The sequence below is a fragment of the Xiphophorus maculatus genome, chromosome 19 (assembly GCF_002775205.1).
Source record: "Xiphophorus maculatus strain JP 163 A chromosome 19, X_maculatus-5.0-male, whole genome shotgun sequence".
Classification (NCBI taxonomy): domain Eukaryota; kingdom Metazoa; phylum Chordata; class Actinopteri; order Cyprinodontiformes; family Poeciliidae; genus Xiphophorus; species Xiphophorus maculatus.
Window position 1 is genome coordinate 1,803,263 of NC_036461.1, and position 105,366 is coordinate 1,908,628.

Genomic DNA, 105,366 nt, shown 5'->3' on the forward strand with positions numbered 1-105,366 from the left:
ATATATTATTGGTCAACGTTCCAGTTAGTATTAATCATAAACAACTTTAGACATGTGGGTTGATTTAAAGGAAGTCAGTGTTTCAGCTGTTTGGCAGTTTTCTGGAAGTTTGTTCCAGATTAGCTCTGAGCCAAACGTCAGTTTGACGAACCGGTCAGCCGACCTTAAACCCGACCTTAAACCCGACCTTAAACCCGACCTTAAACCCGACCGGGCGCCACTGCCGCTGCGCCTCCATCACGGCTCCACTGTGTACGAACCTGCTCAACTTTCTCTTCTCTGAAACTGAACATCCAGGTTGAAAAGCGAGAAAAATACATTTTCAGCTGCAGATTTTTTCTCCACTCTGGATTTTTTAAAACTTGTTCTGTTATGTGACGTTTTTACAGCATTTGTAATATTTCAAATTTTTGTTGTATGAGAAAGAAAAGTGATGTAAAAAGGGGGATAGAAAAGAAAAATAACAAATTTTCCAGGGATTCAGCTGGTAAGTAAGCGAGGAAACAATTGCCCCACCAGGGGCAGAAAATGAAACAAAGAGCAGAGGAAGCTTGTGTTTGTTCTGCTGATGTCAGATGGATACAGGCTGGACTTCCTGGTTTAGATGCCCTGATTCATCCATTCTGTGGAATATTACAAAATTGGTTTGTTTCATAAGAATAATCAGAACCACAAACATCAACCTCTGATTTTAGCTTCTTATTGTTCCTTAAGTTACTTTAATATTGTAACAAATGTCATAACCAGAACAGGGTGAACTCAAAGGATCCTTAGCAAAACAGATCCTTTGAGTAGCAAAAGAGAAAATTATACAACAAAAACAGACCTTAACAATAAACTAGAATCTAAATATAAAAGAATGAACTTATATGGCAAAACTTTTAAAACTTTTAATACAGCAATACCTGCTTAGCAATAATAAGGTACACAGTCAAACTTATCAGCCATATTTTTGTTTTTTTTTAGCTTATATTAATAGAGAAAAGAATAAACCTTCACTTTTTAGTCATATTCTCACCATGTTGTTCATTCATGTATAAATGTTCCAGCTTCAAACTAAATTTTTATTTTACAAAGTAAATATTTAGCTCCAAGCCTAACTATTAAATAATTTTGTTTACTAACTATATATTTAGTTACTAGTTAGCTAACTATTTAGCTTGAAGTAAAAATATTGAGCTTGCTAGCTACATAATTAGTATACAAACTAAATATTCAGCTAAAAACTGGCTATTTAGTTTCTTAGCTAAGTATATAGTTTGAAGTAAAATATCTTGCTTGATAACTAGCTATTTAGTTAGCAAGCTAAATGTTTAGCTAGCAAAGCTAACTATTTAGTTTATTATATGGCTTATCATCAACTATACCTTTAGCTAGCAAACTAAACATTTAGCTCCAAACTAGTTAACTATTTAACTTGCTAACTAAATATCTAGCTTGCTAATTAAATATTTAGTTTGAGACTGTGACATTTATAACCGAATGAATGCGTTGTTTAAATGTATGTATTGTTGCGGCTAGCAGGACCATCCCACAGGTTGCCTTGCTCTCTGCTAGCCAGAGTGAATGAGAGCATTAGCTTCACACAGACAGTCCTGGTGGTAAATAAACAGAGCATGTCCATCTCTCTCTGAGGACATGTCCTATTTCAGGAAGGTCAGTCCAGTCTGACCTCAGAGCACAAAGATGCTTCCTTTCCTGTCCATAAACAGAGAGGAAGTTCGTCCCCAAAGGAGCAAAACTGAGAGCAAAACAGAAACTATTAGCTAAATAAGGAGCTTATGCAGCTGCTTTCAGATGCAGCTTAGTTTGGGGGGAACATTTTGAGTCCCGAATGCAAATATAATGGCAGCTTGTCTAACCTGTCCTCATGATAAATGAATTAACGCTCCTCATGCTGTCACGTTACTTTAAATAGACCGTTGGACCCCCTGAAGTTGTGTGTTCTGTGTGAAACGACCCGGCATGACCCGATGGTCCGAGCCTAACCAACTGCGTCTCTTTGTCAAGGTGGGATTAACTGGCAACCTCTGAGGAGGAACAATGACTCGGGCGAACAGAGTGACATGAAGCTCCGCCTGACCCAGAGAGACACCCAGGGTACCACTATACCTCTACCTTCACTATACCTCTACCTTCACTATACCTCTACCTCTCTTTCTGTCTCTTCCTCTCTCTTTCTGTCTCTTCCTCTCTTTTTCTGTCTCTCTCTCTTCCTCTCTTTTTCTACATGTGTAAATATGAGTGATTATTAATTATGAACGAGCTACGGGACAATAAGTGCAACTACTGAGGCGCCGTGATTCAGGAATAGCTTCAACAGATCCTTCACATGAAAAATAATATATTAAACAAAATGGTTATTTTTTATTACTAAATTATTTTAGAAGGTTTTTCTTTAACAACTTGGTAAATCATTCACTCTCTCCTATTTTCACAGGCAGAATAAAATTGCTGAGTCATTGTTGGATGTTTTTAAGTTCTCTAAAATATTAAATAAGCTACAACTCAAGCCTTAAATGTTTGCACAGAAACAACCAGCTGGGTTCATAACAGTACTACGGGAGCCCTGAAAGACCAAATGTACTTTTTATATTGATTTTAAAGGTCATCTGTATAAAAAGAAAAAAAATTGCATCAAAATATTTTGTAGGTTTTTTTTTGTAGAACTTGTTTTGTAGTGGATGATAAAAAGAATCTGCAAAATGTTTTTAAAAATGTTTTGTTATTTTGTTTGGTTGCTGACAAATAACAAAGAAATATTTTGACATTAAAGGTATTTTCTATTATTTATTTAGGTCAAAAATGCATTTTTATTTAAAGAAAATACATACATAATTATTGATTTGTAAAAGCAATACTTTTTAAAATCTCCATTCTCTATAGAAGCACTGTAAATCTAACTGAGAATCTGTCACAGGGCTTACAAATATATGTTGAATGTATGTTAACATTATATAGAAGTCATGATTTTTTAATTTTATATATATATTATATCTTTTGTATATTTTGGGATTGGTTTTAAATTTAAATATTCCATGTTTTGTAAGTTTTTCTTGTACTGGGAATGCAGATGGAAATAAGCTTCTATCCATCTGCTTCTACCCTAAACCTTTTTATTTATTTAAATAAAAAAATATTTGTTTTCAACTTTAAATGCGCAAAACTTTCAAATCTTTATCTGTGGAGGAACGGTAGATATGTGCTGCCCTCTGTTGGACACTGGAGTGAGGTACAGCTACCAGTATTTCAAAGGAAGCCTGACTGAATTATCAGAAATATATGTGAACGAGCCTGTTTCCCTAAACGTAGAATAAAATTATTGAAATAAAGGCAGAAATTAAGAGAAACATGTTGTCCAAATAACACCTGTCGTAACCTACCTCCTTCCACTAGATGGAGCTATTTGACAGCGCAGAGGAAGGCTGAGGAAATTACACAACAATTTACTAAGAATAAGATTTACTTATCAGTGTTTCTATTAATTTACGTATTTTTAGGAATACCAAGAAAAAGCAGTTTGTACTTAATGCGCAGTGAGAGGTATTTCCTGCACTTAAAAAAATCAATTTTTCCAGCTTTTTCTGCTAATAAACCAAAAACAAGTCACAGCTGATATCTGTGACGCAACAACCTGCTTATAATGTATTAATTTATTACAGCGCTGCTGTTTACAAACATACTTCATGTATAAAACAATCAACATCTATTTATAACAAAAGACTTCTGACGCTGATCCTGGTGTTGAAGTTTGTGCATATGACTCATACATGACATCCTTCTGACGTCAGGCTGTTGCTCTTCACATGTGGAAATGTTGCACGTTACGTCGGTTACACGTAAGTTTGGTGTTTATTGACACCAGAAACGCGAAATAAAATCAAGAATCCCGCTGTGGTCATGTTAGTTCTGGACTTTAATCTGTTTTTACAGCATATTTGATCAGAAACAGACGGTTATATGACAGAGGGCTGGGCCGCCATGGCTCCACTCACACCAACACTATTTTCATTGTGGTTAAAGATGAAGCGCAGGTCAAGATAGTTCCCCTCCCAGCGCAACTGAAACCAAAAGTACAGCGTAAACAGTCCAAAAAAACATATCAAAACTCAATTTAAATTTTTAAAAACAAAATAATATAAATTTATAGAACCAGCAGAAAGGAATGTGAATGTTGAATGTTGAAAATGAAGCATCTTTAAGTCGTTGTAACGTCATTGCTAAATAATTGATAAAATATTTTTATCCCAGCGCTAACCGTAAACCGCTTGAGTTAGAAACTGGAGCGCTGGCTAGCATCGCTACCTTCTTCTTTGGGTTAGCATTTCCAAACAGCAGCAGCTAACTCTCTCTTTTTCAACTGACATATTTCAGTGCACTCCAGTTCAAATCGAAACGGATAAACGTTACTCAATGCGTAAAAATTAGAAGATATCAAACTTGTTAACTTGTTTAAAATTAGCGCTTGTCAGTTGAAGTTACATTCAAAGAGTTACAATAATTTGGCACACTTAAAAACACCACTGTATTTCAAAATAAAAAAAATTATGTTTGGCATAACAACTCTGGTGTGACGTAAGCAAACAATGCTAATGATAGTAGGTATGCTATGCGTTGGTGCTGCCATATTAGCATGAGGGGTTACAGGGAGGCTAGTGAAAATCTGCTTCAGGACCCAGAAAGGCTTATGAAACAAATTCCCCAGACAAAAGATGAAAACCTGACAATATTTTATAAATATTTAAGACTTTTTATAAAAACACGCTGTTCCTGTTCTAAATAATAATAAAAAAGGACTTTAAAATATGACGCAAGTTTCAGCAACATGGAGTCAATGTGCTAAACCGGAAGTGAGCGCCCCCGGACTGGGCCTGCAGCCGGAGACGAAGCGCCAGTGGAAAGAGGGAGGTCACACTCTCGCTTCGAGTCGCTCCTCTTTGGCGGACGCCTTGCTGTGGATGACAACCGTCCAGCTCGTCGCAAAATCAGCGGTGCTGCTCGGCTGGCCGGGGCTTTAACGCAGCGGCTGGGGGAGCGAAGCTAACCGAGCCGAGCCGAACCGGGGAGGGGAAGGATTTACTGACACAGCCCGAGCATGGCGACCCAAACCACCGCATCCTGCACTGGATCTACTCTGCTACAGCCAATCAGCGACATCATAAACCTCCCAGTCGACCAGGTATGAGTCCAGATTCAGATCGAGTCTTTATATATAGACCGAGTGCGTGACGTGATTTTCCGAGCGACATGTTATTGTAACAGCTGATGCGCAGCGACCCGGTGCTGCTTCTGCTGCTGATGATCTGCTGTCATCACCTAAATGTCCTTTGTGGACCCTTACTGGGTCACCAGAGAAACTGGTGTTTACTGGTTAAAATTTACCCAAACATTCTGGTTAGTGTGTATCTAGGAGACACAATGGCTCCTATTCATTCCTGAGCAGCAGAGCAGGTCCAAAACAAGTGAAAAGCTCGGTCTGGTTCTTATGAACCCGGTCCTGTGGGCTCCTTCTTAGGAAATATACAACCTAATCCAGGACCAACACAACCCACGGTGTTCCTGGTGCATTTTAAAGTTTTATTTAATCAAATACCAGGTTAAAATAACCAGAGTGAGTTTAAAAAGTAGTTTTAAATGATTATTTCAGTTATTAGGTATTTAAATCCAGTGGAGAGGAAAGTAGCTTCACTTACACATGAATGCTACCAAACCTGTAGAATCAGGAAACAACATTACAACCGTTCTGTCGACATGACACCGTTTCTAAAAGCAAAACAAATTAAAAATCAGAAATATATTGTCTGAAAAGCGCATCAAAGTAATTCCTTAGAAGCGTTATTACTCCTGAAGCATCCAAAGAGAAAAAACAGCACATGTACAGCAGAGCACGGTGGTGGCAGGGTGGTGATCTGGGGCTGCTGTGCAGATGGAACCATGAATCATCAGTTGGAGGCTTTATTCTCGGTCAAAGAGGCGATAAAACCTCTGAATGGCTCCACAGAAACAAAATAAAGGTGTTGGAATGGCCTAGTCAAAGTCTGGACCTCAATCTGATTAAGAAGCTATATAACTAACAGTTATTTTAGTAATTGATTAATCCGTTATTCTGACGATGAATCAATCAACCGCATGAAGAATTGTCACATTCTACTGAACAATATTAGAAATACATTAAAAGATGCAACTAAACAAATAATTTCTTTTTTAAAACAAAAAAAATAAACATTTCATTGCCTAAAATGCAGTGACAGTTTTACTTTAGTGAATTTGAATCAGGTGAATATAGAAACTACCTCTACAGAGGTAAACATCATAATCGCGATTAATCGGATTAATCATGATTAATCATGAAAGCCTCAAACAAAAGTCAGCCCTAGTTTGATTTTCGTTGTAACAAATAAGAAAATAAATCTATTTGGAGGAAAATCTTTTTCCCATCGCCATAGTTTCAGTTTTTCTCAGTCTAAATGAACTGATGAGGCATAACATTATGACCACCAATACTGTGATAAATGTCATTTAATAAAGGATAAACAGCATTATGTATAAAACTGATCTGTTCTGCGCCAGGTAATAGATACAAGTTGAGTTTTAGTGACATTTTTGCAAATTTTACAAATAAAATAGTCTTGATATGAAGAATAAATCTTTTTTTTCTAATTTATTAACAACATTCCTGTGTCCAACTTAATTTTTCAGTAAATTGAAGCACAAACATTGGAGAAACTTTTACTCAGATGCAGATTTGGGTCAAAAAATCAGTTTAATCTGAACCCCGTTCAGTAAAATCTTAAATTTTCGTTTTTTTATTGAAGAGATAAGAATAAAAAAAAGGTCACAAGAAATTTACTTTAGATTTTTAAAGTGACAATTTTGGCCCCAACAGCAAAATGTTTGCTGCAATTAGCAATTATTTTAGTAATTGATTATTCTATCAATTATTTGGACACTTAATCGATTAATCAGATAGAAAATTCACATTCTGCAGATTATTCAGTTAACCACTTAATGATATCAAATATATCAAAAGATGCAAATAAATAATTTAATCTTTTTTAATTTTTTAATTGGCTAAAATGTAATAAAATAGCATTCTGTTAGTGAATGCTGAATCATTTGTAGATTATTTATTAATTTATGCATTATCAGTTAATTATTAGATAAAATTGTGCTTTTTTTGCAGAATTTGAACCGAGTGAAGCTAAAACTTCGCCACTTTATTCCGTATAGAGCAGATTGACAAAGATTTTTTTAATCTTAAATGCAAATATTTAGATTTTTTGTTTAGTTTTGACTTAATTTCTGCTCTGATTGTGTTGTTCTTTCAGCAAACAGACCTTTTTTGGAGTCCGTATACTCCAATTATTGATTAACCAGTGATGAAATTATTTAGCAACAATCGATTAATCACGATTAATCGCCTCATTCCCATATGTTGACTTTCTCTCAGGAAGCACATGGTGACAGTAGAGAGAAGTAACTCCATTTTAGCAGAAAGAAAAGCTTCTCTCCTTCAGAACCTGTTGTTTTTTAGCTTCTTGTTTGTTAAAATCAGGTCATTTTTTGGATTTATCTGAGAATCGGTGCAGCAGCTACACCTGGAGGAGGCGGACATGTTTAAACCCAGATCCAATCCTGCTAAGCAAACCGCATTTTATCAGCAGCGTTATTAGTGTGGGTGTGACTCTGGGATCTAGAGAGAGAGAGTTTTGTCACAGGGTATTTAAATGTGTGTGTCTGTTTGCGGGATTCTATCAGTTCATGTCGGCCGATCAGAGGCTGCCGGCGTTTCAGACCCAAAGCAAACATGTTGAACCAGAACGCTCCGCTCTTCTTCTCCTGTCAGCCTCCCAGGCTGCTTTTTGATCCCTGAACAAACTGGATGATGTAACTCAAAGCTTTGAGAGAAAAAACTTTGCTGTTTTATCAGTCGGTCTCTCCCAGACGTTTCTTTTTGTCCTGGAAGCTTTCGGTTTGAGTTTCTGTTACGTGGGCGAGTCGGGCAGGAAGTTCATACACCGGTTTTAAATCATGTTTTATATATCACTTATATTTACTATCATAAGTAAAGATTGAAATATGCAAAGCCATACTAACTTAAAGTTTGTTTTTTGGCAAAAACAAATCTGAAAAGTGTGGTGTGCATTTTTGTTTATCATCTGTGACAGCAGTGACTCATGGAGGCTGAATATGCAGAAGTTTCCAGTTTTTATGTCTAAAAAGATTCAGAAAACCACAAATAATTTCCCTTACTGGTCACAAAAAGTTAAAATAAAAGCATTAAAATGTTAAATGGCGTCTGTATGGAAGGACATTCCTGCCATGAAAGAAAAAATAATTAAAACCCAACAGGAAATCATAATTACACATTACAAAGTCAGAATAATTTTATTTTTAATGTCTTCATTTCATCTGTCTATGTCATAATTATTAAATTTATTCATAATATTGAGATACAAAATTATAATTTGTTTACTTTTTATGTCATAATTATGAGATTTGACATCATAATCATAACTTTGAATCTCATAACTAATAAAAACCTGACAGAAAGTTATAGTTATGACAACAGAAATCACTGTCAGAGTACAAACACACAGGCTACATGTCTCAGTTAGCAGATAAAAGCTACAATAATCTACTGCAAGGTAATTTTATTGTTTATAAGTTAAATTTGGAACGGGGCTAAAGCTATTTCTAAACTTGTGGCTTGTTCATTGTTGTCATAGCAACTCCATAGCAACTGTCTCTCAGCTAGCGTCTCTCAGCTAGCGTCTCTCAGCTAGCGTCTCTCAGCTAGTGTCTCTCAGCTAGCATCTCTTTTTCAGCTCACAGGTCTGCTGAGAGTCTCTCCTCTTTGTCTTTAATTTGCTGCCCTCTGGAGAGTTTTATGTGCCAATTGATTTCTGTTCTTCAGCTCCGTGTAAAGGAGCTGAACCTTTATTAAGGTTCAGAGTCAACAAGACGAGCATGTGTGATTCCTCCTGGGAGGAAGAGATAAGTTAGCTAAGGGGCTAAAATCACTCAGGAACATGAAGCAGGTCTTCATACACTGGGATGGACTTTTATGAGGAAATGTTTAATTGTCTAAATGTGAAATATGGTTCAGATACCGGGAACAACTGCCTCACTTAGCGGGTCAAGCTGTGTTGGTTTGATGAGGCTCATCACACCGGATTAGTGAACATAACTTTAACAGATTTACAACAATCATTTCACCTCGTGAGAGCTCTTAAATCCTCTGTTTTAGTTGTGCCAGGAATCGCAGGAGGTTTTAATCTTTTTATTGTGCTGATTCTGCTTTAGTGAGGCAGAACGTTGGCAAAACAGCCGTTAGTCCTGGCTGTCCACTAGTGACTGCCTTTGGTTATCAATTCAGTAAAACCAGGCAGCGGTGAACACTGCTAGCTAAAAGGTTAGCTGCGCTAAACATAAAACACTTACTATTAGTTCTGCTAATGCTAAAGTGCTACACCAACAAGTTATTTAGTGGAAGCTAATGCTAACTATGTGCTGAACATTTGTTTTATATTTCTGCGCGTTTCTGCCCGCATCAGCAGAGAAGCAGTTAATGTTTGCTCAAGCAGCAGACACTAACTTATTGAGCTTCTCTTGGCGTTGCATCTGGTGCAGAGCGCTGCAGCAGACACGCATGTTATCATGTTTGTGGTTGCAAACCTGACGCAACCGGCCCAGACGTGGCAGCTTTGAATTTCCTGGTGGTTTTCAACTTCTACAAATAAACGCCAGCCAGCTTCTCTGTGGTTTCAAGACAACCATCTTCACAGCTTGATGCTGCCACTTTGGTTGGGCACAGGCCTTAAAATCCCTTAAGAAAACCAAAGGTTTGTGGCTGTGATGTAAAAAAGTTCAAGTTGTACCAATATTGTTTCATGCATAACTAAGTAATTTCACTCCATTCAGAGTAAATTATTGATGTGCTTCACCTTCGGACGTTCAGACTGACGTTCAGACGTTAATCAGGCTCTTCGCCTTCAGTGCTTCTCTGCTGCAGGAAGCGGTCAGTGGAAAAACTCCCATTGACTGAAGCTCTGAGTGGCTCTGATGCCGAACCTGTGATTGATTCACTTCCGTCCTGGACTCTCCAAGCTTTATATAAAATTAAATCTGGACAGAATGAATTTATTCTTTATAACCATCATAGTTAGTCATTACAGTTGTTTCTGTTCTGCCCTCCAGTCTTTCCACCAGCTGTTGCACATCTGTCTCTGCTAACCGTCATCATGGTGGACGAGTTCAGGTGCCACAGCTTCATCAGCCTCATCCTCCATTTTTCTCCCATTTTCCCTGAAATGTTCCAGCTCAGTTTCTGGAGATTAACGGCCTGCAAACCAAGCAGACACTAACTTCATGCATCACATTAGCTTCACCAAAATTAAAAATACTTACAATTTTTTTTTACTTAACTCTCCAAGATCATCATCAATTTATTCACTAAACAAAGTGCGGACTCTTTTAGTTTTCCTAATTTCTTAAATTAATATCATAATTTTCTCTCTAAAAAGTACATTTTGATAGCTGAACGTCTGAATCAACTATTTTTACCTTTTGTTGCTGACAAACAGATTAAATACTGATAACTTTGTACTTGTTAGATCATAAAAACTTACAGTTTCAGGACATAAATGCCTCTTTATTTTAAATGCAGAATGCATTTTTTGTATGATTTTGACTTAATTGCTGCTCTGAATGTGTCTGTATACTCCAGTTAAAGATTAATCGATTACTAAATTAGTTGACGATTGTCTTAGTAATTGATAAATCACGATTAATTCGGTTAATTGTTTCAGCTTTACAATAAATATCTATAAATTTGAAAACATGACTAAATGCATTGATGTAAATCAGTTTTGTATGTGACTAAAGAATCTTATTACAAAAGTTTTTTAAGAGCGTTGTTTCTGTTTACTTTGTCACTTTTATTGTTATTTCTGTGCTTTTGCAAAGCAACATTTACATCATTTTATAAGGATAAAGACGTTTTTTTATGTCGTTCAGCTGTATTTTCCTCCAGCAGGGTGACCTCTCTGGTGAGACCAGCTGAAATGCTTCACATGCAGTGCTGCAGGCGCACGCAGGGCCCGGCCTGGCCCGGCGCTGCTGGCTGCCTTGTGGGGAAACGTCTGATTGTTCAGCTATTAATAGCCTGGGATCAGCCTGCTGCGCTGCAGGCTTTATGTGTGACATTCTTCTTCTGGTTGTTCCTCATCAGGCTTCTCTCTGGTCTCAGCTGACAGCTAAAGTAAAGCAGGGGTGTTCAAAGTGTGACCCGGGGGCCATTTGTGGCTCTTGGGATGAGTTTGTGTGGCTCCTGACTGCAGTTGAAAATGGTGCAAATTTGGCCCTCGGGGATCTGGAGCCGATGTGGATGAGACGGACATTTAAAATTATTCCCATGGCAATTTTATTTCTTAAATGGAAATAATTTTACAGATCATAGCGTGAGGTCATGCAACAAAAGCTTTAAAAGGAAACCATAAACTATTTATAGGCCAACAGAGCAAAAGAATCGGCTCAAAAAGCTAAATAATGCAAATTTTATGCTAATATTGGTTTCAATAAAACATGTAGTTTGTTCAATTTATTGTTGAAAAGGAGAAAGAATTCACAATAATATTATTTTCATGTTTTTTAATGGAGAAAATTTAACTTTGACCCGACTGGTTTTGCGTTTTTTTGCCCGGTTTGAGGTGGAACCGAACCTGATGTGAGCAGAAAGGTCCAAACAAGCCCAGGCTTCGTTGTGTTGACTGAAGAACAGGAAGCGTTTTGTTCCCGTTGTGTCAGCGTCTCCTCATGCAGCAACATGTCGGCTTGTCTCCAGGAGCTGTGACCGACCGGGTCGGGTCGGGTCGGACCTCAGCAGCCGTGACGCTGCAGCTGCCGCTCGGGCGCAGAGCCACAGCGAAACGTAGAGTCTCATAACCAACAGTCAGTTAATCTTAATTTAGTTCAGTTATTCAGAGAAACTGATTCATTCCCCATTAACCCAGCAGGACCCTGTTTTAGGTCAATAATTCCTTTATATTGATGATAAAGATCCAGTTCCTTTGGCAGATTATTATTTTACTTACAAGAAGATATTTTTACCATGTTATAAGTGAAATAAACTGGCAATGGAAATATAACTTTTCTTCAATAATAAGGACTTAAAACAAGCTCACATATCTTGCTGAAAGCTCATCTACAAGTTAGTTTTGTCTTTTTTTCAAGTGTACTAAAATATTTGCACTAGAAACTAAACCAAAAATACTTCAGAAGATTTTGTCATGCAGTCATTTTCTTGTATGTTTCCATTTTTCTGTTATATTAATCTTTCTGTTTTTTGACAAACACCTTTCCAAAAACCGCTTTTATGGAAACTCGCAAAAGTGGGCACCGCTAGCTGAAAAGTTAGCTAACCTTGAATCACCTATCATAAACATTAGTTCAAAGTAACACGAAAGCGCTACGCTAATGTAGTATTCAGCAGAAGCTAATGCTAAAGCGCTACTCTGACGTTGTATTTAATGTAAGCTAATGCTAAAGCGCTACACCAACGTTGTATTTAATGTAAGCTAATGCTAAAGCGCTACACCGACGTTGTATTTAAGAGATGCTAAGCTAAAATGCCAAATAATCTGAAAGTTTTCAAAATAGCCAAATTAGTGTTTAAGAAATTATCTGGATAAATTAGTTCAGGAGAAGTGTGCTAAAAGTTAGCTAAAATATTAAGTTGGTAAATGAAAAATGATCTCCGCTACTCTCCCACTAGAACCTGGACATGAATGCTGCTTCCTGCTCTGTTCTCATCAGACTGTCAGACGGTTTAGAAAGTTTGCCATGTTTGTTTTTCTTGAGCTACTTTTGACACAGATTGAGTTTAAATTGAGTGTTTTGATGCTTCGCCCTGATCCTGGCAGCAGCTGCATGAATCCCTAAAGCTGTGGCGGCGAACTGGAGGGAGGCTTTGACTTAATAACACTAAGGGGAGAAGAGGATTTTATGCTAATGATGGTCTAAATTCATCTCCTGCTTTGTGTTGATGCACAAAAACAGACAGACAGAAACCCAGCAGTGTGTGTGACGGAGGCTCGGTGCTAAACATGGAGCTGCACAAAGACGGGAGCGGATGGTGACGCTTACTAACTCTTTCTATAGAGGTGTGTGTGTGTGTGTGTGTGTGTGTGCGTGTGTGTGTGATTTGAATAGTCCTTACCACAGCACTCAGCTCACTTCCCCATTGAAAAGGTGCCCGGTTCCAGTCAACAGGCCCGTTTTGTTAGGATGATTATCTCCTCCTGCCCCATGGGAACCTTCCAGACTGCAGCTTCTCGTTAATTAATCTTTGACAAGGCGAATTCATAAACATGTTAATGGAAAGGACACTCAGGCTGGAGGCGAGCCGCTTCATTTTTGCATAATTATCAGCATTTCACACAGTTTTTCTCAGCAGTTTGCTGACCTTGGGTGACTTTTTCTCATTCCAAGTTCTTTTTTTTTTGTAAAATATCGAGGCGAAACGCTCATATTCTTTCTAATAACATGCAAATTTAGACATTTCTTGCTCCCTCTTTTTAAATTTAACAAGTTAAAAATGTCTTCAAAGACATTCAACTGTTAACTGCAGCAGCAAGAACGAAATCTGAAAACTTTTAGTTTGAGTTTGTTGAATCAGTGGAGAAAAACCACAACTTTAGAAAATAGCTTTAAAAATCACTTAATAATAAATCTCCTTTTTAACTACTTTAATAAAATAAATAAATGCATCTGATTCACTTTGCCACACAGATATTTTGGACCAACACAGTATTTATCTGAAGCTAATGCTAAAGTGCTAAATCAAATATATCAAGTTTATCTGTATAACACATTACAGAAGCAAAGTGCTTCAAGGTGCTTTACATAATAAAAACAGAAAATCACAAAGTTCTAAAGAAAATACCATTCAGTCAACAACCATGACTGTCAACCAGAACCCGTTCATCTCTGGAACCCAGAACCCGTTTCTGTCTTTATTTAGTTTTAATAACTGGACTCCTGATAAATAAGCTTAAAAAAACAAAACAAATCTAAGCTTAACATTAAAGTACACTTTGTTGCTATTCTGAATGAAATGGACTGCAATTAAAGGTTGTATGAATCTTTCATAAATAAATCACTGCTTTGATTTTTGAGAAGATGCTAGCTGATGTTAGCATTTAGCCAGACGGGGTTAACGGCGCGGCCTCTTCCTGCTGGGTTATACAAAAACAGATTTGCCCAGAGGAAAAAAGTGACTCATCACCCATCTGTTTGTTTCTGCGCTGCCCGTCCTCTCTTACTCCACATCCTCACTGTCTCCACGCTAACATGAAATCTGATGAGTTAGATTAAGAAACGAGCAGATGGATGCTGCATGTGAAGGGCCTGTTTGGCACGGCGGTAAGCAGAGCTAATGGCAGAATAAGTAAAGCTGCTCCGCTCTTTTACTCCTCCTCACATGCGCTCAGTATTTCACACAGTAACGAGGAAGCTTATCTCTGTCCTCCACCGCGTTTACTACTTCCTCCCTCCTTCTGAATGTCTCCCTCAGATCGACTGTGTTGGTCTCCGGTTCGTCTTGCTACTGAGCTTTTTGCTGCTGCTGCCAGGAGGAAACGGCCGGCTGCGTATTATCGCTTCCTGCACCATAAAAACAGCTGCTTGCTGCAAAGGTTTTCATATCTGTGGACCTTTTCCATATTTTGTTTCCCTGCAAACTAAAACTTCACTGTATTTTTAACATTATTTCAAATTTTGAGTTTGAAGCTTTTTAGCAACACTTGACAAATAAGGAACGGAAATAAGTGATACCAGCCTTAAAATGTAGAAAAAGTAAATTATGTTCATGCATTTTGATTATGTAACTTTGAATCAAAAGAATACTTTAGATTACTATAAATTATATGTTGATATTGATGAGTAGATAATTATTATACTAAAATGTTTTTTGTTGGGCTCTAGTGTCCCTTTTTCAAAGTAGGCTGACAGGAAAGGGGGAAGACGTGCGGTAAACGTCGTCGGGTCCGGGAGTCGAACGTCGAGGCCACGTTGCCTCTGAATGCGGGTCGCACTAACCCCTCCACCACCACGGCACGCCCATACTAAAATGTTTTATTGTTAAACAGGTCATAAAAACTTTTAGGACAGTACAGTAAAGAGATTGTTCATGTTTAGCTGCAGGATGAACACTGACTGTTCAAAAATATGTTTAAATGAAACTTGCAACTGATTTCATGTTGCAAAAAACGAGTTATTATCTCAGTATTGGAGTTATGCTGTATCTAAAGAACTTGTGATGAAACAGGTTCAAAAACATACTTTTTGACTCAGTTTAAAAGTTTTTTTTTGAATAGCAGCAGCTTCAATAAAATAATTAACATGCTAATATTGAACAGTCTGTTTTACTCCTTAACTGCCTGATGTATCTAATAAGCATCATAGCTCAATTTGGTGCAATATGTCAAGTCTTAAATCCTCAGTCATTTTTAATTCCTAATATAAACTGCATCATGCTGCCTGTTTCTGAACTGGACAATAAATCAATTGATTAATTATTTTGTTTTTTGAATTTAAATTTTTTGAAAATTAAATTTTTCCCACTATTGCATTCCTTGTGTTTCCATAGTTCAGATTGATGATCTGCCATCTGGTTCTGTTTATTCTGACGTTGAATTCAGGTGAACTCACACAACAAGTTATTGAACTAGTAAGATATTTTATGTCATTTCTATGTTTTTAAAAGGTGAGGAAAGAAATATATTAAAATCAGAAATCAAATTTGGTACACAACCCTAAGCCCAGCATTAGTCTGAGCATTTTATTAGAAATTCATTTTTCCATTTTCTGACGTGTTTCTCTTTGGTTTGTGTTATGCAAATTAAAAATTATGCAAATTAAAAATGTCCTCTGGATTATTTTTTGCAAAATTTCATTAGGCATCAAATCCAAATTTCATGGAGCTTCTTTATCAGGTTGCTCTGCAGGTGGATCTGTAGCCAGAAAAGATTATTTTAGTTCGATTTAGCTGGAGGAAAGGGCCTTAGGTAACGAAATATCAGCTTTATTCTTGATGTAAAGTTTGACATTTTGCCAGAGCTTTCGCCAAACACGGAAAACTGTGTGAAGAAATCTCTGGCAGCTGCTGCTGGTCTGAACAATCCTCTGTTCCTCCCTCTTCACTCTCCTACATGACATTCCTTCCCCAACAAAGCAACGCTCTGATCTTCAGGGATGGGCCCGCCTTGCCCCGATTGACTCTCAGACACTCAGAACGTTGTCCATGTTTGACTCTGATGGGCAGAAATGTTCCTATGCAGCTTTAGTTTTATAACATCCATGTTCTCTGAGAAATGGGCAAAAATCAGACATTCAGCCGATTTACGTAACTTATTTAACACAAATGTGCTAGATTTTTTTTTTTATTTAGAGCTAGAAAGTGACTAAAATTAGACCCAAAAACATCTCTTACAGTTGTGGTGTTTTCTTTTGGTTGAGGAAGCCAGAGAAACACTATGATGCACCTTAAAGTGGACATATCTTACTTTTAAATCTTTGCTTTTCACATTTGAATCAGTCAGTTGTGGTCTAATTAAAGTGGAACTGCAATGTTTTGCTCTGAATTCCTTCTTAACTCTGTTCTGAGGTTCGTCTGAGAGCAGCTTGTCTTGGTGCTGTCTCTTTAAATGCAAATAGAGGAAATTTCTGCCAAAAATGCAGACACGTTGATTTTTCACACTCAGAAATTTCCAAGTTTTTTCAAAACAATTTCTGAGATTAATCTCAAAATTTTAGCATTTTGACTGATTTTTTTTTTTTCATCTACAAAGACCCTAATATGCCATCGTAGATGCAATTATCTTGCAGTGCAGAAACTTTTTCTTCCAAAATTGAATTGAAACATTTTGTAAACAACACCTCAACATAGCTAGCCAACTAGCTATCAGCTAGCTGGCGCTAAAACGTCACTGACCAGATTTGGTTCATGTTTTACCCTTGACAAAAACATCAGAAACAGTAACAATCTACTTATGTAATAACACAATTCAACACCCGCAGTACGGTTCCGTCCACCACGAGCTAACAGCTAGCACACAGCGCTAGCATTAGCAGAAGACACGTTTTGCAACATGCAATAAATTCATGTCTAAAATAAAGAATTTTTTTCTTATTTTAATGTTTTTTGCAGCTTTTCCTCAGATATAACTTCGTATTTTTATCTTTCTGTAAATCCTTCGTGATGCTAGCGGAGCTAGCTAAAGTACTTCGAAATGCGCTGCGTAAACAAAGAGGACTTTCTCTGCTGATTAAAGTAAAATCTAACCAGGAAATTCAAAATGGTTCTGATCCTTGTGTGGGTTAATAAACGCAGCAACCCAACATTTTGACTTATTCACTTGTTGTTTTGGCATTCCTACAAAATCACTGCGGATTTATGAAGTTGATTAGCCAGAAATGTAACAGTTAAAAAAACTGAATGACTTCAAAAATATGACAGATATCTATGCAGCACAGGGGCAGAAAAACTGAGCTTTTATACACTCCAAGTACACAAGCAAATGTATTTAAGGGTTAAAAAAGGGGATTTTTCTTCCACTGAACTTTCCGTTGTCTGCTGCTCACATTTTCACCCACAGGGAAAAGAGAACAAACTCTTGTTACGGTTCATGTTCTCTGCATGCTTGCCTCAGCGTTTATGTGACAAACAAAATGTTTCACCGCTAATGATTTGTCAGCATGTCACCTGCAGACAGACGTTGGGCTGCATCTCCTCTCCCTCCTCATTAATCTCATCTCATAGCAATTAATGTCTAAATAATGTGCTGTAGTGATGCTCCCATGTTTGCATGAAGGGGTGTTTGTTTCCCTTTACATTGGGAGGTGTGTGAGGTTAATAGGAACAGCTTCACAGGATGTTAAGGATTTTCCCTGAGTCAGTTTATGCTGACATACGGAGGCGTAAACACAAACACGGCGCGACGCCAGCAGGGCTGTCGGATCATCACACACACAGCTTTGTGAAAAAGTTTTTACTCACCTTATAGATTTATTCTGGTTTTGATTGGTTTTGTTGCACTTATGTTTCTACTGGTTTTCTAGATGATTTTTGTATCTGATCGGTATTGGCCGATACTAAACCACAGATATTGGCAAAGTGAAAAAAATGGATCCCGAAAAGCACTAAATCTGATGATTAAAAACCCAGCTGCAACTGACTAAAAAAGGATTAAAATCGAGTAAAAGAAACATTAAATCTGACTTAAAACATTAAAATTGGCACAAAAAATATGGAAACTGATGTTAAAAACATATAAACTGTTAAAAACATGAAAATTAATGGTAAAAACACTTAAACTGACAAAGAAGTCAGAAAGTTAGGGTTAAAAATTGTGCTAATTGATGGTAAATAACACAGAAACTAACAGTAAAAAAACAGTACAAACATGGAGAAAATTATGATGATACTGATGTGTTGCATCCCTCCTTTAATCTCTCACCTAAATGTTTATTTCTTGTTTCACGACTTCATGATGTTTTTATGATGTAAAGCACTTTGTTGCTGAAGCGTTATGTAAGTAAACGTAACGCCTCAATATGAGTGAAGCTGAAACCGGCTGTCGCTCTAATCCCTCTCATGCAAATGAAACCATGGAGTTCAGTGTTTTCACGGGATTTCTTCTTCTTCTGCTCCCTGTGTGCAGGTGAACTTCGTGGCGTGTCAGCTGTTCGCTCTGCTCATGGCTGTGTGGTTCCGGATCTACCTCCATCCCAGTAAAACCAGTCCCTTCATCAGACACGTGGTGGCCACCCTCCTGGGCCTGTACTTGGCTCTGTTCTGCTTCGGCTGGTAAGGCGTCGCCATGTTTATCCTGCATTTTCACCAAAAATCTGCACAAAACCTTTGTTGGTCATCTGCTAATGTTGAAAAAACAAAATTTTTCAATTTCTGTATTTCCATTAAAAAAGAAAAGCAATTAAAATCACATGTGACAAAGTTTGTTCAAAAAACATTCATCTCCACGGTCGTCCTACCATTTCCTGTTGTCTTCTTTGTCGTTTCTGCCAGTAGTAACATCCAGTAGCTCATCATGTGACTCCTGCGGTGAAAAAATTTGCAGTTTTATTCTCTGACATCCCGACTTTATTCTAATATTGTGATTTTATTCTGATAATATTATGACTTTAAAATAATAATAATAGATTTTTATTTGTAATACCCTTTACACTTTTAGACCTCAAAGGGCAAATTTGGCGATTTTATTCTCATATTGTTGCAACTTTATTCTTTTGTTGTTCTGAATTTACACTTGAATTATTGCAATTTTATTCTGCTAATAGTATAAATTCATTCTTGTTTTATTATGACTTTATTCTCATATTACTAGAATTTTGTTATTAGTCGTATTATTATGACTGAGTTTTACAATGTTATGCTCGTAGTGTGTGATTTTATACTTCTATCATGTTCGAAATAAAATAAATGTAAAAATAGTGAATCATTTTATTTCCCAGCCTGGACCTGATATTTGTTTGTAGAACAGGAAGCCATAATATTTCCTGTCTGCATTTTGCTGTCAGCGCTGCAGGAGAAACAGAAACATGTTGGGATGACTTCCATGAAGCCGAGAGTAAAGCAGAACGAAGACAAAGCTGATTGTTTCTGTCTGCAGGACTTGTTGTCATGTTGGTTTAATCCATTCCTCCCAGTTAAATTAGATTTTCTTTCTTCCTCCTCCTTAAAGAGGCAGGATCATGTAAAACTGACCTATTTTAGCTTTATATTGTGTTAGAATGTTATTCCCTCATCAAATACAAACTTGGAGTTTTGCCTTGACGATAATAAGTGATTTTTTTTTCAAATCTAGAAAGGCGCGTATGAAGTTAGAGGATAGAAAAGAATAAAAATCGTTAAATCGGAAAGTAAACTCTCTTTTAAATCATATTTGATATGTATAGCATTTTCATAACAATTCTGCTATAAAATGGGAAACACATACTGTATTTTGCTGTTGTGTTTTCGCCTGTTTTTGTTTTGCCGTCATGTTTCCTCCGCCGCCGCCTCCTCTCCTCGTCGTCTGCGTTGACTCTCGGCTAACTCAGAGCGGCGTCTCTGCTCTGCTGGACGGCTTGACGTGGGTCGGATCACGGCGCTGCTGGACTCGGTGTTCTGCTCTCCTGTGGCGCTCTGATGGTGGACCGATCTGCATGCAGCCTGTTCTGACATCAGAGGGATGAATTTTTAGGAGTTTAGCTGAAATAAATTCAGATTTCTCTCCTGTGCTCTGACTGCCGGGACCCTGCTGCATTACTCAATAATTATTGATATGTTTGCGTAATATTTGTGTGATATTTGTCTTGTCTTTAAAGGTATTCGGTCCATTTCTTGGTGCAGAGCGGCCTCTCCTACGGGGTGATGATCTTTGCCAGCCTGGAGCACATGCACAAGTAAGACATTTTTCAGTGAAGCATTTTATGGTTCTTTCTCCAGGACGCCGCACATCTGCAGGAACTTTTAGACACTAAAACTGGTACTTTATTTGGTCCAGTCCAAAGTTATAAGGAAAAGCCCCTCATAAAGCTTCAGCTGAGTGTTACTAGTAGAGTTAGCATCACTTTTAGCAAAGCAGGCGTCAGAACTCACCAGAACTTAATAATTTGTTCTGATTCTGTGATTTTTAAAAAATTTTCATTCTTGTCATCATTTCCCATCAAAAGAGCCAACATCATGATACTTCCACCGCCTGTTAGTCCACAGTAATGCCATCCTGGTATCCTGGATCCCATTCTTAATTTATAGATTTCAACATGAAGCTGTTCTAACAGCTCCATTTGTGAGGTCAGACACTGATGTTGGGCAACAGGAGACAAGGTCTGGGTTTGGTTTTTTTCTGTCTGCGAGTTCCCACAGAAAACTAGCTGAGCCTGATGGCAGTGGTGCCTGAAGGTTGACAGAAAATTTGATTATATAAATGTTATTAGAAGACTTTATTGATGATATTTAAACACCAGCTATTAAGTGTTAAAAAAGGCAATTAAAATAAATATAATTTTTTACGCTTTAGTTAAAGTAATCAGCACATGGATCTTAAAACAAGCTGTCACATTTAAAAATAAAGTAAATTAAAATAAATGTTACCTAAAAGGACAATCATGGGTAAACATATTTGTATTCTTAATGTACAAAATTCAAGTATTTATTAAGTTTTCTTGTTTTACTAAATCCTATCGGGGTTTTTTAGTTATGTTTTTCTTGTTGATGGTGATTGTTTATCATAAAGAATGCAGTAAACAATACTACAGAAGATGAGACCAAGTAGACCAGAGTGCAGGGCATTCTGGGTAAACACAACCAAAACAAAGACGCTAGCCTAGCGCTAGCAGCAGAAATGGCTCCTGATCTTTAGCCAAACACTAAAGAGAAAGCCACTAAAATCTGACGCCTCCATCTTGTTTCCATCTGGTGAAGAAGGAAGTTGCTCTCAGTGTCTTCAGAGGTTTTTGTGTGGTTTCCTTCAGTGGTTCTTGGTGCAGCGCCCCCACAGGCCAGGAGGGGAACAGGTTTGTTTTGACTCAGAACCAGGCAGCGGCTGGAGGTGGAGCAGCTGATGAAGTTCTGGTTCAGACAAACTGAGTCTATGAGCTGCAGAGTTCAAATATAGGAAATAATTACCGTCTTATAGTCCAGAAATTAAAGTATATTCCATATTACTATTCTGTAAATTAAACCTTCTTTATAGTTTAGCACTTTTAACTTTAATTTGTTCAGCTTAGCTGATTCATTGACCAGGTTTTCAGCTGTGACCTTGACTCATTAGGGTCACCATAGATATTACATTCAGGTTATCCCCAAACTATAGGAAATTTATGTTATTGTTTACCGTTTAAAAAAAAAAAATTCTCATCATATTTTTGATTTATCTTCATGTTAAATTTCAGTCATTCATATTAAATTAAAAAAATTGACAGTATGAAATTTTAGTCATTTTCTCCAGTGTTTGTTTCGTAGCAGCATCAATAAATTTTTAAAAATATGATTAAATACTGTATGCATTTTAGAGATATAACTAAAAGTTTTCCGGGTCCAGCGGTAAAGTCCCAGAACTCGCTGACACGTCGCTGTTTGCTGAGGTTACTGAACCTTTCAGGTCTTTGCATAACAAATGAGTTTCTGACCCAGCCAGGAAGCCCACAGCTTTCTGACCGGACACGGCGATCTTTTGTTTGACCTACGACCTTTGCTCTTGGAGCTCGACCTTACATGGTTACACATGAACGGCTAGCAGAGCGATTAGCATAACTGCAGAAAAATATCTATGAGGAAAAAAATCTTTTTATCTATCTGTCTGGCTGGCTGTCTGTCTTCAATTGTATCTGCCAAGTAGAAACACAAAAATTTGTGAAACTCTTAAACATTTTGGGAAAAGAATAAAAAACAGGACATTATAGGAAGCGTTGGGTTGGGACCAACATAAAAAAGCAAATGTAATACAATTATTCTTTATTTGTTGAGGACTTAAAACATTAATTCACTGTGAGCTGCTTCTTCACAGTTCGGTCTGATGGAAATTTCCTTTATTTGACTAATTGCGCAAACAAGTTGCAGCAAAGCAAGGAATGCCGCCGGCACCCAGGCAGTAAATCCAGTCAACACCAGTATCCTTTATGGTCCCACAGTGGGGAAATTCAGCAGCAAAGTGATGACAAAAATCATCCAGATGGACAGAAAAATAAGAATGAAAGACTATAGCAACGGTATGTTAAAAATGTCATATGCAAAGAATGTAAAACTGAGTGCACTCATTTAAAAATAAAATTAGTTAATTAATCCCTTCAGTATTTCATAGAAATTCATACAAAATCATCAAATACTTACCACAGCATGTTAGGACAGGCCAGTCCGAACATGCTGTTAGGACTGGCAGATAGAAAAACAAAAAACAACAACAACAAAGACCAAATTTTTAAGAAATTTTCTGAAAAACAAAGGAAACTCTTAAGTTTCCTTTGCGGCGCAGGTCCTCCCCCTCTCAGCTCCTTCAGACTAGCCAGCAGCAATTGGCAAACATTTGAAGTATCTCATTATAGCAGCTGCGACTCAGTGAGTAAAACGTTGTTAAAGGGTTAATAGAGGAGCCATGTTGTAATGGAGGCGGAGCCTCTGAAAGAACAGGAATGTCTTAAAGTGACAGAGGCCCAATTTCAAGGCGTTAAATTACAAAGTCAAATTTCTTTAACATAGTTGTTTGATTGTGCTGTAAAATGGCCGCCCTGTGCCTGGAAAATGTTTAATTTTGGCCCTTTAAAGGCGAACATATGTGACTGTATTTGTAATATTTATTGTGAAGGATGCAAAAGTATAAACTTGTCTGTGTTGTTTCTCTGTGTCTTTAGGTACTGCTTCATCGTCACCCTCGGTTACCTGATCCTCTGTCAGATCACAAGAGTCTACGTGTTCGACTACGGCATGTACTCTGCAGATTTCACTGGGTGAGCTTCTCTAACGCCGCACGTTTGAAATAAAATCTTTACATGAAACATCCTAAATGATGCTGGAAGCGCCGAGTTGGTTCCCTCTCCGCTAGACGGCCTGCAGGTTGGAGGAGGCTGGTTGCTAAGCAACGTAATGCAAACCCAAACGGGCCGTCCGTCTGTCTGTTTGGCTTCAAAATGTCAAATCAAATATGCTTCTCTGAGCCGAACGCCTCTGTTTGGTCATTCATTATGCGTGGATTTATTCTGCTGATCCCAGCAAGAAGAAGCAGCAGAGAGATGACTAATGCAACACTCTTAGAGTCAAGAGGAAGAACGGCAGGAAGGAAGAGTAACAGGAAGTTAAAAAAGCCCCTAATTATCCAGGAGGGAACTTCCCATTGTAGGGATACTGGTGCAGCTGGTTCTGTTGCTGCTATTACTGGGCTAATTGGTATCTGAGCCCATCAGGTGGATGGCAAAACAAAACAAAATGAAGGTAAAGGAAAGCTTTTATTAGCTGAAATGGCAAACACCTGGAAAAATGAGTCATTTCTAGCAAAAATATTTAGGCTTTAATGTATTTTACTGGGATTTTAAGTGATGAAGCAACACAAAGTTGTGCATAAATCAAAATATGTCTGTCGCTGAAATCGGATTAAAAATGTGTCTAAACTGTTCAATGGTCATAATTTTCCCATTTAATTAGTATTTTATGCTGAATAAAACAGAAATAAATGTTATTTGTTTGTTTTGCTTTTCAGGCCCATGATGGTTATAACCCAGAAGATCACCAGCATGGCGTTTGAAATCCATGACGGTAAGATGCGCGCGGCTTCCTGCTCCTCTGCGTCTCTGGAAACTAAAGCGCCAGATGAGGCAGAAGTGAAAGTGCCACTTTGATTCTCTGAGGAGTTAAAAAAATAAAACTTTATTTTTGAGACGGCTCGATCGGCCGGCCAGTGGAGCAGAAAGAGAGCACAGGCGCCGTTATGTAATGGGTTCATGGCCAACAGTTTCCTCAGGCCACAGATTGAGATCCAACACGCTTTAAACTAGGAGTCGATTAAAATGTCTGTAATTAATTAATTGCATTTTAATTGAGAAAATAAGCAATTCATTAAATTCAAAAACCTCTTTTTGCTGCTAAATTACTGAGTAAACAGACATTTGAGCTCAACAACAGAGATATTTATTGTTTTTACTGGGTAATTCAGGTTATTTCAGACATTAGCATTAGCATTGGGGACGTTAGCGTTAGCGGCTACATGGTTAGCATTGAGATGCTACTTTAGGCTTGAATAGCTTCACTGATAGGCTAACTCCTTTTAGCACAACTTGAACACAATAGTATTTCCCAGCATCTAATCAGATCAGTTTCTGAAGCAGAACTGAACCTCCAGTGAGCCGAGAGGAGCCGTAACGTCGCTGTTGTTAGCATGTGTAGCTTCTGTGTCCGATTTACAGGCGTACCAGAAACTAATTCAAAGGTTCCAGTTGGGAGTTTTCTATGTAAAAAGGAAAAGTTCATTTAATTGTGTTCAAATCTAAGTAATCAATTAATCAAAATTAACTCAATAGAGATCCAGCCCTTAATTTTTATCAATCTTTTTTCAATTTTTTACAGTTCATTCCTTTAGTTTCCCTTTAAGTCATGTATAAAGTGAAACTCCTCTTCAGGTTTGGTGAATGTTAGTCTTAATGAAGCGTAGTTTTGTTTAAACAGTTTTGGTTTTTGCGCCCAATGGGCTGAAAAGCTGTCGGTTTCCAACAACAGAGCGATCTCCGGAGGTCGTGACCTTTTGCTGATGTTTACATTGCTCCGCCATCGTGGCTGCCCTCTGAATGCTGAACACCTTATGTTAAACCATGTTAAACCTGAATGTGTTTCACAGCGTGTGTGTGTATATGTGTGTGTGCAGGTTTGTCGAAGCACAGGGAAGGACAGCTGACTCCCAGTCAGAAATACCTAGCTATCAGGTATGTGACTAAGGTATGTTTTAAAGCTCAGACGGTTGAATTTAACATCTTGTTTTCTGTTCTCTAGAGTGTAAGCCTGCTCTCTGGTGGTGTTTTAATCAAGGCGTTACCGCCGGCTGCTATCGGTGAATCGTTTCACGAGAATGCCTGTAATCCCTCGTCCGTCCTTCCTGCTTTGCGGATTGTTTTCCCTCTCAAATCTTCTCTGATGGAGATGAAATGTTGCAACAAAGCCGCTCACGCTATGAGGCGGGACTTCCTTTATTAACATGAATACACAGCTAGAGCTGCAGTGAAACAGCTCAGATCAAAGCATGGCCTAGTCAAAGTAGAGACCTAAATTCCATTAAAGAGGCGGTATTATGTGTTTTCCAGGCATGTAGTGACATTTTACAGAATAATCAAGTAACTATATTTCCTTCAGTTGCTTTAAAAATGTTGTGTACATCAAATATGACTAAAATAAATTAGACTTTGTAATTTAACACCCTGAAATTGGGCATCTGTCTCTTTAAGAACTTCCTGCTGTTTCTTAAACTCTGCCTTCAGGAAGTCATCCCAACATGGCTCCTCTAGTAACCCTTTAACAACGTTTTTACCAGAGAAGTGGCTCCTATAATGAGCTCGGCAGCTGTGCAGTTCCACCAGGTGTTTGCTAATTGCTGCTGGCTAGTCTGAAGGAGCTGCTGTGTCGAGATGCAGCTCTGGGTAGGAACTGCATCTCGAAGGCGGGGCTAGGTCCTACCAAGTGTTTTTCACAGCTGAATGGTTGCCATGGAGATTAAAGGATTTCTCAAACATGCATGAAAGAATCAAAGCAAAACTTCATGTTTGTTTCTGATAAGAGAAAAACTTGATGTAAAGCTGAAAACAGTTGATTTAGCATAATACCGGCCCTTTAAGAATTTGTGGTGACATTTAAAAATTGATGTTCAGAAACGCTCTGCGCTGCAGAAAACCTGCAGCAAACAGGAAGTTTTATGTGGGATTAGTTCAGATTTTGTGTCTTTCTGTCGCTTCACATCCTGATAACGAGCGTCTCCTGTTCTGCTCAGCCGGATGCCCAGCTTGCTGGAGTACCTGAGCTACAACTGCAACTTCATGGGCATCCTGGCGGGACCCACCTGCTCCTACAACGACTATATGGCCTTCATGGAGGGGACGTCGTACCAGCGCCGGCACCAGGAGAAGGCCAACGGCAAAGAGAACGGGAAGGCCAAGCAGGCTGAGCCTTCACCAAAGGTACCGGTCGGATCCAGATCCGCACACCTTAAATCAGCTCAAATGTCTCAAACAGAAAAGGCTGTCAAACTAAACCGTCATTAAATATGAAACTCTGAGGCATTTTTTAGAGCAAAGGTTTAAATAAAACATAAGAATTAAAGCAGATCTTCAATTATCAGCATTTCTGTCCTTTCTTCTACTTTGATTTGCCAGTTTTGCCCAATAATGTAAGAAAATACAAGAAAAAAACACTTTTCAGGAACTTCTTAAAGAGACAGAGGCCCAATTTCAAGGCGTTAAATTGTGGCATATTTGATATGTAGGTAATATAATTGCTTGATTTTAATGTGAAATGGCGCTATGTGCCTGGAAAAAAATACGTCGCCTTTTAATATGCTGCATTCACTGACTGCTAACAGGTCAGTCTTTTCAGTTTCCATCCTGATTTCATGGAGCATCTCTACAGGAACAACTGTTTGATGAATGCATGTTTGCATTTTTTTATTTTTAGAAGAATACTTTATTAATAACTGGTTTGGTTCTTTAGAAGTGGCCTATTGTTTTTCATTGAACTGGTTAGCATAGATCTATGGCCTATACAAAACACGTTTATAAAAATGTTTTCCCCATAAAATGATTCTCAGATAGTGACATTTCAGTCTGGTCTTTTCAGAATGAGCTGTTTTTAGGGCGGTAAAACCAGCTGAGCAAACTGTGCTAGCGTTCTGCTTTGGTTGCTAGGTAACGAGTGGAACTTTGCTGGGTTGCTAGGTAACGGGCTGGTCTTGCCTGGGGTCACTGGAGGAGAGTCGGTGGCTGCTGATTTGTGACGTTACATTCAGAAGAATACCAAAAAAATTTTAATTATTGCCATAAAATGGCTGGGTGTTTATTTTAAGCACTTGGGTTGTTTTTAGAAGCAGTAAAAACCCAAAATGGACGTACGACGTCCATTTTTTGTGCAACATTTTTGGACAGAAAAGTGCAAAATGTGAATTTTACACAAAAGGTTCCCTTTAAGACTAACATTCTTAATGTTGAGATTTTCCTTAAAATGAAAGAAACGCTCCAGGTATGTTTTTAATGAGGGAATAATAAGAGATAAAACTTAAACATTTTACATGTTTAAAATGTTTAAGTTTCAAATTTAAAGTCCTGTTTGTAGGTGAATAAGTTTGTTTCTAATAACTGAACGTTTTTGTTTCATAAATCCAAGAATCGTTTGAAACGACGGTGTCCCCATCTGACATAACCAGTCTGTGAATGAGAAGCCTCAGACTTCCTCCACCTGATCCATAATAAAACGGCTCATAATGAGATAAACGATGTGTTTTTATTTTTCCTTCCATGTCCTCCCAGCGTGCCGTGGTGTCCAAGCTGTGCACCTGCGCCATCTCTTTGACCACCTACCTGTCGCTGTACCGGCTGCTCCCGGTCGACTACGCCATAGACGAGCACTTCGTCAACACCACACCGTTCTACCTGCAGGTTGTCTACCTTTACCTGGCCATGCTGGCTCTCAGGCCGAAATACTACTTTGTGTGGACTCTAGGTGAGAAAACTTGAAACTTTCACAGTGATAATACCTGTTATGTGTAATTAGTCCTGACGCAATAAGCAGTAACTCAATTAATCGCATGGTAATATAAAACAAGGTAAATAATTTCCATTTGCATGATTTATCTTTTGTTTTCTTTTCTCCCTTTCTACCAAAACTGACTGATAAAAGTCTTCAGTCTGGTGCTTTGCTCTTTCTTTTGAAGGACACATTTGTTTACAGAGGCTTATGATTCATTTTATTTGTTGTTTTGGTTGTTTTACTTATTTACTGTGGATATTTAAAATGTCTTTCAGTTCTTGTGTTAAATGCTCATTAGAATTTAAAGTTTATTGATCTTTGAGAATGTATTCTTGCATTATTATGCCATCAAGTCAAAAATATAATTATCACAATAAACTCCAGAATTAAAAAGTATTTTTATGTAAAATCATTTCCCAGTGCAACATTGCCATCTAGTGTTCATGTGAGAACTGCACCCTGTTGGATTTCATGAGGAATCTCCTGGATCTGTTTATTTGTCTGCAGCCGATGCCATCAACAACGCAGCCGGGTTTGGCTTCAACGGCTACGACGCAGACGGCTCGCCGCGCTGGGATCTGATTTCCAACCTCAGGATTCTGGATATTGAGGTTCGGTGTCGTCGTTCGTTTACCTTTTGGATTTATTTTCCATCTGATTCCTGAAGTTTTATTGTTTCCTTTCAGTTTGCCACAAGTTTCAAGCTCTTTCTAGACAACTGGAACATGCAGACAGCTCAGTGGCTCAAAAGGTAACAGAGGATTGTGTTTATTTCCTTGTTTTAATGATGCATTTTAGGCGTTTTCTGGATGGGAGATTTGATTTTACAACACACAGCTTAAATTAATTTCTTGAACAGGTTTTGATTGTTTTGTGGAGTTTCCTGTATTCTGCACAGAGTTCAAGCAATGAAGAGCAACATAAAGTTTTAAATTAAGATATAATAACAATAACAGGTATATTTAATTTCCACATCACAATCACAATAAAACTATCTGTAATATGTTTTTCCTGTAATTTTCTGCAAATATTAAAACAGAAGAAAATCAGTCCATCCCCTCTTTCCAAAAGATTTATTTTTCTTTATTTTAAAACCTAAAAGTAGAAATAAGATCCTGGTTCATTTCAAAGGACACAAAAATATCCTATAATAAATATTTTTATAAAATTAGACACCATCTTTTTCCAAAATATCATGTAACAATTGTTGTTCTAATTTAGTTTTTTTTTTGTTGGCTTTTTAAATTACAAGGGTTGCTGACATCTGAAATAGACTAAAATATATACACACTCCTACTAATATTCAATTCTTTTCTAAATGTATGTTTTTATTTGAGTCTGTATGTATAATTTTGTATAATTTCCCTTTATTAAAATCTCTAAATTAAAATGGATTTATCCCTGTAAACCTTTGAGTAAAACTGTAACTTTGCTAATTAGCATAGCTATTTCTGCTGATATTTCCTGAGTTTTTTGTGAGCCCTGAATGCACCGTGTCGTCTTCCTCAGAGTTTGCTACGAGCGTTGCCCCGTCAACCCGACGGCCGCCACCTTCCTGCTGTCGGCCATGTGGCACGGCGTCTACCCCGGCTACTACCTGACCTTCGTCACCGGCATCGGGATGACCATGGCCGCCCGCGCCGTGAGTTCACTTTCCTCCTTTAGCACCAAATGTTTTCCAGAAGCTACTTGAAATTTTCACAAATCCACATCCAGGTCGCTAGAAGAAAAAGATGCAGTTTCCCCCCAAAAAATGAAAAAAAATAAATAAATCTGAAAAGTGTGGTGTGCATTTATATTTAGCCCTTCAAACGCCTGGCTCACATGACAAGACTTTTATTCCGATTTTTGGGACGGCTCTAAAGATTATCTTAACTTTTTAAAATATTGTATGTTTTGTTTATTGTTTGGGAAGTAAAAGCTTCTTTTTTTAAACACAGGAAAAATGCAAAATTTATTTTGAAGTTTCGGATCTAAAATAAATAACAACCTTTTTCTACAAAAAATAATTTTAAAAAATGTCACACTGTTGTATTTGCTTAATTTTAGGTGTTTTTTCTCTTTTCTTGGCCCATGAACACTTTTGACTCGACAATTTTGTCGGAATAAAAGTCAGGGTTAGTCGGATCATTTTTCACGTAAAATTATTTGTCCAAATCTCTGCAGTGACTTTTTTTCAGCCAAGTCTGCTTTAAAATAATTTACTAAACTAGTGTTTTCAAACTATTTATTTTTTTCCAGTGGCTGAAACCTTTTAACATTTTTTAAATAAGTTTTGGATCTAAAATATTTTACATGCCAAGAACAAATGTGGCCTTGTTTTTAGTTGTTTTTTTTAACTTTGCTTGTGTAGTTCCTAGTAAAATAAATTATTTTCTTTTAATAAGGCAAACATGCAAAATCCATTTTTAAGTTTGGATCCTCTATGAGTAACGCTCCTGTCCTACAAAAGAAATCTGATCAATTTAATTTCTTGGTTTTTATTTCTGTTTTCTTTTTTTAGTTTCCCTTTTGTACAAATAAAAACATCAGATTACTTTATTTGCTGGATTTTTATTTATTGTTTTGGTACAAAAAGTTTGGACACCGCTGACCTAGAAAAGGTTGACCCAGTTACTGCATAAAGTTAATGATCCTACTGTCTTCTGCCTGAGAGATCTCAGATGGAGAAACAGGAGACGCTCCTTTAATGAGCAGACATGTTTGGATTTGTCAAACTGGGTCGTTTAGCTCGTTTGCTGTAGTTTACTAGGAACTGAATGAATGCAATTTAAAGTTTTAAATATGCTCCTCTCCTTTAGGTACGGCACAACATCAGACCGTACTTCTTGGTCTCTGACTCGCACAAGCGCGTCTATGATGTCATCACGTGGGCTAGTACGCAGGTTGCCATTTGTTACACGGTGGTGCCGTTCGTCTTGCTCGCTGTTGGACCCTCGCTAAAGTTCTACAGGTACGTGTTGTTTATATTTTAACTGCTAACCTCTGCTGGGAATGAGGGGAATTAATCATCTGGATCTCTGCTGGGAGGCTGCAAGACAGATTAATGGGAGGAAATAAAACGGGCCGAGTCGGTGCTGGGACATAGAGACCTGGTCGTTGGCGATTAGCTGTCAGACAGGTGGCGTAAAGAAAGCAGGCTAACCCTTGAGCCAACTCCTCAGGTTAACCTTTGCCCTCCTCCTTGGCACATAATTCATGAAATGGTTGAAATGTTTCACAGAGAATTGAGAAAACATCATCAGCTCCCACTGATAGACTGAGTTAATGGAATCATTATTATAACCTTTTCAGGAAGAATAAAATGTATTCAATATATGAAACACTTAGGTTTTTGAGTGTGCTTTAAAGAAATGCTAACAAAATACATGATATGGTGCAGCGGTGAGCACACCTCTGCTAAACCACTAATAATTTAATTTAGCTCACTTAGCTTCCCCTAAATATTTTTTTCCAGATAAATTTTGAAATTCTGATTTATTTGCCTATTTTGTAAACTTTCAGTTGGATAAAGTTTGACATCTGTTTCAAAGTTTTGTTTATTGACTGTTAAGAATTCCTCAAGTATTCAGATGTTTGTATTCATGCTTTTATTTTGAAGTCTATTTACACAGCAGCTCCATTTCCTCTCCTCACCTCCTCTCTTTTTTCCCTTCAACAACTTTATTTAAACCAAGAAACATACAGGAACAAAATAAAAAAACACAGTAGAAAGAAATATATAAACATAAATACAAGATCTAAGGGCAATATAGAACATAGAAAGCTACTTTGTCAAAATTAAAATGGTGTTTGAGGGTTGTAGTCTTTCAATGTCAAATATAATTTGATTTGAAGTTAGCACTTTAGCATTAGCTTTCACTTAATACTGTTGGCATAGTGCTTTAGCATTAGCTCCTGCTAAATACTGTGTGGTTGTAGCCGTTTAGCATTAGCGGAACCAAATTTATAATTTGCGCTTTAGTGTTAACATAACTAACTTTATAGTTAGCTGTCTCCACCACTGCTCTGGTGTTACTTCAGTCATTTACTTCCATTTAACTAAATTAGCTTGATTTTTGTTACATGCTACTTCAATCACAGACTATAACTTGACATCAAATAAGATAGAGGCAGCAGAGTAAGAAATACTGCCACCTGCAGGTGGAATTTAGCATCACTTAAACCTAATGTTTGTTTTTGACCATTTTTGCACAATTGTGGAATCAAAAACTGTCGGCAAACTGTGATTATCTAGAGATTTTGTTAAAATGCCATTTATGATGCAGTTTTTTGTCCTTGCAGCTCGTGGTACTTTTGCTTGCACCTCCTGTGTCTCCTCGTGGTTCTGGTTCTGCCCGTCAAATCGAGACGCCGGCAGGCCAGAGCGAAGGAAGACGCTGCACAGGACGAGCAGCGCGACCACAGCAGCACAGACAACAACTGCAACCGGAAAGACAAATCCACATGAGACCGCCGGCATGTCACAAGCTACACCTGGACCGGGTCGGGTCCCATTACCTAACCAAGAACCCAAAAAAACACTCTGAGGAAAAAAAACACAAAACTACTAGTAGCAACATGGAGGACAGCCGTCACTCTGCTGACGTGGATTAAAGACCAACAGGAAGTAATCTGGTGACTTTAGTGCTGCCTTAAACCCTCTATGTACTCTACAGGTAAGGACGTCAGGATGGGGTGGAGTTCCTCAGGGCAGACAGGAAGTATGTGGAGGGTTTTTGTCATTGGAACAGGAAGTTCGTCATTTGGAAAGAAAAACTTTATTATCAGCTGCCAATTTTGAACAGGCCTTATGATCTTTGAATGGTTTCATTTCTTCATTTTTTTTATTTTTGAGAAGAGTTCACGTCGTGTGTTTCATATTTAGCCGTTTGTGACGACGCTATTTGAAATACATTCTTAATGTTTTTTTTCTTTTTGGGAAGATTTGTCTCTAAAACGACAGAGAGAATAGAGTCTTCTGTTCCGGTTTGTTCTGTGCGTTTTGGATCCATGAGTTTATTTGAGAAACAGTTAAAGGGAGTTTTGATTTGCTCACAACAGGCTTCCGTTTTTTTCCAAACACATTTTCTCACATATTTGAAATGTTACAACCTCAAACTAAAGTGGGTTTAATTGGATTTTTTATATGATAAATAAACACAAAGTAGTGCATAGTTGTGAAGTGGAAAAATTTAATCAGTTTTTTATTTATTATGTGTTGGGTCATTGCAGATCACAAACTTCTCGATTATTTTTCTGTATTTACTAGAAAAAACTTTTTGTTATGAAGTTGTACATTTCCAGGGGGGAAATGATCATTTTTCATGATTAAAGGGATAAAGTTGCACATTTAAAAGCGAACTGGACCAGCAGGCAGTTTTTAACAGGTTCCAAGCCCGACAAGCTAAGGGTTTGATCTGGGTTCGCTGCATCGGAACATCTTCTGGGTCCAGATTCAATGCAGTCATGTTGCAGCTTCTTCCTGTCTGGTTTCCTGGATCCTGATCGAGGCGTTCATGGTGACTCTGGACCTGGAAAATGTGGAGCTGCACAGGCAAAGAGCCCAGATGTACCACTTAGCTTTCTGGGTCGGGCTTGGAACCCATTAAAAACGGCCTGCTCCTCTAGTTTAGTTCTAAAATCAGACATTTTATGGCTTTAATCACAGAAAATAATCCTTTTTTCTCACAAAGTTGCAACATTCTAACATCAAAGAAAAACAAGTGTTTTAATTTTGATTAAGTTAAATTAATAACATGACCTCCCGTTTTTTTTTTTGTTTTATTCCTAATCCTCCGTTGTATTATTCTGCCTACCTGAGTCAGTAATTCATTTTTTGTTGTGTCTTTACCAGCCTTGAGCATCTATAAACTCAAACTGTTCTTCAAGTCATGCCCCAGATTCTCAATTGCAGTTAGTTTCGGACTTTGACTAGGCCATTCCAACACATGATCTTCATTGGATGCTCTCCTTGTCTGGTTTAACACTTTTAGAAACGACGTCTTGGCAGTTTTGCAGTTTATTCCACTTCACGGTTATACACTGCTTTATGTTGCTCCATCAAAGGAAATCCCATTAAAAAGTTTCTAAATGTAACATGATAAAATGTAAAAAAAAAAGTAAATTATAGATTAACTGTGTTATTTCCATCACTTTTTTGATTAAGTGTTTAGCTTTTTATCTTAAAAATCTAACTGCAGTCTAATTGGATTAATGCGTTGGCGTGCTAAATGCATAAATCTCTGAGGAAATGTGACATGTTTTATTAAAACGTGATGTAACCTCTGGAGTCCAGAGCCAGCCGGTGCCATGAATGGTTTTATTTTTATATTGTGAACATCTAATGTTCGGGTCAGGGTGCATTTTGCTGCAGGGTCAATGAGACACTGTTTCCTTTTGCTGTTTTTGCTGCATCGTTCATCTGAAACCTTCCAGATTTCTGATCTGATGTTGGTTCTGTTTCTGGAGGTATTTCTGTTAAAATAGTATAAAAGAGATTGAAACTGATGGTTCCTGTTATTCTTCTTTAAAGTTACAGATTATTTAAAAAGCAACAAAGCAGCAGAAGTGAAGTCTTTCAGTGTGGATCTGTTTGTGGGTTTTTTTTCTCTAACATTTCCATATTCCTGCCATAACTCTGTGTGTTTACCATTCTTGTGTTCTGTCAATGTTGATTGTGATTTCAAAGGAACCCATGTTCTGTAGCGCGGCCCACCGGCGGGAGGAGAGAGACGCCGTCGCTACAAACGCAGCGGCTGCAGCGGCTGCAGCACTGCATAGCCACATATACCAGCAGATCAATGCAAACGGCTCCATACGTCCAAAGTGCCAAATCAGAAACGGCGCATCTTGTTTTAGAGAGTGTGTGTGTAGAGGTGTGTGTGTGCGCCAGACTAATATAATGGGTATTTTTGTGTCAGAAGGAAATTTATCAAACTATTTGTATAACAGTGGAGTACATTCTGATGTGGCGAAATAAAGAGAAATTATTTTTAAACACTAATCCTGTTGGATGTGGAAATGTTTTCCTTTTTTTGTCTAGTGAGAAAAAATATCAGTTTTTAACTAGACATGCATCCATCTTTTGTTCAAAATGTACATTAAAAACAGGCTATTTACAATACATGAAAATTAAAACATGTAAATATTAGCAGAAATGTCTTCTCTTAGTCGCATGGACATCGGGGGCAGTTCCCCTGGACTGGCAGACTGGGGTGGTGGTCCCCCTGTTCAAAAAGGGAGACCGGAGGGTGTGCTCCAATTATAGAGGGGTCACACTCTTAAGCCTCCCTGGCAAGGTCTATTCAGGGGTCCTGGAGAGGAGGGTCCGTCGGATAGTCGAACCTCGGATCCAGGAAGAGCAGTGTGGTTTTCGTCCTGGTCGTGGAACACTGGACCAGCTCTACACCCTCGGCAGGGTCCTGGAGGGTGCATGGGAGTTCGCCCAACCAGTCTACATGTGTTTTGTGGACTTGGAGAAGGCGTTCGACCGTGTCCCTCGGGGAGCCCTGTGGGGGGTTCTCCGGGAGTATGGGGTACCGGGCCCTTTGATACGGGCTGTCAGGTCCCTGTATGACCGGTGTCAGAGTCTGGTCCGCATTGCCGGCAGTAAGTCGGGCTCGTTAGGGTAGGGTTAGGGGACTCCGTGAGAGTTGGACTCCGCCAGGGCTGCCCTTTGTCACCGATTCTGTTCATTACTTTCATGGACAGAATTTCTAGGCGCAGCCAAGGTGTTGAGGGGATCCGATTTGGTGGCCTTAGGATCTCGTCTCTGCTTTTTGCAGACGATGTGGTCCTTTTGGCTTCATCAGATCGTGATCTGCAGCTCTCGCTGGAGCGGTTCGCAGCCGAGTGTGAAGTGGCCGGGATGGGGATCAGTGCCTCCAAATCCAAGGCCATGGTCTTGAGCCGGAAAAGGGTAGAGTGCCTTCTCCGGGTCAAGGGGGGTGTCCTGCCCCAGGTGGAGGAGTTTAAGTATCTCGGGATCTTGTTCAGGAATGAGGGAAGAAGGGAGCGGGAGATCGACAGGCGGATTGGTGCAGCGTCTGCCGTTAAGCGGGCGCTGTACCGGTCCGTCGTGGTGAAGAGAGAGCTGAGCCAAAAAGCGAAGCTCTCGATTTACCGGTCGATCTACGTTCCCACCCTCATCTATGGTCATGAGCTTTGGGTCATGACCGAAAGAACGAGATCGCGGATACAAGCGGCCGAAATGGGTTTTCTCCGTAGGGTGGCTGGGCTCTCTCTTAGAGATAGGGTGAGAAGCTCAGTCATCCAGGAGGGACTCAGAGTAGAGCCGCTGCTCCTTCACATCGAGAGGAGCCAGTTGAGGTGGCTCGGGCATCTGGTCAGGATGCCTCCTGGACGCCTCCCTGGTGAGGTGTTCCGGGCACGTCCCACCGGGGGGAGGCCCCGGGGAAGACCCAGGACACGCTGGAGGGACTATGTCTCTCGGCTGGCCTGGGAACGCCTCGGGATTCCCCCGGAAGAGCTGGAAGAAGTGGCCTGGGGAGAAGGAAGTCTGGGCCTCCCTTCTGAAGCTGCTACCCCCGCGACCCGACCTTGGATAAGCGGAAGAAGATGGATGGATGGATGGATGGTCTTCTCTTAGATGTAAACTGCAAATAACGGCGTTTTATTTGTAGAACTCAGAGAAAATCAGCTGAACTTCCCACTTGACATTTTAAAATTTTGAAAGTTTGTGTTTGAGAAGTTTTCTCAAACTTCGAGATCCAATACAGCCGCTCATAGCCTGTGGTTATAATGCTACATTTAGTGTCTGCAGCTCTAAGCTGAAAAAATTAAAAAATAATGTGTTGGAGCACTAGAGCAAAGCTAAAAAATAAAGTTATTGCAAGAAAAAGGTTATACAAGAATAAATTTGAAAATATATGAGGAAAAAAGTAATAATTCCAGAATTTAGTTGTATTTCCAAAATAAGGTCATATATTTGGAAAAGGAGGTAATAAGAAATTTCCAGGAAGAATAATTAAATCAAATTCAGTTTATTTACCGGAATATAGCACTAATGCCCAGCAAATATCTCCAGGCACTTTACAAAAAAAAAGAAAATCCAGTCATGATGAGGCAGTCTTGTCAGAAACAGAAAATGCTTTGCTTTTTTAAAGCTTTTTCTTATAATGGCACAACTTTCTTCTGGTAAAATTGCATCTCTATTGTCGTAACATAAGTATTTATCCTTGTATAAATTAATTCTCATAATATTATGTCTTTATTCTTGAAATAATTTTTTTCTCAGCCTGGACCAGAAGTCTTAAAATTCACTTCGAACAATGGCTACTGGGGCGTGGCCATTTTGGAATTCCTTCTACTTTCTAAATTGTTTTCTCCTACTGACCGCCGTTAACTCGGGTGTGACGTCATCCCCAGGTCCGAGTTCCGAGGTAAACCGAAGGCAGCCATAACCCGTGAGGTGGGGGCTCCGGTGTAAAGCCGAAGGTTCCGCCTCTGTAAACAAAGCAAGAGGAACCAGGCGGAGCCTCCGTCACTTTTGTGGTTCAGTAGCAGGTTACAGTTAACTCTAGTCTCCCCAAACATGTCTTGATTAAGAAAAAATAACATTTAGCTGGATTCAACCGGCAGGAATAACTTAAAAGGCGGGAACTGAGCATCCGTGTGTAGGTAAGAAAACCATTGTTTGGTGAGTTTAGTTGTTTTTAAAGCTCATTAAATATTGAAACAGTTGTAACCTGTTGGATAGCTAGCTTCTACTCCACTTTATTGTCACTTTTAGTTTAAGTTGTTACTTCCTGCTACAGAAACAACGGGGTAACCACTGTGTTTGTAACACCCCCGTAAAACGCTTCGCCGTTGGGTCGTTTGTAGCCGCTGTAAAGGGGCAGCCGTATGTTGGCTGCCTGGTAGATGTTTGACGAGCTCCAGAGCCGCTGTCAGAGAGGGAACCCTGGCTAATGTTGTCTGGAAACACGGCATAAAGTTTAATAATAATCTCTAAGCCTCCTGTTACGATGGTAACTCGTTGCACCGACTTTTAGTTTGTCAGTTTAGCAGCGCCGGTTTATGTGTTAATATCCTGTTGAAGTAACCAGTTTCATCACAGCTAAACTAAATTAAATAAATGTAATAAGGTAATGTTTGTGGTTGTAGTTGACCCGCAGATTGGTATGTACCAAGGAACTGAATCCTCAGCGGTTTCATGCCCGCATGACTTGCCATAAAGAGCTGACTGGTTAAATTTAGAGATCCTATCCAGTGTTGCCTGGCCATACTTAAGCTGAACTGGACACAATTTCAGTTTTTTATGTTCATATATACTGATTTGTTATATTGTTTATATTGTTATATCCAGATAAAACCTGCAACATATTTTCACACCCATTGACCTTGTTCACATTTTGTCTTGTTCCAACCACCTTACAGCGCATCATATCTAGGTTGTTACTTTGACTGGGCCATTCCTATTCTTCCACATTAATATGCCTTAGTTTAAACCATCCCATAAAATCTCTGTTTGTATGTTTAGGATGATTGTCCTGGTGGAAGATTGAATACTTAAAGCAGCTGAAATTTGTCCAGGTTTTCATTTGGAAAAATAATTCAACGGCATAATTTTGTATCCAGTTCATTCTGCTTTGTAATAATCTATCAGATTAAATGTGAATGTAGATCATACATGTCTATGCAGTTCTCTTTGAAACACAGATGGGAAAAAATGCCCTAAGTCGATGTTTTAAAATCTTATTTGACCCTTAAGACCAAATCCAGATACGAGTTTAAAGTTCAAGTCATGTGTAATACTTTAACAAGAACGTTTTCCATTTTTTAAAATCTGTTTATAGCTGAGTTAGTGAGCTTCAGGTTGTCTTATTTCCAGTTGACTGTGATGTAATCAAATCAAAGTTTTAGCTCATTTTTCTGCGTTCACACAGAATGGGACTTAAGTCTGACTTTTTACAATCGTCTGATCTGCTGTTCTGATCGTTTCACCCAGAAAAGTACAACCAGTGCCATTTCCATATGTGGACCAAAATCCGACAGTTCTCACCGTGTCTGCTGTCTGAACGGTCATACTGCATTTTATCCGACTTTTACGTCGTTGACCTGAGACATGCATCATAATTGTGCACCAGAAGAAGCCAGGTGGTAAATCTGGATGTAAATAACGGCTGAAAATTATAGTTCTGAAATTATGAAAGCAGTCTGTGACGTCACGTTCTTCTTCTGCCGTTCACACAGAAGTTTGATTATGAATGAAAGACCAAAAACCGAAATTTCTGATATTCTAAATAGGAATTTGGAATCATTTAAAAGTCGTGTTTCATCTGAATCATCTGGGGTTTAAAGTATGGTGGAAACGATTAATCATGATTAATCGATTATTGAAATAATGGTCAACTACTTTAGGAATCGGTTCATTGTTAACTGAAGTATAGAAACTCAAAAAATGCTAATTTTCTAAAAGAATAACACAGTCAGAGCAGTAATAAACCCACAACTGTAAAAAATATAGTTCATTTAAGGTGTACAACTTTCTTTGTCTGTAAATATTTTCCACCCTGAACTCCATTTTTAGCTTCACATGGTTCAAATCCTGTAAATAAGATTTCCTATTAGGCACATTTTCTGATCCAGTTATCAGTTGGTAAATCTAAAATCACCCGATCAGCTCTGTGCTGTACTGATGTGAAATCAGACAGAAATGTTGAGCTTTTCACATTGTTGTAGCTGCAGATGCATCTTTTGCTACAAATGATCAAGCGTTCACTAAACGAATGCCGTTGTTTCATTTTAGGCAATAAAATGTTTCATTCTTACACGTTTTATTTAATTTTCCATCAGTACTTTGTAGATGCTTTTTTGTTTATTTTTTCTGTATGATTCCTAAATGTATGATCAGTCGGTTTTATTCTTGGATTATATTTTTTTCTGTCCTGTTTGAGTGGAGGCTTTATGGGAAGACAGCTGAGCTTTTGCCTTCTCTGCACTATTATTACTTTTTTGTGTTCTATTAAATGACATAAACTAAACTGTCTTACTATTTGAAAAGGAATTTAATTATTTGTGTATTTGCATCCTTTGACGTATTTTTAATATTGCATATAAAAGGCTTAATGAAAACCTGCAGAATGTGCTAATTTTACTGTCCGATTAATGGGATAAAACAATTGGCAGATTAGCTGAAATGGTCAGTAGCTGCAGTTTGAGGCTTTTCTTGGACAGGACGGGAGTCTCTATTGTGTCGGGAAGAGCTGGGCGTGCCTCCAGCCCCTCATCTAATATTCAGCCGGTACTTAAAGCGGGGGATGCTGAGCGTGAGCCGCCACTGCTGGCTGAACTGGGCAGGAAGTCAGATTTGATCTTGAACTGGTAACTTTACTCCTCCACACAGGTAAGAGCTGTAATTATCTGAGATTTCATCTTGTTCAATAGTTTGAGAAGCTTGTTTGTAGTTGGCATTGTGACCCACCCATTGTGCTGGGAGAGATGAGGAAGAGGAGGGCGTGTCAACAGGCTGCCGTCACTGTAAACAAAGCCTTTTCTCTGTTTCCTGATTTTATTCTCATCGTTGTGATCTGGAAAGCAGCTGGCAGGTGATCGCTGAGTGGAGAAGGAGAGAAAACAGTTTGTTCTGCAGATAAGGATTGATCTGTTTCTGAATTTGGCTGAACTGCTGGGGCCTTTGTACCAGCGGCCATGTGACTCTGAGTGTGAGGGAGCGTTAACCTGAGCAGGATTACAGCAGGAAATCCTGCTGGTTGTTTGGTGAAACCCTCAGAATGAGGCTCATTAATTCAGATGCTCTCTGTGCAGGAAGTGAGTCTGATTATGGAGGATGGGCAGAACTTTATGAATCATTAATGAGCCGTTTATCGATCCAACTACAGCACAGAACAGCAGATTCATTAATGTATTTGGGACACAACGTCTGAAATCTTAAAATTAAAATTAAAAAGCAATTAAAAACAATTTAAAAGCATAAAAATGAATTTTGATTGAGTTTTTTGTTTCTCTTTTTTTCTTTTTCTGAGTTTGTAACATATAGAATGTGTTAAAAAAATACATAAAAGTGTTTGATGAAGGCACTTTATCAGCTGGTTGAGATTTTCAGCTGTTTCTGATGGGCCACAAAGTTTTTATTCATGTTTACTATTAAAATTGCAAAAAAACATTCAATTTTTTCTTATTTCCTGTGCAAAAAAATTAGAATAGTATGATTTTTGTAGAAAAAAGATCTATAAACCTTTTCAGGTAAAAATATTTTTCTAGCTTTTTTTGGTGTGTTTTTTCAGTAACAAGAACAGAATATGAATCATTTTTGCTTTACTTACCCAAGTTTACTAAATCGCTGTGGCAATTTTTTAAATATTTTTTTTAGAAAAAAATATTGGATGTTTGTGGTCCTGTTTGTTGTTAAAATAAATGAAAAGCAAAAGACATGCTTGATAAAAGATGTTAACATTGAGGAAACACTGAAAATTGTACCATAAATTTTTTTTTTACTTGTATCTGCTCCAGCTGTTTAGTCGCTGATTTCCATCAAATTATCATGCAAATTTTGAGAAAACTTTTAAAATTTCACCAAAAAGAAATAAAACGAATTAGCTGTGTTTCCATCTGGTTTGGAGCGAACCGACCAGATGGATTACGTCAGAAGTTGACGCTACGCATAGCTGTAATAACGTAAAACTTCACTACGTTAGAAATTATTCTGTATCTTACGACAGAACATTAGAGTTCAGCGAAGAAAAAATTTAACAAAATTCAGGCAAAAATTGAATGAGAAAAAGTTGTAATGATAAAATACTTTTTGGGAAAACTCAAAAATCACCTCAAACAATCAGAAAAACATTTTTACAAAATTGATTCAATTATTTTACATTTTGACATTTCCTTTATTTTTTCTACGGAGCCCCATAAGGGACATGCAGGAACTTTTTCTTTAGCGTTTCTTCGCTGTCATGTACTAGTCAGTTCCTGCGGCATCTTGAACACTGAAAGTCTTTCTGCTTTTCCATGTATGTTCATATCTTCTTAGTGAGATATCTAAAGTTTTATATCTTTTTCTATAAATGCAAAAGCAAAACGGGTCAAACGTGGGCCTCCATATATTCTAAGATGTAAACAGAAACTTTCCGTAAGAAGGGAAAAAATGCATTCAAACTTTTTAAAACTACTTTGGAGTTATTTTCAAAAGGTAATAAACTCATCTGATAGTTCTGATTGTATCTTTTTTGTGTTGTTAGTCTGAACGGTTCATAAATGACTGTTTAATGCACAGACCCATCTCAGCCTTACACAAACAAACATAAACTAAACTAAACATAAGTTAATCAATCAATTTTTAGTCAGTTTTTTGAACCAGTTAGGAGTGTATAAACATGTTTTTACTTTATTAACTTGACATTTTCTGTCACTGTAAATGTTTACAAAATAGAACTGGCTGCTTTTCTTTTCAGGAAGGAGAAAAAGTTTCTACTAAAGCCTCCATAGATGATTAGATGATTGTTTTTCTTCTCCTGGTTCAGCTGCTGCAGATGAAATCCCTGAAGCGAGCTTTGTGTTGTTATTTTTCAGTAATAATCCTGCTGCTACTTTTCTCTGTCTGCTCAGTAAATTGTTGCTCAGCTTTGTAGCACTTGTAGTTTTGTTTCTTTCCTGAATACAAAGTTCAGAGCGACCCACTTCTGGCTGCACACGGTCTGCTGCGCCGGCTGCATCTAAATACCAAAGTTTGGAGTCTGTTGTTTGACTTCTGGCTTGTTTGGCTTTCTTTAATGGGGCTTTGTTAAACGAGCAGACCGCCTCAACCAAACAGAAGAGCTAACGAGCTCCTGTTAGCGCACTTCTAGCGCTAATGAGGGATTTATGGGTATTTATGCTTTGTTTTTACAGAAGTTTACGTGTCATGATGTTTGTTTCAAGTATTTTAATTGTTTTTACTATGGATTCTTGAAAAAGTATTCATATCCTCATGAGTTTATCCACATTTTGTCACGCTTTTGTCTGTATTTTTGGGGGATTTTTTGTGTAGCAATCACCTGTATACTGACTCTACTTAATAAATAAATTCGGTGCAACCAGCTGCAGAGATCCTCAGGCTAAAGGCCTGTTTGGATTTTGCACTGGTTTGTGTTGGTTTATCAAAGAAAATCCCAATAAAATCAATCAAAGTCTTCATGTGAGATGCCGTGAGAGAAAGTTTAAGAGGTATGAATATTTCTGCACTGTAGTTCTGACTTTGCCAAAACTATAAAGAAAGATTCAGCAACAGTTTTTTTGCCGGGGGTGAATCGATTAATCAGATTAATCAATTACTAAAATAATCGTCAACTAATTTGGTAATCCATTAATCTTTTATTGGAGTATATTGACTCAAAAAGCCAATTTGCTTTAAGAACAACATATTAGCATAAAAAAATTTAAACATTTTGCGTTTAAGTAAAAAAAACCTTCTTTGTTTGTAAAAATGTTCTGTAACAGAATTCCTCCTGTGGCGCTTTTAGCTTCACCTGGATCAAATTCTGTGTTTCAGGAGTTTAGCCGGTCGCCATGGAAACCACCACCTCCCTGAAGATGACCTCTCTGGTGGTCCAGAGTCTGTTCAGCTACGTGGAGGAAGACAACCTGGCCGCCCTCCAGACTCACCTGGACAAGTTCAGAGACGTGGACTGCAGGAGCGACGTGAGTCAGAACCGCTGGTCGGACCTCTCTGCGTTTGGGTTCCAATGCAACAGCGTTTACTCCAGCGCTACGTTACCAGGAGCAAATTAGATCCCAAAGAGTTCCTTAGAATTTAGATTCACTTTTAAATTCTAAATGTGTCAAGAATTTAAAGGATTCTAAAACAATTCTTAGAATTTTTGAGAATTTAAATTATTCAAATTTGAATAATTCCAAAAATGTCTTTAAATTTAAATTAAATTTGCATTTGCTTTTAAATTTAGAGAAATTTCAATTAAATAAATTTCAGTTTCTTCAAATGACAAATTTCAAGTTAAATTCAGCTCAGAAAGTTCATTTAAATTTCTGAGTTAAATTACTGAGAATAAGTAGTTGATAAAATTGTCATTTAAAAAATTAAATAAAAATTTAATTTTAAAATAAAACATAGAGAAAATATGAACTGATCTCTTCCATGCGATGCTGCATTGTTGCAGTAATTCATGCAAAAGGAGCCCAGACCAGGAACAGAGTGTAGTATCCTCCGAACTCATTAGCTGAATGCCACTTCAGAACCTTTATCCCTCCACCAAACTTTCCATGAATATGCTTGGATTCAGGACTTGATTTCAGTGTTTATTTAAATTATTTTTTTCATGTATCGGCGTTAAAACCCAGCATTTCTGTTTGCAGAACGGACAGACGCCACTGATGGTGGCAGCAGAGCTGGGCAGCCTGGAGATCGTCCAGGAGCTGATCAGGAGGGGCGCCACCGTCGACATGGACGACGTGGTGAGCATCACACACACACCTGAAGACACACACACACCTGAAGACACACACACACCCCGACACACACCTGGTGAACATCACACACACACCTGGTGAACATCACACACACACACCTTTCGATGGCGTAGCGGCGAGTGGAAAGCAACCTGCTCTGATGTTTGATGATGTCACCAGTCAGTTATTATGAGCCATCATGACCTCTCATTACAGCTGAAGTCATCGGTTCACCAGCCGACACCCTTCACACTCCAGCTCATTCATTTACTCTCTCCCTCACACACACACACACACACACACACACACCCCACCGTCTCCTGACCTGCCATTACACCAGATCACTCCAGCTTACTGCAGGAGAACAGGAAGGTTCTGGTCGTTTCTCTGTTTGCATTTCTGTCTGACTCTGAGTCGCGATGCGGCACCGGGTTTCCATGAGCACCTGGTACGACCAGCTGGTAGGTATCGGCACCTGGCTGGGTCCTGAGCCGGGTCCGGGTCTGTTTCCGTCAAAGTAACGGCTCGGCGCTGTGTGCAGGACTGCTGGACGGCGCTGATCTCCGCCGCTAAGGAGGGACACCTGGAGGTGGTGAGGGAGCTGCTGGAGAGCGGCGCCAACCTGGAGCACCGAGACATGGTGAGGAGAAACTAAAACTCCAACGTACTTTTAATCAAAAGTAAAAAGTATCTGTCCAAGAAATTACTCAAGTAAAAGTAAGAAAGTATTTAACTGATGAAAACATTCATCTAACATGGAAAAATCAGATGGAGCAAAATATAAATATAAAGATATAAATATAAAAAAATATAAAGTTAAGTGGAAATTTTTGTATTGAATGAAAATGATTCAACATATTTTTACTCAAGTAAAGTAAAAATGTATTTGGTAAAAAGGCGACTCAAGTACTGAGTAACTGATGAAAACAATTATTTAATATAAAAACTGCTTCATCAGATGGACCAAAATATAAAGTTAAGGGGAAAGTTTTGTATTTTAAGGACCAAAATAAAAATACCTTTATTCTTGTATTATAACAACTATTTTTGTAACACTACATCTTTAATGTCGTACAACTTTATTCTTGGAATATTATGACTTTATTCTCCTATTATCGCAACTTCTCATCTTATTGTTATTTATTGTTGTAATATTCTAATTTTATTCTTATGACTTTGTTCTCGTATTAGGCACTAAAATCAGCTTTATATTTTACCAGTGGTGAGCACAGCTAGCCAAAACGTTAGCTTCACTAACTGCTAATTTGCTAAACAAGAATCTTAGCCACGCTAATGCTAAACCGCTAAACACATTAAAAAGTTAGCAGAGGCTAATGCTAACCATTAAGACGATTGTCTCTCAGTTTGTCACATCTGAGCTGGTGTGAGACTCCATTTTTTTTGACGATTTTGAAACATTTTATTATTTAAAGTTGTATCAATATAATGGAAAAAGTTAAAAACGTGATGAAACAAAGTTCATCTAGGTCATGAAAATGGGTGACATTTAATGTCAATAATTGGTTTTTATTTATTTATTTATTTTTTGCCAGTTTGTTGATTCTTGCGTTGTGTGTGAATTGTGAGACAGTTATTTTTTGTTTTTGGGCATGTGCACCGACTGATGGCACCTTTGAATTTCGTTGTCCTTGTGACAATGACAATAAAGATTTATCTTATCTTATCTTAAAAGACTCACAGATGGCGTCCATCTTGAAAAATAAACTGGAGTACTTATGATAAAATCTCTATACCAGTATGTTTTTTAGAAATCTAAAGCTAAATATTGATTAAAAAATTTACCTAAATTCTGACATGCTCACGTTTTGGGAGCTTAATATTTTCTCTTCTGTTGGATGTGGCGCCTCAGTTATGCCTGAACAATCTAATTCACTTTCTCCAAAATGGACATGAAATTAGATTAGTTTCTGTTCTCCTTTCTAATAGAAAATCCATCCACTTAAATCCGGTTGCCATGGCGCTCATGTTTGTTTCTGAGATAAGGAAAGCCAGACAGTCGCTGCTTCCTGAACTGTTTTTTAATTTTTCATCAAACCACTCCTTCACACGCTGTTTCTGCGTTTTGGTAGGTTTTAGTACATTCAGGACGACTTTATCACAGAAATAATGGTAGACAAATAACAAACAGGAAGGGAATTGACTCATGTGCAGTTGAAGATGTGTCAGGAGAGCCGACTGGATTAAAATAAACCACATTGTGTTTCACTGGAAAGTGTGTCACTCCGTCCAGAAATAGCTGCAAATCTGCCTGGATTTGGTCTAATCTGCAAAACAGAGATGTGATGTGGTTTAACTCTTCTGTTGTTTCAATGCTGTAATTCTTGTTCTTTTGTTTGCCGTTGCATCCTCTGCTGATGTGTCTGGATTTTCCTGCTCAGGGAGGCTGGACGGCGCTCATGTGGGCCGCCTATAAGGGCCGGACCGAGGTGGCCCGGCTGCTGCTGGAGAGAGAAGCCAATCCGAACATCACTGGGCAGGTACCAGCACCAAAACGGAAAATTATTTATCACATTGAAGACATAAACTCTGTTTTTACAGGGATTCTTTTGATGCACCAACACAAATGAGTTCATAAGATGTGTACATTTTTACAAAGGTGGAATTCAGAAACACTGAACACTAACGATGATTTTAGTTAGTGATTAATCGATTAATGGGATAAGAAAATCACATTGTGCAGATGTTTGATAAAACCAATTATTCCTTATTGTATACAGTAAACTAAGTATAACTTTTCTCTCTTCTATAAGTAGTTTATAGAGCATAATTAGTGAAGGGCTGCAACTAATAATTATTTTAATAATTGATTATTCTGACAATTAATCTGATAAAAAAATTGGGATGTTCTCCATATTTTTCATTAACCACTTAAGTAGAAATACTGTAAGAGATTAAAATAAACAATTTGATTTCTTTTTAAAATAAAAATATTTTGTTCCCTAAAATGCAAAATTTGTTCCTTTAGTGAACGCTTCCACAGATAAAAAACCTTTAAATGATGTTAAAGGTTCACATCAATACAGTCTAGGGTTGATCAGTTGGTTTTTTAATATTTTTTTTAATAAACCGATTAATTGTGTAACAAAATTAAAGCATTCGGCGTAGAACATATTAGCAGACCAAGGTGTTTTTATTTAAAATGCAAAATATTAATATTTCTTGAACTGTTTTCTGAGTCTGTGTGCTCCAGTTAACGATTAATCGATTACTAAATCAGTTTCAACAATCGATTAATCGGTTTACCTGTACTGTAAACACAACTACAGACGTTTTTTCTCTGCTATTTAAAGCAGCTTAAACCATTTGTGTAGTGCTGGTCATTAGTTTCTGTGACATCAGCTCTGCTCTGGCCCAACAGTACAGCGTTTACCCGATCATCTGGGCGGCGGGCCGCGGCCACGCAGAGATCGTCGATCTCCTGCTGCAGTATGGAGCCAAGGTCAACTGCTCAGACAAGGTAGCCAACGCCTCACAGATGTTGATCTCTGTTTCAGACCCACACAGGGTAGAGACAGGCACTTTATCTCAGAGATCTCTTCCTTTATTTATTGTAATTAATTTATTCCAACTGGTTTTCTCTGCAGTACGGCACCACCCCGTTGATCTGGGCCTCCAGGAAGGGCCACTACGACAGCGTGATGCACCTGCTGGCCAACGGAGCTGATGTGGATCAGGAAGGAGCAGTGAGTAGTTTCCACTCAACGCCGTCATGTTTTACTCACATTGCTCACAATAAACAACTAAAAAGCAAATCCAAGCTTTCATGTAAAGTTTTAAAGAAGTTTTAACAAATCAGTGTTGTCAAAATTAAATTTCACAAAAGCACAAGTGTTACTCAGTTATTTATTTTTATTCATTCTTTACTTTAAGTTGATTAGAGTCAAAAACGTTTCACTAGTAATCAGTGACTTCCTGTTGCACTGGGCTATGAATACGGCACGACAAAGAAATAAAACAATTAAACAGGAAAGTAGCCTCTGGCCCTAAACTTGCCCTTATGTACAGTTTTATTTAAAATCTACTTTTTTGAGCTTTCTATGTTGCTATGATGTTTCTCCTTTATAAAAAACACACCTGGAGTGTTCCCTCATTGTTTCATGCATGTTAAGAAGTTCTTTAATCTCCATGTCAACCATTCAGCTGGATCTATCTCCGCCTTCGAGGCACAGTTCCTCCCCAGCTCCTTCAGACTAGCCGGTAGTCATTAGCAAACATCTGCTGAGCTCTTTATAGGAACTACTGGTCAGTGAAACGCTAGTGTCAGGTTTATGCACCTAGAACATTGAAAAAGATAAGAGAGAGTTAGTTTCTTTTTACTCACAAGGAGAACGGACAGAGATGTGTTTCAGTTACAATCTCTGCCTATTCTGAAAAAACACATATTTTTATTGATTGGTTGTTTCTCATTTGCACTGGGAGGAAGCAGAGATCAATTTCTGATAATATTCTGTCACCACATGACAGTTTCAGCGAATATGTAAAAAATTTAAATAGTTTTCATAAAGTTCCATCAATAATCACATGGATTAATACAACTGACTGTTGCAGAGAGACTTTTATATTGTAAACTTTTAAAAGAGGAGGCAGGAAGAATCTGGTAAAAGGTTTGAGTTCAGAAATCTCTGTTTTTCTGTTTCCCCAGAACTCCAGGACGGCTCTGATCGTGGCGGTGAAAGGCGGCCACACGGACGTCGTCAAAGAGCTGCTGAAGAGGAATCCCAACGTCAACATGACCGATAAGGACGGCAACACGGCGCTCGCCATCGCCGCCAAGGAGGGCCACACGGAGATCGTTCAGGACCTGCTGGACGCCGGAACCTACGTCAACAACCCCGACCGGGTGAGACGCGGCGGGACGCTCTGACCCGGCGGCTCCACATGATGCGTAACGGCGTCTGCCATGTTTCTGTTCCAGAGTGGAGAGACAGTGCTGATTGGAGCAGTAAGAGGAGGACATGTGGAGATCGTCCGAGCTCTGCTCAACAAATACGCCGATGTCGACGTCACGGGCCAGGTAGGGGCCCTTCCTCCCTCCATGGGTTCTCTGTGGGAAATGCAACTCTATCCGTTTATATTGTCTTTCTTTGTTGTTTTAAACTTTCTTCCCTGGATTAGAATTGCACAAAGATAAATATTCACCCATTATAATACACCCCTCTCCATGATAAGTGTATTTTTTATTTAAAAGCAGGAGCATTTGCTTTTGCCACTCTAGGATGGGAAGACTGCCCTCTACTGGGCAGTGGAGAAAGGAAACGCTGCCATGGTGAGGGACATCCTGCAGTGCAATCCTGACACGGAGAGCTGCACCAAGGTACGTGCATTATAAATAAAGTCCTACAGTTTAAAAATCACAATTTAGAAACTCAACTGAGCAACATTCTGGAGTAAAATTATGAGTTTACATTTTTTTATTGCACTATTATCTGCCTTGATGTTTACTGGAGTCTGAATGTCTCCTGCTTTAATAAAGTCATAATGACTGATGTATGACTTACTCCGCTGTAGTTGACCTTTAATTTGGAATAAAATGTGAGACGTGATGTCAGGGCAAAAGTAACTCCAGAAAGAGCAAAGACGTATAGTTACTCTATACTCATAGTTACACTAGACGTAGCTATACGTCTTTCCTCTTTCTGGAGTTTAAACAATCCAATTCCCCCAACAAACTGTATACTGTAGATGAATAAATTCCCTTTCCTCCAGAAGCTGAAACCCATTAAGTATAAACTGCATGTTCTGTTTGTCTTCCAGGACGGAGAGACGCCGCTTGTTAAAGCCACTAAAATGAGGAGCATAGATGTCGTGGAGCTGCTCCTGGATAAAGGAGCCAAAGTGTCTGCAGTGGACCGGGTACGGCTCTGCAAACCCTGAACCATCGCCGCTCTTTCTGCTCAGCTGTAAGCATGTTTTCTTTTAGAAAGGGGACACTGCCCTGCACATTGCGATCCGCGGGCGCAGCCGAAAGCTGGCCGAGCTGCTGCTCAGGAACCCAAAAGATGGCCGCCTCCTGTACCGGCCCAACAAAGCTGGAGAGACGCCGTACAACATCGACTGCACCCACCAGAAAAGCATCCTGACGCAGATATTTGGAGCCAGTATGAGCCGCATCTCCAGATTCAGTGCTGCTGTTTGGAAACTTCATCGTTTGTTTGCTCAGAGGCTCTTTGTCTTTTCACAGAGCACCTTTCCCCAACGGAGACAGACGGCGACATGCTGGGTTACGACCTGTACAGCAGCGCTCTGGCGGACATCCTCAGTGAGCCCACCATGCAGCCGCCCATCTGTGTTGGTCTGTACGCTCAGTGGGGCAGCGGCAAGTCCTTCCTCCTCAAAAAGCTGGAGGGTGAGTAAAGGAAGTGACTTTTTCTACCATTTCTCTCAACAGACATGCAGGGCTGCAACTAGCGATTATTTAGTTACAGATTAATCGATTATTCTGATGATTAATCGATTAATCTGATTAAAAAATGGGCTCATTCTGCAGATTTCTCATATAACCTCTTTAAACTTTTTTGTTGATGATTAGTTCAGTATCAATTAAGCGATTGATAACGATTAATCATTTCAACCCTAGAGATTTTAACTCGTTTTGTGTTTTTTTTCTCTCCTTGTGTTCAACAGATGAGATGAAGACCTTTGCAGGGCAGCAGATCGAACCGCTGTTCCAGTTCTCCTGGCTGGTGGTTTTCCTCACGCTGCTCCTCTGCGGCTCAGTCGCCATCATTCTGGGTTTTACCGTCGACCCCAAGCTGGCCATCGCCGTCTCCCTCAGCCTCCTCGCTCTGCTCTACACCTTCTTTGGTGAGGAAACAACTGAGAGGAAAAATACCAATGCAGTTTCTTGAACTTGCTTCACAGCCACAAACTTTACTGTTTTTCATTTACTTTTATATAAAAGGTCAACATAAAGTAGTTCAGAATTGGGAAAAACGACACAAATAAAGGTGGGACAACCATAAGCAGTTCGCCCCACAAATCTGTCCTTTTAACGTTTACTGAAAAATAAAATTAGATTTTGTGAAAAAGAAAAACCAACTAAAACTGCAACGAGTGTTCACAAAACTAACTGAATTAATAGAGAAAATGTGGCTAGTCTTTGTTTGTGTGTATGAAATCTAGTTTCTTTTGCTGTGTTTTGGATTATTTTGAATATAACTGAATTTTAGAAAAGAGTGAGTGTCTTTAAGTTTAATGCGATAAAATATGTATAAAAAAATGAGATATCGGTTCTTTTTGCTTTTTTCTTTGTTGTGTTTGGGATTATGTCTTGTATTCAGAGGGTTGAATACAAGACCCAGCCCTTAGTTTGCTAAGTTGGGCTTGGAACCCGCTAAAACGGCTTGCTGTTCTAGTTTAGTTTTAAATTCGGAAATTTAATGATGAATAATTAAAATTTTTCCCCTGAAAATTTACAACTTTATGACAGAAAACGTTTTCTCTATTAAATTAATCTACATTAACACAAATATGAACCACATTTGTAAGAATGGAAAAATAAAATAATGTTGCTAACTAACATTTTGTGTTATTTGATCTTAATAAAGTCTTATTACCAATGGTCACTAGAGGGGGCTGTAAGCCTGGTGATAGCAGCTTCTAGTTTTTCCTAACTTTTACAACATAAAGCATATTTTCAACATGTTTGTGTATTTATTCATGCTGGCCTTATTTGTGTCTTTTGTTCAGTGTTGGTGTACTTTGGGAGCCGGCGTGAGAAGGAGAGCTGGCACTGGGCCTGGGTCATCAGCGCCCGTCTGGCCCGTCAGATCGGCTACATGGAGCTGCTGCTCAAGCTGATGTTTGTGAACCCGCTGGATCTTCCAGAGCAAACCGCCAGAGCCCTGCCTGTCAGGTGATCGCCATGGAAACGCAGAGTCTCCGGAACATTCCGGATAGTTACGGAAAGATCTCTACATATTTAATTCCTCTGTCAAAGACAGTAAAAGGTTCAACTCTTGGGTTGGGAATAGGGAAGAGAATATTACTTTAGATATTTTAAATAAACAAAACGGTAGCAACAAATAAAATGATTTACGAAGGCTCTCTAAACCCAACTATCCTTCAAAAAATGAAGAAAATAACTTTTTATACTCAAGTTAACTACTAATTGATAACTAAATTAGTTTTACAATAATTTAGGTAATCAATTAATCTGATTAATCGTATCAACTTCTCAAACGCAGAGAATGTAATCTGTCCTTAAAAAATAATCTGGATTTTTGAGATGATAAATGTCTATGAATGCAATTAATTTCTGTCACACACAGAAAAAGATTCATCCTGTTTTTGCTAAATATTTGTTTATCTTCATTTTAAATCCTAAAAATAGAAAAAAAAAGGTGAATCTTTAAAACTAAAGATGCCTTGCTTCCTTTATGCTTTATTCTTGTCTTTGACAGGTTCTTGTTCACGGACTATAACCGCCTGTCCAGCGTCGGAGGGGAGACGTCTTTGGCTGAAATGATCGCCACGCTGTCGGACGCCTGCGAGGCGGAGTTCGGCTTCTTGGCCACCAGGTTGTTCCGGGTTTTCATGAACGATGAGATCAAAGGTAACATGGCTGCTTTAGCCGCCGCCGCTGAAAAGCTTCTACAGAGCAGTGGATGAATATTCTTAGAGCAAATATCAGATGGTTTTGAAATCTTATATTTAAATTTCTCCACAACATATCAAAAAGGTCAGTGTAGAAGGTGATGCTGTGATACTGAGACTCCAGTAGCAGTCAGTCTCACATCATATCTGAAGATGCCTCTGACTGAAGGCTGTTGCTGTAATTACTGTGATGAAGTGCTAACATTTAGGGCTGCTGTAAACAATTATTTTAGTAATCGATCAGTTATTCTGATAATTAATCAAGTAATGGAATAAAATTTCTCCCATTGTGTGGTAGTTATTTTAGCTAGTAAAATAAACATATGAAAGAAAAAATCCTAATGTCCTTTTTTAAGCAAGAAAACATTTTATTGCTTAAAATGCAGTACGATTCAAAAATCGTTTTCAAAAACCTCTTTTTTTCAGATGAGAAATAAAACCTTTCACAATTCACAAACTTACATTTTTTCACTTCATTTTCACTTTCAAGTTTGACTGATAAAAAAAGAAACTTATAAAATAAATATTTCTAATCTTTGCTTTATTATCAGCAAAGTCAATTGACTGCTGAATTAAGGGTGACGTATTTATAGGTAACAGAGTAAATGGGGCTGAGCGCAGTCTTCAGACTTTTATTTGTATAGAATAATAAAAGAAAACATTTTAAATACTTCAAATTCAGATCATAAGCATCTAAAACTTGCTGAAATCCTTCCCTCTTCTTCCCAGTTATGCACCATTTTGTGTTTGGTCTGTGACATAAAACTAAACAAACGCAGAATAGTTGTTGTAAAGTGGTAAATTTCCATCTGTCTCTAAAATCAGTGTTTGTGTTCCAAAACTTCAGGTCAGAAATGGAAGAAAACCTGCTGCCTTCCGTCCTTCGTGTTTGTTTCGCTGACGTGTGGATGCCTGATCACCGGTGTGGTGCTGCTATCCATCTTTAAGGTACATTAAGCAATAAAAAATAATTTAAAATACTGGAGTTTGGGGCTTTTTTAATGTGGTTATTGTTGTTTTTTTCATTAGGTGGACTCTGAAAACCTGACGGTAAACACAGTGCTGATAGCGATGGCCAGCGTGGTCGGACTGGCGTTGCTGCTCAACTTCCGGACCTGGTGGCAGGTGGCCGACTCCGTCCTCAACTCCCAGAGGAAGCGGCTGCATGGCGCCGCCAACAACTTACATAAGCTGAAAAGCGAAGGGTTTATGAAGGTGAAGAGATCAACTGAAGCAATTCAACCAGATATTTTTCAAGATAAAAATTAATTTTTGCGCTAAATTTTCCAGATGAATATTCTTAGTGTCAAATCATACATATTTGGACTCATAGAAATTATGTTTACTGATAACTTTTTAATTCTTAATGATGGCCACCACGGCTTTCTTGGCCAATTGGATTAATGTTTGGTTTCATATTTTGAACCATAAAAAGTCATATATATCTTCTTGATCTTGTGTTTTCTTTTCCTCATGGACAATTTTCAAAATGGCCGCCATGGCTGTATAGGAAATACAGTATATGGTTGCAGTTCAATCAACACTACTTATTGTCAGCTAACCAAAAAGTTAGCTTCACTAACCACTAATTTGCTAAACAAGAACCTTAGCTGCACTAACACACATAAGGAAGCTAATGCTAAACTGCTAAGCACAAAGAATTAGCAGAAGCTAACACTAAACCACTAATTAAATAAAAAACAGTGGAAGCTAGCGCTAAACAGCTAAACATATCTAAAAATTTGCGGAAGCTAACACTAAATATACCAAAAAATGTGTGTAAGGTAATGCTAAACAGCTAACCATATTAAAACATTACAGAAGCTAACCCTGCATGACTGCTGTCTTGAAAAACAGCAGTCATGCAGTAAGCCTTCAAGTTGTGATGTAGTGATGTGTCGGTCACGAACGATCCGGCTCTAACTCTTTGAAGTGAACGATTGGAACCGGCTCCACAATGGGAGCCGTTTTAGGATTATATTTGGGAGCCGGGTTTTTTCTACAGTATATCGCTGTCTCTCCGCCTCCCTGTCGTTGTGCTTGTGCTCTGCAAGTGCCAGAGCCGATAGTTTTTCCCCACATCGTTTTTTTTTGTCCTGTGGTGCCTCGCTGTCTCTCCCCTCCTTCTCCCTCTCCTTGCGCGTTTTGCTCTTCTGCCAGTGCTAGAGCGGAGAGTTTTTTCCCTCGGTCGGTCCACTGCCCTCATGTCAAGCGTGTGCTCCACATCTGACCAATCACACATAGTTTCAATTAATAATGTGGCGGGAAAACACTGAAAAAAAAGTTTATCTCCACTTTTTTTGTGGAAACAGCAGGCAATTGGCCAAGCTGTATAGCGTTCGTCGGCAGGTGTTTATGTACAGACACTCACTCAGCGGTCAAGAAGCACAGAAAGAAGGGGAGTCAGTGTGAGAACTGAATAGGTGAAAATAAATGAGTGACAGAAAACGGAGCAAGATTTGGACTCATTTTAATGCTACATCAAGCTCCAGGGCAGAGTGCAGACTGTGCAAAGTCAGCATTTCCTATCTGCAGGCTTGACAAACAACCTGCACAGCCACATGCGGACATCACACGCATCGGTATTGCTATAGCATTGTTATGCGGCATTTTTACTCATCATAAGTGCTTAACAATGTCAATAATGAAACAAAATATTATAAAATTAGGTTTAAGCTATTAATTAATTAATAATGTCAAAAATATATATGGGGAGCCGTTTGGGAGCCGAAAGAGCCGGCTCTCCACAGTAAGAAGAGCCATTAGAGCCGCATCTCGAAAAGGAGCCGAAAATCCCATCACTATTGTGATGGTTGTGTTCACACTTTAAAGATTTCACCAGTCAGAAGACCTGAACTGGAGCTGAATTGCTCTGAATTTGTTTTTCTCGTGTTTCTCACCAGGTCCTGAAGCACGAAGTGGAGATGATGTCCAAAATGGCCAAAACCATCGACGGCTTCACTCAGAACCAAACGCGCATGACGGTCATCATCGACGGGCTGGACTCTTGTGAACAGGACAAAGTTCTGCAGATGCTGGACACGGTGAGCAGCGTCCTCCTCTCTGCTGTCCAGGTCGTTTACTAACATGAGACCAAGTAGCTTAACCTCATTTTAAAGATCCATCACAAACAGAGGTTTATTTAAATGGTTTTTTATTGTTCTGGTGGTTTACAGCTAATAAATACTTCAATATTACATAAAAACAATAACACAGGATGAAGTTAGGTAATTCACTCATTAATATCCTGAAAAGAAGAGTGCTGTTGGAAAGTTGAGTCCAAGGAAAAACTTACCTCATCTGCCAAAAGTGCCAATTTGGGACAAGATTTTCACTCATAAATTATAATATTGTTAAATTTGGACATTTTTGTTACAACACAGTGGTGGTGAACAGGACCGCTAACATCTGATGACTTTTACTCTGAAACCTGTGTGCATTCATTCCATAAACTAGGCTAAATACAGATTGATAGCCAAACACTCTGGAGATTTTTAGCTTTTATTTTAATAACTCAAACATATGAGACCCTTTTTACAAAATGTTTTTGATCTACAATGATTTAACAATCCCATTTTTACAGAAAGTATAATACTGTTGTTAAAATTCTTTTTTTTTTTTGCTTAACTCCCAGAGCTCAATTGAAAAATGTAGTAAATTTTACATCTAGTTGCATGAAATGCTGAGATCAACATTTCTGGGTTTAAAAGTTGAAAATTTTAATGTTTTTTCTGAGCTTTTTGGAGATCGTACTGTACTCTAAAATAAAAAAAACAAGGAACAGGTTATTGGTGGAATTTCACTCCTTTCTTCCCTCAGCGGCCGTCGTAGAAACCATGTCGGTGCGTTTCAGCTGCAGACGTCATGCGGCGTGTTTACGGTGAAAATCGCAGCTTTAGCAGCTTTAGGTGCAGAGATTCTCCGCCCTCGGGTTGAGCCTGAGGTTGCTGGTCAGAGTTTAACAAATCATGAATGCATGGAGCTGAAATTGAAGTCCTGTGACTCCCAGACAATGTTCTTTAGTGAGCAGGAAGGAAATCCCCGGCCTCACGCGCTGCAGACAGGCGGCTCTCACAGGAGTCATTAGCTTTACGGGCCACAGCTGACTGCTGCCTCCAGCTGTTTGCTGCTGCCTGATTACATGCATCCTTCTTTTTAATGTTAAAGTTTTAGGTGCATAAGCTGCTTGAAGTCCTTGAAAATGTTTGATTAAGGCTTAGTTATTCTGTCAGTTAATCAGTTTAATCGGCTAAAATATTTGAGACGTTCTTTTTATTTATAAATAAGACACAGGCGTTGAAACTAAGTGAACAAACAGAAACAAAATGAAATGTGAGAAAAAAAAGTGTAGTTCTTTAGGTATTTGTAGTACGGAGTGTGTCAGAAAAATATTTTATTGATCTTTTTATTTTTTACTTTAGGTGCGAGTTCTCTTCTCAAAGGGTCCGTTCATCTCCATCTTCGCCAGCGACCCTCACATCATCATCAAAGCCATCAACCAGAACCTGAACAGCGTCCTGAGAGACTCCAACATCAACGGCCACGACTACATGAGGAACATCGTCCACCTGCCGGTCTTCCTCAACAGCAGAGGCCTCAGCCGCGCCAAGAAGCTCTGCATGGCCACGCCCACCAACGGGGAGGCCGACGGTACGCCGCAGCAGCTAACAGCTGGTAGCTGCTGGTAGCAGCTACCAGCAACTAGCAAGTTATTTCTGCAGATTAATGCAGGTTTCTTTTCCTTTAGGGTGTCATGACGACATGGACAGAAGGATGTCTCTGATCAGCCTGGCCCAAGATCAAGTCAAGGTTGGCAGCAAGACTACTCTAAACCGAAGGGTAACACACGCACACAGTCGTGTTTTCATATCTTGTGGGGATTTTACATTGACCTCCATTCATTTTCTTCATCCTAACCCTTACTCTAACCGTCACATACCTTACCCTAGCCAAAAGTCAGTTCACACATTGGCCCTAAACCTGACCCCTGACCCAAAAGTAGAATTTCCCCTCATGGAGACCAAGAAAATGTCCCAACAAGTAGCTGTGGTCCCCACAACCCCACATTGTAGACAGAAATGGGTCCCCACAAGGATATAAAAACCTGGCTCACACACGGCTACAAGGCCTATTTGTTAAATTATACTAAATAATAAAAAAAGAACACAAAGCTATTTGAAGTGAACTCTTGATTGTGTCCAGGCTCAGGAGGAGTTGAAGTGACATTTGCTTCCTTTTAATTGTTAAAGTTGACCTATTATGCTTCCTGAACATTTTAAGAAGGGTCAATGTCTATACAAAACATGCTCATTTATTTTTTCTGCACAAAATCATTCTTAGATAAAGAGATTTTAGTCAGAATTAAATGTTTTAGGGTGTCTTGAAGACTAAATAAGCTGCTGCTGGCTCCACCCCGATCCCATCTAGTCTGACGGAGCTTAACTAGATAAGCAAAGCTGATAACATTCCCTCAAAGATCCACAGCTGTAACTGGCGATGGTGGGAGGCATAATTACACACCACACTTTTAAGATTTGTGTTGCTAAAAAAGTTATGAAAACCACGACTTTGTGTGAAGTTAACCCCTTAAGTACTATTAAAATACCTTAATGCTTTTTCAAACTGCTCTTGGTTTTATCGAACGTATTGATATAAAAATGACTGTAATTGTTTTTGCCTCTTTCCTCTTATTTTGATCTGAAATCACTGGATACGGTCAGGAAATGCAGCTTTATCTGCTCCGTTTTCTGCCTGAGGCGGCGAGTAGTGAATGCGTGGCTGGCCGTAGGACAGAGGGGACAACATGGACGAGGCACTCGGTGTGCGGCCAGGGCTCCTGGTGTAATTGATGTAATGGCTGTTTATCCTTCCTGCTGTGTTGCCACAGCCTAATGACATGGCCTAGCAGCGGTGGGTCCCTGTGACAAAACACTGGCACCAGGTCTGCTGGCAGGAGGTTAAGTGACTCTGCTGCTTTAGCTGATGCTGTCCTCCCTCCTGTGAGCCTTCCTCCCCCATCCTCACTGCTTCCCCTGTTTGTTTGGTAGTTACCTAGAACATCGTCACTATTGGCTCCTTGTCTCAGTGTAGAAATCAGCATCTTAGCAGGAGGAAGCCTTTACTTCAAGTGGAGATTAGCAAGTAAAAAATGAAACTTATTCACTTATTGCAGGTATTCCACTTGTAGATAACATTACTTTGTATTATATTTATTACAAAATGCACTGGTAGCAACTGTTAGCTAAAACAGTTAGTTTTAGCTACTAACTGTAGTTAAAACGTTAGTTGTGCTAACTCTAAAGTGCTATACCAACATGGCATTTAGTGGAAGCTAATGCCAAGCCACTATGAAAACACAGTATTTAGTGGAGAGAACTTGAACTAGATGGAGAACTATTATACCAACATGGTATTAGCAGAAGCTAATGCTAACGCACTCACTTCAACAATGTTGATGTCCACCATGTGTCAGTTATGTAACATTTGTTATATCCCCCATAAAGGGCCGAATTTCATCCATCAGCACATTTTGCACTTAAACTCAAACTGTTTACGGCACAGTGATGCATTCTGGGTACAGAATAAACATAAATTGCTGCACAGCATCAAGTGTGCATCAAACTTATCGAACTTTATTCCACTGAAAGTTCACAAAACAGCAAAGTAGATTAGCGCTTTAGGATTTATCCAGGAAAAGTTAATTTAGGGGAAGCTAAAATGCTAAAGTGGAAAGCTAAAAATTAGCTCTTCCATTAGCAGAATAGTGGAAATGTGCACTGCACATTTTCTGTGTGCAAACCTGCTGTTTCTTCTTTTCAAATCACAAAAATAAGTAAACCTGTTCCGCGTACCGAGGCACACGCTGCCGCCTGTACGTGTAGCCATTCCCAGCTCTGACCTAGCGGTGGCCATATGCTGCGCTGCTCTGAGAAAGAGGTCATGGGACTGGTGTTAGAACTTCAAAGTGAACCAAAAGGCTGGCATTGGCTCCGGACCACGACAGCTGTCTGGTTTCAACACAGATGTCTTCTGTGGATCTGTGTCAAGAGCAAGCCTGTGTGTCGTGACTCTTCTCCAGTGGTCAGTGGTTCGTAAATTAATGGATAAATCTTTATTGTACCAACTGGGAGACTCTGTTCAAACCTATTTTTGCTGGGTTAGCATCGCAGGTTTTGTTAGAAGCTGCCATCTTCACAGTTTCTCTACAGCATTTTGTGTTTGACTAAAATTTTAACTGGTTTGATGATTTGAAACACTAGCGTCTGTTTCTAGACACACTTTATCTTAGAGAACATGTATGGAATGTTTCCAGTCCCTCAGCATCATAATGCCACCACCTTGCTTGGTAGTTGACCCCCTCCTAACATTCTTCTTTGTACCCAGATAGTTTAATCTTTGCCCTGCCTGATCATATAATGTCTCAGTAGGAGGCAGATGTTGTCAGTTTTGAAAAGTCTAATCCAATTTGCTTCCATGTGAGGGGATCATGTTTGGGTCAGATGGTTGAAATCTGGACGCCACTTGGTTTTCCAGCTGGAAAATGATCCCAAACAAACTGGTTTTGGAGGAGATCAACTGGACTGACTTCAGGTTTTGTGTTTGAACCATTTCATGTTTGGTAATTATTCCCTTTGGTTTGGATGCAGGGCAGCTAGAAGGATTTACACTCTTACTTTTTTACTTACAACGGTTATAGTGCGTAACCGTGGCAACAAGGTGTCGTTTTTACAGCTGCCTGGCGTTTGGAGAGCTCAATAATAGCTGAACCTTGACCTAGAGGAGCTGAAAAGGAGGTTGGAGAGCAGCACCAAAGAGCAGACTGGTCATAATGGGGTTGTATCCCCTACTCCAACATCTCCCGGGCTTTCTAACCATAGACAGGTTTTCATAGAGTAACTAATCTAAAAGTGTTGGTAACAGTTTTGTTCTGACCACACCCTCTCCGCTCATTGCCGCATGTGACCATCTGACCATCAGTCTCTTGACTCCGTCCATTTTGGTTGAACTTTTTAAAATGTAGTTATTCTTTCACAGGATTTTAGTTACACTTTAAAAAGGAGCGGCTAAAGCAAATGTTAGCAGCGCTTGCTAGCAACTTATGTTGTTATCCAGGACATGTTTCTGTGGAATATTGTCTCTTTACGTTGATGTTTAGCTGTTAGCATGTCATGCTGTCACACAGCAGCATTCTTCAGTCAGAGGCCTCTTCGGAAGTGTTGCGGGACTGACTGCTAGTGGTGATTCTTCCTCCCCACAGCATCACTGTCCACAATTGTTTTAAGATAATTGGACAATATTTAATAGATTAAAATAAATAACGCATTTTTAATTGAATTTTATCTGAGAAACGATTAGTCTGGGTTTGTTCTGGAAATACTTTTTGAATCGGAAACGCATCATTCTGTTGCGGTTTGGTCCAGGACACGTACCGGCGGCGGCAGATGCAGAGGACCATCACCAGGCAGATTTCGTTCGACCTGACCAAGCTGCTGTTGACGGAGGACTGGTTCTGTGACATCAGCCCCCAGACCATGAGGCGGCTGCTCAACATCGTCTCCATCACAGGTCAGGCAGCAGAAACGAGCAACTCTCTGTCATCTTAGTTTATTTATTGACACTCACAACTCAGATTCCATAAAATATATATTTTATAACTATTTGATATGACAGAGTATTAGGAGCCATGGTAAGAAAATTTAAGAAAGAAAATTACAAGAATGAAGTCAAAAATAATATCAGAATAAAGTTGTTAGTAAAATAAAGTCATAATATTATGATTACAATAATGTTTTTATTTATTTTATTATTACTATCATTATTACTACTACTACTACTATTATTATTAGTAATCCAGTAATATTACTGTTATTTTAGTAATATTACAACTTTATCCTGATATTACTTAAACTTTATTTTTGTAATATTTTGACCTTATACTCATAATAATTTCGACTTTATAATCTCTGATCTCTGGCTGCGATATTTTTAACTTCACAAGCTGAAAAGTTTGGGAAACCCTAAGCTAACGGAAAGGATGCAAAACAAAAAAGTCTTCACAGCGATGGCGTGGAAATCAAACTCATCCTTCAAAAAGCAGCTAACTGATGCTAGCGCTACTGGAACATATAAATATTAGTGATCTAAAGACAGGAAGTTGTAATATTCAGCTCAAAAGGCATCGATCTGAAGTTTATCTGCTTTGCAAAAACCAAAACCGCAAAAAGTAAATGTTAAAGATTAGATTAAATTCATAGCAGAGTGAACGGTGACCTTTTGACCCGATGTGGACAGGTCGCCTGCTGCGCGCCCATCAGATCATCTTTAACTGGGACCGGCTGGCATCGTGGATCCACCTGACGGAGGAATGGCCGTACAGAACATCGTGGATCATCCTGTTCCTGGAGGAGGCCGAGGGCGTGTCGGATCAGGTCACACTCAAGACCATCTATGAGAGGTAATTCAAACGGCTCGGTTTTACAGTACAGCTGAAAAATACTACATCTTATCAGGCGGTGGGAAATTTTATTGAAGTTAATTACAAGATTTGTATTTAAAAATGATTCGGTTCGGGGCGTGCTGTGGTGGCGCAGGGGGTTAGCACGCCCCACATTTGGAGGCCTTGGTCCTCGAAGCAGACGTCGCGGGTTCGACTCCCGGTCCTGACGACCTTTACCGCATGTCTTCCCCCCTCTCCTCACCCTCCTTCCTGTCTGCCTACTGTACAAAAAAATACAAGCCACTAGCGCCGCAAAAAAAAAAAAATGATTCGGTTCAATTCAGAACCATTTTTTGCTGCAAAATGATGAAATAAATAACCATATAAACTCAACAAAAACAATTTTTATTGTTTTTAATCTGTTTAAATCGTAATATAAAGATTTCTCTTAATTTTATGACTTTATTCTTGTGATATTACAACTTCATTGTTGTATTGTTGCAACTTTATTAAAATTTTTAATCAAGTTCATTTCAGTGTCTGTTATTAATTAATTATGTTTTAATCAAAAATAGTATATCGACAAAATAAGCAACATTTTCAATTCAAATAACCTTTTTGATACTCGATCATTAAATAAATATGAGCTCAAGAGCAAATATGTTTATTGTCTTTAATTTTTTAATTGATGTCATTAAACCATCAGATTGATACAAAGTTAATCTTTCCAGAGTTTCAGGAACTCCTGATCATGAACTGTAGATCCTAGCATTAGCTGCTACATGGTTAGCACTGAGATGCTATTTTAGGCTAGCACAGCTTCACAGATAGGCTAACTCCTTTTAGCACAACTTGAACACAACAATAGTTTTTTCCAGCATCTAGTCAAATCGATTAGAAGCAGAAATTAAACCCCAGTGGGAAGAAAGAAGCGGCTTTATTGCTGTTGTTTAAAGATTTGCGTAAAATTTACAGGCGTACCAGAAACGCAACACAAAAGTTCCAGCTTGAGACTGCATGTAAAACAATTAGAACAAAAAAAAGGAATTAATTGCCACAAATTCAAGTGTTTATGAGATAGATCAGAGCAGGAGTATATGTTAACAGTATAACATGATTTAAAGCTAAAAAAGTACATTTTAAACAATACTGCCCCATTAAGGTCATGAGTGCTTGAAGTGGGAGGAGATTAATGGATGGTGTTTATTTTCTTTTGTGTCTTAAAAATATAAAATCTAAAAAAGTGAGGCGATTTTTTTTATTTTCAGTAAGAAAATGAGCAGATTAGATTTTTTTTAATTGATTTTTTTTTTATATTTAAACTCCAATGAAAAACATTTGAGTTTGTGGCTGAAATGTAAAACTTTCCGAGTTTTTTCTGCTTCTTTTTTTATTTTTCCTCTATTGCTGAATTCCACCAGTAATCCAGTAAATTTAGTGTGAATTTATATTTTCAGTTTTGATCCAGTTTGATTTCTTGTTGGTGAATGCAACCAGCAGGTGGCAGTAGTGGACTTTGTTTTCACTCCTGCATCATCGCTGTGCCTTTAGTCAGAAGGTCTCTGCTAATTGGCAGCTTCTGTAATTGATCACATCGTTTAATATTTAAGGAATGTGGAGGAATAACTCTGCGCACATGCTCAGTTCGACTTCCTGTTCCTGTGAGGTCAGTCGGGCTTTTTTAGGCCGGCCGGCTGCGGACGGGTTGAGCCTGAGTCTCTGGGTTTAGGAGCTGCTGTGCATCAATCTCTGGCCTTTAAAGGTCGCACTCTGTCACAATACACTAGCGCCCACGACTCCTGCGGCGGGGATGTGTCACAGACCGTTACTGTCAGCGCCGCTCCAACCCCCGCCTCCAACCAGCGCCACAGCCTCATTAGAAATGAGTTTCATCCACAGAAACACAGATTTCACATTCAACTCTGGAAAATCTGAATCTGAGCGAGATTTGTAGCTGCAGCGGCGCTCTTTCCGTGCAACAACAATCCGGTTTGTGTTTTTCTCCCTCTGTTCGGCTGTGGAAGGAGCTGACTTAATGATGATGACAGGAAATCTCAAACAGGCTAAACACAACGCCTTGTCTGCTGGCTTTATCTCCAGCAGCGATCTTCCGCTGATGAGACTCAGGCTTCTGTCCGAGGAGCTTTTTATGTTTCTTCCTCTTTGTGCTCACACTCTGGATCACTTTCAGTCACTTTTCTCCTCTTCCTGTCGCCAAATTACATCTAGACAAATTCATTGCTGTAATTTTGTTTTAAAATGCTTGTTTTGTGTCTTGAGTGTAATGTTTTCACTGTTTCTAGCAGCAGCAGCCCCCTGAGCACTACTAAGTGACTATATTAGTGGTGAAGTGAACGCGGGGGTGAGTCAGCCCCCTTATAGGTCAACTGTCGCCCTGCATCTCAGTCACAAGGCAACACGCTCCTCTCTCCTTCTTCCAGATCTTACTGCTCAACTGCACCCACATTACAAGAAACATTTTTCACTTCTCATCATCTTAAAACGGATAAATGACTACTTTATGACCAAAAAAACAACCGGTTTGATCATTTTGTGAGTTTCTTCAGCTGTTTTTTAATGTCATCCATCCAGAAACATTTTTCCACCAGGATTTCTGACCACACAAGGCAATAAGAGCACAGAGCAAAATCCCATCCTGGGAGCAGGTCCGCACAGCCTCCCTAATCTGATGGAGAATGTGTAATCTGTTATTAACCTGAGCGATTTCTCTCAGTAATGGTATGACTGTTGGAAACTGTCCAGAGAAACGGGAGGCAGCGAAGGGAAACGGCTTCTGCCCGTCTGGAAAAACGCTTAAATTATTTTAAACAGGCAATATTATGTGTTTTCCTGGCACAAAATAACATTTTATAGAATAAAATTTTTTATAAAAATGCTACATTTATCAAATACGGCTTAGAAGTTTGACTTCCTGATTTAATGCCTTAAAATGGGCCTCTGTGTCTTTAAGAAGCTCTTGCTCTTTCTGGAGCTCCGCCTCCAGGAAGTCATGACAACATGGCTCCTCTATTAACCCTTTGACAGCGTTTTATCAGAGATGCTGAGAATTGTCTCCTGCAATGATCTAAGTGCTGCTGGCTAGTCTGAAGGAGCTCAGTGGGGGAGGAGCTACGGATTGAAGGCCGAGCTAGGTCCAACCAGGCTATTTGAATGGTTGCCATGGACATTAAAGGATTTCTCAAACATGAAAGAATGAAAACAACACTCCAGGTTTGTTTTTGATGAACAAATAACAGTATAACAAAATTTAAAGCTAAAAAAGTACATTTTAAACAATACTGCCCCATTAAGGTCATAAACTTTCTTTGAAAATGTAACGTAGCACACAATTCAAGCAAAAAGATTTGACTCCACAGAGTCTGACAAGATTTAATATTAAGTTTTAGAATATTTAATATTTTCAACGGGTTGGCTTAATTAAAGCCTGATTAGGACTCGACCCAGTTTGTGTTTCTGGGAGAGGAGTCGTCATGGGGGCCTGGTCGACCAATCAGAAGCAGATTTATGGATAACGGGATTTGCATATTTTGATTTTAAGAAAAAGGAAAAAAGAACATCGACAATACTTTACTGTAGCCAAAATACTGCATCATTATCTGAGCTTTAAATACATAATTATTCCTCTGAATACCTCAGATAATCAATATTTGTTATAACTAATCACTGATTATGTAAAAGCTTTCTTAAATTCTGAAAGAAAAATCCTAAAGAGCTGTGTCATATATTTAGAAAATGTTTGTTTTGAGCATAAATGGGTGAAATCTGTTCATTTACCAGAGAAATAAACCATTTTTTCCCATTTTGTAGCTGGTAATTAAAGTGAAGCACTCCAAGCATCACCATCCTGGATTTTTTATTGCTTTTCTCTCACGCTCGTCTCTTTTGAAGAGACGGTTTTGCTTTATTTCAGCAGCCATTGGACGACTAATGACCATAGCTAACAGCTCTTTGCTCTTTATGGGTATTGATTTGGCCATTCCCAAAGACTGTTAACTGCGATCGTCTCTTATCCTTGTTTAGCTGATGTTGTTTAGAGTCATTACATCAGTTTATTAGCGACTCTTCTGTAGAGGAACGTGAGGAGAACACATTAAAGATGCTGCCTTTTAAATCAATCTGTCTCTTTACGTGGATCTAAAGCAAAAAGTAAACGGTGCCTTTCAAAAATATCCATACCTTTTAATATTCAGCATTTTGTTATATTAAAACTAAAAACTTCCACTTGTTGAATGTTCTTCAAAAATAGAAATAATAAATGTGGATTTGATGGAGGACTTCCGGTAATGTGCTAATAGCTAAGCAAATTTTTTTTTGTTCGCACTTTAGCATTAATGCTAACTTTAAAAACATTTAGATCTTCCAGATGGATTATAAAATGCTAATTTATGTGGCTCTTTTGTAAACTTTCAGATGAATAAAGTTCGATATTTGGGTTGAAGTTTTGATTATTGACTATGGACGTTTAAATCCGTGCTCTTATTTTGAAATCTATTTACGTAACAGTTGCATTTCCTTTCCTCGCTTTCTCTCATTGAAACGAAATAAGACGCTGACAGTAGAGACCAAGACATAAACATAAACCTTCATAATTTCAGGTTATTATGGAATATGTAAATTAACCCCTAACCAAAAACAACCAATCAGAGCCAGGAGGCGGGTTTTATCATTGGCACATTTACTCGCTGCTAAATGTGCGAACAGTGGAAAAACAAGTTACTGTTTTTTGTTGGCCATGCTAACTAGCCTTAGCATTCAGGAAAGGCTGTGCTAGCTTCAGCATAGCAGAGAACAAAGGGGGAGTGATTAACAGCACTAAGACCCGCCTCCTGGCCCTGATTGGTTGTTTCTAGTTGGAACTGGGAGAAGGCAGAGGAGCAGATTAATTGTCTCAAATATGTAAAAAAAAAAAGAAAAAGTTTTTTATAAAAGTTACATACTGCAGCTTTAAGGATATTGAAGTAGAAACTGTTTAAATTAATTTGCCATTTTGAGTTTGTCACATGGAGTTCTGATAAAACGTGTAAATTAAAATCAGTCAGCAGATAAAACATATAATTAAGTAGATTAAATAGCACTTTGAAAAGTTAATCTGTGTTTTCCCAGCTACTCTGTTCGGTTCTGAATGGAGCCTCTACAGTTTGTTTGGACCTGGCGATATGTGAGGGCAGGTTTAGTCAGACCATCAGTGGGAGTTTATTCCTGGAAGCTCAGATCCAAATTCAGCTCTAGAAAAAGTGTCACTGGTCCGCTGAGCAGGTTCCTGCGCCGCTCTGACATCTGGTGCCCAGTCCGTGCCAGGATGCCCCCGCTGCACTGTGGACGGCGGTTCTGGTGCCGCAGCCGAGCCTCCATGTCAGCACACACCCACGCCTTCACACACACACCAGCAGACGCCACACACTCCTACCTGAAGCTGCGCCTTCCTCTTGAATCCGAAACTCAACGCTAACTGTGATACTCTGTCACGTTTTACACACATGCGAATGAGCTCTTGCAGCATATGTCGCCTCCAACTCCTCGGAGTCGGAGTAATTAATCAGACCCGAGACTCGGGCCACGTTCAGCAAACACACCGATTCTCACGGAGCGGTTAGCAGAACAAACCTGGAGTTATTTCCATCTAAATATCGGCTCTGCTGGCCCAAAACGACAATCAGACCAAAAAACACTGAAAACTGACTGAATATGAACTCCTGCAATTCACTGTTAATTATCCTAAATCCCATTGCTAATGCTGAGGAATTAAGACGACACTCTTTAACCAGAATTACTTTAATTGGCACAATTAGTGTAATTTCATTACGTCCTGCAGTAAAAAGGCTATTCCAAGCAAACGCTGCTTATTTCCTTTATGTGGAGGCCTTTAATAAGCTTTCCAATACCTGCTGCTAATGGTAATGAGAACTTCTAAACTTTTTTTCCTTGCATCAGAAGTTTTTCATCGCCTGTGCCCCTGCAATAGTGGGCACCCTAACGCTAATGTGCTAATAGCAGCTAATTTTTGTTTAGAAGAATACAACAGTTATATGAACAATAACTAGGTTATTAAACAAATTCAGCAAAAATTCACATATGAATTGTTTTGTGAGCCTCCTCAAATACTCTTCTTAAATTTAGCGCTTTAGCGTTAGCTTCCGCTAAGTACCATGTTAGTGTACCGCTTTAGTGTTAGCAGAACAAATGTTTTTGATTAGCGCTTTGGGGTTAGTTCAGCTAATCTTTCAGTTAGCGGTACTAACCACTGGTCCACTCCAGACCTCATTGTGTTTGAATGGGACTCTCTGTCTACACAGAGTTCTGTTAAAACTTTGCCATAAGGCCTATGTAAACATATGGAACAAAACTGACCTGCACACCAAACGCTGTCTAGATGCACCTGTTGGGTGAGGCATGGCAGTGGCAGCATCATGCTGTGGGGATGCCTCCCTTCAGCTGAGGCAGTGAAGCTTAATACAGAATAATCCTGGAAGAAAATCTGTTTGGGGTCTTCCATGACTATCGGTAGGTAAATATTGATTTATTAGAATGTCCTAGTCAAAGTCCAGACCTAAATGGAATTGAGGATCTGTGGAAAGACTTGATAATCTGACAGAGCTTGAGCTGTTTTCCCAGGAAAGAATTGGCTTTAGTGGTGCAAAGTGTCTGATTTATGGAGGTAAAAACAAATGCAGGCCGCACTTTTAAGAGTTTAGTAATTGAAACGTTAAAAACGTGCGAAGTTTTTCTCTAACTTACATATAGAAACCATCTGAGGGCTTTTGTATGGCAGATACACAATGCAAAGTATCCAGAGAAAGTATTTTAGGAAAGAGAATACTACAGCTGAAACAGTTTTCCTAAAAATATGCAAAATTATAATAAATAAATAAGTTGGCTGAGTCTGAGAGGAGTTCGGTCGGTATCGTTAGGTCTGCTGAGCGATCACAGACCAAGATGGAAGGAGAAAGTGTCGCTCTGTGTGAGATAAAGATGGAAAGTCGAGCGGAAAAGATAAGAAACGGCATCCTGGATTAAATCAAAGGCTGTGAATTTTATATAGGAATAAATTAGAAATTTTCCTTCTACACTACAATGATGATTTTGAATCTGCGCTGTAATATTCCTGCTTCTGGTGGGAAATCCCTGCAGGTTTGATCCCTGAGTTTTTTTTTGTTGTTTGTTTGTTCTTTTCCTTTTTGTCGCTCCGGTGAATCAGCCTCAGCGGTTTTGACACCAATTATTCCCCACTGAGCTGCTTATAATGCAAACAATAACAAAAAAAACAGGCAGAGGCAGTTTGTACAGGTGACACGGGAGGAGGTGTGTTTTCTCATTGTGTGTGTGTGCGTGTGTGAGGATGGAAAGAACGTCATTCTTTGGTAGAAAATCCGTTTTATTTCTGCCTGTAAGCCAAGGAGGAGGGCTTAGCTTAACTGGTCTGAAACGAGTCCAGGCATAAAGAATCTCTGCTAGCTGAACTGTCACTAAATGATAAATAATAATAATGAGAAGAAGAAAAAGGAGCTTCTGTGTGTCCAGATCCAGGATCTGCTCAGATTATCAGCAGAGACGCTTCCTCCCTTCCTCTCATTTATCTTCAAACTGAATTAAAGAAGCTCCTCATCTTCGCCGTCGTCTTCCTCTCTTGTCCAGGGTTGAGAAATTAACTTGCTCAAAAGGTCACAGGACCAACCATCTGGGTCAGGTGTGATCCGATTGGCTGAGACTCCTCTTCACATACCACAAATATTGCCTTCCAGATAGTTTGTTGCAATTTATTCATAGTATTGAGCTGCACTTATTTAAAGAGGCAGTATTGGATAAAACCAACGTATTTAGCTCTACATCTTGTTATAAAAGGGCTGGATAATCACGTGATTGATATCAATAGATAATAGGGCTGATAGAATATTCAACTTCGATCCAGAACCGCACAGCATTCTGGGAGATGTAGGCGGAGGAAAGGCTTTAGCCAATAAACCACTCACCTCTAGCTAAGCTGGGCTGGTGGAATCAACCAACTCATTCATTCTTTGGTTACCTAGCAACTCATTCATTCTTTGGTTACCTAGCAACAACTTGCTGAGTAATTTGTGCAGCAGCAGTTCCAGGTTTTGCTTCTAACGGCTTAAAAATAAAAACCAACGGTGTGGTTGGTTTTTAAAGCAGAAAACATGATGTCATTAATTGGCAGAATTTCAGATATTTAAAACAAAAAACTAATCAATAATTATCAATATCGACTGATATGAAACGCTTATACAGTGATAAGTTTGTCATCCGTATCGTCCAGCCATAATGTTATAATGTTATTCCCTCGTCACAGATAAATCTGGAGCGTTGCTTTGATTCTTTCATGCATGTTTGAGAAATTTTTTAATCTCCATGGCAACCATTCAGCTGTGCTAAACGCCTGGGTGGACCTAGCTCTGCCTCTGATGATGAAGCCCCGCCTTCCCGGTTTAAGCTCCGCCTCTGAGGACGAAGCTCCTCCTTGGAGATTAAATGCTAAAACCTATGAGAGGAGTTGCTGCTGTGGTGCTCCTCGTTATCTGTTGAAGGGTCGGCATCTGAATCAACTTGAACTTGAGTCTTCAGTAAACATTTTCCTTTTAATTAAGTAGAAAGTGACTGCATCATGTTCAGAGGTGCAGCTAGCGATTATTTTAGCGAGTATCAGAATCAAACACAAAGGAATTGGCATATTTTTCATCTAAGTGCTTTAAACTTTTTTATTGATATTAAAAATACATAAAACATGGAAACAAACAAATAATTCAACTCCTTTTAAAGAAGAAAATTTTAATGTTATTGTTCAAAATGCAACAAAGGATGTATAATCAATCCAGTTAACTAAATTAGTTGATAATTATTTCAATAATCGATTAATACCAGTAAATCTGATTAATCTTTCCAGCCCTGATCATGTTATTATTTTAGGTTTTTCTGTCTAGATTTCTTTCTGGTGGCCTGTCCTTGGCTATAAACTCATTGTGCTTTGTGTTTGTTTTACAACACCGGTTCAGCCTGAATATTTGAATCTGCAGCGGTCGCATCCGTCGCGGACTGGTTGAAGAATTTATTCCACTCGTATGACCCACCGCTGCATCACATGACCAATCAGCTGGCCGTAGCGGCTATCAAACAGCCACATGTGTAGATCTGAACTTCATGAACCGGTTAATGTCACAATGAACAAACACTGCTAAGGCCTGCAGACGCCTTAAACTCCTCCGTTGTACATAAATCAGACTTTTTGGAGGTTTTATTGCTTTGCTATTTGTCCAGAATGAGGCCTTGCCTCTTTAAGGGCCCCATTTCACTGCTACACATGAGTTTAATCAGGATTTCAGGGAGCCAGCGAGTCTTTATCCTCTCTCCCTGAATGGCTGGGTTTTATCAGCATGGTGTGTTTCCTATTAGGTTGCTTGTCTTTGCGGTTTGAGTTGGGATGCAAAGGTCCAGTTCAGTATGAGAGTTTTACTTACTGGACCAGAGTTTGGCCCAAATTTCCATGGAAAGCAGACGTTGCTATGAAAACTCAACAAAAAGTGAGAGAAGTGTGTCCACAAAACTTCAGAGCATTTGATTTAAATCTAAATAATATGCCTGGCTTTTACAGGAGACCTATTGTACAAAATGAACATTTTGCATGTTTTGGGTTTTTACTGTTTCTAAAAATTCACCAAGCGCTAAAAAAACCCCAAAAAAACACCCAGCCATTTTTTTGGCAAATTGTTAGTTTGCGTTTGGTCAGCTGGTTTTACCACTGTATGCCATGTACAACGGCTTCTGTTTTGTTGCTGACTTACCATCCAGAAACCACTTGCTGCATTCTGGATGGTTGTGCAGGAGGCACCACATCTGCTTTTCAAAGATGTACAGTTGAATAATTTTGCAGCCATTTAACTGTAAAAAGATCATTCTCCTCCTCCTGCCCCCTGAGCTACGATTTCTGTCAGAAGAAATGCACCAAAAACAACCAAAGAGAGCCAAGAGGTGGGTCTTAACGCTGTCAGTAATCCTCATGAATGAGCTGCTAAATGTGCTAGAGGCAGAGGAACAACTTACCATGACATTGCTGGCCATGCTAACTAGCCTAGCATTCAAGACAGGATCTGCTGTAGAAAGCAAAAGAGGGAGTAAGGATGAGCAGCGCTGCAGGAGATTGTGATTGGCAAGGCTAAGCCCCGCCTCCTGGCTCTGATTGGTTGTTTTTAGTTCTCACTAGAAGAAGGCAGAGGAGCTTAATTTTTTTAAATTATTTTTACAGATTATCTGTCTCATACCTCTCAAATATGTAAAAAAATATTTTTTTCTTAATATTCACAGTGCAGCTTTAAAGTCCGCAGTGTGAACGCAGAATGACTTTGAGCTGAAAATGCAGTGAAGAGGTTTTTGTAGAGCTCAGTTCAAAGAAGCATAGTCGGTCAACTGAAAGACGACTCTGACCTTGGCGTCATCTAAAGTGAAACCAACTTCCCTCTGCCTCGGTTGGCGGCGTCCGCTGTAACAGTAACCTCCCACAGCATCGACGCGTAACGTCCACGCGCCGTTTTCACCCCGCCGGACCCCGACGCGGCTTTGACCAGGCGAGGAATGCGGCGGACTCGGGCCTGGTTAGTTTCTGCTCCCACACACTCTCCTACCGGCCTGACATTGAAACTCTGGAGCTGCTCAAACACAATGTGCACAGGCGGGCGTCTGTTCTCCTGGCATCTCTCTGTCTTTGTATCCCTTTATGGAAATGTTTGGCAGGGAGGCCGCCGCTTTGTGGTGTCCGTAAGCACAGAGGGTAGCTGTAAAGCACCATCAAGTGGCACATTCATACTCCGAGCCCGAAGAGCATACATACGGGATGGATGGATGACTTCTGCTCCTTCCCACTTCTTGCAGTGTGGAGGAGGTTCAGGGAGGAAGAAAGGCTGTTCTTCAGTCAGCTTTGGGACTTATTAGCACTTGGATATGCTCAGAAAGCTCTCAGCGCCGCGCCACACACCATGTGCTCGACTGGAGTGCCTATAAGCCGTCAATGGGTCTATTGTACCAAAACCTCCTCAGCTTTCCTACAGCTCACCTTTCAAAATTAAGACGATTGCTTCCTGGGTCCTCCGACCTGAACAACAAGCTTCTTCTTTACCAGCGAAGTGTGAAGTTCAGAAGTTTACATACCCTGGCAGAAAGACAAACCCAATGACTACAATCAGGTTTAAATGTTGTAATTACTAAGTTGTAGTCTGTGACATGAAAAAACTAATATTTACCTCAGAAATTGTATGTCTTTGTTATATTTTTCACCTTGCTGGCCCGATGAAGCAGGTAGATTATAGTGGATTATAATCTATAAACAAAACATAATAAGTCATGGCTAATGTTGCAGGAGTTTCTCAAAACACAAAATGTTTGGTTTCAGCTAAACTCCTCAAACTTTTCATGAACCGTTAGACACAAGATATCTATTGAAACATGCTAACGTGATTAGCTGGTGATCTGCTTGTTCACTAAGCTAACTAGAGCTAATGCCATAAACTGTAGCTAACGCCATTTTCAGGAGGTAACACAGGTAACAAATAACAAACACTGAAACATTTCTGCTGATAAAAGTAAAAACGGGAATTAATGGAGAAAAACTATTTGTAATAAGAACTACATGGTGCCTTTAAAAGCTAACGAAAACAAACTGAAAGTACAGATTACAACTTTCTTTGTTTTAACTGACAGCCATCTTGGTAGGCAGTTGCTATGACAACAATAAACAAGCCACAACAATACTAGTACATTACAACTATTACTCATTTACAATTTTTGAGTCTTAAGCCTGATATTAAAAACGAGGTTTAATCAATCCGACCCAACTTTCAACAAGATTTAGAAATCAATAGTTATAGTTTTTATCTTTTACTTTGTCATGTTGTTTACATCTATTTATTATACATTTTCTTTCCGACTCCCTTTTTCCTCTGTACAAAAGAAAATAAATGTTTGACTAAACAAGCAAAATTAACTTCCCAAAGTATAGATATTGAAAAAAGTTCTCCAGATTATCATATATGGCACATGTGGCAAACTCAAGGCCCGAGGGCCAAATCTGGCCCGCCATAGCTTTCTATGTGGCCCTCTAGACTCCAAATTACAGCAATAGGCCCCTCCAGGTTTTCACAAATAACCACAAAATTCACACAGAAACCAACAAATCCCCACAATTTTCTGAGTTTATCAACATTTTTTCTCAAAATTGTCCAAAAACATTTTGGTTCAAGTGGCCGCTGTCTCAGCCTGACCTGATGTCAAGTTATAGTCCATGACCGATAGAGCGATTAATAAAAGGTCACATTTAACATCATATATTAGCGCAATTATTGTAAAAATTCCTTACAAATATTTCTAAATTAGCGCCACAAAATCTGTGATGTTGATGGCAGAAAACCACAAAAACAATCCTGGATGAACTGATTAGTGTGAAAAGATGTTCAATATTATGTTATTTTAAGGAACACTTTTAACAATTGAATTGGTTTTTATCAATACGATCCGGCGCAACAGGAACTTTATGAACATTCAGATTTTGGCCCAAATGGAAATGAGTTTGATGCCCTGATATTTGGGATAAAAACCACTGAATCCTGGACTATTTTGAATGTAAACAAGAATAAAGAGGAAGATATTTGGTGGTGGGATGATGTCACTCCACCAGCAAAGGAAGATTCTGTGATGTCACTGGCGATTCAGTCTGTGATGTCATCAACTCTAGGATTGTATGTAACACAATTCTGCATATTTTTCATTGCTTGCAATATCACTGACCAGTTCAGACGCAAAGCTCTTTCAGGTAGTTTACCAATCGAGGATTTTAGTGATTGTATTTAGGAGAAAATGTCTCATTATACGCCGAGATACCACAGTGGGATGATGGGACCCCACGCGAGAAGGGGAGGCCAGCAAAACCCCCAAGGCAGGTTCCCTCCTGCACACCCGAATGCCTTACACGGGGAAATCCACAGGCTGAGTTACCTTCTGGAAATGGAGAGAGCCGGGAGGTTTGAAGACAACCAGAAACTGTCCCACCTGGAGGCCGAGCTGGAAGAGACCAAACTCCAGTTAAAAAAGCAAAAAGCTCTCAAAGAAACGTTTATCAACCAGGCCAAAGACGCAAAGAGGGAACTTGAGAGACTAGAGAAGTTCAGTGATCCAGCAGTCCGTAACGCTGCGGTCATTGCTTCCAAGGTTCACAACAATGTGAAATACATGAAGAAGAAGAACTTGCAACAAGACTTGGAGGAGTTAAAGGTGGCCCACCTCCTCAGCCAGGAAGCATTTGTGGCTGAAATAGAGGCTGAGAGGAAGAAAAGTCAGGGACTCCAAGAAGATCTGGACCAACTCCAGACTTCCTACGAGGAACTGAGCTCTAAGTATGAAGCAGCCGATGCTCTGCTGAGGCAGGAGGCCGAGACACAGAAGCTTTATGAAGCGAGGCTGAGTGAAGAACAACGACTGCTGGAGAACTTGAGAACTGAGAAGGACGACATGTTTAAAGAAATGTCCCAAAAGATTTCATTCCTGCAAGACAGCGAGAAACTTTTGCAGGAAGAATTAAATCTGATCAAACGTTCATATAATGAACTGACCTGCAAATATGAAAGCGAAGTTTCTTCACTAAAGCAAGACGTAGAAAGATGTCGGCAGGAGGCGACAGATGAGAAAGACGCCAACATGGAAAGAACGAAGGAAAATCTGCAGCTTATCAACAAGCTGAGAGCTGAGAAGATGGAGCTCTTCCATAAAATGTCCAAAGAAATCACAGTTCTGCAAAAGAGAGAGAAGCAGATGATAAAACTGGACCAGTTTAACTTCTTCTACGAGGAGCTAAAATGTAAATATGAAAGAGGCATTATGGATATACAGCAGCACCGTGAAAAATACCAGCAGAAGATAAACCAGGAGGAAACTGCTCTTTCAAACAGAGAAAAGAAAGAGAAGGTTATGCATGAAAGAAACAATTGTGAGCTGCAACAACAAGTCGAAAACCTTCAGCTGCAGATAAATCAGGAGCGAAAAGATCATCTGGAGAAATCAGAGGAGGACAAGGAGCATCTAGAGAACCTGAGAGCTGAGAAGGAGGAGCTCTATCAAAACATGTCCAGAGAAATCACAGTTCTGCAAAAGAGAGAGAAGCAGCTGATAAATGAACTGGATCAGGTTCATGTTTCATACGAGGAGCAAAAATGTAAATATGAAAGAGACATTATGGATTTACAGCAGCAGGCTGAAACGTACCAGCAGGAGATAAACCAGGAGAGGAAAATTAATCTGGAGAAATCAGAGGAGGACATGGCGCGTCTAGACAATATGAGAGCTGAGTTTGCCATCCTCCAAGATAAAACAACAACTGAGATTAAATTCATTCAAGACAAGGAAAGGAGTGTCCAGGCTGAGTTAGAGAAGGTTAACAGTTTGTACCTGGAGTTAAACCGTCTGTATGAAACTGATATCACTGCGTTGAAACAGGAAGCAGCAAAATACCAGCAGGAGAAAAGTTGTGTGATAAATGATTTGGACGGAGCAAGAGAGGATGTACTGCTGCCCGACACCCTGAAAGCTGAGGAAGACGATTTCCATCAAAAACACGTCCCAGTTTCCCAAGAGGAGAAAGACTCACAGAACCAAGTCGACCTGGTTAAAGTCTTCAGTCCAGAGGTTTCTTCGGAGGAGGAACTCTCAGAAAAAACGTCATCAAGTTGTTCCACTGATCCAGAATCAACAGGAGAGACTGAGATCGCTGGACAAACCATCCTGGAGGATTTAAACAATCCAGATATTAAAACCCTGCAGGATGGTCAAAAGAAAAAATCAAAATTTTCAATTTGGAAAAAAGTCCAAAACATTCTGCGATTGAAAAAGCCAAAAAAAACCCAAAAGATTGAAGACGATCAAGAACATGTTTAATGTTCTTGATTTGGATATTTAGAGGAGAAAGACGTGAGAGGTCTGTGAACGGGGCGCCATGCCACGCTCCGTCAAGAGGAAATTTAAAAACCATGAAGTTTTTCCCCATCCACTAACTAGAAAATAGATCCCTTCCCGACCCGATTGGAAAAAACGTGGGCAGCACGGTGGTGCAGCGGTTAGCGCTGCATCTTCACAGAGACCATCTGTGTGGAGTTTGCATGGTCTCCCCGTGTTTGCGTGGGTTTTCTCCGGGTGCTCCGGTTTCCCCCCACATCTCCTAAAACATGTAGGTCAGGTCAGTTGGTCACTGTAAATTGCCCCCAAAACACTTTAAGAAACTCCAACCATGTCCAGTATTATTGTTAAACCTGTAAAATGAATTGAATTAGCCGAACGTTAGCCCTTTTCCCTTCGCTGGTTTAGTGGCAGGCGGCTCAGTGCCGCAACTAGGCTCAGTATTTATAGCAACGTATTGATTTAAGAATTAAAATTTCTTCTTTTAATAGTAATAATTTCTGTTTATTTTCACTGTACTTGTGCTTTTATGGTTTGTCCCTTAGTTTACCTTTTCTACTCACTTTTTATATTGAATTGCACTGAATTGTAGCTCGTTATTCTGTTTAAATCTGTATTTTAAAGAAGATTAGCAAAAGGATCATGCAGTGGCTTTTTTAGGGCGGCTGTGGCTCGGTGGTAGAGTGGTCGTCTTATGACCAGAAGGTTGTAGGTTCGATTCCAGCTTCCTGAGCCACATGTTGAGGTGCCCCGGGGCGGGGCACTTAGCGGCAAGTTGCCCCCCGACCTGCATGTGGGTGTAAATGTGTGTGTGGGTGAATGTGACTGTAGTGTGAAGCGCTTTGAGTGGTCAACATGACTAGCAAGGCACGACACAAGTTCAGTCCATTCACCTTTTTTCTTTGATAAATCCTGTTTTTCTTTTTATACCAAACATAAAAAAGCTGATTTAACAGGTTTGGATTCTTCAGGTTCCAGGATGTTAAATTAAGATTAGAGTTAATCTGTAAATAATATTAGATTATAATTGTAATCATAATTTAATACTCCGGACCATGAAGAAGCTCAAACTTGTTATATCTGGTTTGTTTGTTATAAGGAAAAAACAGGTTTTATCATAAATAAAAGTTACTGTGATCTTTCTGTTAGTCTTTATTTAGAAATACAGATTCAAGATAGTTTAACAAGCTTAACAAAAAAGTGCAATTTAACATGAAAAACTGTAGAAAAGGTAAAAAGAACAATCTATGAAAGTATGAAAACAGAGAACTTAATCAGAAATTATTTCCATCACAGGAAGAAATAAATTCTTAGATGAACATTTTGTAATAAATATAAAGCTTTTGTGTTGTTGAGCTTATGTGTTGTCTGCTTGTATAAAAGAGAAGAAAAGGGGCAGGAAATGCCTAATCCAGTTATTTTTTAACCAGCTTTATAGTAAAACTGCAAATTCTGTTTTATTTCTGATGTTACTTCTAGGTTTGGTTTGTCAACCTGGGTTCAATTCCCAGTCCTGCAGAATCTGCTGCATGTCTTTCCCTTCTCTCTCCTCCTAATTTCCTGTTCAACCTGTTAAATTAATTACGGCCTAAAAAACTTTATTCGAGCCTAAAAGACTAAAAAAACTAAAACATACATTTCACCTCACAACTGGACCAACAGTCAGAATATGCTTCCCACCACATTGTGCTCGTTTCCTCGTGTTAAATAACAACTTTCTTCCTCTCTCTCATTTTCTCTCTTTCTTACATAATTAATAGGTTACTTAATATTTACACACATACATGCACACATTTACACGTCCCCTCCATGGGCTGCCACCTTATCGTGGTGGGGGGGTTTGAGTGTCCCAGTGATCCTAGGAGTTATGCTGTCGGGGCTTCATGCCTCTGGTTGGGCCACCCAATGCAGACAGGTCCAAGGTGAGGAACCAGACCAAGTGCAGCCCAAAGATCCCTTATGATGAAAACGACCGTTGGAAACAGTGGTTCTGCTCGCCCCTACATGAGGTCCCACCCTGGAGCCAGGCCTGGGGGCGGGGCACGTTGGGGAGCCCCTGGTGGCCGGGCTTTAACCCACAGAGCCCGGCCGGGCTCAGCCCGAAAAGAGCCCATGGGTTCCGGCTAGAAATAGTCGGACTCACTGCAGTGCATGGCTCTGGTTCTGGAGCCGGTCTCCTTGAAAGGGGTTGGATGTTCTCCCACCCTGGAGTTGCCCCTTGTGAGAGGCGCTGGGCAGGAGTGGGCTTTCTTGTTGCCTCCATCTTGGTGCCTGTACGTTGGGGTGAACAAGAGGATAGCCTCTCCCTCTACCTACGGGTTTGGGTCGGGTTCTGACTGTTTACCCACCTTTTTAAGTCCTTGGAGGGGGTACTGGAGAGTGCCCCTCCTGGGAGCTGCCTTGTTATACTGGAGGGGTTTTCTCCGTAGGGTCTCTGGGCTCCCTTAGAGACGGGGTGAGAAGCCCAGGAATCCAGGAGTCACTGATGTGTTTACATATATCCAGGGTTTCCCCCAGGGTATTATAAGCCCCCTGACCTCCTGCATCAAGGTAGGAGTCAAGATGAAACCCCACTGCGTTGCTCTGCTGTGCAGCTCGATGTGAACTGCAGGTATAACATGTAGTTGTGCTTGAAGAGGAGCGTTGAGTGAGCAGTGAGAATGATTTATCTTTGTGAACAAAGAATCATGTTGCCCAGCGTGGCTCTGTGTCTGCGCTGTAAACTTTATGTCTGTGTTCTTAACATCTGTTAATACAAAAACACGATGGCGAGGGAAGAAACGCAGTTTAACCTAATTTGGTTCTAATTACAAAGACAGGAAATCCACCTGCCACACATACGGCTGAGAGAGAGCGAGACGGGGAGGCCGAACAAAACGAAACGATTCTTTATGTGTGAGGATGACAAATAACAGAGTCCTGACTGTCCCATCGTGTAATACTTTTAAAAATTGTATTTTATAGGAAAGTATATCAATGTGGCAATAAATGGAACAATAATACCAAAGATGTATCTTGATTTTGACCTTGAATTTTGATCCAAACATAATAAATGTCACATTGACTGTTTGGCCTATGAGAGATTATTTTAAATACTTGACCATTTTCCAATGCATATTCTGCAGCATATGACTGTAAAAATCTTTAACATTTGGATGTAAACATAGAAATGTGCTTATTGAATACAACTTTATTCCTATTTGCATGCATAGACGCATCTAAATACAAGCTGCTCTTTAATATTTTATCAATCAATCAAGTTTATCTGTTTTGCACATTTCAGCAACAAAATGTCAGGTTAAAGGCTTTAAATAATAAAAACACAAAAATATGTTTAATGTACAATTCAATTCAAATCTTTACATTTGAATTGAATTGAAAACAAAACTTAAGTCATAAAAACAACATAGTCACCAATTGAGAAACCAGAAACAAATATTACATTTTGTCATCATTAAAATCGTCAATACATCCGATAAGTTGGTTTATGGACCTTATAACATGGGCCGCTTTTCATTGGCTGATGCCCATTCTACGTGGTCACGTGGCGGCCGTCTCACAAACACACTTAGCTTCCCGTTAGCTAAGTACAGCATAAAGGCAGAACTGATACAACTTGTACACCTTGAAGCCTGTCTGCTACACAGTCTGACGTTAGCTAAACAGATCAATATGCAATGTGTCTGTATCTGACATACACTAAAGATTTTATTTTAGCAGAAAAGGCTTTGGACTAAACTGTTACTCTGTTAGCCACGTTAGCACCAAGTACAGCTAGTCAATCAACCATCGCTGTGTTCAGGGAAGCGCTGATTAATAATCGATAAATAAATATCAAGCCTGGAGACTTGATATCATAACGGACTGAATGTTTTGTTTTTAACGTAATCTTTGCTCGTCTTGCGGGGCGCAGGTGGTTGCCACGGTAACAGGTGTGCTTAAACTACAAAGAGAGAGAGAGAGTAAAAAGGTAGGAGTGGTTTTGAGTTGATCACCTGTTCAGGTTATTTTACCTTTGTTTCCCTTTGCTGTGGCTCATTACAGCCGCTGTAGTTTCTAAACGTTGGACTAATTACCTCGTTAGTTTGTGAGTTTACGTCATTCACAACAAACATCAAATAGAACAAATATATTTCATAAAATTTTAACAAACAAATGGCTTCTACCGCGATAATTATGTGAAATTAAATTAATTATATTCCAACTTCAGAAGATTTGCCTTTACCTTTACAGAGCTCTTTGGTTCCTCCTATCAGTCTGTAGCTTCTCATATTGAGGTCAAAGTTCAGATCTACCATAACTGACTGACACCTGCTGGCCTCAGGTTTGCAACCAGCTTGTGACTGAGAAACCAGTAACCTCCTCCCAGATGATGACATGAACTTGTTAGTTCCTCTGTCCATTTAGTAGCTGATATATTGAAATGATGCACTAATGGAGTCATGTTTACATAGAAACAACGTGCTGCCAGGCTTTGTTTGTGAGACTTGCGGTCATGTGGGCCAGTTGTGGGCAGAGCTTGGTAAGGTCCATTAGCTAGAGCTAACCCATTGGAGCAGACAGAAATTACCTGCAGGTACCACAAGGTTCAATTCTTGGACCCAACTATTTAATATCTACATGCTCCTGCTAGCTCAAGCTACACACAAGTAATACGATTAGCTATCATAGCTATGCAGATGATGCACAGCTGTTTAGAGTTGCATTTGATTAATAACTGGGACATCTTTAATTTCAGTCTGGATAAACAAATTGGCATTACCTCTCCTTATTTTGCCACTGTGGTGTAATATCATATGAAGCACTTTGAACTGCCTTGTTACTGAAACTTGCTACATGAAAAACTTGTCTTTACACTAGATATACTTATAAAACCATGAAATCACTTTATTTTTTAAATCAAGAAACTTTTTTTTGTATACCAAAAATAAGTGTCTTTGTGAGTCACTGGCTCCTATTGGTCTGCATCTGCAGACCCACAAATAAACAGCAGTGAGACAGTTAGTGTGTAAGGGTTAATGCAGTTCACGAGAAAAGGAACACACACACACACACACACACACACCTGGCTTCAGACACACTCCATGGTGAAAGTTCCTCATCCTTCCTGCAGGTATTTTTATTCCATCTGAGGTTTGAGGAAATATTACACACATGAACTTTCTGGAGGCTTTTGTCTGAATGCAGCGTTGATCCAACCTGCAGCTCCAACTCTCCTGGGAAGTTTATCTGCAGAGTTAGGGCTGTGTTCATGGGAATTTTTGTGAGGTCAGACACTGGTGTTGGTTGAGAAATTTTTTGGTTAATGCCTGGTAGATTTGGGCATGAAATGTTCAGAGTTCTTCAGTTAGTTAGACGTTTATATTCATGGTCTTAATTTGAAGTGGCTGAAAACTGTTAAACATACAGAAACAAAATAAAACACACTAAATTCACCGCTCTAGCATTAGCTCCCACCAAATACCATGTTGGTATTGTGCTTTACAGTTGGCTTACACTAAAGACTGTGTTGGTATAGCATTTTAGCATTAGCTACACAACATGAATGGCATGCTGGTATTGTGCTTTAGCAGTAGCTTTCCATGCAATACCGCTCTGGTGTAGAACTTTAGCGTTAGCTTTCATTATATACTATGTCGGTGTAGCGGTTTAGCAATAGCTTTGAACATATACTGTGGTGGTATTGTGCTTTAGCATCAGCTTCCTCTACATAGCACGTTAGTTTACACAATGTTTGTGAATTGCGCTTTAGTGTTAGCGTAGTTAGCTGGATGTGTTCTGATCCTGACCTGCTCAGTTTATTGGACTCATAGGGAATATTCAGAGCCATCCGACTAAATTCACTTAGCTGATAGTTTTTCCCTACAGTTTGCTGTTTTCTCACCGGATGCTGACCTCATCCTGACTTAAAAGTGGCTCTAATCATCCAATCAAGTGAAAGAAAGACCAGCCTCTGTTCATTCTGGAAGCAGATCAGTTGTGGGGGGGGAAATCCAGCGGAGACTCGTCGATGTTTGGGATGTTTGTGGTGATAATATCTCCAGAGACAAAGCATTCAGATGAAAAACTGAGAGTAACATTTCCAGCTTCACCTGATTGAATTGTTTTGCAATCTTCTAAAACAGGTTTCCATTTTTAAACTCCAGACTGTTATTATTGACATGAGGTAGTGTTTCGGTCCTGGAAGCCGTTTCCAAACATGGTGTTTACTTATGATAAACATGTTGTTAACCCCAGCAGCCCATCATGACGTGTTTCCGTCTGCTGCTTGCTAAATTACCCTGATTGTCATCTTCTCAGGTTTCCTCCTCTGCTCTGAGAAGATAACATCCCTCTCTCTATCTGTCCCCGAACATCCCCTCTCTTCTGCTATCTCGCCTTCTCTAAATCCGGTTATCTCTCTGCTCTCATGATGATGATGACCGTTGTCATATCTCTTTGATCTCAACATCGCGGCTTCTTATTTCCCCTTTTTCCCCTCTATCAGTTCGTAACACTTTTTGTCATCTGCTACAAACGTAAAAGACACAAATATATGGCGTCTCTTTTAGCCTCAAATTAATGCAGATAAAAATAAACGTGTTTTTATTAGCAGGTAATGTTTTAACTGCTTTATTTTACATGCAGGATCTCCAAAAACATCCCCACCACCAAGGATGTGGAGCCGCTGCTGGAGATCGATGGAGACATCCGCAGCTTTGAGGTCTTCCTGTCCTCCAGGACACCAGTCATCATCGCCAGAGACGTGGAGACGTTCCTGCCCTGCACCGTCAACCTGGACCCCAAACTCAGGGAGATCATCGCAGGTCTGGACACACTTCTGGGCCTCGGACCAGCATGCCAGAGCTACTGGGTCTGGGTCACCAGCAATGCTCCCACTGAGAAACCAGCAAAACCTTCTGGTTGTGCTTTTGGATGGTGGGAGGAAACTGGAGTACCCAGAGAGAACCAATACGGACAACATGGAAACCCAAAACCTTCTGGCAACGTTTATTGTTAAAAACGTAAAAAATAAAACATTTCGGTGATTTTAATTTTTATAAATTCTACTTTTTAGAGTTTTTAAGCAACATTGATTATTCTGACAATTAATCTGCAAATTTAACCATTTTAAAAAATCTAATAAATAATTTTATTCTTTTTTAAAAATAAGATAAAAAAAATTGCCAAAGATGCAATAATTGCTTTCCTTTACTGAATATGTAGAAAAGTTACCTCTGCAGCAAAAATAAAATACTAAGCTCAGCTCTTCTCCTTGATTTATCAATATGGTGAAGGGCTGATCTGATCAATAGTTTTCCAATTAACCAGTTAATAATCGGATAGCAAACGGTGATTTTAAAAAAAATAATCTGGACCAGGTGAAACTAAAATCTCCTGGGTAGAACAAATTTACAAAGTTTCACCTTAAATGCAAAATTTATATACATTTTTTTGCTTAATTGCTGTTCTAAATATGATTTTCTTTAGCATGTTAAAGATTAATTGATTACTGAATTAGTTTATGATCATTTAAATAATCGATTAATTACAATTAATTGTTTCAGCCATGAAATATAATAGTAATTTTTCTTCACAATGATAGATTTTCTTATTGGTATGTAGAACATTTTGACAAATTTGTTCTTTGCCAAACTGTAAACAACTTTGCATTTACAATTTTGCTTTATAAATTAATAGTATTTGGGTGAAAATAATCAATTGATCATGAATAATCATGATTGACTACAATTAATCATTTCAGCCCTACAATATCATACTGATTTTTGTTCACAGCCATATTTTTATTAGTATGAGCAGCATTTCGGCAAACTTGACCTTTGCTCAAATTCAAACAAGTTAGCATTTTTAGATACATTGGATTTAATCCAATAATCAATTAATCACGATTAATCGTTTCAGCCCTCCAGTATAATGCTGATTTTTCTTCACATCCATTTGCTTCTTTGTATTCTGTCACTCTCTCCGTGTACTCCGGCTTCCTCCCACAGTCCAAAAACATGACTGACAGGTTAATTGGTCTTTCTAAATTCTCCCTAGGTGTGTGTGTGTGTGAGTTTGTGTGTTTGGTTGTGTGTCCTGTCTTTCTCTGTGTTGCCCTGTGACAGACTGGCGACCTGTCCAGGTGACCCCGGCTCTCGCCCGGAACGTAGCTGGAGAGGCAGCAGCACCTCCTGACCCCATTAGGGACAAGGGTGTAAGAAAATGGATGGATAGAATAGAATAGAATAGAATAGAATAGAATTACTTTATTCATCCCAGCAGGGAAATTATTTCGCAGTTACAGCAGCATAGAGACAAGACTACATGACTACATTTATGCTACATGGATGGATGGATGGATGGATGGATGGATGGATGGATGGATGGATGGATGGATGGATGGATGGATGGTTGGTAGGTAGGTAGGTAGGTAGGTAGGTAGGTAGGTAGGTAGGTAGGTAGGTAGGTAGGTAGGTAGGTAGGTAGGTATTCTGTCACATAGAATCCCAATAAAACAAACTAAATGTAGAAAATCTCCCGTGAATATGGCGACTGATGAAAGTTTTGGTATTAAACTCGCAGCCTGGCCTTTCTGGCTGAAGAGCCTCCACACCTGCGCGCTCCGTGAGTCACGCCGCGCTGAGCGCTCTCTGTGTGAGTGTGCCTGTTTGTTTTCAGTGGTCTCACCACACCATGATGCAGCGGCTTCGCGCTGACGCTGCCGTAAAGCCGCTGACGCATCGCAGCAGCAGCGGGGCCTCCGACTCTCGTACGGATTCGCTTTTACGTCACAGCGACTACAAACTGTGAAATCTGGTGGGGCTGCATGCAGAGCGGCGGCACTGAATGGCATTATTGTCCCGCTTTCACAGTTTCTGCAGTAAAAAAACCTGCGTGGCACTCAACTGTTTGAAAATGAGAAACAAGATGTGGGAAACACAGAGTTCCTGCAGCTGACACTTTTACAGCGATTACGTAACGATATCAGAACGGCAGGAACACGAGGCAGGCGACTAGTTTCAGTTCAAAATCGCAGAGGAATAAAGAAAATTTTACTGGAAAATCAGAAATACCAAACGTCTAAGGAGAGTAAACTCATAACTCATTTAATTTATTCGTGAACTGTGGCTGGGGTGCATATGAAAATCAGTCCAGGGGCCGCAAACGGCCCACGGGCCCATCTTTGAACACCCTGAAAGCAGATGCAGGTGTTAGAATGGCCTAATCAAAGTCCAAATTCCAACTTGAAAATTGATGTTGAAGCTGATCTTAAGATGTTTTGTAAATAAACATGTGATGCTGTAGAGCAGTGTTTTTCAAAGTGTGGGTCGCGGCACTCTGGAGGGACGGCGTGAGGGCCGCCGTGAGGGCCGCCGTGAGGGACGCCAGGGGCCACCATGGGGGCCCATGAAAGACTCCATCTCTGAAGGGACAAAAAACTGAATCCCATAAATTTGTTAATCTTGTATCCTTCAGTGATGCTTTTTATACAAAATTTAAGTTAAATAATTGATTAAAATGTTATTTCTGATGCTAATTTTCTGATTGGCTACCAAGCTAGCACGACTAGCAAGAAATGGGAAAAAAACACATAAAAATCAGAAAAACTGTAGAAATAAAATTTTATTAATATAAAACATTATATATTTTTTCATAATCCAAACAAGGAATTATGATAAAAAATTATCTGGTAATAAAGTTATAATAATAAAAATTTCTGCCACCTAAAATCAAAATTTGGCAGCTTTTATGCTACATGAATGCAGTAATTATTGAATAGTGAGTAAAAACATTCTAGAACTAAAACTTGTTTTTTTACATATTCTGTAGTTGTGTGTGTGTGGGGGGGGGGGGGGGGTGTGCATGTGTGTGTGTTTGAAAACAGGTTAAGGTTGTTTGGGGGGTCATCGTACCGAAACGTTTGCAGACGTTTAAAGTAGGATGTGCAACCAGCCAATTTATCAGTGCTGATTTTCTTCATTTCAGGAGATCAGTGATCAGCCAATACTTACATGTTGCTGGTTTACAATAGGTTTACATGATAATAGTTGGCATTGTTGCCAAATCAGCAATTTTCTTGCTAAATTTACCAACATTTTAAAAAAACAAAACTTTATCAGCCACGATCAGAATCGGCAGGTCCGGCTTTTCGAAGATTGGCGATCGGCCAGAAAACTGCAATCGGTGCGTCTCCAGTTCAAAGTTGGTAGAAACAGAAACCAGAAGACCTGCCCAAGTCATTTGTTGGAAACTTTCTCACTACCATTGGTTTGGTCTAAAATCATCTTGTGTTTTGTTTTGATGTTTGGTTCTGAAGCATAAAGGTGTGTGTTTCGACCCGGCCCGGTCGGTGGCTGCTACCCGGCGTCCTGCAGCCGGCCGGTGGGCGGCGCCGTCAGTGACTCCCGCCCCGCAGTCCGGACTCGCCTCATAAGGGTCCCATTGTGTTGGCGGGCCGGATTGGGTCTCACTCGGCGCGTCATTCAGCTGCCGCTTATGTGAGCAGGAGACATTCTGGTGCCTGCGTCTTGTTTTCTGGGTCTGCGCACACAGAGCCGCTCTGTTCCTCGCTTAATTCAGGAGGTTTCACCCTCAGAGGAGAGCAGATTTATGGGGAAAAGTAATTATAGCAGCAGAGTTGAGAGCTGATGGTACGGACTGACGATCGTAAAGCAACACGGAAAACAACAGCAATAATTAGGATTATTTAACGGGTCATAAGAGGAAAAAAGAGTAATTTTAGTCATATTTTCACCATGTGGTTTATTCATTTATAAATGTCTTAGGTTTTAACTAAATTTTTATTTTTACCATCTAAAAATTGGGCTTCAAATTAAATATTTACTTAGGTTACTAAATATTTAGCTTCAAAGTAAATATCTAGATTCAATTTAAATATTTACTTAGGTTGCTAAATATTTAGCTGCAAGCTAAATATTGAGTTAACATGCTAAATATTGAACTCCAAACTAAATATATATTAGCATTCGAAATATTTAGCTACGTGCTAAATATTGACCTTGAGTCTAAATATTTAGATCCAAACTAAATGTTTAGTTTTAGCAATAGCTTCCTAACTAAAAAGCCTATTTAGTTTAGATAAATATTTTGTTAGTCATATACTTGGTTTTAATTTGACATTTATAAATGAATGAATAACATAATGAAAATATGATTTTTAAACTCGTGACATGATAAAGATCCCAGATTGTTGGTGTTGATTATTGACTGTTCCCCTACATGGTGATCTGTGTGTGTGAATCAGATTTTCTGCTGAGTGGCTGCAGGAGTTTTTCTCTTCACTGGCAGAAAATCTGCAGAAAAATGTCTTGAGGAATCAAATTGGGATTAGAAGTCATTTAAACTCTGAATGTCTCCCATTTTGGACGTGCAGATCATGGGAGAAAAATCGTGCTTGTTATAATTCCCAGCTGTGATTTGGGAATGTTTGAAACACAGTTTTCTTCTTAAAGTCATAACCGTTTCTAACTTCCCTCTGGAGATCATAAAATAAACCAAAAATAGTCGGTTCTTTATAGTCAGGGCCAAGACACAATGCTGATAAACAAAAACAAAATATGAACTAAATATTTAGTTTTGAGCTAAATATCAAGCTAGTATACGAAATACTTAGCTACAAACATTTAGTGTTTCAAGCTCCAAACTAAATATTTAGTTGGTATGCTAAATCTTTCCTCCAAGCTGTAATATTTAGTTTGTATGCCAAATATTTGGCAGCAAGCTAAATATTTACCTGCAAAATCAATAGTTACTCAACATTTAGGTCCAACGTAAATACTGAGTAAGCAGCTAAATATTTTGTCTTGAAACTAAATATTTAGCTGCAAGCTACATATTTAGTTTTCATCATAAATGTTTTGTTTGGAACTAAATATTTATGATGCAAACCCAATATTTTTCTAGCATGCTAAATATTTTGCTCCAAATGAAATATTTAGCATCAAACTAAATATTTAGCTTCAAATTTAATACTATCTTAGCATGCTAAATATTTAGCTTTAGACTAAAGAATCTGAGAATGTTCCTCTTACCAGCATCACGTGTTTGAAAACCGTTTTCCTCCTTACATTCAGGCCCGTTGTTATCTGCGTCCCTCTGGAGATCATAAAATAAACCAGTTTCTGGAGCGTGGGCGGATCTGAAGGCTCTTTATGCTCAACGCCAAGACGCTGACGACCTCTCCTCTGTGTTCTGCCGTTGCTCCTCTCTTAGATGTGCGTGCGGCCAGGGAGCAGATGCATTTAGGAGGGGTGACCTATCCCACGCTGCCCCTGCAGGAGGCAGCGCCGCGACCCGCGCCGGGCTTCGGCCCGCTCTCCGCCGCCGGCTCCCCGACCGGCTCCTTCGGCGGCGCGCTGCCGCCTCAGCCGCACAGCGCCTACTTCAGTGGGATGACGGGCCCTCAGCACCCCTTCTACAACCGGGTGAGACGCATCAGGGTCCGAATGTTAAGATCAATGGTGTCCAAAGTGTGGCGCGGGGGCCATATGCGGCCCTCAGAACCGTTCTGCCCGGCCCTGTCACAAACTGGTTTGCCAGTTCAGGCAGTTTGATGCAGATTCACATTTAAAAACCATCTTTCCCTGATCCCTGAATCTTAAAATGTAAAGTGAATCGCAAAGTATTCATCCAGGTTTTTTCTTTTAATTTATTTATTTGTAACAGAGACCAAAGTCAAGGTTTACTTTATTGTCAATTTATCAAACATACAAAGAATCATAATTATGTTTCTCATCATTCCCCTGTGAAGCTGTCAACTTAAAAACATCACGTAGCAACAAATAAGGACAATTACTAATAAAAATGTTTCCCATGATCCATAGAAAACAGGAATAATATTTTTTTTTAATCCCACAAAGTCAAACTTTATTTATTTGGCACATTTTCAACAACATGAGCTTGCCAAAGTGAATCCCATGAATCAGATAAATGATCAAATCTGGTCAACAAATTAGTAAAAATCCGTTGGCTGAATTTTTACCATTCAGAGGCCGAATAAAATCATTTCAAGGGCCACAAATGGCCCCTCAGCCACACTTTGAGACACCGATGGTTTGGAATAATTCGTTATGTCCCAGATATTTCCCCATGTTGTTTTATGTTTGCATGATTTTCAGCGTTTGGTTGTCCTCTCTCCATCGTAGCCATATTTCCCCCATCATGTCTACCACCTGCCGCGACCTTACGCTCACCTTGCCCCCTCATCCTCACGTCCCTCCGCTAAACTGTCCAGTCCGCCGCAGGACGCCGTCGGACTCGTAAGTAACGAGGGAAAGCACCGGACCGCCTCATCTCCGCTCACATCGCTGATGTTTCTTCCTGACCTGGTGTTTGGGTCCAACCTGCTGCATGAACAAACCAGATGCTTCACTTCCTGTTTAACACTTCCTCCTGTCTCATCTTCCTGTTTCATTTTGTTCATTTCCTCTTCCTCATCTAACTCGCTTTGGCTTTACTTTTCTTCACTTGTTCATTTCAAAATGTCTTCATTTCTGCAGCTTCCACACTGACCAAATGTATTCACACACTTTGAACTTTATTATATTTGTTCCAACTGCAAACATCAGATTTTTATTGGGATTTAATGTGATAAACAAGCAGAGATTATTGTAGGGCTGCACCGAACGATTATTTTATTAATCAATTAACATATTAATTATTCTGTCGATTAATTGCCAGAATAATTGATTGATTGAGTTATAAAATTAGTTTAATCGTTTGACTAGACGACTAATCAATTAAACATTACATTCTGAAGATTAATCGTCAGAATAATCAATTAATTGTTTGAATTGTTTAAGCTGACGGTTAATCTATTAACATAGACAATAGATTATTCTGACAATTAATCTAGTACTCTGGTGATTAATCCATTAGTCAGATAAAAGGCATATTCTGCACACCACAGATGTTTATTTGAAGAATCTTTCTGTCACATGAAATCTCAGTAAATTTCTCTGCAGTTTCTGTTTTTAGCGAATCAGGATCTGAAAGGTCAGAGGGTGTGAATACGTTTTCCAGGCTGTTGTCGTCCAATCAGATGCGAGCTTCGTTAACCTTTCAGTGTCTGTCTCCATGTCAGGATGTTATTGCAGAGGATGCCAGGGAGGGCCTCCCCTCCAGCCCATGTGACCCAGCCATGGTAACCTCGCTAGCATTAGCATTAGCATCCATGTTCGGCACAATGCTCACGACTGTCTAGTCAAAGTAACCTGGAATTATCCGCTTGTGAAGCTTTTGGTGTATTTAAGTATCCTTAGGCCTGTCACAGTAATCAATAAACCAATAATAAATTAAAACAAATTACATTTTTATTTGCATAATTTATTGTTTTTTACTTTCTCCTAAAAACTGTAAGATAAGTTTTCAGTCTTGCTCCTTTCTTTGAAGGATAATTTTGTTCATAATTCGTTTTATTTCTTGTTTCTGTTGTTTTTATTTTGAATATTTGAAATGTTTGTTGTTGTGACGGTGAGCTGCGCCGTAAGCAGGTCTGTTTTCATGTAGCTGTTTTTCTGGATCGGATCCATATCGGCCGATTCTTAACCTCAGTGGATCGGTGCAACATGAGCTTCACGATTTTAAATGAATTAATGCGATAAATGAAGACGGCCTGCATGCCGTCTAATTTCAGCCTTGATTTGACCTCTGACCTCGTTGCTGAAGCTCTGCTTCTCCAGAACAGAACAATTTAATGATAAGACAGCTCAGGAGACGTCTGCTTATCGGCGCCCAGCCGGCAGCCGAGTGAGCGATGCAGAGCTAGATGAGCCCGTTCTCCTCCGATCGTCGTGATTCCTGCTTTGTTTTTATTTTCTCTTAACGTTTACGCTGCAGTCGTCGGCGGTTCCTGCTAATCTGGGTTTGTGAGCAGCGTAATTACCGAGCCGGTGTCGGTGTGAGTTCGGCTCCCTGCGGCTGCCGGGACGATCATCAGAGCAACTGTTGGGGCTGGCGCGCACACACACACACACACACCCCCGCACACACATATGCACACACACCCCCACACACACACTCGCACACACGCACACACACTCGCACTCTGGTACTGTACGCTGACAATGAGCCCAGCTCTGGTGGAGCTTATCTCCATACCAAGACGCTTCCTCCCTCACTGAGCTCTGTTTCCTCTTCCCCATCCTTCTGCCCAGCCCAGCTGTAATTACACTCTTATCACACGCACGCACACACACGCACACACACACGCACACACTCACTTTGTGTCACGTTCTCCGTCTGAATCTTCCCTGAATTGAAACTTCTGCTTTTTGTTGAGTAAAAGGTGTCGGCGGAGATTAGCGCTCGTTGTTTCATAATTCTCTAACAGTTTCTACGTCTCCAGGCCGCCGCCCGTTTCTTTCTGTCTGTGTTCACGTCTGCCATCTTTGTTCGCAGGTTGGGTCTCGGCTGCGTAGCGCCCAGAGTTTTATCTGTGGTTTTTGACTGTTTGCTTCTTCTTGTCTCCTTATCAAGCATTTAAAGTCGCTGCCTTGCAAATTGAAGCAGGTACATGTTTGGTTTCGTGGCCTCTTTTCTTTCCCTCCACCTGTCGACGCTCCATCGTTCCACTAACACGGCGACACGCTGCCACCCAGCATGCTGCACAAAGAGACGGCAACGCAACATCAGAGTCACTAACATCAGCAACTAGATTCACATCTTCTGTCACATTGCAAATTCAAACTTTAGTGTTTTTATTAGGATTTTATGTCATGGAATCTAAATAGTGTGGTGTGAGTTTCTGCTCAAATTCAAAATTCAGTTAAATTCAAAACATTTTAGTTATCCCAAAGGGAAATTAGATGTTCTAGAGTAGCAGCCAGTCTCACAACGAGTCTGAAAAAGCCTCTGACTGAAGACTGTTCCTGTATAACTGTTTCAAGGCTGCATGATGAGAAAACAATATCCGGGAAATGGAGATGATATTTCACAGTATCTTATTCCGGATGACGCTAATGCTAATCTGTTTTGTTTGCTTTTGCCACTCCTCTAAGGCCATATGCTTAGAAAGATGTTGGAGTAGGGGATAAGAGATGGTTTAGACTTCCTGCTCTTCATCTATAAAGCCTCTGTTTCAATTCCTAGGGGATTTGAGGTCAAAGTTCAGGGATTGCTTGAGCTTTTGAGATGCTGATCCTTTGCTTTTGCTGCTCCTCTTTAAATCTCTGTCAGGCCGTATGGTTAGAAAGATGTTCTAGTAGGGGATAAGAGATGGTTTGAACTTACTGCTCTGTGGAAAAATCCTTTTCAGCTGCCATCATCCAGAACCAGAGAGAATAATTGTCCAAAAATGTAAACAAAAGTCTAGAAAAAGAACAATCAGAGCTAACAGACCAGATGCTAGCGTGTGCCGTTAAACATTTTTCCTTTACCCATTTTACTCTGATCCGCCTGAATATAATCCAGTCCAGCTGTTCAGTCAAGGGAACATGAGGATGAAGAATCCTCTTCATCAGACTGCTATAAAAAAACAGATTGTCTTCAGTCAGAGGCCTCTTCAGATTTCCAGTGATACAGGCTGCTACAGGAGATCGCCTCGGCTCACAGTCAGAAGGAACTTAGAAAATAAGTTACAGAAACATTTAGTTTCTCTTTGGGATCAATAAAGCATTCTTCACCTTTAGGTTCACCTTTGACCCTAAACACAGAACCAGAGATACGGATGATGGCTTAGATCAAAGCAGATTTCTCTGTTAGAATGGCCTAGTCAAAGTCCAGACCTGAATCCAGCTGAGATTCTTTGAAAATTGATGCTCACAGATGCTGTCCATCCAAACTGAGCTGTTCTGCAAACATTTGCATTTTAGACGTTAATGCAGATTCTTGTTTAGAACGGTCTAGTCAAAGTCCAGACCACTAGTACATTGAGAATCAGTGGATAGATTCCATCCAATTTGAATGAGCTGCTGGTACAAAGTAGACTATTTAGCATGACTCTGTTTGGTAAAACGCATTAAAGTTTGAATATTTCCCATAATCACGCCGCTGTAGTTTCATTCTGCTAGCGTCCATCCTCAGCGCGTCAGACGCCCCGTTCTTACTGGTGTGTGCAGTTTTGTTTGGGATGATTGTTATTTTGTCAAAGCCCCGTCTTGATGATGCTAATAGCTGGGTGGAACCAGAAGGAGAGAGGATAAGAGGGGATAAACAGAGAGAACGAAGGGGGCAGTACCGCTGCTCACCAGCAGGGCAGAGGAAGTTTGAGTGTTTGTGTCTTACAGCCAACAAAGATGGCCGCCCAGTGCGCTGCTAGTGTTGTTGTGCTCATTCACTGAGGTAAAGGGATCAGAGCAGCTCTGTTAGACTCACAGCAGTTTCAGCAAATGTCTTCCACATGTGGATACAGGAACCTAAATTGGCACAAATATTTCCAGCAGCTCCCAGAAATTCAAGATGGCCGCCATGATGGTCAAGGAAAATTCATTTTTGCACTAATTTTGCCAATATTTATTACAGATTAACATTTTTGGTGTCAAATCAAATGACCCATACAAATCATATTTACTGATTTTCTTAGATTTTTTTTTTCAAAATGGCGGCCACAGAAAATTTTGTTTGGCACTAAAATCAGCAATTAGATAAATATTACTGGTCTAAAATAACAACCTACAAGTTTTTGAATCATAAAAATCATATATATGTTCTTGATCTTTTGTTTCCTTTTTCGATTTCCAAAACTTATCGCTAATGTTAGCCCACAGCTAGCGTTTTGCTAAATGGCTAAACAAAAAAAAATGAGGGCAAATTAATGTTAAAGCATGGGACACAAAAATATGATGGCAGAAGCTAATGCTAAACTGCTAAACGCATAAAGAAATGCCTGAAAGCCAACACTAAACTTCCAAACACATTAGAATATTATCAGAAGCTAATGCTAAGCTGCTGATTACATTTTAAACATTAGCAGAAGCTAATGCTAATCATTAAGGCGACTGTCTCTCTGTTTTGGTGTTTGCTGCACATTATCACTTTAAAGTTGGATGAGTCGGATGGCCATCGTCAAAAACAGAAGATAAAGTTCATCCAAGTCATGAAAATGGGGAAAATTTTATGACAATAATCAGTTTAAAATGCTCAAAAGCGGCGGCCATCTTGAAAGGTGGCTGTCATCCTAAAATTTTTTTAGAAATATCCACATTTGAAGGATTTTTGCAGTTTTTTTGCAGTTTTGCCTGCATGTCTCTTTGGCAGTAACGGCTCCTCGCTCTGCACTGTCAGCAGTTTCTGGTTGATTTTCTCTGTAACTCTGACGGGTTTTTCTTTCCGCTGTGCAGCTGTGTCCGGTGGTGCCGCTCAGCTCGCTGGGGACGGACGGCGTGTGCGAACGCCTCAGACAGATCGACGGGATGGATCCCAGCATGCTGCTGCAGTACGCAGCAACCATCACTAAGGTGGAGAACCGCACTCCTCTGCCTGAAATTGAACCTTCAGGTTCAGCAATAATCTACTGAGTCTGTTTCAGGCTAACATCAACGGCCGAGTTCTGACTCACTGCAACCTGGAGGAGCTGAAGAGAGAGATGGACATGAACTTTGGAGACTGGCAACTTTTCAGAGGAATGGTGAGAGAAATTACTCCAAACTGCGACTGTAGTAGTTAAGAATGCTAAAAATGAAGCTAAATAATGTTAACTTAATACTTTTTATTATTTGAAAGTTAAGAAACTTGCTTAAACACTTGCAAATATTTATTGTTGAGCTCATATGTCTATTTCATAATTTAGCAGCAAAAAGGCTTTTTTCTATTAAAATATGACTAATTAACTATAAAACCTGCAGTTAATTCGATTGAAAGTAAGTATTCTGCACAGATGAGACCAAGAAAGAAGTAAAATTCTGTGTGTTTGAAGACTGAGACACTGAACACGCTATCCACTCAATGAATCATGGTGGTGGCAGCATCATGCTGTGGGATATACTTGTCTAGAAAGGACAGAGAAGATGGAAGGAGATAAATCCAGAACCCGTTAGAGAAACGCAGCCAGAGACACAATGAGATCTGTTAAAGTGGCCTAGTCCAAGTCCAGACCAAAATCCATCTGAGATGGCCGCCTAGTTCAAGATGTTAAAATTACTTCTTTATTCTACAAATATTCCAACTTTATTCTTGTAATATTATTACTTCATTGTCTTACGACTTTTTTTTTACTAAAATAACGTTATTATCGTGTTATTATGACTTTTGTTTACTAAAATAACATTATTATCGTGTTATTATGACTTTTTTTTTTTTACTAAAATGACGTTATTATCGTGTTATTACGACTTTTTTCCTCATGTTATGACTTTTTGTGACAACTTTATTCTCGCATTTTTTATGTTCAGACAAATGAACGACTTTTTTTGCATTTTTCTCGCAGTTTTAATTTTATTCTCATATTATTACGACTTTTTTATTTTATTATTTTAACCTTATTTTCATAAGGCCCATAGAAATCATATTTATTGATTTGTACGATTCTTGTATTATTTCAACTTACTGCTGTAAGATTTTTTACCAAATGATTTCTGGTGTTAATAGAACTTTATTCTTGTATCGTTTTATCATTTTATTTGCCGTTTTACGGCTTTACCGCCTGGCCGTAACGTCAAGCTGGAACTCACTGTGTTGTCCTGTTTGCTGAAATGCGTTGCTGCAGGTGATGGAGCAGCGGCATGCGGAGACGCAGGCGGCGCTGCAGGAAGAGTCTGGTGCCGCCAGCGAGCAAGGCAGCAGCGTTCTCCACGGGGAGTCGGGCCTGCGCCCGGCGGTGACGCAGCGCGACGGCGCCGGCGCCTTCGGCCTCAACCTGAGCTTCGAGGAGCTGAGCGGCGCCGGCCTGGAGGAGCCGCCGCGGCGCAGCAGCAACCCGCAGTGGACGGTCGGTGCACAGATGAATCGGTCACACGTTCAATTCCGTCCTGCTTTGTGTTTCACAGATTCCTCTGCCTGTAGTTTCCTTTCCAGGTTGATATTTTACTCTGCAGAGTAAAACGCTAAAATTGAGAAACGGCAAATAACTGACAGATTGGCAGCAAAGGAACCAGAGAATCAGCGGTGTCCAAGCTGCGGCTCGGGGGCCATTTTTGGCACTTGAAGTGATTTTTTGTTTTTGTTTTTTGCAATTCAAAAATCATACAGATTTGTTTATTAAACTTTATATTTTTAATCCAGGTCAAATTATTACCATTGACTTAATTTTCTTGCAATGGAAAATCGCAAGAGAATGACAAAAAGGTAAAACTTTTTTAATCAGTAGACCCACGTTTAGTCAAATAAAATCAGCTTTTATTTTATTTATCAAACTTGGTTAAAGATGAAAGTTACCCGAATCCTGTTCTGGAATGAATTTGTTCAGCAGAACCTAAAAGATTTTGAAGAGTAGAAGTCTTTATTTAATATGGCAAATGTAAAAAAAGTATTTTAAAAGTTCTGGATTTGAAATGAGTAATACACAAATATATTTATACATCATGCAACTTTATTTGCTATATTTTATTTTCTAATAATACTTTTCTTGAATTTTGTCTCACATGACTAAATGTTTGGACATCCCTGATGCAGTTAATTAATAACTACTACATTTGCAGATTTAAAACATTTCTTTTATAACAACCTTAGTATTTACAGAAATCTCAAAGTGTAACAATCAATAAAACAAATTGTATAAAACTGAAATAAACCCATAAAAGACAGATTTAAATATTAAAAGAGAAAGACAGACATTTAAAGTTTTCCGTGCTTAGTTTATTGTTGAGAAAGCAAAATAATATTGTTTTGTTCCATTTGACAAGAAGTTTGGAAACAACTGGTTTATATTCAAATATATGCATGTGTCAGAATGGCTAGTCAAATCCAACTATAAATAAATAAATAAAAATAATGCAGTTTACCTGAAATTCCAGCTAAACTTTCTGCAGTTCGGGTTGTTAGATGTTGCGTGTCCGCCCAGCAGGCCATCCTGAGGTGACCTTAGCGGTTTCACATCGGTGTGGTTTAGAGCGAGAAACTCATCGCAGCAGGAGGAAACTAATGTCATGTTGAATTTGACAGAATTAAAAATACATACGCAGCAGCAGAAGGTGTCATGAGGCCCCGTTTATTTTCACCCTCGCTAGTCCCCGTTTGCAAAAATAAACGTCTAAGAACAAGCATCTCTGCTGCTGTTTAAATGTCTCGGTTTGTGAAATGTTTTAAATGGAGCCTCAGGGTTTTTCTCCCTCCTGACAGTCCAGTAGACTCGGTTCGATTGGGACCAAAACTGCAACATTCTCTACATTTTCAGTTCTTGCAGTTTGCTTTCCCACTGAAATGAGTCAGATGATCCAAACTGATTGGAAAACCTGTTCCCCTCCTGGCCTGTGGGGGCGCTGCACCAAGAACCACTGAAGGAAACATGAAAACCTCTGAAGACTGAGCGCAACTTCCTTCTTCACAAGATATAAACAAAAACAGAGCTGTCAGATTTTAGCGAAGACCACAAATCATTTCTCCTGCTAGCGCAAGGCTATCTCATTTGTTTTGGTTGTATTTACCCAGAATGCCCTTTGCTGTAGTCCACTTCCTGCTTTTGGAGCGTTCTCCAGTCCGCTTTGTGTTCATATATACATTCAAACCAGACCAGAGTTCACTTAAACCGAACCAAGCCCGAGGTTTGTAGAAGGACCAGAGTTAGATTAGCATTCACTTCTCCCCAAACGAACCAGACCTTCTGGGCAAACGGACTGGAGTTGGGTTAAGGTTCAACTAAACATGGCCACCTTTACAAACACACTAACCGGAGTTTTTCCTTCATGCTGTCAGGCGATGAATCCCCACACCTCCAGCATGTCCAGCCTCAACTCCCAGGAATCCTCCAATGACATCTGCAAGCTGACGGACAAGCAGCAGGCGGAGTACCGGGACGCCTACAGGGAGTACGTGGCCCAGATGGCCCAGCTGGAGATGACCGGCAGCGGGGCGGAGCGGCCCGTCCAGCCCCATCCGAACCACTTCCTCCAGACCTCCTGCTCAGAGGACAAAGCGGTGGGTCAGCTGCCTCAGTTTGTTCCAGCACACATTGAAAAACTATAATTTTTAACTTTCATATTGATTTACAAACCAAAATCTGAAAAGTGTGGCATGCTTTCCTCCTCCACCCCATCTTACTCTAAGTCGGATACCTTCAGAAGTCACCCAATTGGTAAATAGGACAGAACATTTGTTGTTATTGAACAAAATTTTCGTGCATTTCTCCAAATCAAAACAAATAAAACACTTTTGGCATTTTTCCTCTCCCACCGTAAAATAATGTCCAGAGCCACAAAATATCCTTAGCACAACAAAAACACTGCTTATGTTTGCATGCAGCCTAGAAATAAAAACTTTGAGAGTTTAGTTTGCTGTGTAAAATTCAGTAACAGACAAACTTCTGCTAATAAGGGAGATAATTTTTCATTTAGGTGGGAATTAACATGGTTGAATTTAGCGACCTTGACCTCCACTTATCATAGTGTTGGTATAATGCTTTAGCAACAGCTTCAGCTAAATATCATGTTAATATAACACTTTAATGCTAGGTATAACAATTTACCATTAGCTGCTTCTAAATATCCTGTTGGTTCAGCGCTTTAGTGTTAGCTTACACTATTTACTATTGTGGTGTATCGAATTAGCAGTAGCTTGTAATGAATACCATGTTGGTATAGTGCTGTAGGACTAACGTTTGCTAAAAATATATATATTAGTATAATTCTTAAGCATTAGCAGTAACATAATTACTATGTTAGTAAAGTGATTAAGCATTAGCTTCTGCAAAATATGTTGGTATTGTGTTTTAGCATTAGTGAAACTCATGTTTATGCTTCACGGTGGTTTAAGGTTAGCGCAGCTAACATAATAGCTAGCAGTTCCCATCACTGGTAACATTAATAAGATACATTAAATTTGACATTTTATTGCTATTTGGGGGCAAAAAAATCTAAACATTTTCTAAGGAAAAGATGAATTGATACAAATAAAAAATAAAACCATGCATATCTCACCCAGTATTCATTTTATTTTTGGTGTAATTGACTAATAAATGTAATTTAAATTTCATTCCTTCATCCTGAATGCTGAATCATTGGTTTACTTGTGCAATTATCTCTGACAAGCTGTGGAATGAGAGTTCTCCTTATCGAATCCTTCATCCTCTCCTCGCCCTCAGGCCAAGGAGGGAACAGACCCTGACAGCCGCAAGCCCTTCAAGAGGGCCTCCAAGAGCAGCGACATCACAGACTTCGCCTCGGGCGCCGACGCACCGCTCCTGGACCCCATCAGCGAAGAGGATGAGAACCACAGCCTGTCCTCCAGGACCCCGGCTTCAAAGAAAGCAGCGGGGTCGTACTACCACAAGCTCCCCAGCGAAGACGACTCCGGCCCCGAGGAAGCCGACAACACCACGCCGCTCCTCCACAAGGAGGGCCGCGCCAGTCCGCCATCGCCTGGCCTCTGCTCAGACGTCCTGGAGAAGAAAGACTCGGATTCAGGGATGCGGTCCAGCAACAGCTCCCCGGGTTCGCCCCTGGAGGAGGCCGGCAGAGCGCTGAACCCCGGCCTGATCGAGCTGGAGCTGGAGGGCCTGGTGAGGAAGAGGAGCCTCTTACCCAGCCGGCTGCAGGACGCGGCGGTGGCCCGCATGTCCATCTGCTCCGACGCGCCGTCTGAAGCCAGCCTGATGGCAAGCAGCCCGGACGAAGGCTGGCCCGCCGACTCGGTCAGCAACCTGAACCGCACCGCCAGCAACACCACCCTCAACAACAACTCAACGACAGACGACACCAACTCCAACTCCAACAACAGTCGTCAGCGGCAGGAGAACTTCCTGGATTCCAGCATCATCATCCACCCAGGAAGCACCGCCGCCACAGCCGTCCATCAGAACCAGAACCTGTGCTCCATCAACCTGGGAGACGAGCGGGAGAGCGTTCTCTGAGGCCCTCATCTCTAATTTGGGTCATGTTCATCATTGATGTTGTGATGTTTTAGTGCAGGTATTTGTGGAATGAGTAGCTGATCCAAATAAAACCCTGTTAGCAGAACTCCTGACCTCATATCAGTGATTGTTTCCTGTTGTGTTTGTGATTTCTCTCCTGTTTTTCCTTGATGGAATAAAAAGCGTTCTCAAATTGAAACCAGAAGCCAGATGTTACTGATGGTTCAGCAGTTTTGATGCATGGTGGTGCTGTTTGGTAGTTTATTGGTAGTAGGGGAATGGATTTCCTGTTGCATGATGTTGTGTTTTGTGAATCAATAAATATTTCACCACATGACCCATAATAATCGTCTGATGATCCTTATTACAGTTTTTTTCTGGAAAATCTTTTAGACATTAAACTTGGATTCCCAGAGTTCCTACATAGTCTGGAATTAGATTTAAATGTGTATACATAAGAAAAAAGTTTTAATGCATTCACACGTTTTAATATTTTATTAATAATATATTTAAAAAGTTCTGTCAGTCTGGACTTACATCCAACTACACGTGTATCTAGCTAGTTAGCAGCATAGCTAGATAGCTAGCTGCCTGGCTACGTTGCTAGCTGGTTTCTCTATCAATTTAATTTGTAGAGAACATTTAAGCAACAAGGTCTTCAGATTTTATTACTTATCTTTGTACAAAAATATCTGAACTGATGAGCTAGCTGTGTGGCTAGCTTGTTAGCTACGTTACTAGCAAGCCAAATTGCTACACAGACATTGCTCTATCAATTTAACTTAGAATATTTCAGCAACAAGGCCGATTAAAGGGATTTACATTATAAAAACATAGAGTATATATACAAAAACGTAATAAAAAGTTGTAATCCAGACTAAAAGATGTTCCGGTAGTAATCAAAGGCAGCTCTAAACAGGAGGGTTTTAGCCTCGATTTCAGTGTTTCAGATGTTTTAGTTTTCTGGAAGTTTTTTTCTGAGATGAATGATGCTTCTCCGTGTTTGGTTCTGGTTCTGGGGATGCAGAGGAGAACCGGAACCAGAAGACCTGAGAGGTCTGGAAGATTGATGAGCAGATTAAAGACGTTCAGTGATTTACCACAGGCAGTATTTTAAAGTCTATTCTCTCAGTGAAGGACTGTAGAACTGGGTGGTGTAGAACTGGGTGATGTAGAACTGGGTGGTGTAGAACTAGGTGATGTAGAACCGGGTGATGTAGAACTGGGTGGTGTAGAACTAGGTGATGTAGAACCGGGTGGTGTAGAACCGGGTGATGTAGAACTGGGTGATGTAGAACTGGGTGGTGTAGAACTAGGTGATGTAGAACCGGGTGGTGTAGAACTGGGTGATGTAGAACTGGGTGGTGTAGAACTGGGTGATGTAGAACTGGGTGGTGTAGAACTGGGTGGTGTGCTCGATCTTCCTGGTTTTAGTCAGAACGCCAGTTTGGATCAGCTGCAGCTGGACCATTGATTTTTTTAGGCAGACCTTTGAAGACACTATTGCGTTAATCAATGCGACTAAACATAAAGGCTTGGATGAGTTTCGTCCTTTAATCCTGGAAATGTTCTTCAGGTGATAGAAGGCCGACTTTGTAACTGACTTTATGAGAATCTGAATGTTCAATAACTAAAGTTACATGCTGTATTGATTGTTTCTTTTTTGGTTGTTGAGTTGTTTTTATTAATTTGGTTATTGATATTCAATCAATCATTCTGTAATACTTTTGTTTTTGTTTTCTCCTTCCTGTCTCTGCTTTTAGCAGCGTTCATGTTAATTTTCTGGTATAAAACTTTTAAAATGCGCTGAAAACAACAGTATTTATTAACCGAAATGTAATACTTTAACATAGAAACGTGCAGGAACTTTAAGTTTAAATTTTAAACTGTAAATGCATCATGTTTAATGCAAGCTGAAGATACGCACTGACAGGATTTATTTTGTCCGATAGATGGCGCACTCTCCATTCAAACCCGCTGCAGGCCTGCTGATAAGAAACTGCAGCTCAGACCAACAAGACCCAAAGCTGAGTGTTGACATTTATGAAGGAAGGCGGTTCGGTTACCGTTTCCCAGACTGACTCAGTGTTTCTGTTCACATGAAACTGAACTGGTTTGTAGAGTTCCTTTTATACTGATGTGATTCCTCGGGTCAGATGAAGAACATCTCAGCCTCCTGAAACTTTTAACACAAAAACTGACAAAAACTATTCCCACCCTTCAAACTTAAACCCATTTTAAACTTAAACCAGAAACCTCAACCTTTGGTTTGGGGATTTTTACAACGTTTACAATCCAAAGAGCGATTTCTGGACTCAGTCCAGTTGAATGAAACTCAGTTAGAGACATCAATTTTACATAACCTTCATTTTGTTTTAATATCTACTGTAGGACGTTTTATGCCTTTTGTTTTAAAATAAATTACATTTTTATCTCAATTGTTTGAAAAAATAATTTTGCCCAAAACTGCAAGCGTGCATCTTTTTCTGTGGAAAATTATGCATTTTGTGGATCATTTCTAAAATAATTTGAATAATTAATTGAATAAACTCTACTATTATGAACAATCTGAATAGAATCAAAAGATAACACATCTTAAATATTACTGGCACTTTGAGGGGAAATCAATGCGATTCCACAGCTTTAAACTTTCCCTTTAATTTCCTTTTAGGATCAATAAATTATTTTTTTATTTAACCTGCATTTGTCATAACTATTTTTAAAACATCAGTCGGTTCTTTTTAACCACTTACTGAGAAGTTGCAGACAAATTAAATGTATTCAATTTACAACAAAAAACTAAATTCTCAGTTGGATTTAGGCCTGGACTTTGACTAGGCCATTTCAGCACATCTAATTGCATCTTTGGCTGATTCGAATGGTCAGTCTCAGGTTTTTTGCAGAATGTAACAAGTTTTCTTTCAGCTTCATGAATTTTCCCCATCAACTATAGTCTGCTTCCCACAGCATAATGCTGCCACCACCATGTTCCCCATGGTGCCTTTTAGTCTCCCTTCTGTTTGTAACAAAACAAAATGCGAACAAACTCAGGAGGTATGAATACTTTTGGAAGATGCAGCCCGGAATGCGCATGCGCTCTCCTCAATATTTCCAGCTGATATCTAATCATTTCCAATCAGATTGATTAAAACTCGATCAGAGACTCGGTTTCATCTGACCTTAACTTGCTTAAGATTTGGCCGGAGCTCAACTGGCTCAGACTAAAACCTCCTAATCCTATTTACCAACAGAGCATGTGAGAAAGTAAAAGTGCTGCGCTCCCAATAAGCTTCTTTTCCGCAACCTGCGCGCCTCCGGGGCAGAAATGTCGCTCTAAATGCGCACATTCCGCTGGACGACAGCAGACTTTACGCACCAAATGAAACATGTCGCAGTTGCGTTTTGGATTTATTTTGTATAAAAAAAGAAAAAAAAGAGAGGTACAATTTACATAACTTTTATAAAAAGTTTCAGCATAATTAAGTACAACATTACACTTTTTTGCAGGAGTTTCAAATTCCTGCAACTATACAAGAGAGTTCACAAAGTCTCATTCTTTCACTTTTACTCTTTTTTTATGTTTTTAACATCGTCCAGTCCTTCATGTGCCAACAATTCTGACAAGACAAGACTAAACTTTTTACAGTAACTAACCGAGTTTGTTCTGTACACGATCCCAACCTCCGCAAAAAAGCGAAGAGTTAAACGGGGAGAGGGGAGACGAAGGGAGGA

The 105,366-nt window shown here is 39.5% G+C and overlaps 2 protein-coding genes across 6 annotated transcripts; both read left to right on the plus strand.

The window, feature by feature from the left end:
- The first annotated feature begins 4,856 nt into the window (after nucleotides 1–4,856).
- On the plus strand, nucleotides 4,857–35,258 carry LOC102224157 (membrane-bound O-acyltransferase domain-containing protein 2-like). Its single transcript, XM_005801287.2, has 13 exons — nucleotides 4,857–5,179; nucleotides 18,723–18,868; nucleotides 20,389–20,466; nucleotides 23,413–23,508; nucleotides 24,255–24,310; nucleotides 25,413–25,470; nucleotides 26,526–26,712; nucleotides 28,054–28,246; nucleotides 28,781–28,884; nucleotides 28,960–29,024; nucleotides 29,783–29,915; nucleotides 31,075–31,226; nucleotides 32,558–35,258. Exons 1-13 carry the CDS (start codon nucleotides 5,096–5,098, stop codon nucleotides 32,721–32,723), a joined length of 1,518 nt encoding a protein of 505 aa, XP_005801344.2. The 5' UTR covers nucleotides 4,857–5,095; the 3' UTR covers nucleotides 32,724–35,258.
- Nucleotides 35,259–37,739: 2,481 nt separating this feature from the next.
- Nucleotides 37,740–101,978, plus strand: LOC102221788 (kinase D-interacting substrate of 220 kDa-like). Of its 5 annotated transcripts, none has more exons than XM_023352254.1 (32): nucleotides 37,740–37,894; nucleotides 43,767–43,915; nucleotides 44,588–44,686; nucleotides 45,222–45,320; nucleotides 47,080–47,178; nucleotides 48,060–48,158; nucleotides 48,286–48,384; nucleotides 49,344–49,541; nucleotides 49,617–49,715; nucleotides 49,917–50,015; nucleotides 50,456–50,554; nucleotides 50,622–50,799; nucleotides 50,883–51,047; nucleotides 51,326–51,505; nucleotides 52,391–52,556; nucleotides 53,104–53,255; nucleotides 54,144–54,244; nucleotides 54,326–54,511; nucleotides 56,200–56,340; nucleotides 57,718–57,946; nucleotides 58,044–58,135; nucleotides 61,717–61,861; nucleotides 62,588–62,750; nucleotides 84,321–84,499; nucleotides 89,910–90,121; nucleotides 90,842–90,955; nucleotides 93,174–93,206; nucleotides 95,975–96,091; nucleotides 96,163–96,261; nucleotides 97,339–97,560; nucleotides 99,483–99,704; nucleotides 100,867–101,978. In XM_023352254.1, exons 2-32 carry the CDS (start codon nucleotides 43,784–43,786, stop codon nucleotides 101,632–101,634), a joined length of 4,986 nt encoding a protein of 1,661 aa, XP_023208022.1. In that variant the 5' UTR covers nucleotides 37,740–37,894; nucleotides 43,767–43,783; the 3' UTR covers nucleotides 101,635–101,978. The 5 variants fall into 5 exon arrangements, with proteins under 5 accessions (XP_023208022.1, XP_023208026.1, XP_023208024.1 ...); XM_023352256.1 differs by having other exon boundaries at nucleotides 37,741–37,894; nucleotides 58,044–58,105; XM_023352255.1 differs by lacking the exon at nucleotides 37,740–37,894 and adding an exon at nucleotides 40,530–40,622.
- The last annotated feature ends 3,388 nt before the right edge of the window (nucleotides 101,979–105,366 follow it).

What these genes read in the sequence shown, in the direction of transcription:
- LOC102224157 (XM_005801287.2), top strand. Translation starts at nt 5,096, where the DNA reads ATGGCGACCCAAACCACCGCATCCTGCACTGGATCTACTCTGCTACAG. An exon ending in AGGCTGAGCCTTCACCAAAG is followed by an intron (nt 26,713 to 28,053) that starts GTACCGGTCGGA and finishes ATGTCCTCCCAG; the next exon opens with CGTGCCGTGGTGTCCAAGCT. An exon ending in CTACTTTGTGTGGACTCTAG is followed by an intron (nt 28,247 to 28,780) that starts GTGAGAAAACTT and finishes ATTTGTCTGCAG; the next exon opens with CCGATGCCATCAACAACGCA.
- LOC102221788 (XM_023352254.1), top strand. Translation starts at nt 43,784, where the DNA reads ATGGAAACCACCACCTCCCTGAAGATGACCTCTCTGGTGGTCCAGAGT. An exon ending in ACGTGGACTGCAGGAGCGAC is followed by an intron (nt 43,916 to 44,587) that starts GTGAGTCAGAAC and finishes TTCTGTTTGCAG; the next exon opens with AACGGACAGACGCCACTGAT. An exon ending in TTCTGCAGATGCTGGACACG is followed by an intron (nt 56,341 to 57,717) that starts GTGAGCAGCGTC and finishes TTTTTACTTTAG; the next exon opens with GTGCGAGTTCTCTTCTCAAA.